The sequence below is a fragment of the Vanellus vanellus genome (assembly GCF_965231255.1).
Source record: "Vanellus vanellus genome assembly, chromosome: 22".
Classification (NCBI taxonomy): domain Eukaryota; kingdom Metazoa; phylum Chordata; class Aves; order Charadriiformes; family Charadriidae; genus Vanellus; species Vanellus vanellus.
The window spans coordinates 3298212-3439805 of record NC_138927.1 but is presented as its reverse complement, the minus strand read 5'-3'; the positions used below and the strand labels follow the sequence as shown (position 1 = coordinate 3439805).

Below are 141594 nucleotides of genomic sequence, written 5' to 3'. Positions count from 1 at the left end.
TTGTATAATATACATTATATGGAAGCTATTTATATATGAATGAATGTTTTTATAGAAAGGAAGGCAAGGAGCTCCTGTTCTCCTCCATTAAACTGGAACGGCAGCTCCGGTTGCCCAATAGCGATCTCTGACCAACACGGATGTGTTAGCGCAGGACTGACTGATTTCTGGTTTTAATAAACTGTGGTTTGCTGATTTTCCTAATTGTACGATTACCTTAAGAGGTGGTAGTGTCCCAGCCTTAGAGATGAAACTTGTGTAAAAAAAAAAAAAAAAAAAAAAAAAAAAGAATAAAATAATTTAGTTGAGAATATGAAGGAGCTTTGTAAAATTTTTTTTAAGGCAATTGTGAATTGTCTAGGCTAGCTGTTTACACTCTTCTTTATAAAAATAGGAACTTTTAAAATTGGCAGATCTTTATAGATTGACTTAGTGATGGGAGCTGTTATTTTGGACTTTCATAGTATAAATCAAAGGGAAAGTTGCTGTAGCATTTAGACAGACGTAAGTGTTCGGTATTGCTTCTTGTATTGCATTTTTTTCCAATAAATTTTCAAACAAAACTCTCTCCCTGGCCCTGAAGCCTTTTCTTTTTTTTTTTTTTTTTTTCTTTTGTCTTCTCACCCCGCTCCGGGTCTCTCTCCCCAGCCTGGCTTCGTGGCAATTTGCTTTTTCGGATCAAAGCCGGACCTGGAGCCTCCCGGTGCTGCGGTACCGCGACCGCTCGAGCTCTGCCCAGCCCTGGGTGGGCTCCGCCGCTCTCACCGGCCGCATTTTCCTGCGCTCTCGATGGCTTCAGACGCTTCAAAGAGCTCCTGGCGGGGCCACGCGTGGGACCGAAGCCCCCAGAAGGGTCCCCCAGAGTCTGAGTTTTCCCTAAAGCATCATCACTTGATATCAAACCTCTTTGAGCTGTTGCCTTTGCGGTGAGTTCAGGTGAAGGGTTTTTCTGCTCGGCCGCTGCTGCCGGACCCCGACCGAACGTGACTGAACCATAGTGGGGGACATGGTCTGACCCGGCAGTTGTTTTGGTTTTTTTTTTTCGTCCCGGCTCATTATTTTTTGTTCTTGGCCGCAGTGTCTAGGAGGGACAGAAATACGGTGCAGAAAGCTGACGGGGCAGCTTGGCCGCCAGCCCGGCAGAGGACAAAAACCAGTTGGCCCAGTTAAAGCTGCTGGAAACTGGGAGGTGGATGGGAAGAGCATCCCAGCGGGCAGGGGCAGCCTTGGGGCCACCCACCCGCCGCCCCCCATCGTGCCTCAGTTTCCCCAGCAGACAGAAAGGGAAGGGTTACGCGAAAAGCAACATTAATTCAAATTGCTCCCGAAACGAGTCACAGCAGCTTCCCGACGCTCCGCCTTCGGCCAGTTTGCGTTTGAGCCGCTCCAAGTAGTAAATCCCGACGGACTGTAAAGCAAAAAAAATTACAAAGCAGCCACAGGAATCGGCCCCGGATAGTCGGGAAGCGGCCACTGCTGGAGCTGCTTTTCCGTAACGTGTCACAGCAACTCGACGTACTTACAGCGACGAGGCAGAGGCGAACATCGCGTTATTTCCCCGATTATGTCGCGCACGGCCGGGGCAGCCCCGGGCTCCTCGCCTTGTCCAAGCCAATTAAGGTCATGCCAAAAAAAATGCTCTTTAAATAACCCTGTCCTGGGGAGCCGGGGCTCGCGGAGGTCGCAGCTCCTCTAGATGATGCGCTGGTGTGACGAACCACAGCCGGGCACGAACCACGGCCCCAAAACCACCTCGTTGGGGGGCCAAACAGCCAAGAAATGGCTTAATTACCCCGCTCAGCTGCACTTTGGGGTGTCAGTTGGCCAAGGCACCGCCTGCCCCCTCTCCCAATTATTTAACGTCACCCTCAGAGCAGCATTAAGCTCCGCCGGGCTCCCACCCCCCGGCGGAGGGGGGGTCCCAGCCCGTCCCCGCAGCGTTGGCATCAGCGCGGCGTCGGGGGGAGCGGCACCGAGCGGGGGCCGGGCGGAAACCCCATCAGCCCCGACAGCCCCACGGCGAAGGGACGCTGAGCTGACGCCCGGCCCCGCTGCCCCTGCCCTCCCCAGGGGGTCCCGTCCCGTCCCGTGCCCCCCTCCCCGGGGCTGTCCCAGCGGTGCTGCAGGGACCTCGGTGGCACCAGGGACCCGCTCCCACACCGCCCATCGGTCGGAGCCACGACGCTTTGCTGCGCGGGACCATTGCCATCGCGGGTACGAGGACACCCACAGCACAGGGGACGTTTCAGCCCCCTCTGAAATGCCCCCGGGACATTTGTCCCCCGCTTCTTTCCCCCTGGGGACACGCGCAGGGACAGCAAACGCCACCCACCGATGCTCAGCCACCTCCTTCCGCTCCGCCACCGAACCCTGAGGCCATCAACCAGGAGAAAACCACGACTGGAAAGGCTTTTCCTTAACCCCCCCCACCGCCCCGGGGCTGGGGTTGCAAAGATGGGGTGCCTCTACCCCCCCACAGGGGGGGCTGAGCCCCATTGCTTCCCCCGTGCCTCAGTTTCCCCCTCCCACAAACCGCGACATCTGCCGAGCCCGGAGCCCCGCGGCGTTTTGCCTGGCTACCAGCAAAGGAAAATATTAGGTAAACAAACACCATGGCAATCTGGAGAGATGCAAATAAATAAAAAAAAAAAAAAGAAAAAAAAAAAAAGAAAACGCCCAACCCCGGGTGTCCCACCACCAGCAGAGGCGGCAGCAGCCCGCAGGCTCCCGGGGGGCCCAGCCCGTGCTCCTGGGTGGCCCCAGGTCCCGCACCGAAGGCAGTGGCTCCGTCTTGGAGGTCCCATCCCTTGGGAAGGAGCCACAGAAGGCGTTTCCCATCGTTGCCCATCCCCATCCCTGGTCCTTCTTCTGGTCTCCATCCCAGACCCCGACCCGGGACCGGGAGGAGCAGCCGTCGCACCGGGAGGAGAAAGTTCCCCTTCGCACACCGGCTCGTTCCAGCCCTGGTTATTTTTAGGTCGTTCCTCTCGTTTCGGGGGCTCGGGCAGCCAGCGGTGTTCCCAGGGGAGGGGGTCAGCGCGGTGCTCCGGGGTCGGGGCCGCTCTCAGGGCCCCGAGGGGAACTGCTGGGGGAGCTGGGCGAGCGGCGGGGTCCACTCCGTCCCTTCTGGACGGGAGAGCGCAGGGCGGTTTAGGGTCGGGGATAAACAGGGTTGAAAGGGAGGAATTGCGTTTGCACCAAACCGGTGGGACACACCGGGCTCAGCCCTGAGCTCCATAACTGGGGAAACTGAGGCACAGGGAGAGAAAATCAGAGCCGGAGGCAGGGAGTCACCTCCCGTCCTGCCGCAGCTGGGTGGGTGGCACCGGTTTGTCCCCATCCCTCCGGGATAAGCACCGCTGCAGGACCCCCGCAGGGCTGTGGGCATCAGCTCTTCACTTCCCCCCCCCCCCCCCCGGCGCTGAGGACCCAATGCTCCCCCAGGAGCTGCCCCCCAAGTCGGTTTGGGGGCGCAGAGCATCCCCATTGCTCTGCAGAGCATCCTGCCACCACGCCAGCCCCTGGCAGGCTGGAAAACCGAATCAATGGGTGGGATCACACCCCAGTGCGTACCAGTACAGCCCAGTTGCTCCACACCGGGCTTTCCCGAACACCCCAGACCTGAAGTGGCATCCCTCCAGCCCGCCCCATCGCCACCGCCTCTCCTCCCCCTCCTCAACCCGAGAGTGGGGAAGCGGCGGCTCCTTGGCCGGAGTCTGTCCCCTCTGTCCCCTGCGGAGCGGGACACACGGCCGGATGCGTCCCACCACCCCTCGGCGAGTCCCGGGGAGTCCCGCAGAGCCGCCGGCGGCGGCGGCACGGGCAGTGGTGCCGGTGCAAACCCGCGCCCAGACGCTCGCCCAGGACGACGCGGTGGGTGGGTGCAGGTCCGGCACCCAGAGGCCACCTTGGGTGGCCGTGGCGTTTGGTGCCATGGGAGGTTTCTCCTGCAGGACACGTCCAGGAGCAGATCACTGCTCCTCTGGCCCTCCGTCGGTATCCGAGGGGATACACCTCATCTCCCAAAGGCAGCGCTGTTCTCCTGCCCGCTCCGGGACGCCGATGCTGGTCCAGGCTCTGGTGCAGCCGAGTCCCCGGGGAGCTGCACGCAGCGACTTCTGGATGTCCCCGACCCGCACGCTGCTCTGCCTCCGCCGCAGTAAAGCTTCAAAGCACGAACTCTCCCCTGCTGCCCCCAACACACACATCCCACCAAGCGTCTCCAGGCGAGGTGGTCTTCCTGGGGCAGGAATAGATTCCCAAAGGCCAAATTCCCAGCTCCTAAACGCCCCAAGCCCCCGTCAACATGTTATCCGCGCATCCTTCCCTTCCCCCAGTTTGCACCGGCAGTGGTCCCCGATGGGCTTCGAGGCAAAACCCCGGAGATTTGGGCTCCCCGCGCTTGGCTGTTGGGACAGTACGCAGCGCAGGGATGGGGGATGATGGCTTTGGAGCTCGGCTCACCCCGTCCCACCCAGAACCATCTCCAGGGGGTGATCAGCCCCACGTTCCTCAGCCCCTTTCTGCAGCAGGAGAAACCTGCAGAGCCTGGGGGGTGCCAGCGAGCCTGTGCAGGACACCCCCAAAACCAAAAAAGCCAAAAAAAATAAAGAAAAAAAAAAAAAAAAAAAGAAATGAAGCAACTATCCCCCAAACCCACCCCAGCTCCAGCTCCATCCTGGCTCCCTTAGGGGCCGGGGAGGACCGAGACGGGCGCTTTCGGCTCAGCGCTGGTTCATTGATGCAGAGAAGCACTTTGCATCGCACTTATTTCCTTCTTTCTTTTTTTTTTTTTTTTAAAACAAAGCATCTTATATACCCCGCCAAAAGGTCACGAGGCGTTACGGCACACCCGCACCCCGTCGCCCCGCTTTGGGGTCCTCCTCTTTAAACATAAGGTGCGAAGCCCCGCGTTATCGCTCGTCCCACGTCGCGACGGCCCCAGCCCCGGCACGGGAACGCCCCGGCACGGAAAGCCCCGACACTTCGTCTTCCCGGTGCCTGGGGAAGGAGATTTCTAGCCGAGAGCACTCGCCCTAAATAATGCGCCACCGTTTGCGTTCCCTGGCTGTAGGACAAGTGCGCGGCCGCCAGCAGAGCGCCCGCCTGCGCGCAGACTTCGCATCTTAAGAAAGGACTTACCGGCCGAACGCGCTCATGGGCTGCGGCCTCCCCCGCTGCGGGAGAGGAGGAGGAAGGAGGAAGAAGAGGAGGAGGAGGAGGAAGAGCTGCAAATCATTTTGGTGGGACGCGGTGAGCTGGGCAGCATCAGGTGTGGGGTGGGAGCGTTGCGCTCCCGGGTTCGCCTCTGGATCCTTTGCAAATTGGGATCTGCTGCTTTTTTTTTGGCGCGGGGGCTCCGGCCCTTCTCTCTCCGCTCCCCCCCCCCCCCCCACCTTTTTTTGCCCCTTTGGGGGACGTTTTTTGGGCTGGCTGTGACCCTGCCCCGTTGGAGCTGCACGTGCTCTCCGGCTCCGTGTAGGCGCTCCGTTAAAGAGGTGGTTGAAGGGCTGTAATAACCCCCCCTCCACCTCCACCTCCACCTCCTCCTCTGGGGACAGAGGTGTCCCCACAGCGAACCTGGAGCCCCACCGGCACTGGTTGGGGTGGCTCTGGGCATGGGAGACCCTCTTCCAGCTGCTGGTGGGCTCTGCGCCCTCCCCAGGGCACAGAACCTGTGGCAGCGGTTTCCCCCAACCCGTTTTTCTCATTTTGTCCATTTTTGGCCCAAACTACAGCTTTTTGGCCCGTGTGCCAGCCTAGGGGTCCCGTGGGGTAACTGTGATTAAGGGGACCCCTTGTCTCCTCCTGCCTCCGTCCTCTGCTGCCGTGGCCCAAGGGCCACCCCGTGGTGACTCTGGATGGTCAGCGCCGGGGACAACGCCACTATTTCCTTTTGGTGGTGGTTTTTGGCGAAACGGCCCTTCTCTCGGTAGGAATCTCCTCCTGCAGCCGGTACCTCCCGGGCTGGGGGTACGCCGGTGGGTGGTAACGAGTGGATATTATTTCATCTATAGTTTATAGAGCCGGTTCCTGGGCGGGATGAGAAGACACCGTCCAGCATCGCCCTTCACAAGCTGCACAGCATGAGGTCTCCAGTGCTTCCAGGATGGTTTCACTTCACAGCTCTGAAGCCGAGCGGAGCCAACGGAGTGATCCGGGCTGGATTTTTTTTTTTTTTTTTTTGCTTTATTTTCAAAGTTTTCTTTTCAACCCAGATTCATTCCTGCTGGTTTATTCCCAGCACGCCGCGGGGACAGCATGGGGGTGAGAGGCATCCACAGCATCCATCCCTTGGAGGCAGCGCTGTTAAAATCCCACGCACGCTCTTGAAACCGTGTCCGCGGGCAGAGCGGCAGGTGAGGGATGCGCAGATGATGCTCTCCCCCCAGAGAGAGCGCGGAGCTTCTCAACCCGCCCGTTTAATTCATCGAGCAGCTTGGCATTTCGAAACGATCCCTCCGTGGCTCGGCAACGCCTCCCAGGAGGATGCTGCCGAGTTGGGCAGGAGGACGCTGGGGCAGGAGGAGGATGGTGGTCCGGGCAGGAGACACCACAGGCGGGTTCCCCTCTGGGCCCCATCGTTTGCCGCGTTGGGCTGCGGCCGCTTCCCACGGTCGGCCAGAAAACGAAGGGGGAAAATTAAAACACACACACACACTCCCCCCTCCCCAGCCCTGAGGCAGCTCCTGGCGCGGCTCCTTGCGGCATTTTGGGCTCCGATTCCTTGCCGCCGGTTTCCGAAGCGTGGCCCAGAGCCAGGCGTTAGCTCCGGCTGCAGCTGGTTAAGCCCAAATGAAAAGTTATATTTTTTCAGCTAAAAACAACCTCCCGGCACATCCCCCCCCCTCCCCCCCCCCCCCCCCCCCGGGATGCTGCTTCGGGGCAGATCCCACCGGTGACTTTTTGTTGTTGCTGTTCATTGCGTTGAACCAGCGCCGAAATAATTTTGAGATTAAACAGCCCAATAAATAGCTGAGCCGAGGGCTGGTGGCGCTCCCAGTGAAACCACAGGGATGCTACCGACTCCCCATCGGCCCCGTCTCTGCTGCCCTGCACGGGGGGATGCTGGTACCCAAATTTTTGGGGAGAGTTTGGAAGCAGAGACGGCCTTTTCTTGTCAAGCAGGAAAAAAAAAAAAACAACCCAACACTGCAGGGCTGTGGGGGGAGGTTAGGGTTTGCTTTTTGGGAAAAGTTGGGGTTTGGCAGCCCCACAGCCGGGGGAGGGGGGGAGGGGGGGTCTCGCATGGGGTCAGGGTGGAGAGACACAGGGGAAGGTGGAGATGGGGTCAGATCTGCTCCGGGCAACACGGCGTGAAGCAGATATCGCTCCCGTTTGAAAGGCAAAATAGGAATGAAAATGACAAATAATAATAAAAAATGAAATGAGACATGCCGAGTTTTCAACGGGAGGGGGGAAAAAAAAAAGAAAGTTGAGGAAACCCTGACTTTCTCAACCGAGCGCGGAGCGGTTTTGTTTCTTGCCGTTTCCCAGCGCCGGTGCCAAGCGCTGGTGGCGACGCGGGGCGATGGGGAAGGCGATGAAAGGCAGGCGAGAGACAACAGCGTCTCCAGCACAACCCTCCCCGGCTCCCGCCGCCCCGTCCCCTCTCCCCAGCCCCATGGGGTGACAAAGAGGGGTGACAAGAGCCCCCAGCCTGGGATGGGGCCCCTCTGCCCAGCCCCGGGCCACAGGGACGTTGGTCCGAGCTGCTGGGAACGTTTGTGCTGGGAATAGATTTTTTTCTGGTTTTTGCCAGAAAAAGCAGTTTCCAAGCCATTCTGCAGGGATGCTTTGGTCCGGAGAAGGATGTTGTCCCAAAGGTTTGCCAGGTCCAGGGCTCCGCGCTCGCTTCAGACCAGAGAGAGGGAGAAGCAGAGACAGGAATAATAAAAAAAAAAAAAACAAACCCAAAACGCAAAACCATTTCAGCCATATAAAACGTATTTCAGCCAGTTACACGCCCCACGGTGGGCTCTGGTCTTGGGAAGGCAAAAGGCATCTAAGCTGCAACCGCCGCATTTTGAAGCCTCCTGAGCCATCCTCATCCTCATCCCTCTGCTCCGCTCCATCCTTCAACACCTCCTGGTGTCCCGGGGCTCCTCCTGCCCGAGAACTGGGGAGAGCGGGATGAGCTGGGACGAGCCCCCCCAGCACCGGCAGACATGGCTGCTGCGGATGGACGGGGTGTTTCCGGCCAGAGAACAGGATCAGGGCGGTGATCAGAGCATGAGGGGCTCCATTTACTTCTGGATCGATGGGGAGGGCAGGATTGGGGGTGGTCCTCAGGTGCCTGGCAACACTCTGGTGCCGGATGCTTTGACAAGGCAAAACTGCTGCAAACAAACAAACAAACAAACAAACAAACAAAGTCCTTCTCTGCTTTTTTGGTAGGCAACATCTCCCCAGAGATGGGGGAAAAGAAAGAGGCAAAGAGCAAAAAGATGGTTTGGAAAGATGCAGCCGTTTGCCCAAACGGTACCCTGCCACGGCCGGGCTGTGGGGATGCTCCCCGCGGCTCAGCGCCCGCCGGCGACGGGTGCCCAACCACCCCCCGGCTCCCGGGCCTCTGCCAGAGCCAGAGATGGACATGGTGTTAAAAAAAAAAAAAAAAACAAACAAGTTGTTTTTTTTTTTTGGAGAAGGACCAGGTCAAACCGTCGTGCGTCCCGGGGCTGAGGGAGAACATCCCAGCGGAGGTTTGTCCTGGTGTTCGCAGAGGTGGCACAACTGGGACGCTCCAGCCCCGGCCTTAAAAACGCAAAGGTGAAGGATATTCCTCCAGTTCCTCTTTATTTGAACCATCGATGCCATCATCGCGGCCTCGTGGCTGTGCCGCGGTCGGTGGGACCTGACAGCTCCTCACCCCCCTGTCCCCACGAGCCCTCCTGGGTGGGCTTCACCCACGGGGGGGGGGGGGGACATTGGAGGGAGACTGCAGCCACGTGCCAGGGGGAATCAATGGGAACGGAGGCTGAGCGCCAAAGCAGAGACCGGTCCACACCATCCCCCGCGGTAAACACGGCGAAGGCCCTGGGAAAGAAATGTCGGAGCAAAAATTGCTCATTTGCAAGAAAACGGGCGGCGGATGTTTTCCCTTCTCCGGGCTGCTGAGCCTGGAGCCGTCTCCCGAGGTGGGATGCGACCCTCATCCCGCAGCGCATCCTCACCCGACAGAGCGAACCCCGTTTCTCTACTTCATTTTATCCCCATTTCCTACTGCATTTTCCTGCTGCGACGGGGTTTCGGAAGGTTTTGTTTCTGTGCTTCCTTCTTCTCTCCGGGGAATCACGGCACCCCCGCGCCAAGGCTGCCTCCCTGCCCTCACCCCACACCGCTCCTCTTCGGCATCCAAAGGGCACCAAACGACGCGACAGCATCCACCGGGGCCCGGCAAAACCCGCACCCACACTCACCCCTACCGCTGCCCCACCGCCCCCCTCCCACCGCCCGCATCCTTCACCCCACCAGAAAACAGCACAAATAAACCCCGACCCGCACCGCCGCACCCCAATGATTCCGTTTTAATTTCGCAGCTGCCTGCAGCAGCCCTGGGCGCTTTTTTGCATCCCTGCTCTGCCAAAAATCCTTCCAAACCTTGAGCTTATCGCCTTTACCCTGCAAATATTCGGCACCTGGTTACAGAGCATCCTCCCTCTCTCCAGCTGCCCACCCCGAGCATCCTGCGGGCGAGAGGATGAGGCGAGGAGGGACCACGTGGCATCCAGATCATATTTAATAGCCCCGGCGGGCTCACGTGCTCCGGTCAAACCGATTTCCCGGTGGGTTGAGGCTGGGCAAGGGGGACATCGTTTCCCCCTCCCCACCGAAACATCCCCCCCCCCACCCTTCTGAAATAAAGTGCTGCGGGGGCCGGCGGGGCTTCTCCTGCCCCGCATCCCCATCCGGCAGTTTGCGTTGGGTCCCGAAGCCAGGGCTCCTCTGGAAAAGCCACCAGGAGAAAGGCTTGTAAGGCCAAGGGCATCCACCGGGAAGCCGTCGAGAGGCAGCCAGGAGAGGACATCCCACCCAGGCGAGTCCTCCCCCAGGAGCAGCACATCGGGCTCTCCCTCTCAGCATACGCTTAAAAACGCCGCCCCCGAACCCCTCCTGGACGTGGGGTTTTGGGGTCGCTGGTGGGTGCTGGGGGCCAGGATGAGGGACTGCGGCGTCACTCTGCCCGAGGACCACAGGGATGTCAGACCCGCTCACCCTGCTCCATCCCCACCGCCCAGGAGCTGGGTCGGGGCTCCCCCCGGCTCGGCGGCTCCAGCAGCCGGTCTGAGGACTCGCCAGTACTTTCCAGTTTGGCGTAACCCACCAGGCTGACATGGTCCAGCCGGGGCCAACTCCGGTTCTTACGGTCCTTGATGGGGGCCACCAGCAGCACCCCCGGCCGGCCGAGGTCCAGGGATTTGGAATGTCCCGGGGTGTGGAGCTGCGCGTCGGGGCTGAGCTCCGCTGACACCAGCTCCACGCCGGGGCAGCCGCCGTCCATGTTGATGACGACGTGGCCACCACCATCACAGTCCTGGCCACGGGGCGCGATGCTGCCGCCCTGGGAGAGCCGTGGGGCTTCGGGGAGGAGCTCGGCGGGACCCCCCTCTGCCCTCTCACCAGCTCCCCGTGCCGCCGCGTCCAGCAAGCGGTTGTTGAGCTTGATGACGGGCAACGCCAAGGCGCCGACGGCCGAGGAGATGAGGGACTCGGCTCCGGCACGGCAGGAGAGGCTGAGGTTGGCCTCGGCGGAGGCGCCGGAGCGGAGGCTGAGGAGGGAGGTGGCAGGGGATGCTGGCGGGTGCTGGAGGAGCTCGGCCGTGGTCTGGAGCCTGTTGGGGCCATAGCAGTCGGCCCATTTGCTGCCGGGGCCGGGACAGGGCTGGCAGGAGAGATCCACCTGGTAGCAGCCCTCCACGCACTCGGCGGTGGCCTTGTGGCCAACGGGCTGGCCGTCCCTGCGCTGGCAGTGCCCGTCCTCAGGGCCGGTCCCCTCGGGGAGACCCACCGCCATGGAGTAGAGCCCCTTCTGCATCAGCCTGCGGGTCTCCATGTCCCTGTTCTCGTACAGCATGGTGTTGGCGCAGATGAAGATGAAGAGCCCGATGCCCATGATGACGGGGCCGATCAGCTTGAGCTTCTCGCTGTGGGGCACGTGGCGCCCGGCGGCCACCTCCCTCCTCATGTCCCCAGCGACGCTGCCGTTCCCCACACCGGCCCCAGCGCTCCCAGTTCCCCGATGGGGCCAGTAGCCCACTACGGCGATGGTCATGCCCACCAGGACGACCGAGATGCCCACCATGACGAAGGCTCCCGACGGCGAGCGCATGCGGAGCTGCCCTTTCACCGGGACCTCTGGCGGTGACTTGCGCCGCAGGCGGCGTCCCCGGCGCCGCGGTGGGGCAGGGGGGGCCGGTGGCTTGGTCCCCCCTGCCTCCAGCTCCCGCATGGGTCCGTTGGTTTCGGCGCTCTTGGCAGTCATCGTCTCCGGCTCGGCCACCCTTCCTGCGGGATGGGGAGGAGAAAAAGGTGAAGAGGCATCACTGGGGGTCTGCGTGCCCGGGATGATGGGAGCAGGGGGATGCCGGGAGCATGGGGAACACATGGACACTGGGAGCATGGAGATGTTGGGAGTGTGGGGAGCACATGGACACTGGGAGCGTGGAGATGTTGGGAGCGTGGGGAGCACATGGACACTGGGAGCGTGGAGATGTTGGGAGCGTGGGGAGCACATGGACACTGGGAGCGTGGAGATGTTGGGAGCGTGGGGAGCACATGGACACTGGGAGCGTGGAGATGTTGGGAGCGTGGGGAGCACATGGACACTGGGAGCGTGGAGATGTTGGGAGCGTGGCGAGCACATGGACACTGGGAGCTCTGGGATGCTGGGAACATGGGGAGCATGGGGATGCCAGGAGCATGAGAGGCATGGGAACAGCGGGAGCATGGGGATGCCGGGAGCACAGGGGACACCGAGCCCTCAGGCTGCATCACATCAGCGACCGGCGGCTTTGCTCTCCTCCTTCACCCGCCTACTTTTCTCGAGTTCCTTCTCCTTCCCCACTCGAGAGCAGTGGAAGGGCTAAGGGGGTCCCTCCGACTGCGCTGCCACAGCCTCAAATCTCCTATCCCTATACCCCCTGGGCTGCGCGGGGCAGCGAGGATGGCCGGGAGCCCGCTGCGCCGCCACAGAGACACCGCTGGCATCAGGGGCCCCAAATGATCTGTCCTGGGTCACCGAGTCCTACGACACCCGCATAAGGGTGCCACCAGCCACTGGGCTCGACAGCAGCCCGGGAAGGGGCCGTTAATTTGCCCGCTGGGGAAACTGAGGCACGGCTGCACCTGAAAACCCAAACCAAAGGTCTGACAAAGCCGCACCGCGCGGGGCCCGGCAAGCCACGCAGCTCCCCGGGTTGCTCCGCTCGCTATCCAAACACGACCTAAAAACCTAAACCGACATCCCGTTATCCTCGAGCCGCTCCTCAGACCACAGGACTCACCAACCCAGCACCCCCGCGGGATTTTAGCTGAAAGAGGCTCTTTTTCCCCGATCTGTTGCCCTCTTCTGCTGCCGGGGGAAGCCCACCCGCTCAGCGCATCCGCAGGGTCCTGCCCTCGCACCTACCCAGACAAAGCTCCACATCCAGAGATTTACGGGGCGGCGTTTCGGAGGGCACAGGATTTAATTTTATCCAGTACCTTGTTTTCTAGATGAGCAAGAAGGCGTCAAAAGTTGTTGCCAAAACCCGGCGGTGACCAGCCCGGCAGGGCAGCATCAGCGGGGCCAGCACCGTCGTGCACGGGGTGAGTGCTGCCCCACGAGACGGGGAAGCTAAAACGCGCTCTGCACATGTCCCAGAGCAAAAACATCTTTTTTTTTTTTATTTATTTATTTTTTTAAATAAAATAAAATAACCTCAGGCTGACAGGAATCCGCATCCTTGCAGCCCGGCCGCTCGCTGCTGTGTGCCGGGCAACGGTCGGTGCCGTGGGCTGTGGCTACACAGCCCGGGCAGGACGGCGTGTCCGTGCCCTGGCGCTGCCGCGGATGGAGTGGGAACGCTGCCCGGGTTGTTCCCAAAACGGGGACTTGGGGAGGGGGGTGGGGGGTGACGTGCCGCCGGCGTGAGCGGGCAGCGCTGCAGGGTGGCCCCCGGCCAAGGGATGCTGCAGGAGGGGGCCGGCCGCGCCGCTGCAGCTTAAATGGTTAAAAAAAAAAAAAAAAAAGAGGGTTCGGATAGGGCGGCAGCCCGGCGGCATCGATAATCAGCAATTAAAAGCCAGAAAGTAAAACCGAGGAGAAACACCCCGGCATGGGCGGCAGGGACGGCAGGAGGAGGGCGACCGCTCTCGTTTTACTCCCCAAGACGAATGAAGCAGCGAGAGCCGGCAACCACCGTCACCCACGGCAGAAAAATAAGATACTAAGTTCTTCCCCCCCCCCCCCCCCCCAGTCTTAATCATCTTAAGGTGTTATTAGCATCAGAGGGAAGGAATTAAAGATATGAGTTTCAGGATGACAGCGCGTTCCTGGCACGAGGCTGTCAAGCTGTGACGACTCGAATAAGGGAGATTTAAAGGAAAAAAAAAAAAAAACCACCCTAAAATAATAAAGTCCCAAACACAAAACAACCCAAACCCACAGCCCAGTGCTGAGTGGGGCGTTAAACCTTTCCCTGAAAGAAGCCGATAATCCCGCGCTGCAAAGGGGGAAACGCAATGAACCCAGTGCAACCGTCACCCGGAATGGAAAAATGACTTTTGAAATATTTTGGTATTAACGGGAAACAATTGGGCGCTCAAACACATCCCAAAGGCCTTTTTGCCTCCAAATGCCTTGATTTAGGTTACCTCCCAGCCTTCCCTAATTACCATCTTAGATTCAACTTCTCTTAAATTCATATTAAACCCTTTAAATACCTCGCTGGCTACTCAGGGATTAAAAAAAAAAGTAAAAAAACCCCTAAACTGCCAGAGCGGAGCAAAGACTCTTTGATACCGGCTGGGAGGGGGGGGGGGGGGGGAGCCGTGACAGAGGCGTTCACAGCCCCTAAAGTCACCCTGAAAACACACACACACAGACACCCCACACACACACCAGTCACCTCCTATTTCTGGCCCCGTGCCTTGGCTGTGCCTCTTCAAACCCAATTCCGCCGTTATCTCCTTTAACCCCCCCCTTCCCCGAGCCCCCTCGGAGCCAAAGGCAGCACCCGTGGGGACCGCGAGCATCATCCCCCCCGGGGGCCCAGGCCGGGCGTTACGTTGGGTCCGGGTGATGCTCACCCAACCCCCTGCCGGGTCCATGATTTCCTAGCGGCCGAAGCGCGGGAGCCGGGGGGGGGGGGGGGGGATGCTGAAAAATGGGCGCAGAAGGACCAGGAGGTGCCCCCCCCGCAACCCCCAGACTGGGACTGAAACAACCCCCATTGTCCCCCTTCCCTCTGCCTCTCCCCGGGCCCGGGGATGGAGATTCGGGGCAGGAGGGACAGACAGATGCCCGCAGGCGGGGAACCCCCCTGGCCCCTTCCCCTGCCCCCGGCGCCTCTCCCCTTATCTCCCCTCCGCCCCGAGAGCCGCCTGCTTGCTGAAGTTGGAGCATTTAATTGCTCATCGTTGGGGCTGGTTGTTCCCAGAGTTCAAAACCATTATTTTTATTAATAGAATCCCCAAGGTTATATAAGCTCTTTTAAAAAAAAAAAAAAAAAAAAAGGAAAAAAAGAAAAAAAAAAAAAAAGAATATAAACCCCAGCGTTGCCATCCAATTCTGCAACTCGCAGACGCCGACACTCCCGCGAAGGGATTAATTCAATGTTGGAGCAGCAGCGCTAGACACAGCTCAGCTGGAGGGCAGGGCCGGGGGTCCCCGGGGTGCCGCCGGGGCAGAGGGGACAGCTCGGTCCCTTGGTGGGGAACAGACGGTGGCCCGGGGGGGGCTCCCGGTCACCTCCCTCCAGCCCGGAGGCGGCTGCGGTTCACCAGGACCCGATGCCTCCAGTTTTGAGGTTTCGATTCCCGGTGGGGAGAAATGACGGTATAGAAATGTAAATGTCGTTCGCGTTATGGAGTGAGATGAGGGGCTGCTCCGCTGCCAGGTTCGGAGTTAAGCTTCCAATCCCCGCAATAAGCCCGGCATTAAAATAAACGCAAATATTTCCCTAATCTCCCCCCCCCCTCCATCACGAAGGCATATTGCCGGCTCCACCCTCCCACCCCAAATCCCCTCCCGCCGCCTTCGTGGACAAACGCTCCTAAAATTTGACACTAAATCCCGCCGCGTCCCACAGCAGCGGAGCTGGGCCTGGGGGAAGAGCGGAATTTGGGAAGGATCCTTCCCGCCGGCGGGTCCCCGCGTCCCTTGGGTGCCCCGGGGATGCTCTGCCCCTGCCACGACCGTGTTGCCAGCCGGAGTTTGCAGCACGCCGCGGGCGATCGAAAAGCAGATTTGGCCTCAAAATCTCCCTCCAGCCAAGGGATGAGGGTGCCCGGCGGTGCCACCCTGGTACCCGGCGGTGCCACCCCAATCCCTGCCGGTGCCACCCCAGTGCCGTGCCGCAGGAGATGCCAGCCAGCTCGGTGCCGTGCCGGGAGAGCTGCAAAAACACCGTATGGAAAAGGGCCAAGCGCAGGCAGCACTGCGGGCAGCTGCCTTCCCCTAGCGGGTTTGTGTGTGTCCCCCCCCCCGCCCCTTTGCCAGTTCTCTTTCCAGGATAACACCCGGAAAGGGCTTCGGCGCAGGACAGACTCCACCATGCCAGCAGGGATTTAACATTCAGCATCTCCCCGGGGAGAGCGTTTCCATTGCTGTTGTCCTGCCCATCCTCAGGGCCCGGTCCCAACCCAGTATCCACGGTCCCATCCTGCACCCACAGTCCCACCCTCTATCCACGGTCCCACCCTGTATCCACGGTCCCACCCTGTATCCATGGTCCCACTCTGCACCCACGGTCCCATCCCGCACCCACGGTCCCATCCTGCACCCATGGTCCCATCCTGCACCCATGGTCCCATCACGCACCCACGGTCCCACCCTGTGGGTCTCCTGCACCTCACACCAGCAGAGCATCCCCCCGGAGACCCGGTACCAGGAGCAGCCCAGGCTGTAAGGAACACTCAAGAAATGCCCGACAAACAGAAAGCCCCTCGTTTTTCCTTTTCTTTTACTAAAATATGGTGGCTTTAAAGCCACTCTCCCGACTCTGGGAATAAACCCAGTTGGAAATTCACTGCCAAATCACGCAGCAAAGCCTGCAGTGTGATTAAAGGCTGCGGTGATGGGCGAGGACCCCCCCAAAGCGCCGAGGCACAGAGCAGCCCCCTCTGCCCCATCCGAGCCCCCGCCACCGCATGGAGACGTTCCCAGGGCTCGGAGCAGCCTCGGTGGGGACAGGGTCCCTACAGCCGCTCTGCGCCTCACCCGAAGCATCCTCCTCCTCCTCCTCCCGAGGAGCCCGCAGCACACCCCACAGCCACAGGCTGGGAAAAAAAAAAAAAAAAAAAAAATTAAATCCAGTTTAGATCCCTTTTAAACTTCCCGAGATGCCAAAGCCGCCGGTGGCTGAGCTCTCCCAACATCCCGCCCCCCCCACTCCGAGGAGAAGGGGGACCCGGGCAGCGAGACTTTATGGGTGCGAGGACGCGCCGAGCTGCGAGAACCCTCCCCGGCTCCCCCACCCACCCGGGGAAGGTACGGGGAATGGTAATGACAGTCTGCGCCGAGAGGAGACGCTTAAAAATAACTCCCTTTTTCATCCCAACCTCCAACGCCGCCCCCGGCCCGGGGCAGGGGAGGGGATGGCGCGGAGCAGCCCCCCCGGCGCCCGTTCCCCTCTCCCCATCTCACCTCCCATCCCGGCGGGAGGAGAAGCGAAGCCGGCGGGGGAGCAGCAGCGGTCCCGGCGCGCGGTGCCACCATCATCTCGGCTGCTCGGGGTGCTCTGAGGCTCCAGGCGGTGCCTCCTCCTTTTCCTATTTTTTTCCCTCAGTCCACTTCCAATTTCCCCCCTTGGCTACACAGCAAAGGCCTCCAGAGAGAAGAAACGAGACGAAAAGCCGCCCGGCGTCTTTCTGGGTCTCTCCCAGCAGAAGGAAACCCTGTCGCCATCCCAGTATCCACCAGCAGCTCCCAGTCCGGCGCTCGGTCCCGAGGGGTAGATCTCCCCGCCGTGACCTCAGCGCGAGCGTGTTCCCAACACGGTGACCGAATCTGCCCCTCCAGCTTCAGCTTTGGCTGGGGACACCCGGTAATCAATCCTAATTAATTCCATCCCTCGCAGTCGCTTTCGCATAAACCCAGTAACGCTAATTATCACGGTGCGGGAAGGGCTATCCCCCTTCCCAGCAAGAACCACCTCCTGGTCCTGGGCTGGGGGGGGGTCTCACTCCTGCTTTTAACGGGGCTTGTGCTGTGCTTTCAGCTTTGCAGCAGCACAGGTGACCCCGGGGGTGACAATTTACCCTCTGCCCGTGGCCCAAAGGTGACGGCTCATCCGTCTGAAACATCCCTCGTCTCTCCCTCCTGGGACGGACGAGATGTTAACGCTCATCCACCTCCACTAAGCACTCGCTGATGGAGACACCACCTCCTTCCTCCACACCCGGCCGAGCGGTGGAGAAGCATCTCTGCTGGCTTCCCATCTTCAGGTCGCACGTCCCAGACAGCAGCCAGGAGCCACCAGGGCCACCAGTGTCACTTGGAACACCATCCAGGACGGCGGGCTCCGGGGAAAGATGGTGCTGCGGTGGTTTTGGGGACACAGGAGGCTCTGTCCCTTTGCTCTCCACCCTGTCCTCGATGGGCTCCCGCAGGCGAGAAGGTCCCGATGGGCAAATTTGGGACTCAGAGCCACCAGTGCCACCAGCCCCGCTCACCTTGACTTCTCCAAAGTCCTCCCTGCTCCCAAAATGGGGCCATCCGCTAAACTCCTCTCTGCCCCTCAGGCAAAGAAAGTGCGTGGAAACATCCAACTGATTACTAATTACAAGAGCTTGCCTTACCCAGATTTGCTCTGCTAATTAGACTAATCTCTACGGCTGGGAAATGAGCCGCAGTCACCCACGGCGAGGAGAGATCCCGCGCGTTGGATGGATGCTTAACTCATGGCAGACCCCTGCGAAGGGGATCGTAATTCCCGGCTGCTTCTGACGGGCCATTGTTTAAGGAGACAATAGAAACGCCGCAAATTTGGTGTTTCTCCTCCAAGCTGATGCCGAAATCAGGACAGCTGCATTGCTCAACTTTTTTTCTTTTTTTTTTTTTTTTTTTTTTGATACGAACCAGATGCAAATAATTAATAAATCCAAACTCACGATAATGCAGGCATCTAAATTTAAACGGAGAGCGGGTTTCTAATGGCAGCTTTTCGCTTGCTCGGAGGAGGAGTGGGGAGCTCAGGGGGATTTCCTGGGAGAATTCCTGCCTCCGGGAAGCGGTGCGGGGCGGCGGGGCACCCGGGCTGCAGCCGCGCACCTCCCGAATCCTCACGGTCAAGAGAAAAGGAAAGAAGGGGGCGGGGGGAGGGGGGGGGGGGGGGAATATAAAAATCCGTAGGCTGGGATTTCCAGGGAATTAAGACCAAACTCTTTCTGAATTTGGCACCTTCCCTGCTGCTCCTTTGAAAAAAACTCCCTGCCAGCGTGGAGGGAGGGAGGGAGGGGACTCCGGGGAGGGGGGGGGGGGGTGCCAAGTCCTGCCTGCTCCCAGGCATGGCCCAAGTTATCCCAGCGGGTACAAACACATATAACCCACCTCCTCCCACCCCACGGACCCCCCACCCCGCTCCGCCTGCAAGCGCTGAAGTTCCCAGCTCTATTCCCACTGGGATTACTCTCGCCTCCAGCATTTTTAAACCTCCCGTCTCCCCTACCCCGCAAAAGCCCCCGTCTTCCCCGATTTCGCAAAGAGGAATCCAAACCCACCTGGAAGGGAGACGGGAGCTGTGGGTCCGGCTGCGGTTATTCCCCCCCCTCCCCCAGCTCCAAACCGCAAAGCTGAGCCCCCTGTGCCGAAAAGGCCTTCCCGATCCCAAAGTCCGGCAGTTACCGGGATAATTTCCACCCGTTTCTCCTCTCTCCGGTGTCTAACGCCAAACCCCGCGCGGGGGTTTGCTGCGTGACCGCTCCTCGTCTCAACCCTCTGCGAGGGCGCTCGGGGAATTGCGAAAAGTCCCGGGATTCGGGTTCCGCAGCCACCTCCTTTCCCAGGTCCCCGTTTCTGGCCGTGCGAGGGGTCGCGCGTGGGCTGTGCGTGCACATCTGCGCACCCCCCGTGTGTCAGCGTGGGCACGTGAGCGTGTGAGGGCTGCACGCCTGTGGCCGTGTGCTCGTGGCTGTGTGTGTCCCTGCGTGTCTGCGGGAGCGTGATTGTGTCCGTGGGTGCCCGGAGTCTGCGGGTGCCCCATGTCCGTGGGTGCCCCGTGTCCGTGGGTGCCCCACGTTTGTGGGTGCTCTGTGTTTCTGGAGGCTTGGTGTCTGTGGGTACCCCGTGTTTTTGGGTACCCAGTGTCCGTGAGTGCCTGTGGGTGCCCTGTGTTCATGGGTGCCCTGTGCCTGTAGGTGCTGCATGTTTGTGGGTACCCCATGTCTGTGGGTACCCCAAGTTTGTGGGTGCCCCGTGTTTCTGGGTGCTTGGTGTCTGTGGGTGCCTGGTGTTTGTGGGTACCCCGTGCCTGTGGGTGCCTGTGGGTGCCCCGTGCCTGTGGGTGCTCTGTGTTTCTGGATGCTTGGTGTCTGTGGGTGCCCTGTGCCTATAGGTGCCCCATGTTTTTGGGTACCCCATGTCTGTGGGTGCCCCGTGTCCGTGGGTGCCCCATGTTTCTGGGTACCCCATGTCCGTGGGTGCCCGTGGGTGCCCCGTATTTGTGGGTGCCCCGTGCCTGTAGGTGCCGCATGTTTGTGGGTACCCCATGTCCATGGGTGCCCGGTGCCAGTGGGTACGCCGTGTCCGTGGGTGCCCCGTGTCTGTGTGTGCCCGATGCCCGCGGGTACCCGGGGCTGATGTGAATGCGTACAACGTGTCCGTGTGTCCGTGTCCGTGTCCGTGTCCGTGTCTCCGCGTGGGTACCCCCCCCCCCCGCTCCGGTGCTCCGCTCCCCGTCCCCCCGTCCCCCCCCGATCCCGCACTCACCGGCGGCCGCCGCGCCGCGCTCCTCCCGCCGGGGCCGGGGCCGGGGCCGGTGCCCCGGGGGCGGCGGGCGCTGGGCTCCTCCGCCGCTGCCGTGGCCATGGAGCGGCGGGAGGCAGCGGGGCCACCGGCTCCCAGCTCCCCGCTCGCCCTCGCCGCCGCCGGGACGTCTCGGGATGGAGATGGGCGGGGGGGGGGGACGGGGACGGGGGACGGCGGGTTCCGCCCGGCCCCGGGTCCCCGCCCCGGCCCCGGCCCCGCGGGGGGGCGGAGCGCGGAGAGAGGGGGACGGGAGGAGGAGGAGGAGGAGGAGGAGGAGGAGGAGGAGGAGGAGGGGGGGGGGGGGGGGGAACACACGGGCCGCCCCCCTCTTCCCCTCTCTCGGTGTCCCCCCCGCGGGGGGGGGGGGGCGCTGCGGCGGGGCCGGTCCCGGGCCGTGGGAAAGTTGCGGGAAGCGATGGGGGGGGGGGGCGGTTCCCGGCGGCGAACGGGCCGCCGCTCTCCCGGGTCCCCCTTTCCCAAAGGGGACCCCAACCCCCGGCGCAGGATGGGACCCCCGAGGGGACGCTCCGACCCCTTTCGCCCTCCCCCCGCCCCGTGGCCTACGATGCATCACCGCATCCCATTTCTCCCAGTAAGGCCAGCCCGCCCCGGGACTGGGGCTGAAGGACTCTTCCCGTTCCCGCTGCGAGAGCACAGGAGAGCTCAGCAGTGGGGATAAAAGCATCGCCCCAAGTTGACTTTGGCAGCCGAGGCGGTTGGTACACCACCCCCCGCCCCCCCCCCCCCCACCCCCCCCCACCCCCCCCAGACAGCGTTTCAAGCGGGATCCAGAGGCACTTTCTCCCCCGGGAAGGCGCAAAGAGGAGAGCTTCTGCAAGGAGACAGCTCTGAGAACAGCCCTTTGCTTTGTTTTCCTCTGAACTTGCTAAAGAGACACACACAGACCTCTCCGTCAGCCCCCAAGGATCGCGGCACTGCATCCCCACATCCTCATCCCCATCCCTGCATCCCCATTTCCCCATCCCCACATCCCCACCCCCATCCCCATCCTGGCAATGCCATCCCCGCATCCTCACCCTTGCATCCCCATCCCCGCATCTCCATCTCCATCCCCACATCCTCACCCTCACATCCCCATCCCCACATCCCCATCCCCTCATTTCCATCCCCATCCTCTCATCTCCATCTCCATCCCCACATCCCCATCCCCTCGTCTCCATCCCCATCCCCTCATCTCCATCCCCATCCCCGCATCTCCATCCCCATCCCCATATCCTCACCCTCACATCCCCATCCCCACATCCCCATCCCTGCATCTCCATCTCTATCCCCACATCCTCACCCTCACATCCCCATCCCCTCATCCCCATCTCCATCCCCATATCCTCACCCTCACATCCCCATCCTCACATCCCCATCCCTGCATCTCCATCTCCATCCCCACATCCCCATCCCCACATCCCCATCCCCGCATCTCCATCTCCATCCCCACATTCTCACCCTTGCAACCCCATCCCCGCATCCCCATATCTCCATCCCCATCCCTGCATCCCCATCCCCACAGGGAAGTGAGTAGCATCCCACGGCTGTAAGTGCCAGTGGTACCTTGCGATGCCCTGCAACAACTGTTCCCAGCTTTCACCAACATACTCACGCACCAACACTACAACCCAACGCCTCGGTAAGTGCTGACGAGATTCGGCCTCATTACACCCTCGAGCCACCGATGTTTTGCAGGCAGAGAGGCTGTTTATCAGCCTTTAATTAAAAACGCGCGGAACTTGCATTCCCCCTCTTCCCCATAACTGTGGTAAATCAAAGAGCATCAAACCAGACCCCTGCTCTCCCCACAAAACACGACCCTGCAATTCCCTGCGTGACTTTGCCACCGCCACCCCACGGCCCGTAAGCCAACGCAATCCGGTCATCCATCTCGATGGCAGGGAGCACCGCCCTGGAAAGGAATTCAGGGGTAACGCTCAGCAACGGGGCGCGGGATGCCGGTTCCTCGCCTGTCTCCATCACGCGGCAAGTCGATGATGGGAGAAAGAAAATCCCCACTTCGGGGTTGTGCTGCGGAGCTGCTGCACCTTCCCCCCCCCCCCCCCAGGCTCAATCAAAGCAGCGTTTGGGAAACTTTGGAGCTTCTTGAGCGATGAGTGCTGGGGAAGGGCGAGGGATTACAGCTGTGGGGTTGAGCTGCGCCGCTGGACCGGGGCGATGCCTCGCTCATCCCGGCTATCCGGGCAAGCTAACCCACCCAGCTGCCCGGGGAGGAATGATGTTTGACTTTGGCGTTTCATGCTGTTCAAGCAACGCGTTCAAAGTCTTCCTTTGCCGCCACTGGAGACCATCTGGGCACTCCACAATCCAGAAGAAATTAATGCTTTTGAGCAAAATTTGATTTCTATTCAGAGGCTGTACCTGTGCCAGGCAGAGCCAGCCAACGAGCCGGAGGGGGAAGCGGCGGGAGCTCAGCGCTGATGGCTTTAGGAGTGAGGGTCAGCGCTGTCGGCAGCGCGGGCAGGGAGGGACCTGGCAGCACGGAGCTGGCAGAGGTCCATCACACTCAGGCGCTGCCTGTCCCAGTGCAGGAATCTGCTCAAAAGCTGTTTTCCAGTTGCAGGTCGCCCAGTGATGCCCCCGGTGGGTCGGTGTCCCTGCGTGAACGTGATAAAAGCCATAGGAGGCAGCGTAGGGGAGATGGCAGCTGCCTGCAGTTCTCCAGGGATTAAAGCTGGACCGTGCAGGGGATACGCTTCTGCAGAGGAAGATGAGCTCAGGGTGGAAGACCCTTCCTGGGGTACCCAGCTCATGGGGCGGGAGGTGGACGATGCCGGTGCCTGTGTCCTTACAGGCTGTGGGATCACCTCTGGAGGAGCAGAGGGGTGAAGGGGAGAAAAGAACCCACTGAGGACAGAGGTGACAGAGGGGAGGGAGAGGAAGGGGCTCAGGGAGGGGGTTCCGGAGCAGAGCTCATGGCAGGACAGGAAATGTGCAGGACCAAAGGCTCAGAGCACTGTCCCCAACCTCTGGGAGAGGGTGGGCAGCAGTCGCTCTCACAGACACGATTTGGACGGGGAGGAACAACAAAAGACAGTATGAAAAAGAATCGACATCACCGTCACTCTTTGGAGAGAGAAAGAACGAAATCTCGTGGTAACTGGGCACCTCCTCTTGACTTTGGGGGGAGGGAGGGCATCCAACTCCACCTTGTTTCAAGCTCTGGTGATCCTGGCAAAGCCGCCTCTGCTCTCCGCTGCCTCGGCTGGGGACCCAGCCCGGACAGGAGGAACCATGTGGATGGAAGGAAGGAGAACTAGACAGCGAGAGATCACAGCCAGGATCTGAGATCAGAGAGAAGGAATGTTGTTATGGAGAGGCTGAAAGCTCGGGGTGGGGATGACTCATGCTGGAGAACATACAGCTGTTGGAGCGGGATTTGGCACCGGCTCGCCGAGGCTGCGGAGCCTTCCCCATTAGCAGAGAGGGAAGAGAGGAGCCTCCGCGCTGTCTCCGATCTGGCAGAGGCATCCGCCAACCTGTGCTGGAGGTGATGGGGAGGGGAACGCTGCCTGCCAAAGCGGGGTCATGACCGGGAGAGGTATTTTTTTGGCAGCAGGCAGGGCTTAGAAGCGAGGTTTCTTGCCAGCAGGGTCCCTTCTGGTCGAGGGACCTGCAGGGGCTTTTCTGCTTTCGGCTGTGGCCGGCGATGCTGCCCCCGGGAAGGGGGAGTCGGAGCAGCGGGGCTGCGATGAGGCTGGATGGGGCAGCTCCGCTCAGCCCCGGGGCTGCAGCCGTGGAGATGTACAAGGTACAAAGCAGACATAGAATCAGAATGGTTTGGGTCGGAAGGGACCTTAAAGACCATCCAGTGCCAACCCCTGCCCTGGGCAGGGACACCTCCCCCCAGCCCAGGTTGCTCCAAGCACCGTCCAACCTGGCCTTGACCACCTCCAGGGATGGGGCAGCCACAGCTTCTCGGGGCAACCTGCGCCAGGGGCTCACCACCCTCACAGCCAAGAATTTCTTCCTGATATCTCATCTCAATCTCCCCTCTTCCAGTTTGAAGCCATTCCCCCTCGTCCCATCACTCCATGCCCTTGTAAGAAGTCCCTCCCCAGCTCTGCTGGAGCCCCTTTAGGCACTGGAAGGGGCTCTGAGGTCTCCCTGGAGCCTTCTCTTCTCCAGGCTGAACCCCCCCAACTCTCCCAGCCCGTCCTCCCAGCAGAGGGGCTCCAGCCCTCCCAGCATCTCCGGGGCCTCCTCTGGCCCTGCTCCAACAGCTCCGTGTCCTTCTCCTGTTGGGACCCCCCGAGCTGGAGGCAGCACTCCAGGTGGGGTCTCCCCAGAGCGGAGCAGAGGGGCAGAATCCCCCCCTCGCCCTGCTGGCCACACTCCTCCTGATGCGGCCCAGGATGCGGTCGGCCTTCTGGGCTGCGATGGCGCATGGCCGGCTCATGGTGAGCTTCTGGTCCATCAGCACCCCCAGGGCCTTCTCCTCAGGGCGGCTCTCCAGCCATCCCCCGCCCAGCCTGGCGTTGTGCTTGGGGTTGCCCTCTCCCTTCCCCAGTAATGGGGAAACTGAGGCACAGACCGGGGATGTGATGTATTCCCACCACCAAGTCGGATACGGAGATTGAAAAAAAAAAAATCATTTGCCACAGCTGTTGGTCACTGCTGCATCCTTGGCCCCGTGGCCCCGCACACCTCGCGCTGGGAAGAGACACCGTTTTGTGGCTGGGAACAATCTCTGGCTGAGGAGTCAGACCCCCGTCCCCTCCCGGGCTGCTGGCGGGGCGCGAGGGCTTTCGTCCGGCTTCCATCCCGCGGGAGAGGCTGTAACCACTTCCCAATATTCACAAAGCTGCCGCCGAGGGAAGGGGGAAAAACCATTTCCCCCCCATCCACCGAAAGCCGAGGCAGGCGGGGAAGGAGATTTGAGCAAGGCATTAGGAGCAGGAGGATGAGCCAGCATCTTCCCAAAGTCCCTTTCAGAGCTATTTTTTTTTTTTTTTTTTTAATTTTTTTGGTATCACGCCTGGAAATAACCACAGCGCCAGATTCCCAGCGCCGTGGGAGAAAAAGCTCCATCGGCTGCTTCGGAGGTGGCCCCGTTTCGGTGGTAAGTGAAGCGACTGTAAATATAAACAGACTTGTTATTAATCATGTCCTGTAAATGTGGAGTCATTATCTTTATGTCCCTGGAAAAGTAATTATCTCCGGCTTTTCAATAAGAACTTGGAAAAGCCTAAAGACTTGAGTTCTGCAAATGTCATCCCTCTCCGCGCAGAAGAAAACCTGCATATTTTCACAGATTAATACAAATCGACCAAATTGACAAAACGAGTGAGTTTTCATATCGTTCCAAAGCTTTAAGTGAAACGCCTCTTTCTTTCCATTGATTTACAGTCCTGTTTTGCAAACTTCTGTATTGCACATATCACGCTGTACTGTACGACGCCGTATTTTATTCTCCACCCAGTAGTACTCGTACAGGAGACGAGGTGGGACCTGATTTACGGGATCTCTCCTCCACTGCCATGTAAAGCCATTCTCCCTCGCCTGACCAGGCTCGCGGGTCGCGGAGCTCCGCGTAAAAAATTATTCCTTCCCTACAAACAACCAAAAAAGAAACCTTTTCCAGTTGAAGGGAACATCCAGCCGACGACCGCGGGCCAAAAGGCGGCTCTGTGAAGTTTTATGCAACTGAAAGTCCACGGAAACATCGCCACGCTTGACAGGAAATATTTGGGAAGATAACATTGCCCTGCTGCATTTACATTCCTGATGCTCCAGCGGCAGCGCGGGGAGAGGAGGAGGAGGAGGAGGAGGAGGAGGAGCGGGGAGCCAGATGCGGCAGACCCAGGACCGGCACTTGCCAGAAGCCACTTGGCCATCGCATTTCCAGCTCCGACGACGCAGCGTCAGCACAAAATGGGAGGAAATCCGCACTGAAGCTGGTTTTAATCTCAGCCGGTGTCTCTAAAGCAGAATAGGTACTCTGCGTAACGAAGAGAGAGCCAGAGGGAAGGTGCCCGCTCCCATCGTGTCCGTACCCACCGCCTCGGCAGATGGCTCGGGCTGGGGGGCAGTGTCCTAATTTTAAGCAGCCAGAAGCGTTCAGGAGCGGGTTTGGGTTTGTTTTTTGTTGTTTTTTTTTTTGCCCCGGAGTAGCTGCCTCTGGCCATCGCTTCGTTGTCTTGGTCACGTAAGGGATGGAGATCCAACTCCTGGTGGGAGGAGGGGACCATCTAGGCAGGATTATCCCCAAACGCACCGAAAGGCTTGTCCTTCCAGCTCTTTTCCAGATTTCAGAAAGGTTCCCGCATCAAAATGTTTTGGTTTATCATTTCGGTTATATTCTAAATTACAAAGCATTAGCGCTTGCTAATGTCGAAGTAACAAAAATAAAAGCTGGAGCGAAGTGCTTCAGCTAAAGCTGGGATGGGGTATTTCACAGAAACGCAATATTCCGAAATTGCCTTTTCATTTCAAAACGAGCCGTAACATTTCCAGCTCCGCACAGCTCTTGGGGGGAGAGGAGGGGGGGGGGGGGGGGGGAGGTAATTTGTATTTTCAACCCTCTCTCGCTTTGCCGGAGCGGGCAGGGGCAGGGCAGGGCTCGGGGCAGGTACGGCGGGTCGGTAAAACCCCGGTGGTTCGGGGGAGAGGTGAGGGATGTCCGTGGTGTCTCACCCTGCAGGAGAAATCCCAGGGGAATCCAATGAAACCCTCAGGGCCAAATTTTAACGTACGCAGAGGGAAATGCGTTTTCAGACCCTGTTTAATCGAACTGCCGGACTCACCGCTGTAGGAGCTCACGGACGAGCTCCAAAGGGGACAACTTGATGGAGAAGTGCTTCATCGGCAGCTAACGAACGCGATCGATGGGGTGACGTCTGCCGCCGCAGAAGCCCTTAAGGCATCGGCGCTCTGAAGGGACGGAGCACACCGGGAAAGCATCGTCCTCCGCACGCCCGGCCCTCGCCCCAGTCCCCGACCCGGGCTGGGGTCTGCATCCCCAACCCCCCCCACACACCTCCTGCCCCTCGTTTGTCCCCTCCCTTATTAAATGACGCCCTCATTAGCACCCGGCCCTCATTAGCAGCTTGCTGGTGGGGGAGAGGGCTGCTCCCTGGTCCCGACGGAGGGACCCTCTCAGCGGAGGTGACACAGACGGGGGCTGGCAGCGTCCCCACTCCTTGTTCTCCCCAGTGGGACACGGAGCCCTCCTGTGCCAACCGTCCCCTTCCCAAAATGCTTCCAATACTCGTTTCGGTGATGCGGAGACTGAGCATCTCCGCTCCATCACGCGAGGGAAACCGCAGGGCTCAGGCGTTTGAGCAGCCGCGAGAAGAGAATGTCCCCTCACCCGCCTCGGTCCACAAGCTGAGGACACCCCTTAGGTCAGCTCATTAAATCAGCCTTATTAGCAATTAAGATAACTGAGTCCTTCATTTCCCAAATGCGGCGAATATGCACAAAGCAGAGACGTGCCCTCGCCGATATTCGCTCCCTTAGACGGTGTCTCTCGCTGTGTCTGAGCTCCCCAGGCAGCCCCAGAGAAGGCTCCGGTTCTGCCATCAAGCCTCTAAAGGATCAGCAATTTAAAATAAAAAAAAAAAAAGAATTAAAAAAAAATAATAATCACCCAACGCAACGGCTGCAGCCTTTTCTTGTACATTAAAGTTAGTTCCCGCAGGTCAGGTAGGAGCAGGAGGAGCCCGAGCAGTGTCTCGGCACTAACACATTTATCTGCTCCTCGACCCATCAGCTGCGTCTCAGCATCTCTCAAACGTTATTGCATTTATCCGCGTCCCCGCTTCAAATAACATCCCAGGGCGCAGGCAGGGAGCGGAGGCCTCGGGATGGGGGGAAGGACTTGGGCAAGATCCCTCGGAAAAGGAGGCGAGCCCAAGCTCAGACACAAAGCTTTCCTGATTTGGGATATTCGGCTTCATCCCTGGATACGGGGCTCATCCTCTGCGGTCCTTTCCTCGACAGATTCGGATCCCCCCACCCACCCACATGGCTTCGCAGGCACAGAGCCGCCGCGCCAAAGAGCATCTCTCACTTTCCCGGGCTTGGGAGGATGCGAAGCGCTCCCACGCGTCTCGCTGCGTCGCTCCCGGCAGGGCGGCCCCCCCGCGGGGCTCGGCGGGGGATGTCAGCCCTATACCACCAGAACCCCGGCACGGACCCCCATCCCGGTCCCCATGGGACACCAGTCCGGCAGCGGGGCTGGAGCTGCACCCTGGTCCTGTTTCAAGGTGATGGTGGTAAATTTAAACAGTCGCGGGGTGGGGGGGTAGAGCAGGGCCAAGGGTTTGAAGCTACGAGGGAACGGAAGGGCAGGAGGACTCAGCATCTTTCAGGGAGGTCATTTCCCTCTGACCAGCTCAAATGTAGAGGTTTATCTCTCAGTTTTTTCCTCCCCTGGGAAAGTCCTGCTCCTTCCCCCCCCCGGCTGCTCGCCCGCTCAGCGAGATGAGATGTGGTGGCCTCATCAATGGCCATGGGATCCACCCAACGGGCACATTTCCACCCAACGGGCACATTTCCACCCAACGCAAGCCAGAGCAGGGCTCATTTGCCATAGGGTGCCGGCGGCGAGCGTCCGGGAAGAAGGCAGAGCAGCTCCCCACGATTCCATCTTTGCAGTTTCCTTCTCGCGAATGAGAAGATCAAGAGGAAGGAGAAACAGAGAGGGGATGTGCGCTGGCATCCTTCTCCTTCCCTGCTGGAAAAGTCGGGTGCTGTGGACGGAAACCCGGCACACCAGTTACTCCTGGGAAATTCTATGGGCTCCAGTATCTCTGTGCTTGACCTTCCCAGCAAAGGCCGAGCAGGGACAGGAGTGGGCTCCATAGACGGAGGAGAGCAACGAGAGCTATTAACGCTAATGGGTGGGAAGTGGCCATGAATAAATCAGCAGCATCTTTGTAGCCATCAAAGCCTGAAACCCTCCAGGATGGAGCGAGAAGCAGAGGGGATGTCAACCCGACGTGCGTTTGGTTTACGGTAGGGGCTGTTCGATGCAAACCCAGCAGACTTGGCCCCGTGGACCCCCGCCCTGCTGCCGCGGGGTGGGATTTTGGACCTCACCCCCTCCAGCCCCGTGCAGAAACCCCCTCCCAAGGCTACCCTGACCATCGGCGAGCGAAGCCTTTTGTTTCCGAATGCATCCGGGCTGGACCTGTGCAGGGGTTTCGCACTTGCTGTGCCCTTTCGATGCCGCAGACGGGAGAGAAGATGCCGGGAGGCATCGCCAGTTCAAACCTCCCCTTAACCGGACACATCCTTCTACCTCCAACCATCCAGCCCGGCCTTGGTAATCCCAAATCCTACGTATTAGGCATTTAATCTTGCATTTTATCATGTCTCCTCTTACCAGGGGGTCTGAAATGAAAAGGGAAGCAGGCAAGAGCTGAGCTTCTGCGGGTTTAATTGGTTCTGGCTGCCGGCGAAGAAGGAAGGAAGGAGGAAAAGGCAGCGGTTTCTTTTGCTGGCTTTCCTTGGCGTTTCCCGAGCAGCTATAATTATTCTGGGAGAGAAGAGATGCAGCATCAGGGGAGGGAGAGGGGGGGAAAATGCCCCCTCCCTGGCCAGAGGAGGAACTTGCATTCGCATCTCAGCCAGCGCCGGGCACGAGGGAGCCGAGCGGCTCCGTGGAGCCGAGCCAGCGGCCCGGGCTGGAGGCCCATGGACAGTATTTTCCATGATGCAAACTGGGGAGGGAGGGAGAGGGGCCAAGGCGGGACACGGACAAGTCAGGGGTTTGGTGCCTTTGATGTCTTCTCCTGCCTCGCAGGAAAGCTGGAGGCATCTCCCCTGCCAGGTCCTGGGCTGGTGCTGCGGAGGATCCCAGTTGGACCAGATGCTGAGCACTGGAAGCAGCAGTGGGATGAACTGGGGACAGAGGCAGAGGGGACGCGGAGCAATGGGCTGGGGGCGGGGGATCCCCCTCTCCGAGCGCTGGAAGCGGGCAGCAGCCTGGTTTTGGCCGTGGCTCCCGGGCGGTACCCCCAGCGCAGGTCCCAGCTCCGCTTTGCTGATGCCCTGTGGGTCCTGGGATATAAAAATCCCAATTTCCATCCCCTCCCCCCGGGATGCTACGTGTCCTCTGGACACCTCACTTTTTACCCCAGAAGTCCCAATGCAGGATACTTCGCCGTTAATGCCATCTTGCTAGTCACGCGTGGATCCTACTGATGCTAATCAGAAACGGAGCTGCCCTGGCTAATAAAATGCACTTGTTTAATTACTATTGGCAGAGTGGAGAGTCTTTAATTGCATTTCCCACCCCCCACCCCCCTCCAAGACATAATGAGGGACTGTAGTTTGACCTCAGCTGAAATATCTCTTAGCAGCAGGTAGGTACCTTCACTATGCTACTTTCTAGAGAAAAATAAGCAGAACCACAGCTGACGGGATAGAAAAAAAAGCCCAAAGGGTGAAACTGTAATCACGCTTTTCCTTATTTACCAGGAAAAAGCAGGATGCGGGAATTTCAGCATCCCACAGCAGCGACCACCGGCTGCTGGGGAAGGTCACCGGGAACCGCTGTCTGGGACGCCGCAAAATTTCCCTACTGCCAGCCCGCGGGAGCTGCTGCACGTCAGGGGGAAGAAGATGAATTTTGGAAGAACGACGCGCACTTAAGGAATAACGCAACCTGCCAACCACTTAACGAAGCCCAGATAAATGGAACCGACAGCTGGAGCTCACCCAGGTAAAACTGCCAGAGCAAGAGGGCTCTGGGGACAGGCGATGAGCTTGGGGGTAAGGCAGGACACTTTCGGACCCGGATCTGCGAGGTCTTTCCCTGCGTGGGTGTCCAGAGGCGGTTACAGCTTTGGAAAAGGGGCAGAAGGAGGAGGTGGGATGTCCCTCCTTGGGCTGATGCTCCGCAGCATCCAGGACCACGCTGTGCTACCGCATCCTCGCTGCCCGAGCCCTCTTCATTCCCGCGCCGTCACTGCCACTGGGGTGATAAATGATCCAGAAATGGGCAGTTTGAGGCCACCGAAGTGGCAAATCGCCCTCCAGCAACGAGCCCGCCACCCCAGACTATTTCCCCGCTAAAGGCTGCAATTAAGATTCAAGTCAGAATTTTTGCAAGTAAATGCGTTTTTCCCCTTAAAAATAAGAAAGAAGAAGGAAAAAAAAAACAAAAAAAAGTGATGGATGAACCCTGCTCTCTTCCACCTTCTTTATAGCCACCTCTCCCCGCTCTGCCTCTCCTCCAGCGCCAACCTCCGCCTCCTCGCTGCCCCTGCACATCGGGAGCTGCTGCCTCTTCAGACACCTCTCGCCATGGCAGCTCAGAGACCCCCACCCGAAGGCTCAGCCCTGACACAGATCACTCCGAAACGAACGGAACAACAGCATCTGACTGGGGGTTAAACAAACCCCCACATGTCCTGGGGCCGTAGCATCGTCCTTCCCAGCCTCAGCCGATCCACGCGGCGCTGCGGTTTGTCCGCGGGGCACAGGGCATCCCCCCTGCCTCGGCGAACAGCCGAGATCACAGAATCACCGAATTTCCTAGAATGGAAAAGCCCTGTAAGATCATCCAGTCCAATCATTACCCTCACACTGCCAAGCCCACCACCAAACCACGTCCCTGAGCGCTATATCTACACGAGCCTTAAATACCTCCAGGGACGTGCGACCACCACCCTCGGCTGGCCGAAACTCCTGTCCTCTTCTCCAGGCTCCCCTGGTCCCCAGCGGGGAGATGGCTTAAATCCCACTGGGATGTAAGGTCAGCCCCGAGCACGTTCCCCGCTGCGGCGTGGGAGAGGGTTTGTAAGGAGAAGACAGAAGAGGCTCAAAGCCGCTGCAGCCGAGTTGTGCCCGGAGATGCCCATCTATCTCACGCTCTCATGCCTGGAGAAATAGTGGAAATGCGGAAAATGGCAGGACCCCCCGGCCTCCCACAAAGGTTGGGCGCAGACGTACAACCTAATTACGACACGAGAAGACGTTTCGGTGTCCCCTGCCCCACGCTGCGCACGGGGGGATGCGGCAAGGAAACGAGGCGTCAGGATGGTTCCGTGTCACATCGGCTACGCACGCATCGTGTGAGCAGCTCCGAAAGGGTCAGTGTCCCGGGCTGCCGTGCACCGGAGAAAAGATGCCCACAAATAACATTTTGCAGCTTAAACCCGTCGGGAGAATGAGGCTCTGCCCGCTCCCAGCCAGCCAAGCGTCCTCAGCGCGCCGCGCCATATGGCAACCATTACCGCTTGCGGCAACCGGAATAGTTTGCCCTGCGCGCACACACACGGTCTCTCCCCTGCCAGCCTCCTGCCCTTCCTTGTGCATAATCAAGCCCACATGCTAACGAGCAAGGCGTGCAAAGCCAACCTGCCTCCCCCCATTCGCCCCGAGAGCGTTTGCCGGGGCAGGGTTCGCCGCGCCGCTCGCCCGGCCGAAAGCAGCCCGGCGCCGGCTCTCCTGGCGAAAGGATGGCTCAGCCTTTGGGCTTTGGTTCTTGGGGAGAAACACCCAAAAGCTGCTTCTCCAGACCCTGGGAGCAGCCGCCGTGAGCTCCCGGCTGGCCTGGGACAGGTCTGGACGCGGCGGTGGTGCAGCGCGTGCAGTCACTTAACGAGCAAAGCCAGTAACGCTGTTTGTAATTAAAACGGCCCAGCCCTTTCCATCGCCAGACCTCGCTTCTTGCCGCTGGACCTCAGCGAGCTTCAAAGCCCTCGGCTGGAGTTTCTTGGCACCGGGTGAGTTTTCCTCCCTCCTCTCCCAAGAGTTTCGCTGGAAAGGACTCGGCTGCTCAGGCCGACGGCACGGGGCCGAGGTGAGGATGCTGCACGCACAGACAGAAATCCTGGAGGTGAAATGACACCCGTTACCGTGCTTCGCTGAGAAATTTTATCAAGGAAACACCAAGCTTTGCACAATCCGTCCCAGTCCATACGTGCCTGTATGTATATACATCCATAACCACAACGGGTCAGTCCAGTCCCTAAAAGGGCTCCAGGAGAGCTGGGGAGGGACTTTTTACGAGGGCATGGAGGGATGGGACGAGGGGGAATGGCTTCAAACTGGAAAGAGGGGAGATTTAGATGAGATATCAGGAAGAAATTCTCTCCTGTGAGGGCGCTGAGCCCCTGGCGCAGGGTGCCCCGAGAAGCTGTGGCTGCCCCATCCCTGGAGGTGTTCAAGGCCAGGTTGGACGGGGCTTGGAGCAACCTGGGCTGGGGGGAGGTGTCTCTGCCCAGGGCAGGGGGGTGGGCACTGGGTGATCTTCAAGGTCCCTTCCAACCCAAACCATTCTGGGATTCTACGATCACAGCCCGGTGCCCCAGCACGAGTCCCGAGACGGTCACAGCCCAATGGCCATCAGCGAAAGGCAACGACAACAGTGACAAATGCCGGCTATAATCCCTCTGGAGAGGATTAGGCCACGCTGAGTTCAGAAATGAAGATGTTTTATGGCTGCCTAAGGACCAAAGGAGGAGACACCAGCAAATGGACCTGGGATGAAGTGAGAGGGAATGAGAAATTGGAGGATTTGGGGGAGCAAAAGGGAAAACTTCCATTCAGGCAACCTGACACTGCTTCCCCCAGCAAGTTTTCAATTATGGCCGGGCTAACGGAAAATCCTGTAATAATTATGTCAGTGTTGTAATGTTATGGAAAATACCGTAATGAGATCAGGGCTGCGTCGGCCTCCTCCGGCGAGGCAACGTGCACGGGCTGCCCCGTGTCCCCGCTCCCCTCCGGCCTCTCCTGCGCCCCGCAAAGATCTCGGAGCTGGAAACCTTCCTGGTGCCCAAAATGTCACTGTCTTGTAGGTGAAGGCCGTGGGTTTCTCCCACAGTAAGCACGGGCTGGAGGGGAGTCGATGAAGGTCTCAAGGCAGGGTGGTGTGCGGAGGAGGCTCTCCAGACCTCTGATCCTCTTCAGCTACATAATCTCCATAAGTGATATTTTTCCTGGAGATATTTATGGCTCTTTCCGTGTTGCTTTCCATGTCCCACTGAATATTGCATGCGCTATCGTTCCCTAAGGACCGATAGTCTGAGGAAAGCTGATTCTTTGCCGGCTTTTCTAGAGCTGCTAAATGGCACCTCTTCTCTTCCCCGGCATGATTATATCTGCGCGTTTACCACTGATTATTTTTGCAGGCACATTTGGGTGTGATTATTAGCTGAAACCTGTCAAGGAGTCAAGTTCAGTTGTTACCGCATCTCTGGGGGCTGCAGTCGAAAACCAAAAGCAGCATCTGTCACAGCATCCCAGACTGGTGAGGGCTGGAAGGGTTGGATGAAGATCACCCAGTGCCACCCCCTGCCAGAGCAGGGACACCTCCAGCAGTGGCACAGGACACCTCCAGGCGGGTTTGGAATGGCTCCAGAGGGGGAGACTCCCCTCCTCTCTGGGCAGCTGTGCCAGTGCTCTGCCGCCCGCACAGGAGAGAAGTCCCTCCTCGGGTTTAGATGGAACTGCCCATGGTCACGTTTGTGCCCGTTCCCTCTTGTCCTGTCACTGGGCACCGCTGAACAAAGCCTGTTCTCAACAGTTCTCCATCCTTGTCGCGGGGGCACGCGTTGGAGGCTGAGCCGCCCTGGGTGGTGGCAGAGCCACCCCCGAGCCATTTATTCCCATCCCTCTTGCCATGGGGTATTTGGCAGGAGATCCCCACCCAGACACGAACAGCGAGAAGGAAGGACTAGGAGCTAAAACCAGGGGGAAAAAAAGGCAAGAAGCAGGGAGGAGAGGAGACGTGCAGCTCCGAAGGGAAGGTGGGGAATCTGTGCCGTGAGGCAGAGACCTTACAAAGCTCCGTTCCCTACAAAGGTGCTTATAGAGATTATTATTGTTAATTTATGTAGATCCACACTTGCACTAGAAGAACTTGGGAACTAATTAAACAGCAACCAAAGAACAGCCCGGCCTTGGCTCTTGCCCAGAGAGAGAAGCAATTCCTGGGAAGAAATGATCCCAAACCTAAAGGGAAGCCCAGCTGTCGGAGCGCTGCTTCTCTCCATGTGCTGCTTAATCTTCCTAGAAATTATATGACATTTGGGATGATTTTCTGTAGAAGTAGTAAACGAATAGGCTCGCAAACCCCGGAGTTCTCCCAAGGCAACAGGGCAAGCTCCTCCGGCATCTCAACGCTACAAAAAGGGGTTCCCCCTCAGTGATCCAGGGAAAAGGGATCATCTGATGAGCAAAGATTTTTGACACCACATTGAGTAGAAGACTGGGATCCCGTCTCTAAAGGACTGTGTCCAGATGAAAACCAGGGGAAAAAAGGGGCCATTTGGGAGAGTAATTTGCTAACCCTGCTAACGGGCGCTGGAGCAATTACACACGTGGCTCTAACAGGCAGGAGAATAATTAACATTCTGCCACTCTGCCAAGAGGCTCAAGTGGTGACTTCAGGAGTTCTGCTAAACCCGAGCTCCCATAGGAGTATCAGGGTGGGGTTGTTTTGTTTTGGGTTTTGGTTTTTTTTTTTTTTTTCATTCTTTTGGGACTATTTCATGATGTCACATGCAACTATTGATTTTTCCCATCTAAGGACTTACGCTGAGCTGCCCGAGCAGCAGCGAATCAGTTGACCCTCATGCCCCGCGAGGAGGAAAGAACTCACAACACACCTCTCGCCCCCATCACCAACCCCTCCAGCCGGGGATATTTCCCAGCTGACGGTTTCCTAAACTTAACCCGCGTTTGCCGAACACGGCGAGGAGCTTTTTCTAGGTTAATCACACTCAGAGCCTGCGCAGGCAGGCATAAGGGAAGAGGAGAGAGGAGAAAAATCCTGCCGCGTTATTGTTATAACACACACAATAAATACTACTGAAAGCATCCCGTGCACCTCGCCCGCAGGGATTCACCATCTGAACATCAGCCATCCTCCGGGCTCTCCCAAGAGTTAAGGGGGAAAGTCAGCGTTTCCACACACCCGATCCCAAAACAGCCATGTAAGGGAAGGGGGATTAATTCATTGCTGCAAATGCTGGTGTCTTCTCCTTGGACCAGCGCAGGAGCCGAGATGCCTCAGCCGAGATGCTCTGCTGATGCCAGCTGAAACAAATCATACTTTTGACATTGCCCTGCATCTCTCTGGACCACACCAGATCGCTCAGCTCCTGTTCTATCTTATTTCCCTCTCTCCGCCGTGTGCCCAGGGAGAAGGGTTGACAGCAGACAGCACTCGCGTGCGGTAGAGCCGGGCTCAGGCTGGAGCTCTTGTCCTCACTTGCCCTCGAGCCGAGCAGTTGATGCTCCGTGTTGTCGCTACCGGCAGACGGGTCTACACCCATCTGGACGACGCTCTCCCTTGAAACCGGGCAAGAGCAACATGTGATGGTCCCTCGTGGTCCAAAGCTGTTTGAATTCTGCCCGAGAGAAGAGTGTGAAGAGGGTAACGGAAGGTAAAACTATCCGTTATTTGCAGAGTATCTCTGCCATAGCCGGTCTTACCCCGCAGGATCAACAGAAGACTTTGTTTTTGTTATCCCTTCCAGTAATTAATCAATTTTACTGCTAAACAAAGCTGCCTCTTTGAAGGGGAGGTCTCCTATTTTAAATCTTCTTTCAGAGGAAGCGGTAGATGATCTTAACCAGACGTGCCTTCTTAAAGGGATGCAGTTGCTACTGCTCTGGCTGAAGACTCTGGAAGATCAAACGGTGCTCTGAGAATTCACTCTACTACATCATATTCCTTTGTGAAGATGCCGTTACCTGATTTACGCCATCCAGAAGGTCTTAAACACATATTCCTAGCTCTTCCCATTGATGAAGCTCATGCAGAAACATCCTGTCCATCTCACCTGGGTGACAGAAAGCTCCTAGGGAGGAGGTGGGCAGTAGCATCTACCAGAAGCTCCATCACCTCACCATAAAGGCTGCAATACCTCGATCGCTTGTGTGTTAAGCGGGACACCTCAGATGGGAGCCAAGGCTCATGGTTGACTTCTTCTGCCACGCCGAGAGTCTCCAGCTGCAGTGAATATTGTTTTTTGGGGGGTATTAGCATGTTATGCTGCTCCTGGTTATCACCACAAGCTCCTTATGGCTATAAATGGACAGGGTTAATTTTGTTACCTTCTGTGCTCACGTCCAGCCCCTTTTTTTTTTTTTTTTTTTTCCCAGTTATAAGGGCAAAATCCTGTATTTTTACCCCACCCCGAAGAAGGCTCCTTGGCTCCACGATCAGAAGCTCCAGATTCAAAGTCATAAAGGTTTCACATTTGTAGTGGACGTAGAGTTATTTGCAACATCCAGCTGGAAATAACGGCGGCAACATCCAATAGTGCGATCTGCTGCATCGCTCTGGGTCTTTAATGTAATTTGACTGTAAATAGACATAAACAAGCACTGGCTTTAGGGCAAGAGAAAAGCTTCGGTGGCTCTGTTGTGGGGATAAGTCTGTGTAATATTAAAAAAAAAAAACAAAAAACCAACAGAGTCTGCTTCCTGCCCTGCTTACATCAAGTCCTCATGCACATTTTATAAGAGACACTGCTTGGGTATAAAAAAAAAAAATAATAAATGACTCACTCTGAAACTGATAACATTGAATACAACTATGTTTTGATCCGAGGCCAAAAACGCTTTATTTATTTGAAATGTAAATGATTCCTTTATTTACTGCCTGGTTCACAAGTAGTTTAGGGCAGTTTCCTTCCAAACGGGTCGCTCAGCACAGAGTTTTGCAAAATCCTGGGGAAGCAGAGCAAGCGGCGGGGGAGACACGGAAACCCTCCTGGGCGATTTATGGAGAGGAGGGTGGGAAAGGGGCCTCCCCATTCCTTGGGAAAGCATTCCCAGAGCCGCCTTCGCTGGAGACCTGCTGCGAGGATGCTGCAAGGAGATGAGCAACGCCAGCCCGCGCTGCAACCGCCGGCACCGCACTCCCACTTCGCACCGACTACATCTCCGATGCTCACTGATCCCTCCAGCCCAGCCTGCCATCTCTCACTGGTGAGCACAACAGCAGCACGGCGGTCCCGACAGCATCCCTCATCGATGAAGGAGTCTTTCTCCTTTGAATGCCACGGGATTCCCACTCGCTTTGGGTCACCCCGTCCTGGCTCCTGCTGTGGTGGTGGGTGGAGAGATGATGCTCCTGCCCATAGCCGGGTCTCGCTCAGGCTGGATGAACTCGGTGCTCCTATTTATTCTGGGCTTTCTGGTTGCCGGGAAGGGTCTGCAGCCCATCTCGGTGGGAGCAGTGGAGGCTGCGTCGTCGCTGCTGGAGCTACGTTGCTGCTGCCCGAGAGCATCTCTGTGCTGTTTTGTTACGGGATTTGGAGGAGTCGGTGGGAAAGCCATGGGTCTGCCTTCACCCCGCGATGCCCAAGGGACCCCCTGTCCTTTGCCACCCAACCCACCGCCGGACCGATGCAGGGTCAGGGTGGACCTTTGGGAGAGTGGTTGTTGCTGGGAAGGTGGGAAAAGGAGGGATGGGGGTAAAGAGAAAGGGAAGCCCGTGGGTTCATGTGTGTGCGCACAGCAGCATTCACGGATGGGAAGAGAATTGATTGTGGGAGAGTGGCAGAATTAACCGATCGCATGAAGAATTGATTGATGGGGAAAGAGCTTCGCTGGGCAGCGGAGCTGAGCCGGCAGGGAAATCCCACAGGCAGGACCAGTGAGAGGAAAAACAACCCAGGGAGGAAAATGGAGAAGGTGCTACTGAGTCTGAAGACTAATTAGGTTAATTCTTTCAGCGCATGGTGCTCTGGCACAGCTCAAGGAGGAGGAAAACAATTCGTTTCATAGGGGAAAAAAAAATAATTAAAAAAATCAACGTTTCAACTGCTGTGTTTCTTCTGAAATGAAGATGCTTGAAAAGTTTTCCACTGAAACCAAAGAGCAAGACCATCCCCAGCCATCAACCAGCAGCAGAGACGTGCTTGGGAAAAGGGAAATTGATATTTGAACCTCTTCTCTGGCCTTTTTCAGTTCCATCCATAAGAGAGACAAATTCAAGACGGCGCAAAAACCATCTAGAGAGCCTCATTGAATAGTTGTGTGGTCCCACTCTGTAACGCGGAGACATACCACAGCTTCCCTGCACTTCGTTTCTGCCAGGGATAACAAAACCCAGAGCCGCATGCCCGGGGTACCTGAGCCCAGAGCGGAAAAGGTTGATTCCAGTTTTAGGATGGGGCTCAAAATGGAGTTGTTTTGGCAACCCTGACCCCCAGGCACAGCCACGACCCCAACCATGGAAACCATCCCAGGTTGGACCAACCTTTTTTTGGGGGGGGGGGGGGGGGGGTTAACACTTGGGTAGTTTGAGACAATTCAAGCACAGAGCTGAAAGGGAGCCCAGACCACGCTCTGCTGGTGGAAAAGCTGCTTAAATCAGCATTGCTGCAAAAAGCCACTTTCTGGCCCAAAAGGACCCCCCACTGGTGACATGTGGGGACATCAGGTTGACCCTGGTGAAACCATAACCTTGTTTTTGAGGACAAACCTTCCTGCAAACGCAACATCCACGTGACTGAAGGCACCAGTGCCGCACTGGGAGACGGGAGCTGGTGGGGAAGGGGTTTGCCGGGGGGATGCCAGAGTCCCCACGCCGGCACCTCTGGCGGCCGTGGCACAGATACACTGCTCGCACACGTCCTCAGCGCGTGTCTCGGAGGACCGGCTGGAAACATTCCAGCAGCAAATGTGTCCGTCTCCAAAAGGGAAAAAAAATATCTTGCTTACATTACCAGTGTCTGGATGGTGAATAATGTAGAGAGGAGAAAGTGTGATGGGGCAATTAATAAGCTGAGGCTGTACTCGGTGGCAAGGATGTAAGAAAATATTAGGGGAAGTGACACGCAAAGCTAATAAATCCTGGAGCAAATGCATTATTTGGGGAAAAGACTGGCGCTGCTTCTGATGGCCGGGGTGCTGCAAACACAGTTGAAGTCCCGTCCCCCCGTCCCCCCCCCCGGGCAAAGCACAGCCATCCTCAGCCTTGACCCCCTCCAACCACCGTCCTCTCCGTCTCCTGAAGCTGGAAGTTGCCTTCAGGCACGCAGGATGGAGAGGGCAAGTTCCCCTTCCATCCTCGCATCCTTCCCCCTTGCTGGGGCTGGGCTGTCGGGGCAGCGAGCGATGTTTAACTCTGGAGTTCCCGCTGCTGGGAAAGCTGCTGGGTTTGAGAGTTTGAAGCGGTCAGTGTGTAGGAAAGTGAGGCAGAGACCCTGCCGGGGGTCCCTGGGGGCGCAGGGTCCGGCCAGCCCCGTGGGCACGTAGGAGGAGGTGAGAGCTGGCGTTGGTGCTCAGTACACACCTCCTTTTACGCCCGCAGGTTAACTGAGCCCTGATAAAATGCTGATTAACACCTCGACCCTGCTGCAAAAGCACAATGAAAAACGGTGTTTAAAAGCACTTAAAAAGGCAAACGGGCTCGGCTGCTTTTTCATTTAACGAGACGCTCAGCAGAGCAACCTTCGCGGCGGCCCCCGGGGCTGCTGCCTCCCACGGGTGAACCTTGGGGGGGACACAGACACCTCCTTCACCACAGCAACCCCACCGCAGCCCCCACGATCTCCTCAAATCTCTGTTCAAAGGAACACCGCAACTCCAGCACAAGCTTTTCTCTCAAAATTAATGTCACTTGAAAGCAACCAGCTCACACCACCCCAACCGTAAGACCCCGACCCGCTGTCCCCATCGCTCAGAACGCAGCCCCTCTGTGCTGCACCATCTCACTCAGCGATGGTGGGAGCAGAGCTCAGCCGAGCCAGCACCAGTACTTGGACTCCAGCACCACGCAGCCGAGACCAACCCAGAGAGTCCAGCACCACGCAGCCGAGACCAACCCAGAGAGTCCAGCACCACGCAGCCGAGACCAACCCAGAGAGTCCAGCACCACGCAGCCGAGACCAACCCAGAGAGTCCAGAACCAAGCAGCCGAGACCAACCCAGGCTCCAGAACCACGCAGCCGAGACCAACCCAGGCTCCAGAACCACGCAGCCGAGACCAACCCAGGCTCCTGGCACCCCCAGCTCTCCAGAAGGCTGCAGCATCTCTGGCTGTAAAGGCTGATGCCGGCATAGGGGCACAGATGCAGCGCTGCTGCTCTGCCAAATCCTCCAAGGGAGGAGGCAAAGGAGGAGAGGATGGCTGGTCACTTGTTTTATTGTGCAGGAGACACGCTGCACAGGGTGGAGGTGGGTAGGTTGCTCCTCTTCCCCCTTGCTGGCTCTACCCTACATCAGCCGCATTTGCCCCTTTGGCAAATTTCCACAAAGAATGAAGGAGCTGCTCAAAGGGGGAGCCCAAAGCTCTGTGCAAGAGATAAAATCACACAATCCCCCACGAGCACTGCAGGTCACATCATCCCTGATGGGAAAACAGCACATTTTCAGCAAAGAAAGGCAACAAGTGATGGTTCGTGCACGTACCTCACCACAGAGCTGGGGATCGCCGTCCTCCACGGGGCAGAGCTGCTGGAGAGGAGGATGAGGAGGAGAAGGAGGAGGTGGTTGAGGAGGTCTCTTCCGGAGGTGTGGGCTAAGGGGTTGGCCCACCTGCTTCACTGGAGTGCGTGCAAACCCAACCCTTGTGCCACAGCTGCCAAAGCTCAGTGTAACGACACAGCTCTGATGAGCATTTGGGACAGGCAGAGCTTAAGGAGTTAAGGCTTGAGCCAGTCTGTGGGACTGCAGCCAGGCTGGTGAGGGGGAGAGGTGCTTGGCTGAGGGATGATGCAAAGGAGCCATACCGGTGGCATATCCCTTCCACCATACTTTGTCTTCACCTTAAATCAGAGCGAGGCCTGCCAGCCCTCGAGTGGGTGCGTAGACCCACGTGCAACGGCCTCTGAACAAGGGGTAAAAGAAAAAGTCCCAAGGGGAATGATCAGGGCTGACCCACAGAACAACCCGAGCGTTTAAGCAGGCAAAAAAATAAAACTACAGGTTTTTCCAGCCCAAGGAGAAATATGACTTGGGACAAAAAATTCCAGGTCTGCCTAAGCAGAATAATCTGCAAATATAATCAGCCATTTGGGTGATTAATGTGCTCTGCTCTTTTAAGACCTCTCCATCAAAATCTTGGCTAAAAAAAAAAAAAATAAATCCCTTCCACAGAGAAATTCAGATATCACAAGTGCAACAGCATGGAGAAGCATGCATCCCAGCAGAACCCCGAGGGAACTAACAGAGGAAGGAAAAGTAAAATTTGATGTTACCAAGCATGCAATGAGCATCCCAGCTAACCAGACTGGGAACCCGATCCCGGTAACAAAAGCAAACAAGCCGGGGTTTAAATAGAAGCAAAAGAAAAAAAAAAAAAAAAAAAACAAAACACAAAAAACCTTGGAAGGGAAAAACCAATGAGAGCAAATGTTTACCCCAATGATGGGATAGTTTAGAAATTATGGCTGGGCGCCAGCTCTCCAATATTTTTAGTTTCGAAAGCTCTGCCGCTCTCAGCCGCCAAAGCGGATCCGTGCCCCGCGCTGCAGGTGCGGTGTCAGCCTCCAGGTCCCTTAGCAAACAGCCCTGCGAGGAGCAGGGGGAAAGCTTCTCCCCACTTCATTTTGGGGGAAAACCAACCGAGGGCATGGCGCACAGCGTTTTGCAATTTATCAGCTAATTACAATTAGAGCAGAAACAAATGCCCAGGTGAGTGAACTAAAATTCTTATGGGGGACACAGTGAAGAAGCCCTGTGTAGGGCATTAGGGAAGGTAAAATGGGACACAAAGACCCCAAAATGCAGAGTTTAACATTGATTCATCCCAACAACAAGTTCTTGCTAATTTTAGTTAAACACTCAAATTTGGAAGGCGCTTTAGGAAGATGGCAAAGTCCTGGGATGGTCTGCAATAGGAAACCATGAGGGGTTAACACCCTCTGTCAGCTGTAGGGGACAGTGGGGAATCGGGCACAGCCCCAGCGGTCGATGCCGGCCAAGGCTCATGCTCTCCTGCATACAAATCAAGGAGAGCTCAAACGTACGGCTTTGCTCTGCCCGATGGAAAAAGATAAAAGATGAAAATGCCGCCTGCGTTTTGATTGCCGGGTTTAGGGGGAGGAAAACAAGGGGAGAAAGCCAGGGACCTTGGGGGTGCCCAGCCCACCCCGGTCACAAGCCCAGCCGCCCCGCCAGCACATGCCAGGGCCGGACCCAAACACAGAAAGAACGAGTCCGGTTTGAACTTATATTAATTTTATTCACATTTCCAGAAGAAAAGCATCAGTGGAGTGCAACGTCATGGCTAACTGTCAAAAAGCTCAAGTATTTGTTTGGTTTAAACCAGGCAAACATTTCGGAGGCTGAACCCAGAGCACGGGCGCACGCTCCCTTCCCCTGCACGTGCTTCCAGTTCAAGTAACAGGAATTTTAAAAATAAGCTGGCTCATCACATGACGGAGAGGATGTCAAAAACTTTAAAGCTTTCTGTGGTATAAATCCCTAAGCAGGGCATGAAAGTAGCAGGCAGGAAATCTTCTACAGCTGAACTAGCTTATCCCTTCAGCTGAATGTTGGTTTGCTTTTTTTTTTTTTTTTTCCCCCTTTGGTTGTAGAGTTTTGCTATCAGTGCTGGGGGAACACTTCTGTCCAACTTTAATGCAATTCATTACCCAGAGCAGAAATTTGCTGCTACTGGATTACAAGGATGATCGTTGGTGACGGCACAGAAGAATTTTAACAGGACTCTCTAGCAAGGAGAAAAAGAGAGAAATTTGATTGCTCTGGATTTCAAAAACAGAGGTACAGGAACAAAACCACATCCAGGAGTACGATCCATTTCAATTGAGAACTGAAACTTCCCAATTGCGCTGCTGGCCCATGGGAAGCTGTCACAGCTCCGGGTTGCTTCTAAGTAATATATTTGTATTTCTAAGTGAGTTCTGGGTTCAGTAGGGCCAAGAGCTGGTTTCTGCTGACATCAAGCAGGCAACAAAAGCCTCCAAAACCCAGGTGGCATTAACCAGTTCCAGCTTTGTTCACCACAGAGCTCCAACTTTTGGCATTCTGCTTCAAAGTGCAATGTTTCAAATTAGACAACAAGGCATCAAGACAATCAAAGGCATCTGCAGACTCCTCGCCTTGACACAGGCCTGCATCGGGCCTGGGAAGAGGCAGAGTTCGCAGCGGGAACAAGTCAGTGAGCCGCACGTGGAAGCGGGGCTCCCCGGCGCAAGCAGAACCGCATCAGCAACCAATGAACTCCTAAGTTATGGGGCTAAAAGATGAGCTGGTTCGGTTTTTTTTTCTGTCTTGTAAATATCAGGGAATTTCAAAGGTGTCCAGTGAAGACACTGCAAATCTTTTTGCCCTTGCGTTATTGGGAAGTGGCTTGATTTTATTAGAATATAGCTATATTTGGAAAAGGAGTCAGTAATATGTGTGTGCACATTCTTGCTTGCTCTGCAAAGACAATTATCGGATTACAAAAAAAGGCACAAGAAGCGCATTCCTCCTCCTTCTATCCCTAAAAGGGTTCCTCCTTCCTCCTTGCTGAAAGCACTACTCTTGCTGTCACTGAACGAACTCCAAGTACACATTTTCATCTTCGATCCAGCTGGCTTGGAAGCCCCTAGGATTAAAGATTTCTCTTCTGTCTGAATAATTTCAATGACTAGAACCTCATTGTTTGTTTCACCGCTTCTCTTCATCCTCTATCTATATATAGTAGGAGATAAAATAATATTTTACTTTGCTTTATTGCTGGAGGCAATCTGCTGTCCCCCAACTCAGCTCCCCAAAGGAAGGAGGTAAAACAGAAAATCTGGGAGGACCTGCTTGCTGGAAACAAGAACAAGGCCAAATTGCACTCACTCCACCTGGCTGGGTGTCACAGATGGGGGACACTGGAGCAAAGAAGAGCTCAGGGTTATTTAGCAAGTCGGTGGAGAGCCAGGAACGAAACAGTCCAGCTACGGATCCTCTGCTCCAGTTGGCAGGAAACAATTTTGCTGTGCCTAGAAGGCAAGTTGTGTCAGAGTCCAGGACATGCCACTTACAATTCAAGTCTTTACAGTGACGCAGGATGCGCAGAGTGGGATAAAGCAACGTGACTCTTTGGTGAATATCCTGGTTATCATACTAAAAATGTATTTTAATAAATTAAATTCATATCTTGTCTAGTCCTTAACACTGCATTAAATTACTCTCCTGCAGTTGCCTGGCTGATATTTAATGTTTCAGCTATTAAATATCCCACCACCCCTATGTCTTCTCTGTTGAAGGCTTAAACTTCTTAACATCTTATATAAAAATAGACAGCACGGAGACAAATTGCTCTTTATATTAATCCAGGACTGAATGGCTTCAGCGGTGTGGATTCTGCTCTATTTACAACTTCAAGGAATTTACCACTTTAGACAAGTCACAAGGACCTTCTCAGCAGCTGAAAGGCTGGACAAAGGACATGGAGTGACTGGAGAAGGAAGACCCAGTGTGTTCCTTGTGACACCGCACAGTCACGGACAGTGTGTTCATTCTCAGTTCCCGATGGCTCTTGGAGAAGCTGCAGGGCTGGGACTAAGGCAACAACACCAGTGACAAAGATGTACAGAAGGGAGTTTGAGATGCCTGTGGATGGATCACATCTCAACATGCAATGACCTGAGAAATTCATGCAACCCTGGGCAGAGGCTGATGGCACCTCCTGCCTTCAGCAACACTGCATATGCACACTCAGAGTGCTCGGAAGGGTTCACGCACACAGGATTCATCCTGGTAGCTTTGCATGATGGGTGAAAAGGCTTCCCTAGCTAAGATGGTTCTAGCTAAACTCCAGAACAGCCAAATATCCATCAGGGAGAGTGGCCAGAGGAAGAGTCGGGAGCCAGCACGCTGCCAGGCACGAATGGAAACGCTGAGCAGAGCCCCGGCACAGCCCACCACTTCTCCCAGGGCTTCCATCGTAAGAGGCTCCGGGAGTAACAGTGTGGAAATCCCCCATCCAGGACATTGCAGTTTTGGGTGCACGTTCATAAAACTATGCTCTCTCTGACTTTGAGCAGATCAGGAAATACTCATGCCCGCCTCCTGCCAGCAGAGCACAGATTGCATGCACAGGAACACAGCCACAAGCTTTGCTTCCTCCCTGACACAGATTAGCTCTCTCTTTTGAGAAGTAATTCCTACCGCGTTTTGTTGTCTGTTCAAACCCTGATCCCCCTCCAGTCAAACTTCCCCGTGTGCTCTGCCCGCCTTGTGACTAGAGAGGCAGAGGAGCCGGTGCCCTGCTGCTACAGCACACCAACTCTTCGGTAGAACAGACCGAAGTCCACCTGGAAGCTGGAAAGGCTAAAGCATGAAGCGTTCATGAGTTTCAGTTGTTCAAAAATAAAAGCAAATTGTTTCTAGGAAGCCTGTTTGCATCCGTGCTCACATGCTGGTCACAGCTGGGTTTCCAACGCGTATTCCTAGCATTTGGCTGACAACGGAGAGGACAAGAATGAACCCATCAAATTCCCAAGTGCTCCTGATCATGACATTTTGCTGTAAGATGTTCCTGTCCAGACAGCAGTCACACAAAAGCACTGATGGGAGAATCACTGCTAGAATATTTACCTTTGTCTCCTGTGGGAGACATCTTTATGAAAGATCTTTGCTTACCCAATGCCTACCTATACAGGGCTTGTTTCCCGCTGTCCAATGACACGAATGAGAACATTTTGCTTGTTACCAGAAACAATGCAAGACATCAATGATGGAAACCCTGTGCCCAGGCTACCTTTCTGCTGCGGCGTACGCAGCACAGTAGCCAAGGGTATTAGAACAACCAGGATCAGCAGGAGAAAGTGGAATTTAAAAATCAGTCCTGAAAAGGTCAGCTCGTGAATCACAGCATTGAAGGACACGAGTGAGTTGCTCTGAAGTGCATCTTTTCCTTACTTTCTTACTCTCCTTTCTCAGTTTTTATACACACAGAATGTATTAGACGTGCTGGTGATAACTCAGTCTCTCTTTCAGGCACTATCATTGGACACAGCAGTCATTTCACTCATAGCTTTCTTCTTGCTATTGCAGCTCCACCAATGTTACCCTGGATTCCCCTTATAACTGGAGGTTTCTTCTAGATCTCAAAAAGAGATTGATATATCAAAACCAAATTCAATTACAAAATATAATAATATCCTCTTCTTGGAAGTGAAGCTGCCCCATATTCCAGACTGTGGCAGGATTTTTATGTCCTCAAAATATTTTTAATAATTCTACTTAAAATACATCAGAGTCCTAAGCTGCCTGTTCGGCACGTTGCGACGCTCTCGGTCTGCCAAAGGGCTCTTCTCAGTTGTCTTCCGCAGACTTGAACATGAGAATGGCGTTGTAGATCTTCAGGGCAGGACCCAGCTTGATACTGAGTATTTTAACTATGTCACTCTGGTTCAGGAGCAGGAAGGCCTCACCATCTATCTGCTAGAGGTTGGAAATACAACATAAGATAAAGATTACCACCAAGAGACAGGTAGGATTCTCTCTTCTGGTGATTGAATTAAACAATGTACTTTGAACTGAGGAATGAAAGTACAAACACAGCTCCTAAGACTGAAACCTTGTAATCCTCCCTAGTCCTGGCACCCACACCCCTGTGAGGTTCCCAGGCATGTTGCCCTTTCCCAGGGTCTCAGGGCTCATCAAGTGCCATTTTTTAGAAACAGAAAAGCCCAGGTGTGGGTAAGGCTTACGGAGAGACCATGAGGAGGATGCTGGTTCATTAGACTTTATATTCACTATAATTGCTCTAAAAAGCCAACAACTGTCAAAAATCCTAGGGCCTATTCACAATCTGTGGCCAGAAATTAGATCAGGAAATCCAGAATGCAAGTCTTCAGGAGGCAGTTATCCAAGAATTAATATATCACACTGATCTACGATGATTAGAAATAGAAATTCACCATTACCTAGTGCATTCATTACCTACTGTCATTGCATAGATTCTTCAACACCTGTTAAGCTGTTCAGGGTAAAATTTAAAGCCAAACACCCTTTTCTCCCTGCTTTTTCTGGTCAGGTCTGCTGAGAAATATTCCTGACATGTGAACATCTGGCTACTCGCACAACTAAGATGTACTATGCCCACAGACAACAAGTCTCTGTTTAAAGGAGAAACAGAAGGCTATTGTGAAATTGTTTCCAATGACACTAAGTGTGCTTGCTTAGCACATGGTAAAAGAGATCATGTGCTATGTACACCAAGGCATAGTAAATGGACTTACACACACTCTCCTAATCCATCAGCAAGGAGGTATTTGATTGTATTCAAAGTAAGCAAGAGAAAAACATACTACCTCGTGAAAATACAGGATGCTCTAGGTAGCAGCAAGTGAAATCATAACATATTATTTTAAGAAAGAGGTTAAAAATTTACTTGGGTTTACAAAAACATCCACAGAGACAATGCAGATATAATTAATATAAACCCCAAATGCTGCAGGGAAGAAGCCAAAGATTAATGGATACAGACAAACAACATGTGTCTCCCTAAGTTATTCCATTAAAGTCCATTTACAGGGACTGACAGCATCTCATCCTGTTACTTGATGTTCACCAGTGCAGCAGACAACACCGGACACTCAACTCATCCAGAACAACAATTCTTCTATTTCTGTAGTCTTCCTGACTAGAACTTTTTTGAATGTCAAGGACTGGTGGAAGAGGATACATTGAATAAACTTGGACAAACACACAATTAAAGCAAAGAGCTGGGAGCCAGGAGACTCAGTTTCCCCTTCTCTAACTACACAAAAGACTGTTAGTGAGTTACTTAACCTCCCAGTATGTACACTGGAAATGACAGCAGTGCTCCCAGTCCACAGATGGCCACACAACATCCCCGAATCTTATTTGCAAGCTGCCTAGAGTCTACACTACTGCAATGAACATGTTAAAAATAGCTTGAAACAAATGGACTGCTGCTTAAATTAAATAATATAGAGTCGAGAGTAGCAAAAAACTGCTGGAAAACTGCCATATGTTTCAAAATGCTTTTGAGTCCAATATTATTACTATGGTTCATTTTGACTGCATTGCCGCAAAGACGCTTATTTTAAACAGACCCTCCCTGAACTGGACCTAGAAACAAACACAGTATCAGTGCCTGTGCTTTATTATTCACTTCTTTGTTCCCTCTTATTTGGATGGTTTTTAAAATTCTGTGCACAATTTGTTCTCTTCGTTCCTAATGTAAGCAGCAACTTATCCCACTCCCCCCCACCAAGAGAAGTCTGCAAGGGGTTTATTTACGCTCAACAGAGAGCACTCAAAGGCCTGATTACAGCTAATGGAGTGGAGTTCTGCAGTCCCGTCACTCACACCTGAATTCTGGCCAAAGCCAAACTGCTAAAAGGGTTTTAATTTCAAACTGACAATTGGGTTTGAGCATAACCCTGAAAAACAAACCAAGCCCCTCTCATTTGGCATAAGGAATCATACTTTGAGGCTGCAGAAAGTAAGGTATTAAAATAGAACGTGGCTATCCGCTCTCTGAACCAGAAAGCAGTTGCTGTGTTCAGGACCTGTTTAAATTATGGCTGGAAGAAATAAAATACATTGTGGATGGTTGGATTCATTAGAAGATTTGTTAGTTACATCTTATCTACCAAACTCTCACCTCTGAATACATCTTTGCCAGAAATCAGGATGCACCCCTCTACACTGGAAGATTGGTTCCTTTGAATAAATTTCATTACTCCCTCTACATTCAATTAAGCACTATTCCACTATATTGTTACATTGTGAAGAGTGCTTTTTGCAAGGCTCCATTTCTTTGGCTTTATATTTTGTGTGTGTGCATGTTTTTTAAAACAAGGGTAAACAAAATATAGATACATAAATCCCGTAAAATGCACTACAGCCTGATTCATCCTGAAAGGAAGCCAGCTCTGGGGAGCAGTCATCTATTAAAAACCTGCCCTTTACAGTCACCACAATGTGCAATGCTCTTCCTCAGTACAGAGGGTGCGCTCAGCGCTGCACAGAACAGAGAAGGTACAGCCTCTTCCCTCGAGCTCTTACAATCAGAGCAGGAGAGCTGTGATAAGACAAGGGGAGGTATGTCTGTGCGGATTTATCAAGAATCTCCAAGTCATACCTGCAGCATAACTGGGAGCCAAAGCACTCAACAGAGCCTAAGTGTCCACAATCCATGCAAAGCAGTGTGCTAAGAAAGAGGACAGTCATATCCCGTGCTAGCTGTGGTTTCTCAGAAGCCATGGCAAACGCACCACAAACAAGGAACGGAGTCCAGCCCAGCACATGGCAGTGAAGACAGGACACACCGCATGCAGGAGATGCTCTGATTTCCCAACCACTGCTTGTTCAAGGAAAGGTTCCCCTCCCGCTCTCATCTCAGCCCATTGGGGGAAGCCAGCGATTCCTGGGAAACCCTATGCGTGCCAGCCTCACCACGAGGAGGAGGCATATGTGCTCGTTAGAGGGAGCAGATGAGATCTTCATTGCACCATTCCAACAGGACATCTTTATAACGATGCCAAACCTACTGCACAATAGTCCAAGACAGGATGTTAAGCATAAGCTCAGTGATTGGAACTGCAGGGGAAATTTAAAGCAGCAGAATGCAATTAGCCATGCTGGAATTCAGCTCAATGCTGTAGCTGCCTCCTAAATGCCACAGGCTCTTTAATGACAAGCCTGAGCACGCCTGTGTTCTCTGCACTGTAACTCCAGAGTCATGGGGTACAAAACCACCTAGCTGCCATCGGACCCACCAGCGTCACAGCACAGGATTTGGGCAGACCTTACTTACCTCTTCCCTGAACACAGATGCTTGTTCTTTGCAACCAGGTAAACGTTGGATAAAGCTTACCACCTGGAATTACATTTGGGAAAAGAGAAATATGCACAATTAAAATGGGGTATCATCAAGCAAAAAGGTCATATTTCTGTACGTGAGCTCTATATGCATGAATTTTTAAAACTTTAATACTTACAACTTTCCCATTAATGAAGGTTATATATGAAAAACATTACTGGGTTGTTTCTGCAATACCCCTATACAGCATATTCTGGTTACCTATAATACTTTCCGTATTGCCTTTTGACCATTTATCTTTCTGTAAAAGTCCAGTTCCTCCATTGCTCAAAAGGATCTTTATAAAACGCCAACAATATTTTTACAGACTAAAAGCCGTATATCGCTGTATTATTTTAAACCCACAACTTCACTTTCTCTACGGTACTGCTGGAAAGTAAAATAAAAAAGGATTTAGACAGTTTCCCATGATGACATGCCTTTAAGAGACAAGATAAACCAACTGAATGAGTACTGCTGGTTTACCAACAAACAGAAGGCAGAGGAGGTGGGAAGGAAAGGAGTTTTGGTTTTATTTAATCCGTAGTGGGTGCACAGGATCTGTGGAACCAACAGGATTAAGCGAGTAAAAGTTAATTTTACATTTCACATTAGGGAAAACCTTTCTAAGCAGGAAATCTGTTAACATTTGTAATAATCTCCCCGGAGACATGAAAGCAGCCCTTGGATTACATTATATAACACTAAGCAGTGCAAGGAGCAGTCCTGAACGCAGTGGAGGATGACTTAATATGTATTGTCTTCTCCAGCTGTAGCTTCACTGGTTCATAGAAGATTTGTATATTGAGGCATAATCAAATCAAACATCTCATGCTAATTGGATGCTCCCTTGCAGGAACAGCTCTGTTTCATGAGGCATATTCATTTGAGTTATTACAGATGTGACATGTCCTCCATGAACACAAACAAACAGTTAGGAGGGGTCACTGTCAAATACAAGCTTCCCTTTAATTCAGGATTGTCAGACTCTCCTAAATCGTGTCACTGCATATCCAGCTGATCCCACCACTTGACTAATATTCATTCCCTTCCCCCAGTTCCGACCACGCAGGAAGGGAGCTGTCAGCCTGCCCTCCGGTTCTGCACTACCCTGGCAAAGCCTGATTTTTGGTGAACAGCTCTGACTCCCCTCGTTTCTGTTAGGTAATCTGAAAGCAGAGCATCCCTCTCATGTTTCACCCTTATTTTCTGCAAGCAGGGACAGCTCTGTTTTAAAACTGACTGCAAATTTTCTGACTCCAAATTTTCTTCTGTAGCAGTGCAAACTCCTATTATAAACAAATAACAAAATACTACTTTCCTTTTGAATCCTCCCCACCCCCTCCTTATAATTAAAACACAAATGAAAATCCTTGTGCAGTGTCTGGTACCTTCCAGAATTTAGGAGACAGTTGGACCCCTGGGGGCAAGACAGTAAGTGCCCTTTAGTGTCTACAGTACTGAGAGGCTGGCAGAAATCTCCGGGGAATGATCTGAGCTTGCTTTGCTCCTGTGTCCTTCCTTGCACAATTGCTGCTGGCTACTGTCACAGACACTGGGTGACAGCCCTTTGATCTGTCCCAGAAGTCATTTGTACAGACACTGCAAGCACTCTGCACCACAAGAGTGGCCTTTTAAACAAACAGGACTCCTGGGATTTACCAGACATGGAGAAAAAAGAGGGACGGAGGATGCAAGAGGAAAATGCAGGAGAGAAGGTCCCCAGGATGCGAGCCAGACCCTGGGTTCCACTGAGCGGCAGCAACCTGCTTGGCCCATCACTGCTGGGGAAGGAGAGTCCCCAAACCAAGACATGGCACTTGAGGGACAAGAGAGGCTCAGGAGCACAAGGCCAAAACACAGTAACACCATGGACTAGACAAAACCAACAGCCCCACAACGGTGGCAGTGAAGCCCTGAACCAAGGGAAAGGGTGAGGCCAGAGGGGCTCAAGATGGGGGCAGAAGAGGTGTCAGATAGGTTAGGAGCACAGAGGGATCAGGCAGATTAGGGCTTTTCCTTTGAGGAGGTGAACGCCTGCATGTCCTTCCTGCTGGTAACAACCTCAGTGCTCATAGAGCTATGTGGTAGAAGCGCATTGGTAAAGGGAATGGGCTTGAAAAAGAGCTTTATGTAATTCTGAGAACACCTTAGGAACTCCACGCAAACCACATGGAAGGTGCTGATGCAATCCCAGATGTATATGATACATGGAAATTACAGTATTGGTATACCTTTTGGGTAAGGTTGGAAGGTAAGCCTCACACGGCACCCCTTTAGTTCAAGCTATCGCAGAACTAACAACGCCTTGTGAGACTATGCAGAGAGGAGTTGGGTTTAACTGGGATTTAGTAACGCACAAGCTGTTAGCACAAGGACAGTCCCTCCACAAGGTATTAGCATCTGGTGCCGGATTAACTAATGAACAATACAACTCTAGCACATATTAATATTCTTCTTTGATTCAATACCCTTCACTAGCTGTGCTCTGAAAACAGGACAGGAAGCTTTCAATAAATAACAAAGCTGCATTAAAGTAACTACTCTTGTTGATTGATCAGTGTTACCAAAGTTTCTTAGCTTGAGGGCCCCTAAATACTGCTGCTGCTCTGCCATTTCAGCTGTTCTCAACCAATAGAGTATCAAAGCAACATATTTTTCCTTAATGTGGGTTTTATAAAATAAAAACAGTTCTTCAGTCTGAAACCAAAGGAGAATTTTACACCCCCATTGCTCTTGTTTCAGATCAGCAGAATGGCCTCCTTTGTGCAGCAGAGTTCAAAGCACAACCCAAAGGCAAATGTTTGCCCTGTAGGAAGATGTTAGGAGCCCAAATGCCGACAGATCAAATCTACTTTGGACTGACTAAAACACAGAAAGTCCTGCTGCTTTCATCTTTCAGACCTGCGGCTACATTTCACTGCACATGCTGATCCTGCAAGTGCTCACACAGAGGCCAAATTGATTCCTATGGGAATTTGTGATGAACATAATTTGCAAAACCAGATCCACTTTACTGAAATTCAAGACAAAACCTGTAATGACTTTAGCCTGTCCATTGTGGTGCTGCAACTGGTTTTTTTAATGTGCCATTCACACTCCTACTGGCAGTCAAAACTTCAGCAGTTGTTTCAGGCTGCAGCACAGAGCACGGTTCAGTGTATTCTAGATTTTGAATCGCTATATCCAGAGCGCCCTGCATTCATGTCCTGTAGTCCCTGCTTACATTCATCTGTTATCAAACTAATATCCCAGTTAAATTTACCCAGCAGTTGCTTTAAAGGTCAACTGCAAAGGACAAACTTTATTTGGCTTGTATTCTGATTCTGCTCTCCCATGAACCAGCCTCCATGTTTTATCCAAAAGAAAGGGATTCTGATTTTCATGTCAGAGGATTAACTGCTGCCTTTATTGATTTTCTAAAAGACCTTTTGGAAAAATCATTGGAAGCTTTCTCAAACGAAGGATACGAACAGCAAATCTTTCCAAGAGATTATTTCCTCATCGCTATGAATTTAATTCAAGCACATTTTCATTACAAAAATAAAACCCCAACCAAAAACTAACAAAAAAAGGACCAAGTTTTAAAACAACCACACTAATTGCTCTTTCCCTTTCACAATTGCTGCGGTTCCCATCTCCTGGGATACTGCAATCCCACCAGTCTCCTACCAGTCCTCCAGCCTGAAGAGCAAAGTCAAGATTGGATTTATCTGATATAAGAGGCACTTAGGGAAAACACGCTTTCTAAAAGTCTCTGAAGATCCTCTATGCATCATGAAGAACGGCACCTTTTTCCTGCTTTGCAGATTACCTCCATCCTTGCAAGCACATTACAGCACATTTCTCTTGAATTAAACGGCCTGCGATTAAGCACCAGGATCCAAATTGTCACCACTTCCCAAGCGGAGATACAAATATTATTTATGCCCAAGGCATTGAGGCAAAACCCAACTACTCAGCACACAAAAGATACTGGCTTTTTCACACACCACCTAATTATAGGAGACATCTCAAGAGCCAAGACTGCAGAGACGTATCCCCAGCTGCACAGCTACCTCTGTCAGAAATCAGGTCAGGCTGTGGGCAGTTTTGTTCCAGGGGAATCAGGCAGGGAGACGCAGGAGGAGTGGGCATGCACAGTGCAGTTCGGAATTATCTGCAATGTAAAAGTGAATCAGCAGCAAAGTCACAGGAAAGGAGGAGGGAGATCAGACAGAAACGGAATCTGCTGTCAGAATCATGTTTCAGGCCTGAGGACTAAAAAATCAAGGGGTAAACAAACAAACAAAGAAAGGGAGAGAATCCTTGTCAGGGAAATTAGCTGTGGACACCAGAGGGTTAATAGGGATCCTTCTCCTCTCTTATAAAGGGACTTGGGTATAACTTCCAGCTGAGTCAGCTAAGGCATATGCAAAGCAAACAGAAAAGCATTGCCTAGAAAAGGAAAGAAAATCAAGATGTCTTCCAATTAGCACTCCAGAAGAGAAGGCACTCTGTCATTCCCGCACCCCAAGAGAGCAGAACAGGGAACAGGTAACTCACCTCTTCCACAGTCCATTTGGCCACGTGTTTGGCCGTGAGGCCCGAGACCTCTGGCAAGAGCTTGCAGTGCTGCTCCCAGCAGAGATGGAGGCGGTGGGTCGGGTTAGAGGCCAGGGAAGGCATGAAGATGGACTGGTGGAGGGCCTGCTGGAGATCCAAATCAGGGTCTGGAAAAGGAAACGAGACAAGTCAGAGCCAGGCTTCAAATAGGAGCAAGTACAATAGAGCAGGAGGAAGGTCACGCTCTGGAGGGAAAAGCAAGGCAGGGTGAGCAGACGGCCAGGCACGGCTACCGCATGGCACCCTGAGCTTTCAGGGAGCTCTTCCCACCCTCCTGAGAAGGAGAAAGAAAAAACAAAGATAAGATAAGATAAGATTGCCAGGCTGGAGGCTTTATCGTTAGCTTCTTCCCTGGAAAATGATGTCATGCTGCTAACAGAGAGGATGTTTGCAGCATTTTATTGACAAGGTGGAGGAGTTCTGGTAACAGCATCTTCGGCTGGAAACTAATGGCATAGTTCCAGCTCACAGCTGCAGCCAGCCTGCGAAGAGCACTACGTGTACCAGCTGATGGCCCGGGCTCGCCGCCTCCCCAGGAGACTCCCAGGCCAGGAGTGCTGCACGTTACCTCCAGACATCAACTCCCTCCTCATGTGTCAACTGACAGAAGCTTTAAAAACGAAGGCAAGAAAAGGAAGAAGTCACCCCTCCCTAATGAGATCACTCGAGTAGTGCAGAGTCATGGTCCTACAGGGACTTGCCTGGTTATACAACAGGAAGCAAAGCAGAGGATGGAAACAAGATGGGAAACATTCCTCTGGTTTACAGCGGTGAACGTGTGCTGTCCCCTCGCCCCTCACCCTGCCAGGCTGTGTGCAGGGTGCGCAGGATGCCCGGCGCCATCCCGTGGCAACCGTACAAAATTCCCGTTTTGTTCCTGCCTTCAGCAAGGTTCGGCATTCCCAGTGCCAGTAAGGCAGCCGCTCGCCTCTGCTGGGTTTGCTCGGTGTTAGCACAAAGGGTTGATAGCGGGATGGGGTGTGAGGATCTGTGGGGTGCGCCAGTCGCTTTGTGTAAAGCACAAAGGAAAGTAGTATTATAAAGAAAAAGTAAATTTCCATTATTTGCCTTGCTCCTCACCAGCCAAAGTGAAAGCAGCCCTGGAGGGAGAGCCTGATCTAGGAAAGGGTCACTCCCCTGTTCCCAGCCCTGTCACCTTACCTCACCTCCAGCTCCTAAAGCATGTGGGACAGCACCAAATGCAGGTCTCTCTTTCTAATAATGAGACCAAAGAGGGAGGATTTTTAAAAATCAAGCCTGCTCAGTTCAGGAGCTGGTGCTCCTGGTAACAACAGAGCTCAGGGCTGTCACCTACTCCTCCTCTGCCTCCCCCATCGCTCTGGTGGCAGTGGCGGCAGCAGCAGCTGGCTTTGCCCCCACCTCGCTGCCGCAGGAGGTCCTACTGCTGCCCAAGGTTTTACAGGCTGCCGTGTCCCTGCTGGGTGGGCACTGCTTCTATCACAGGCTGTCTCCTTTTCTTCACTGAGCCCAAATCCTCAGGGGTACGCATCCAAACCTTGATCTAAACAAATTAGTTTCCCTTTGAGAAAGGAGCTGTGTTTTAATAGTTTAAATATAGATTGGATGAAAGCTCTGGGTAATCGTGAAATTACAGGTCAGTGGATTATTGCAGAATTTCCCTCCACTGATTTCCATCATTCTGTTTAAGGTGAATGCGAAGGGAGAGCAGACAGCTTTCCCTGCCAGCTGCAACTGCAGTTCACAGCTGGCAGACTTCTCCAGCTCTGACTGCAGAAGTCAGCACTAGGTAAAAGTAAGTATTAAAAAAAAAAAAAGAAAAAAGCTAGGCACCTGTCCCAGTTTGTGCCTGCTTAGCTATTTTTGATTGGAGACTTATTACCATGTTAAATCCTCCTAAAAGCCTGGTCAGCTTGGTTCTCTGAAATGGCTTTTTATAGTAAATCTGAAAGTTAAGCATATGGTTTGCTAAAGTGGTATCAGAAAGCTCCTCTTAAAAGTTAACCTGTCACATACCAGAAAAAAAAGGCATTGTTCTTCTATTTAATTTTTTGTTTTCTTTGTCATCCTTAGGAGAACCTTTAAAAAGTTACCACCCAAAATGATTCTGTTTGTGAATACCCAGCGGGGTCTAAAGAAAGAGGTCAATGGAAATTTAACTATCTGCCAGGTTTTGACCAAGTCTCCCTTGTCACCTCTGCTGGCTCTGCAAGCAGAACGGTCCATTGACTGCTTAGGGAACAAAACCCCTGTGACACTTCAGAAGAGAAGGCAGTGGCACAAGAGATGGTGCAAGCTTGTCTTCTCAGGTAATAAATATGAGGCTTCACTCTACAAAGTATTAAACTTTTCACTTCTAAGTAATTTTACCCTTCCTCCTCGTTCTAAAAGAAGAAAGTCTACCATTACCATCATCTCCAGCATGTGCTTTCTTATGACTGTGGAATCAAACACAAAAAAGCTGTAAAGTTTTAAATGCTCCTTGTGACTGTGGTATATTGCACATCTATGCACACACAGAAAAAGAAATAAAATTTAACCAACCTTTCCCATTGCTTTCCTGCTTCACCAGCTGGAACTTTATATAGGCATGTGAGCATCCAAGCCTGAAAGCATCAATTACAAAACATTTCAAAAGGTACACAAATTGATATAATTGCTTCTCTATATAGAGATTAATAGGATTTACAGGAACCCAAAACTTTTTCCTCTTAAAATAAGCAATAGCACTGCTCCATCCCTGACCTCTCTCTCTAAGTTAAGGACTGCACTATTGAATTCATGACTAGAGCTCAGATTTGAGTTTACTGCAGGAAAGAGAGGGCCCAAAAAAACAGGAGGAAGGGAGGTGACTTACCATGTCATTTTAAAACCCTGTGCTGCAAATCTCTGATCAAATCGGCCCATTCTAAGTTATGATTTACATCTGCATTTCAGACACAGCAGCAGCATCAAGAAACACAACTGTTAATGCACGAAAATACAAGACAAAAATCTTATTTACTTTTTTGGTTTGGCTTTGATGTCTGCAGAGGAATCCTCTTCTACCCAGTCTCTCTCTTGATTGTTTTCAGACTGTTCTGACAGACACTGAACACTGCTTTGACACGACTTTTCACTGTCTTGTGCAGATTTTCTGGAAAGACAGATAAATGATAGTAGCTAAACTGTCATCCTCTGTTCTCTTTTCCCGCAGGAGAGCAAAGCTGGCTGCTCCTCGCAAGTGAGAGCAACAACTACCACCTAGTGGTAAAAGCTTTCCTCTCCCCCACTGTCATTACTGGCACAGTACAAAGTGCTTTCTTACTCTTCAGCACAGATTGAGAGAGATTATGTAAAATAAATCAGCCCCTGTGGACTGAGGCTCTGATCCCAGCAGCTACACGAAACCCACTGAAGCATGTGTTATGGTGAAATCAAGAGATTTAAGATTTTTGAATCTTGATACCTCCAGATAACATTTAAGTCTCCATGACTGAGTTTGATGCATAAACTGAGCTACACAGTTGCCCAAGGAAGAACAAGCTGTAGGGTGTTATCAGATTTGCATACTGAATTCAGACCTCCCACTATCAGGAAATGAAATACATTACAATTTTAGAATGCCATTTATTCTGGGAGAATTCCAAAGCTCCTGAGAGAGCTTTATGGTAACAGTGCCATTGAAATGCAATCAATTCCGGTGTTGAGATTAGCAAATGGAGACCCCTGCACATTTCTGGGATGGGAGAAGGCAAACTTTGGCCATGTATGCCAGGAAGGGGAGAGAAGTATCCCTTTTTTCTGGCCAAATATGTCTTGAAAATGTTGTAAATCTAAGCAAAACAAGCAAACTGTAAAATGTGTATCAGCCTTCATATACAACAAAGACCAAAAGTATTGCTGGAGTTTGTTCTAGTGAGACTGGATTCATACAGGTTAAAAGTGACAATAATAAAAGCCTTCATGTCCAGGTCTGTCCCATGACACATTTTAACTGCCTCCTGTAGTCCAAGAACTAATAGACAGTTTGCTTCGACGACACTCAATTCCAAGATTTTCATGTAAGAAAATAAAGTATCTGAAGGAGCTCAACTTGTTTGCCAAGTGATACACATACAGCCATTACGCCTAGCAGTATAACGCAGCCGACTCCGGGGTGGATTGCAGTTACAGTTTAATAGTACAAAATAACCTTGCTTGACAGTTTTAGGACAGGAAATGAAGGAAAATAATATATTTTAAACTGAAACAGCAAGGAAAAATTTATGGAGACAGAATGCAATTTCCTTTGTTGGAATGTGACCAGAGCAGCAGGATTAAGGAATCAAGAAACCTATTAAGGCATATGTGGGTATTAAAGTGCGCTGCTCTGTGTTAAGAGTGTCTGGGGCATGGGTCAGTATTACAGACAGATGAACTCAACGCTCTGTTGCTTCTCTGCCAATTCCTGTGTTTTTCAGCCTTGTAAAACGGTTTTGTTCCCCAGTACCCACCCAAGAAAAAGGTTCAGCTCACCTGGACTGTGGAGAGTCCTCCTGAGAAGAGTCTCCTGCGCCTAACAGAAACGGAGCAGGAGTCTCCAGCTTCTTGGCTTTCTGCATGCTATTGCTAGGAGAAGGTCTCTCCCCACTCAGACGGTCCTGTAACAAGTTTTCTCTGTTGAGGTTCACATCAGAATATGGGCAGCCAACTAACCTGTATTAAAGAAAAAAAAAAAGGAAAAAAAAGAGAGAAATGATGATGCACATTTTTAAGTGATACGGTCTTACCAGCCTCAGGCAGATCATCAGCAAACCCAGAAAAAGTGAGGCCAGAAACACTCAGGGAGACGTTATTACCCAGTTTTAGGTGTGGGAAAGCAGGGGACTACATGGCAGAATTAGAAACCAAAGTCATGGTTTTAAAGTATCGCCTTAGAGAACAAGAAGAGCTTTTCCTCTGTAACCTGCTTAGTCTGAAGAATATTTCATGAAACAAGAGAGTCCTGCAACTTTCACTGTGAAAAATTCAAAGCCCTTTACCACATTATACATTACTAGATCTTCAGACCTCCCATCTGAGACTGTTTTCTTGCTCTTTAAAACAGTTTAATCGAGAAAAGCCTACCTTTTCCAGAAGCCCATGAGAAATCAAAATACAGAGCACAAAACATGAACTAGCTCTCTTCACTCTTTATTTTAATAATCTACCCACATTCTCTCCCTCTTTAACTGTCTCCTTGCATCCTGTCCTCAGGTATATTATTTAACAAAAAAAATTCCTTCAGTAATGCTGGAATGTAGAAATTAGAGTGAATTAATCTATGTTGGATTGCATTGCAGTCGTAATGATTATACTGGTATAAATAGAATTTATGATGAAACAGCACATTTAGACACAAGAGGGAGCTGCAACTGCAGTTATAACTACCTCCAGGATAAACACCCTGAGGTAATTTCAGTGCAGTGCAGGTGCTTGTTGCTGCATTATTATTATGGACAGCAGTCAGACTCTCGCAGGCAGAACCCTTACAAGAAGATCTCATATACATACGTATAATGTGTTCCGTATCGCGGTCCCCTGACATGACCGATACCGTGGCAGCCTGGAGTGGGACACGCTTGTCCCACTGTTCCCACTCGATCAACAGCACCTGGTAATAAGAAAAAAAAGAAAAAAAGTTAAACAGATTTGTAAAATGCTCCCTGCATCTGAAGAGCAGACTGCACTTAGGAAAATAATTCAACATAGCAATATGATGTCATCTACTTTACCTAGAGGGACTTGCAAAGCATGTCCAGTTTTTGCACACCAACCTACTGGATGAACATCGGGGCTGTCTGCATCGACCCAGAAATCATAGTTACGGTCCCAACCATCAAAATGTATCTAAAAGAAGCAGACAGTCTCAGTGACAGATACAGTTAAGGACATGACTCAGCTTTTATTTCAACTTCCCCCTTTGCTTCACCTTGCTCAGCTTGGGGTTGATTCATTCAATCTTTCAGTCAAGCACAATTGTCCTTTGTGTTCTGTGTAACTATTTGTTTTCCTGAGCCCTGCATCTATGTTTTGCAGAACAACCAAATTCTGGTGACGCAGTCACACCACAGGGTCTGCAGGAAAGTGCAGACTATGGGGTGCTCTGGCACACTCTATACTCAAAGACTAAACCTATGCAAACACAATTACTTATTTCATTGTTTTGTTTTCTGAGGATCCCAAAACACCATAAAAGCCAACAAGTTTGGTGAGTTTTGCAGTGAACGAGCTAGAATCTTCTGCTGGACGAAAGGACTAGTAACAGTTAGCTCAGATCCAGGTGAGGTTACCAGAGGCTAAGGATCACTGCAGCTTAAAGGCTACTGGGTTGTTTATGCGGCAAAGTTTCAAACAAATGTATGAACTGAGTATCATGCTACTATATATTGGCAGAACTTGACTTTTGCCTGTAATTACAGCAATGGCTGATGTCAAATGGCTGATGGAAAGCAAACTCGACTCCTGCCCACGTAATCATCCTTTGGGAAGGAGACCTGTGGCCGAGGAGCCTCCATCACTGCAGCCTCCACTTTAGCTGGCTCATACTTAATTTGTCAGAAGCCAAAGCAAAACAGATTTTCTGGCAATATATTTACGTGAAGAGAATTAGTTAAAATCCATTTATGTAACAAATTCATACTGGAGAATGAAGCTGCTTCCCACATGTATCAGGGTTTAACTTGCTTTGGGTTTTCCTTTAAGTATGTTAGGAAAAGAAAATTGTCAGGTATCTTCCCACCAGTAGAACATTAACGCTGCCTTCACTCACACAGATCACACAGAAACCACTAAGAGATGGAAAATCATGCTGTCAAATGTTATTTCAAAATAGTTACATTAAAACAGTAACAAACAATACCAGGCAATTCCATCAGATTTCAACAGGACAAAACAACAGAAATCATTTCCAGTTGGGCAGGCCTGTAGGCTAGATCATATGCGAGGCGTTTGTTTGCTGCTCCTTATACCAAATGGGTATTTTTTCTGTACTGCCAATCACTATATTCCTCAGCACAAGGGCTCTGCACTTTGAAGCAAGGTCATACCTTAATGCGATGGTCGTCTTTGTCAACTATTGTTGCCACTCTTATCAAGATGGGATTTCGTCTGTCCACAGCCTCTAACTTCATATTAACTTGGAATCCGTGAGCAGGGCGCTGTAAGACAGAATTGTAAGCAGAATGCTAAAAAGTCTGGGCGTCCAGAGCTAGTCACCTGCTCTGAATAAAATGCGCTGAAGTTTTTATCTACCATTCAAATGCCTCTGCAGCTTTGACCCCTGATCTCACACGGCAGACTGCTTGAGAGGTTAAAATCAGAGTTTCCTAGAGGATTAAGCTGTCTGTTTGTCAGCAGCCCAAAACTACTTGAGAGGAATCCTGAGTCGTCTCAGTGCAGAGGAGCATTTCACAGCCAGGGCAAGAGGTGCTTCCCCAACAGAAAAAAGGCCAGATACTACCACAAGCTCCACCGCATACAGACTCTGCATTCGGACAGCAAAACTCCCAAACACAGCAGAGAGACGATCACACATCTGACAAGAACAGTGACCAGGTGACCACTGTCTTACACTTGAAACACACCACCACATGACATCTCTCTTCATTACAGTATACGTGACATCCTTCTTGGCATCTGGATATGACAGTTACCCTCATTAAGCAGGTTACCACCTAGTTCTTATGACAACAACTGCATCTGCTTGTTAACGGTGACTGCAGAAAACTGCGGTACTGGGACTTGAGAGCAGCTCCAGCCACTGGAGTCTCCCATCTGCAGTCACCAACTTACCCTTTGTCTCAAACCGCAGCAGTCAAACTACTTTGTAAAAACTCTGGGATGTCCTTTGACCTGATGCATGCCCTTTGCATCACCCACAGATGTAAAGCTTTAAGTGAAAGACAGGGTTTACCAGTTTTTCCATTTATCTTTAAATGACTAACTGCATTTCTTCCTCTGACCCCCTCAGCAGGGGGTTATAGAGCACCGGATACTCATTCAAAACATGTCCTTCTTCACTTCTGCTCACAAAGGTCAGGATTTTAGCAAGACATGATAAATCGTGTCTTTGAACAAGATCAGGTTAATGAAAAGATGATTAAAATCACTCTTCCCTCACAATCTTCTTACTCTTTTTACTGCTGTCCATACCACAACGACTGCCAGTAGCTGGGGGCAGGAAAGGAGGTCCACTTCTGAGCTAAGGGGATTACAGATTCCAAACCTGAAGTTTCTCTTTGATCTTTTCACCTGGACGTGGACATTTATCCACAGGCTTTCAGCCACATGACACACTGGAAGCCAGACAATCTAAACTCCTTTTAGTCTTATTGAACCAGCCAACCTTGTCTGTCTTCCTTCAGGAAGTAGCCTGAGTGCTAGAGAACAAAATCCTGCCCACAAGATGTGCCAGGCTATTTGTTTAAGTCTCGCTGAAGGATTGCTGCCTTTTTGGCAATGGGTCCTGAACGTTTTTGAATTGACAGCCCAAGACAATGGGCTGAAATAGCAACGCTGACGACAAAGCTGTCTCCTCCAGCATTTCTGGGTGGAGGAGAAGCCAAAAATCCAGACGCAAGATCTGCTATTTGTGCTGATGATCAGTGTCTTCAGGCTACATAAGATAGCTCTTGAAAACTGTTAAAAACTAATTCAGTGAGAAATGCCTGTTCTGGCTCTCAACCCATATTTTTATGTACTGATTTCCTGTAATTGCTAGCTGGAATAATAATAATAATAAAAAGAAAAAAATCAATAACTGTGCCATGTATTTGCACTTCAGACCAACCAAGCCAGAAAAACAACGAGGTTTGATCTTGAAAGAGTTCTATTAACTGTTGATATATCAAATGCCTTTTTTTTTCCTGTCTCATTTTTGAAACCCAGTCTCAGATGCTAATTTATATTCTGGAGTTTCATGAGAGCCAGAATTGGCCCTTCTGCTACTCTCTCAAAGCCAGACACCTGAAGGACCAAAAAAATGGCTGCAGAGATGTATGTAAAACAGGAAAGAGGCAGACAATGCAGTTGCATTCCCCCTTGGGAAGACACTTCATTTTGGAAGAATCCGAAAAAAAAAAAAAAGAGCACTCCCTGTCCTGAGCAAAGCCCTGTTATCTTCAGATGACATTTCTCAACACATTTTACATTATGAAAATCTGAGGAAAGAATGCCGTAACGACAGATTACTGAGGACTTCAGACTGGGAGTTTTAAGTAGGTCATACTTCACTGTGTCTTTTTCTATCATGAAGAGTTTTACTACCTTTCCAAAATATTTGTCTCTACAAAACTACTTCTATTGTTCCTCTATTGTGTAGAAGACCAATTGCTGCATTCTTTCGCTCTTGCATTCTGAAGGTTCCCATTTTGCAGCATGGCTGGGATTTTACGAGAACAGCTCAGAAAAAGGCTGAGCCTACACTGGGGACAACAAATGTGTCCTACTGACAAGCTTCACTCATCATCCGGCACACTGGCTCCGAGGTGTTTCACCTGCTGTGCTGTATGATCGAAGACGCTGTCTGCCCAACTCTGGAAAACCTTAATCCAAGGGATGTTTTGGAGTTCAACTGTGCTGCAGATAACTCCAGCTGTGGCCTTACAGTTCTCTAAAGAGGCAAAAACAGCCTCTTCCTATTCCCTGACATCCACCTTGCAACCTACAACAACTTCAAATGGACACCTGCTGAAATCTAGCAATTATCAAACTTGTCTGGCTGGATTTTTACCTCCCTTATCTGAGGCCTCCCTGATTGCTTTTCCTCCTCAGTCCCAAAGAGCTTACCAACAACATATACGGGAGGGCAGCAGGTATTAACCTGCAACGCTAACTTCATCGAAAAGAATCAAGACGAGTGTCACAATGGCACAGAAAAGTTTTTAAACATATTGCAAAGTCTAGCAAGGTGAGGCAGCAGTGCAGAAGCAGCTGCTAAGAAAAAAAAGCAACTTTAAAGTATGGTGGGGTTTTTTTCATGAAGTTATTTTGAAGGCTTTTGCTTTGTTTCTGCTCACAGTGAGCTTCCAGATAAATGCACTGAACTCCAATGTAAGAAACAAAAGCTCGTGCAAGGTTGAGAGAACCATCTTCAGATCTAGTCTGCAGAATGATCTTACTTCATCTAGGAGTTTGGCAGAGATGCTCTATCATTTGTTAGTATGCATTTCTGTGGGGGGTACGGAACATGTAAGTCCTTGATAGGAACTTCTCACTCTACCTTAATTCCTGCCTCACCAACCAGGAGAAGAAGCCTTAGCAAAACTTAAGTTTTTAAAAACTTGTGTGGAGAGGACACCTGATGGACAAACTGCACACTTCTCATTCCCCCTCAAACACATACACACACACCACCCCTTCCTCCCTTCCCCACCAAAGACTGCCGGTTGCAGGCAGTGATATCCACTCCTGGCCCCCATAAAGGGAGGGTCTGGAAAGTCTGTTCAACCAGCATCAGTCCTGCTCACATGTCAACTGGGAGATCCCTTTGCCCACACAGTCGGACCTTGAACAGAAGACCAACTCTTTCTCCTCTCCACGCCTTCTCTGAGGCAAGGTACCACCCTTCACACGTTCCTCTGAAAGCTGCAGTTATCTGTGTGGACTGAAGGCTCTTCCCTTAAATCTGCTAATGCAGCAAGTGAAGATGTTTAGTCAAAAATCCTTTCCAAACCAGCTTTTCATGGCATTAAAAAAGCCAAACTTGTAGTCTGACGTGTGTTTTGTTTTAGCAGCAGAGAGAGATGATCTTAAACTCCAAGTAAAACAAACAATTTCACCCTCTTGGCACAGACATGGTGAAGCACCATCAAATAAAGCATCTAGTGAGAAAGGGTAGGTAACAGCAGTTTCTCCTGCCCTCCTATCTAGGACAATCAAAGAGATTCACCAACCAGTTTGAATGCTCTTGCTGGGGCTGCCTGGGAATTAGTTTCTTCCAAGTATTTCTCCCATGAGAAAGCTTTGGAATCCTTGTATCCTGAAAAAAAACAGAGAATTAACATTTAAGTAAGAAAACCCCACATTTATTGTTACAAACAACAGAAAAGCAACTATGTAACACATGGCTATTATGTTAATTTAGCATTTACAATGGATGGTGCTGGAAAGTGGTCTGTTTATTCATACACACCACTTAGAGCAAGCAGAGCAGCACTGCAAGTTTCCCTCGCTTCTACTCAGGGTTTTAACCCTGACCTGAAAAACCTGAAGAGTTAATTTCTGTACAGCTTAATCAATGCTTATTCTCTAGCGAAAGCTGCCAATTAAGAGCTAGTCAGAGGATTCTGTGATGTGCAATGGCAGCACTAAATTAATTTCCTATTTTATTAACTATTCTACATGTGAGTGCCTGCAAAACTGTAGAAAGTTCTCATCTCCTGCTACCTACTCACCCATAGCTGAGTAAAACTACAGTCTGGAGACAAAAGGCTCCATCGCCTTTACCATCATCTCAGACACCTACAAGGCTGTGCTACTCTTAACAACAACAGGATGTCTCTCCCCAGCAGCTACCTCTAAGAAACTGCTTTACTTTTTTTTCCCCTTCCTGTTTCAGTGTTTTTTAGCCTCAGTATTGTTTCCTTTTGGCAGGAAGGTGCAATGACTAAACACATAGGACAGCCTGCAAATTGCTGCACGTAAATCTCTCAGCAGAGAAATCAGTATTGACGGCAGATTCTGCTGGGGGCACAGGTAATCATGGTACGAGTAGGGGAGCTGCACGCCACAGCCTTCTTGCATGTTCCATGAGCAGGAGCAGATGTGGTGTTGCCAAAGAACAAGCGCTTACAACCCCTGCTGCATCTGCAGCAAAGGCACAGAGGCTAATTCCTCCAACGCAGAGGGATCTTGGTAGAGCCACCCACTCTACTAAACTCAATATGTAGTAATTGCAGAAATTCTTGCCCCAGGGCTGTCAATCTAGCAAACAGCAGACGTCATTTTTTTATTTTTGTTATTTTTAAGGTGAATGAGCACTTCCAAGGCCTGAAAACAACATTGATTTTCCTGTAGGTTCCGTCCTTTTTCATTTGCCAACATTCTCTTCATTTACTGAATTCCAGTGCAGCAGAAAGAGATGTGGCTTCTGTTACTCCTTCATTTCCAGAAATTCCATCTTACCATCTATGAAATCATGATACTGCTTCCTCTTCCTTCCAGCTCACCCTAAAGGAAATGCTGCAAATACTTCAAAGTCCTTTCCCTTCTGAAATTAAATTCAATTACAAATTACCAAACCCCGTTCCATTTTGTGAAATACCTATGAAACAAAATAAAATGCAGTGGCAAAAGTATGAACAATAATACTGTTCAGTAGAGAAAAGAGTACTGAATGGAACCTGTAACTTGCAAATACGTAATCATGTGGAAGATAAAGCTTGCAGGTTTTTTGACTGAGGCAGGAAATAAGTCTCACTTTCAACGTACCAGGTGGTGTTGTCAGTGGGGTTCCAGTTTCTTGGCAGTAGCCAACAGGACGAATATATGGGCTGCTAGCTTCACACCTGAATCAAAGAGGCAAAGTTGGCACCAGTCAATTTTAAAGCAAAAAGAAAAGCAGAATTTCAAATGCTGTCTGATACGCCTTTGCTGGATTAGCAGATGCTTTCAGTGGGTGTGATCATGGTGTAAAAGACAAGAATTACCTCGTTAGAATTTATAACACCAAGTTTTCAAGCCTGCCCCAAAAGACCAGGAAATACAAAGAAGAATGTCTGGTGCTTTAAAAAAACAACAACAAAAAGCCCCCCCGACATGGACCATACCAACCACAGTTTAGCCTGGACAAAGATCATCCAAGCTAAAATCCAAAGGAAGCAAAGAAACAAAAAACAAACCCTCACCCCTAACTGAAACACCACTATTGTGGAAGAAGAGGAGATTACTTCTAAGGTCTTTGCCAAGAATTGCAGGTTATACGTTCACTCTAGCTGAAACCTAGTGGTAGTTTGCCTGGTTCCCAATTTTATTGCATGTTTAGATCTTCTGAGTCTGTGAAGGAGGTGACAAGAAAATTTGAGACAGCCTCTTTTGTCACATCCGCTCCGAGGTAGGGACCAGAGCAGTCTTTCAGATCTAGGAAAAAACCTGTGTGTTTTCAGCCCAAGCTCTACTTTGAAGCTTTGTTTGCTTGTGTTTCCATTAAAATTTTCAAATTCTAAATAAAACATGGCATGAAAACAAAGCTTCACAGTGAAGCTAAAATGGTGAAGGAACGAGATCTAAAGTCCTGCAAATGGAAACACCGGTGTTAAAAAGCTCTGCTTGACATATTTATGGCAAAGAAAGAAAAGACCAACTTCCCACCACACAGGTGCCTACTCTGAAAAAAAAAAAAAAACAAAACCAAAAACAAACAAAAGGAGATGGGGGAGAGAACACAGAATATTGACTGAATCAGTCCTGTTTTGACAGGCATGTGCCTCATGTTGTTTTCACAGACAAATTCAAAGGAAGTTGCTCCATTCATGTAGGTTGGAAAACACAAGCCATAAAGGGAAATTGTTTCCTTGACTAGTATTCCACCTGGCTCCAGCATGAGGGCAGGGGATCAAGATTTTCAGATGCAGAACAACGGTAGTGCAGGTCAGGACTTAAAAGCCTAAATGTTGGCAATGGTTTTTATTTTCAAAGGGCCTTAGCCAAACTCTGCTGAAGCAAATGGAAAAGATTTTTACTGACTTCAGTACTGCCTGCTTCCAAATGTAAGTTTGCAGAGAGACATGCCAACACCCTCTACTAGTCCTGGAAGGGAAGATGTTACTAATTCCAGGTGGTGTCACTAGCGTAGCTTTCTCTTCCTTCAGCTCTGCCAGAGAAACAGATAACACGAACATTCCCTGACCTGACCCAGGTCGGCCACCTGCATTACCTCAAACGCTTCTTACCTTGAATGCTTCACGAGCAGTTCAAGCTAACCCCACTGGTTTTGCTCTGAGCCAACTGATGAGCACTCAAACATCAGGGGAAGCTACTGGGCAACTGGCATTTTGTAAAAACCCAAAGTAATTATTCAGATGCTTGAAAACTGATTTAAGATCCCAACTTTAGTGACCACATTTAAAATATTAGATATTAGCCTGAGGGGAAGAGCGAAATAAACGACAGCCTACATGCAGATATATATTAGAAACAGAATCTCTTTACCAGTAGTCATAACTCTCATCCCAGTTATCAAAATGAATTAGCAGGCGGTTATCCACCATGTCCGTGATGGTTGCGACACACATCAGAGATGGATTCTTCTTGTCCACTGCCTCCAGTTTCATTCCCAGACGAAAACCAGAGGGTGTGACAGGCTGAGGAACAGGACACCAGGAAAGGGAAATCAGCCACGTTCTAGATCAGGCCATTTACATTACCCTTATAAACTCATTTGTTGCACATTGCAACCCTGAAACCCACAGACCAAAACACACTGTCTATATACAGTTACTAGCAAGAGGTCCGCAGACGAGATTTCCACGTGTTCTGGCAATGATTGTTACTATTTCTAAAAAAGAGCTAGTGTAGCTTGAATAAGAGAATCTCCATGTACATGACACTACAGATTCAAAGGCTAAAATGCACACGCCTCACAGTGATGAGTATTGGCTGAGGATAAGCGTGAGCATTGGAGGTCCTGTCTTATTAGTGGAAAAGTTAGAGAGTCTTCAAGGAAAATAGGTGACTCAGTCAGAAGCAGAGCAGAGCTGCACAATTAGGCCCTGATTGTACTGAAGTCAGTGTTCTGTCCATCTGCAGCGTCAAATCCGCCAGACCGTGGAGTTCGTGTCATGTGAGTGACACAAAATGGGAGTGAGTGTTATACAGGCACTGAGGCTAACAACCAAAAAAGAAAGCAACAGTGGGTGAAGGATGAAAAATGCTCAAGATCCATAGCCTCATAATGAATCCCATGGCACACATGAGTATGCTGCTGGAAACCAGAAATTACTTTGGAAATGATTAAATTAGAGGAAAGTGACACAAATATCTTGACTGTACGGACACAGCAAAACAGACCGTTGTAATATATTTAATAAATGGTAGAGTAAATCTTTTCCTCCAATTTTAAGAAGGAAGAGAAATACAAATTATCTATCAAAAGTCAGCGACTGGAGAAAGGAAGAAAAATTGTACTAGCTTCCCATCTTAAAAATAAATCACAGCAGGAAATAGCTTGCATCTGATTGTACCATGGTTGTACCTCTGACATGAGCATATTAAAAACACGTAAATATGCTGGTCAAAACTCACTTAGCATCAGTCAGACCTATCTGAAACATCTTGTATGCAGTATCACCACTTACAGTGCCGAGGGTCTTAAAAAGGCTTTTTGGAGCTGCTTGAGCTTTGCAATTCTTCAAGTAGGAAGTCCAATTAAATTCTCCCTCCTTGAAACCTAGAAAGAGAGATAAAAAGATTGCTTTATGCAGCCCTGTTACTATTCAGATTGGTTTTTCAGAAATGGAAATTACCTGGGAAGAATATGAACTTTGCATGATAACTGCCCTTCAGGGGTTAGGCATTTCAGCTAGAACATCTCTCTCTTTTTCAGTATAATGTCCAATCATTAATCTGAACCTTCAAATGTTTCTAGGAAATTGAACGCAGGAAAGAAGCAAGTTCTGAACCCCAAAGAGATTCCTTGCTTTACACACTCATCCAATAGCTTCTAATTTGACTAACCACGTCAATCTTTGGGAATACCAAAAGGAAGCTGTTTTGTTCTTTTGTCATTCACTGTCTTAGTTACACCTCTTCCCTTTAAGCCACTCAGATCAAATTCCACAATGAAAACATACTGAAAATGAAACATGCAGAGCCAGGACAACTAGTTCTCAGTAGAATTTATGGTTTCTTGTACACCTTTTTTTTTTTTCGTACCTTTAGGAGGGAGAAGCTTATGACTTGTTTTTTCACACCAGCCAACAGGATGGATGTCTGAGGAATCAGCATTGACCCAGAAGTCATAGCACTCTGGATAACCATCAAAGTGTAATCGCATTCTGTACCCTTGTACCTATAATGAGGGGAGCTCTGATTATCATAAAGGGTCATAAAGAAGTTAAAGAAAAACAGTAATCAAACACTCCTTCCATATTTGGATTTATAGATAAAAGTAAATTTAAGATCTCACTTATTTCTCAAAAGTCTAGTTTTATTTTTCCTCATTTACCTCTCCCTGTTTCCACGCTCCTCTTTCCTCACTTCAGACAGTTGAAAATAAAATTGGTCAGTGTAACTTCACTGGCCTCCTATTCCATACTCATGCACATATTACTGTGCAGCAATATCTGGAGTACAAATGCAGCCCAAAAACTTTTATGTCTATACCAGATCAACACCGATTTCACATAATTGAAGAAACACGAAAGCATTTTGGCTTGCTTATATTTACTAAGTCTTAGTGCCTAATTGCATTGTTCTTTTTCATATTTGTTCACTGCATGCAATTAATAGGGTTACTATTCTGAGTTACAATTGCAAAAATCTGACAGCAGGATTTCAGGCACAGATCCTTAACCATATAATGCTATTCCTTCAGTGTCACCTTGAACTCCTCCTAACCATTAATTAAAGTACTATTTTTCTTATGTTTCTACTTATTGAAAAATAATCCTACAAGTACATGGGATTTCTGGAATCAAAGATAGGAAGAGCAACTACCTCAGCCACTGTGAGAACACAAAATCGAGAGGGGTGTTCAGGATCCAGCCCTTCCAATTTCATTCCAACTTTAAATCCATTTCGGCCTTGTGGGAATGACTGATACTGTGAGGAGGGGGAAAAAGGAAATACTTTTTTTTAATTCCTGAAGACAAAATCTATTGCAGAACAGTCATCAGATATACTCAAGGCTTCAAATTTTCAACTTGGAGAAAAAAATTCTATCACTGAATGATTGCTGCTTTAATAGACAGGCACAGGCACAGAGATCAATAACAGCATGATCACTGTATTCCAGATTGACTTGTTATTCTAATTAATCTCTCAAAAACACTGAACCACGAGCCTGTTGCAATTAGCTATGAACAAATCCTTCAGCAGATGCAGAAATGAGCTCTATTCAAACACAAAAGAATCCCCTTCGTAGCCCAGTGTAGGAGGGCTGGCAGAAACAAAGAGCCAGGAAAGCTAAAATCATGCTGATTGTGACAGCATGGGGTCAACAGTCCAGACTTTCCCAAAAGGTAACTTCTCATCATCAAATGGTAGAAGCGACAAGGCATGTTTGATCTGGAGTCCATTTACACAGTCATCCCAGAAAACATTTGTGTCTCTCATTTATTTGCAGTCTTAATCCAAATTAAACATTTGAAGTATAGCAAAGGCTTAAAAGAAATCTGAACTGGAATTGCAAATGGCTTATTGCATCCACTGCAGTTACCTGACTTTCCTTCTCATCTCACTCTGTAAGGTTCCAACAGCCCTGCGCTTTGAAGAGCTCACTGGGAGCTAAACTTTCAATGGGGGCTGGTGTACTGGAGTGCAGAAGCAGCTTCACCAAGGCTAAACCCACCCTCTTCCACCTTCAATGCATCAGACTATGAATGCACACAACTTCCACCCTCCCTCGTAACAGTCACTTCCCATTGAGACACTCTACAACATTCACAGAGCCAAATGACTGGCTGTTTTCTATAGAGGAAGGACGGAAGGGGTGCTGTACAACCACAGATGAAGCACAGGACACGTGAAAGACATTAAGCTCTCCAACATTACTGGGAGATTGCCTAACAGCCCATTTATTCAGAGCTACCCAAAGCAGATCGAAAGAGTCACTGTTTATTTCTGAGTGAGATTCAACCAGCACTTTTTACACCCTGGTTTGGGATGAGACTCACAGGGCAGATGCTTGTTTCCACAGTGCTTCAGGGCTGGAAACAAACATGTGGAGGTTTTACTGCCTGCTTGCACCGAAACAACTCATAAACGTAACTGCTGGCTTGAGGGTAGTCTCCAATCCTACCTCCACTGAGTTAGTAATTCTGTGACGTTGCCTGAGAAAAACATAGCAAGAGAGTTGAAAAAGCTGCCAACCTCTCTGAACAGTTTTAGGGGAGCAGCTGGCATCCGTTCCTCTTCTAAGTAGGAAACCCAGTTCCATCCCTTCTTCTTTCCAGGAACAACTAAGCAATCAAAAACAAAGAGAAAAATGAATGTTTCTCTCAGATGCCTCCCACTCTGCCCTCTCTTTCTCCTCCCACGTACACACCAACGCTGTTGTGCTGTTGCACCCCAAAGGAGGCAGTGTTACCCAACTTTTGAGGAAAGGTATGAATTCCAGCAGTAGGAAAACTGTGCTCATTTCTCATTAAAAAAAAAATAAATATTATATCACCGGTCAAATGAATTGCGGCACCCGGATTGCTGGCAAGCTGCCCATGGAAAGTTGCCACTGTTAAGTTTGGACAAGATATAATAACTTAAAATTGCGGTAAATAATTCCTTCTCCTGATATTTCACAGAGAAATAAGGGGTTAGAGATAAACTAAGACAGCACAAAGAGGCATATAATTGCAGCTGAAATAAACCTAAAACAAAACAAATGAAAAATCAAGTGAATTTTTGTTCCGTTCACAAGATTTTACTTATACATAGTTTTTTTTACTTATACTTTTACACACACATATATTTATAACCTGCTAATACCACAATGCATTTACTACAGAGGCAGCTACCAGTACACAGATGATGAAAACAACTTGGGCAGGTGCTTGGATTCATTCTAGTAGGACCACAGTCACACACACAGAAAATTATGTTTTAAATGCATATTAAAAATCTCCCCCCAGTTTACATATGCCAACTCCTTTAAGGTATATAATAAATTTAACCCATAGTCTATAATCAATCACATGTTGTTTACAACTTATTTTCTATTTAGCATCTATAGTCTGTGGCTATGAAGCTCTCCAAAGTCAATGGAAAAAAGATTCTTATTGCCTTCGGTGAGCTTTGGATCAGGCTGTCTCCTTCTAGATCCTCTACACTGTGCCCATCACACAGGCAAATCCAGTATATTCTCGCTAATACACTTCAGAAGACTGACTGTGGTAAGAGGGTTATGTACCTAATAAGCTATTCTGAATGTGAAATGAGCTCTACTGTCCTTTCCTGTTCTGTTTACTATTATTCACTTTATAATAGCTAGTAAAAAAAATCTATAAACATTAAAGAAAAGAGACTATGAGCTTAGCTCACCTTGTTTTATTGGTTTAGTGTTTCTGCGGCTTTTCATATTATTTGATTTATTCTTCTCCTAGACACAGATACGTTAAAAAAAAGTTTAGCAATATTGTTTTTTCCTCCCTCCTTGATCAACTCACAAAGCAGGTACAATAAGGATGTAACATGTGACTAACAGGACTATTAGCCAGCATTATTTTCCTTTGAATAACCCTGCAAGAACATTAGTAGGGTATGTTACATATATAACTTTGATCCTGCAGTATCCCAAAGTGCTTTACAAATTAATTTAACATATGCTACTAAAGTTCATTTACATATGGCTACTGAAGAGCAGCACAGGCCCAAAATCTCCATTACAATACACAGGATTTGCTTTCTGCAATGCAGGATTTACTGCTCACGTAAGCAACCTCACTGTAATGCTCCATTTTCCATTTCCTTTCAGAGGTTCTTATGTCCATCTATGCCAGGGAATGGATACAGAAAAAAAAAATCATTTACGAAGCCCTGAAGGAAGAAGCTTCAAGTAGCTACTGTCATAGATGAACACCCCAGAAAATGTGATCTCCCTGTGTCACACTCTGAGCCAGACTGCCATTCACATTTCTTCTATGTGTTTTTCAAACTCATGTTTAATTCACCCAGGGTTGTCATTTCTCAAAGCAAACCAAAAAGGGCAAAATCTGAAATGCAAAGCTGCCTGCCAAACATGCCCCAGAAGAGACAAGGGGGCAGTTTCAAACGAGGAGGAGGAGAAGGGGGGAGAGACAGAATGCAAGTACTTCTGACGTACTTTAAAACATCTTACGCACATCACAAGAGAAAAGCTGAGCAACAAGATGAGTTAAACTGTTCATGACATCAGAAGGTTCAGCTTGCATTACCAACGAACACCTGCCCAAGTGTCTCTGCACTACAAAAGCACGTGCAATACGTGAATATAAATAAATGGTTCAGGTCCGAGACACTATGCACACGGTAGCAGAGTGCAGGCTTGCACAAAAGAAGGGCCCCTAAAAGGAGTAAGATGCTTAATGATAAGTTAAAAAAAGATCAGGTCAGAACTGAGGTACTTCTATTCATCCACCATTAATACGGATTTCTAGTAGTGTAGTGAGTGTACATGCAAGTACCTAATAAAAAGCAATCAAACGCTGTGGTTTGACACTAATCTTCAATATCACATAACAGTACTTGACTCCAGTTAGATAAAGTATTTTTAGAGGCATGTGGTTTTATTACTGTGAAATACACTTGGTGCACAGGGCTGTAACTACACCCGTAAAGTTACAGTCTGAAATCTTGACTTTGACTTCACATGAGCTATTCACCCTTACAACTCCTCAGACTTCAGAACAGATATTCTCATTACTGATACAAATCCGGAGCAGACCCAGATCATTCTCGTGGATACAAAGCAACCTCCCTCAGCTCAGTTTGCACTGCACAGTGGAATGTGAGACACACAATTGTCCCTGCTCTTCACAGCTCTCTTTAAAGAAAATACATGCAGCCTCATTTACCTCATCCTCATCTGCATTTTCCTCATCATCGTCAGACTCCAGAAGCAGTCTTCTCTTCCTTCTGAGACGTTTGACAGGTCTGTCAGCCTCATTCACCTGACAGCCACTGCTGGTATTAAGATTTCTACTATTTCCCCTGTTTCTGCAATCATCAGGAATGTTTCTGGTATCACTAAACATCCAAAATTGAAAACAAAATCAAATTAAAAGTGCAATAATTCTCCTGCAGTATTCCCAGTGTCTCTGTACCTCTAGAAGAATGAGGATGCCTGGGCTGAGAAACTGAAGAAGTGAATCATGTTTGCAGGACTTGGCAGATGTATATCTTTTAAAAGCACTCCAAAGTACCAGCACAGCTCTCACCAGCACAGCAGCTCGAAAGGGTTTTTAATTTCGCCTTTTTACTACTCTACAGGAAATTAAGACATCATCCTTATCTGTAGGATGGAGGACTGAGGCACCAAGAACCAAGCAGCATTTCCGCAGGCTGGGAAGAGAAATGAGGACGGAGCTCTAGAGAGGAGCTTTCCTCTGCTGGGCACGGGAGCCTCAAGGGTAACTGGAAGGTCACCGGCAGAGCTGTGACAGTGGCTCTGCCTCAGCCATGCCACAGTAATGCTCGCCCTGAGGATTTCATTCTACCCTCAGCAACACTTTTCTCCAACATGATGATCTCTTTAAACGTTTTTAAACACAGAAAAGGAAGAACCTGGGGTTTCTTTACCTGTCCCTGTGCTGCTGGGAGCCTGTTTGAGTGTAAAACTTTCCATTCTCAGAGCAATCCATTTGCTCACAGGTTTGGAAAACGGAGCAGGGCACGTCGTCTCTGAGCACTGTAGAAGCAAAGAAAAAGAAAACTATTAAATTAAAATGCTGTAACTTTGTATTTTTAAACACCTTTCATGCAATTAGATCTGTCAAAGTCCCTTACGAACTTTCAATAAGTGACCCTCAGTATCCCATTGTGAGGGAAGCAATTAGTACCTGTGTGCTGGCACACAGAAAAAGTGTACCACCTCATCAAAGAAAAGAAAAACTTTTTATCTATAATATTTTAATTTTGGAGTAACCCTGCCCCCTGTAAAAGTGATAAAGGAGGACATAATCTCAAGGCTATAACCAGGACAGAGTTACAAATCTTTTTCTATTTCTTTGTTCCAAGTAACCATCTAACTTGAAAGACTAATGTCAAACAAGTCCATCTTGTTTGGATACTTTTTATACAGTTTAAAAACTTCAGCCTTTATAAATACTTTGTACATATGAAAATCCTTCATAGGCAGCCTCTAAAAACAGCACAATATTGATGGGAGAGTAGAAACAAGTATTTCTGTATCTAGCAAGGGATATATATCAATCTTGCACCTGAATGAAAGCATGGAAATGTAAGGAATAACTCCAATACATAATTTATGTTTACTTTCTCATATGATTATAATTTATGCTTACTTTCTCCTATGATTTGAGTTCTTCCTACTGCAAATTAATTTATGTTTAATATTTTAACAAAACACAATTGTGGTATTCCTCATTACTAGGGATCTAACCTATCCCGATGCGTACTTTGTTCAAGTAACCTGAACGTGCAATTTGTGTGAGGGGGCTCCTATGCATACGTCATTCCTGTTCTGCATTTAGTGGCACTGTTTGTGTGCACTGGTTCGATCAATCAATTTTTGAATGCACCATTAAACGCTTTAAAAGAAAAAAAAAAAGAAAAAAAAACACACCACATCACACAATCCAGAACGCTGAGGTATGAGTCACTTTGCTTCTTGTTTAAAGCCATTTTCATAGTCTCCTTACCAGTACTTGTACTCATTCTGCTAAGACAACTGACATTTTTCATTTATATTTGACTGCTCCCTATAGCCCAATACGGATGTCAGATGGTCCTGGCTGGAATTGGGCAGATAGACTGCCTACGCATGGAGTGCACGCGTGCCTGCTTGTATCACAACTTAAAGCTTCTCCCTGTGCCGTCAGGGACCAATGATTCCAGGCAGGGAAAAGACAAAACAGGGAAAACTTGCAAGAACCAAGAGCGCTTGAAGAGCTCTGCTCAATTAGAAGTCACGTTGATCTATGGAATACGCTCGGACTAAAAGGGTGTGAAAAATTCTTAGTGCTGAGGCATCCACATAAGAACTGGTTCTTCACCTGATGGATCTACATCTCCTCAGCTCACACAGATGAGGAGAATGACCCACAATCAGCAGGGGCATAAACGAATGCCTGTAAGTGTAAGTGAATCTGCAGAGCTTACAGTGAAATTCGAGATGAGAAAAGCCAGCAGGGAAGACAGGTAGAAAGCCTTCCTACCTGAAAACAGAAACAGTTCCATCAAAATGCTGGGGAAAACCAACTGGCAGACACTTGTTCAGGCAGGCAACAAGAAGAGAGATAGCTTTCTCCTCAAAGAAGTTGTTCCCTCCATAGGGATGTATGACTTCAGTGACGTAGCCCTGCCTTGACTAGAGATCCAGCGTCGCTAACACAGACCTTATACAAAGAGTTAACGTCCTTTCAATTACTGCACCAGGAGGCACCGGTGATGTTGAAGACAATGAGGCACTGAACAGGTTCCAGCTGCTGTCCTGTGGTGCCTCTGTGTCCCCAGCTAATTCTCAAGTTTCCTGCCACCACTTTAGAAGAAGATCTGTTTTGGTACAAGGCCTCAGGCAAACCTATCAAGGGTTCCCTATGCCATGACCACATGCTGTCCTGTTTAACCAAGAGCATTTTTAAAATACGACCTTACACTGGATGGCTAATGGTACTCTTGGGATGAGGGCTCTTAATCGTCACTCACTCCCCAGCACTGGTCTCCATTAGTACTCTCTGGAAGACACTAAGGCACACCTGTGAGGGAGCTCTACTGAAACAGTGAGGAAACCAGCGATTTATCAAAGTAAGTGAAGCTGGCGAGCTTAACCGAGTAGTCTGGAATGAAAGAACTCAGCGGTTAACATATAACTATTCTGTTACGAGCTACTGGTATCTGAATAAACAGAGTAAGAACAGGTCTACAAAGAACTGAGATACTTCTTGCCCATTACACTGATGTGCATGTCCAGTAACATGCACATCCCTCTGCTAAAATCAGTTTTTCCCTAATTTCAATTATAGTAGCCTTGGAAACCTCATAACTTTTTACGGCTAATAGGGTAACTCTTGGCATGAGCCAGGTTAGAGGAGATTCTCAAGGATCTTCTTGCAAAGATAACTAACACTACTGGGGATTCATCCTGAGCGAGGAATCCCAGGTTAGCACAGCACTGTGCCATCCATCCATGCTACACACTGCAAACAGAGAAAGGAATAATGCTGGAAACTCCCATTGCCCCTGAGAGCGGTCAGCTAAGGCACCGCTATACTGGTAAATCAAACAGTGCAAATCCTGCAACTCAGACATGTCCATCCTCAGCACAGCCCCAGGGCACTTCTGGCCTAGGGCACCTAGCACCATCCCAAGCAATTCCCAAGCACAGTTCAGGAGTTAGCATGGAGCCGAGACACTATCCAGTGGGATCACTCTATTTTAGAGGCTGAGAGTTGTTAATAAGGTATATATGACCAGACCATTCTGGTCTCAAAGCCCCAAAACAGGCAGTTTGATTTAATACAGGCACAGACGTCACTGCTGTCTTGACAAGTAAACCATGAGTGTAAAGGAGAAATGTCGATGTCATTGCTGATCCACTACCCTGGACAGAAGGGGCTCCGAGTTCCCAGAATCACCAGTTAAAGTGATCCCGAGACTTAAGTTAAAACTCAGCGTGAGAGGGATGTTTGACTACATCAACAAATCTAGCCCAGATTGTTTATATAGCCACACTTACCTTCCACAAAGGCGAGCACAATGCATGCGCCAGGTGCTGTTATGACAACGCAGTAATTACATTCACTCTAAATACTCCTGAAATATGTGAAATAATGCAGTGACTCACTCCACACACTGCGCCAGGGTGCACCACGCTACTGAAATACACATTTCAGTTAGACCTGCTTCTAGAAGCTTTTTCAGAAACTCTATATTCTCTTCCACAGCAAAAAGCTCACCTTCCAAACCAGCGCTAGAGGCAGCGGAAGCATTGATAGCAGCAGAAGCAAAGCTGGTTGGGCTGGCATTTACTGCTGAGGCTGGAAGAGTTTTTATGGCTTCTGCTTCTACTTCAGTAATGATTTCTAGCAGTCCAAACTCATTTAAACGGAACTGCAGGTAACAGAAGAAAGCAAGCGAATAAACAGTAGTAAAAGGGCTAGGAAGGGGGAGGCAGGGGGAACAGGAAGGAATATAGGGTTCCCTGAGGAGCAACTAGGTATAGGACAAAAATAAATGGCTGTAAGTACATTAAAAAGCATTAAAAATAAGTAACAACAAAAGTGAGAAAGATCCAACACAACTCTTCCTCAAAACACCACCACCGAGACCCCCAAAAAACCCCAATGATGCGTTTTGTTGTCAATGAAGGAAAGCAACGTTAATGCTACCTGCTTTGGATGTGCTCCCCTTATAAAACCAGACCTCTAACAAATACATCAGAATAAGTACCCTCAGAAATGCAGTTTAACCCAAAACTCTGCTCTGACAGTTAAAATTCATCCAACAAAGCACAGTTACATTTATTGCAGTTATGACATACAGCAACTTCCCTAAAATCTCAGTGCAAGCAGGAATCACCCAGGTGTTGACAGAAAGGTCACCTTCCAGTGGAGAACTTCTCCAATGCCTCCCCCAGCTGGTGGTGGCTGGGCTTTAAAGACAGAGCAGGGCGACAGCCGGGACTGCACAAACGCAGCGAGCATCTGGAGCTGCAAGAGGCCAAGCAGTTCTCAACCCTTCTTCAATGACACCTGACAGTCTGGTGGGAAACGAACTTCCCAGAGGAGGAGAGGAACATGGGGACAGGCAGACGGAATACTGTTGAAGAACAGCAGATGCTGAGAAATAACCACCCTTTCCTTATTTGCTTAGCTCCTCCTTGCACAGTACCACTTATTAGCAAAAGCCACAACGGGGGCCCTGACCCACAGATAGAGGGGGGGGGTCTCAAGTCCAAACCAATCATTTCCAAATGACCCAGAAATGCACCTAGCAGAAGCCACAGGCAGCACAGGTGGGTAGGTGACATGTACCAGTACGGCCAGGAGTCACAATGTCTGAGCTCCCAGCCCCAGGTCCCCCAAGTTTTGACCCTTAGGAAACCCACCATCAGATGCCGGGGTAGGGGACCCTTCCACAGAGGTTCTGCTAGCACACCCATCCTCTGCTCCAACACAGCACCTGCCTACCAACCCTACACACACACTACAGCCCAAGAGTAAATTCAGATGCAGAACAAGAAAACCCCTCTAGACACACAGTGAAGCGCTCACACCATGGGGTAGCCATGGAAAAGGAATGGTAGGTGGCAGACTTCAGAGACTCCTACCCTTGAAGCTTGAAAAATTTCTTAGACTGTGAAGGAACACTTCATTGGTCCAGATAAAATCATTAAAATATGCCAAATAGTGTCAATGGGCATCTTTTATTAGTCCTGATCTGCAAAAGCAACTGAGCACCAAAAAAAAAAAAAAAAAATTAAAAAAACCCCCACGTTTCTGATGAGAAAATAGCTCTAAAGATTACCCACTCCTTGATCTTCTTTACTGTCTGCAATACAGAGCTACTGAACTCCAGAATGAAAGAGACAAGTCAAAGGTGAGTTGCATCTGCAAGCTCTGCTCCAAAGCTTTTATTCATAGCACTTTATTAGTTTGAGATCTTTTCTCAGCCATCCGCTCTTCACTCAAACCTGCTAAACCCAGTTTAAAAGCATTTGCTTCACCTCTGAAGCAGGACTTCTCATTGCATTGAGAAGCACTGTTCTTCCTCTACTTCTGCATGCTTCCTGGGCTCAGGATCCTGCCTCCAACACCCTATCAAAGCCTTATCCCAAACGTTCTTCCCCCTCTTCCCTCTTTTTTTTATCTGAACCCTGTATTTCTTAAAGCTTCAAAGATGCTGGACTAAAAAGCTTCTAAAAAGCTCACTTCCTCTGTGGCCCTGATGAGACAGAGCATCATTTTTATTTCAGCACAAAGAGGAAACAACCCATTTCAAAGAAATTTTAATTCTAAGTGGACTAAGTTTCCTGCAGGTTTCCTTCCAGTTTAGGGAAGAAACCTATCACTTTCCTTAAAAGCCAGAAGAGGAGCAGCACGACGGTGCAGATCCCAGGGGTTCCTTGCTATGGCCGATAAGGACAGCTCAGCATCATGAGCAGAAGGTCAGTGGAAAGAGCATATCCAGAGCTCTACGTGCCATTAAGCAGCAGAGCAAGTGTGAAGCAGAGCTCGCAGCTGGAGGTGGGGAAGGGTGCCAATGTCATTTTGTATTAGCAGATCAGTCTCTAGGGTAGAGACACTCCTGCATACAAATTAACAGCTCTGATTCAGCCCAAACCAGTGAAGACAGCAGGCTGCTATTCCCTCCTTTTATTTTGATGGCATACCTGCAGCCACATGAACTGGTGAAGCCCAGCCCAGGCCCCAGAAAACATAAGTTTGTGTTAAAAAAAAACAATGAGCATCTTTATTAACAGCCTCTGATCTGATGCTGAAGACTGGCTGATCCATGGAAGCAACATCCACTTTCATCCCGAGACTCTTCAAGGCAATACGTCTCATTCCTAAGTTCTGGAAACAAAAGTTTGCTACTATCAGGACTATACCTTCCTTTACACAAAGGGGTTCAATATAGCATGTTTGCTAATATAAGATCCACACAAACCCTCCAGCAACAATCTGTCCTTCCTGAGAATTTTTTTAAGGGAATCAAGGAAAAACATATTTCACTGTGTGTGCAAGAAGCAGAATATAGCAGGAAGAGAGGGGGAAAAAGAAGATTGAACAGCAAAAGCAAAACAAAGAAGTGTTTGGCATTTCTGCAGGGGGAAAAAAAAAAAGTGTCTGGCATCTTAAGAATGAAGTGACTTCCTGTGCAGCTAGTTATCATGTTCCAGCTAAACATTTCTACTGCACTCACTAACCGTGGTACTCAGTGCTCTTATACTTGATCACCTAATATAAAATAACACAATATTATTTGGTGTCTTTCAGTCTAATAAATAATGTGGTGCTTTGTTGATTCTCTACTATTATGAGGAATCAATAAAAGTGAAGCTGTTTCTGCAAATGAACTTTACTGCTGGTTAAGAGAAAACCTGTAGCAATACATTGCTAAGCTTTTTTAAGAAGCAGAAGTACAATGGCTTTGATTAAATAGAAGTCACAAGTTAGGCCACTGCAAAATAATCATCCAAAGCACCTCCTAGAAAGTCAATGGACCCAATCCCATGTAAGTTTTATGGGAGTGATCTCAAAACACTCCAAGCATGCAATTTCATCCATGTTCTCTCAACGTTTGCTGGCAGAAGCATTTTCCTTGTAGCCTAAGCGAGGTTTGACAGCCCATGTAGAAAACATTTCTGCACAAAGGGAGGAGGGGAGGAAGGGGAGGACTGTCAACACTTGCAGAAGGTGGGGGTCCTGATTCTGAATGCCTGATGCAATACCAACAATCTGATTTTTCAAAGCTCTCAAGTCCCTTCAGCTCCAATTTATTTCACTTGAAATCGATTTTTTTTCCCCTCAGAAATTCAGAATTTGCAGCCTTGAGGGCAATTTTATGTATTCATTTTCAACCATCAGAAGTGCAATCGAACTGAAATAACAGTTGAAGGTAATTTGGGAAACAGTCAACAGACACTCACCCTCCTCCCTCCTCTAACACAGAACACATGTCTGTGACCATCAGATCTTGGGTCTGATTTATAGGAGAGCTGTATTTGTCACTATCATGAATATGTACAATATAGACAGCTGTCAAAAGCTGCAAAAAAGAACCACTGATGTGAAAAGAACCTAAAGACTCTACCCCACAAATTGAGAAAATTTGTCTTTCAGAGAAAATGTCTTTCTCATGCTGGGCTGAAATTAACAGGATTTCTTGTCCGAGTGTGTTGTATGGACATGACTGAGAATTAGGAAGATCAGGTCCATAACTTCTATCAGCAGAAAACAATTATTTCAAGTACTTCCTGCCTTTAGAAATCAATTGAGCAAGTAATTAGATGGGGAGAGGGAGTATCACCAGGCTTTCAGAAACATTACTAAAATTTCACCACTTCCTCAGTAATGCCAACCCCGTTGTTTAAAAAAAAAGTGTTTTCTCTCTACAACCTGTATTTGCAAACTGCACAATATATTGCAAATACTCTGTGCTGCCAAAGGCATGGTGGCCACTCAGTTATTGTGTTCCTTAGTTTCTTACTTGTATGTTGCTACCAGGCAAGGTACCAATGCCATCTTTCCAGTCTAAGGCATTCAATATATCGCGGTCTGCTGTCGGGATGCTGATGATTCTCTCCGAGACATTCTGTTCCATCTCTCTGCTTAGTCTTTGGGCCCTTTATTTAATTTTAAGAAAGAAAACTAGGGTGTGAAAACAAAACAAAACAAAAAAAAGAGGCACAGAATAAACAGGCCTGTTGCTTACATTTTACAAAGGGTTTTCGGAGCAATACCAATTTCAAAAGATGGGAAAAAAATGTCAAACTTGCATTTTGCCCATGACACTTAAGTAAATATGAATAGAAAGTTAAGAGCTTTAAGCATATGTGCAGTTTGAGGACAAAAAGATAAACCAGTGAGTTTGAGTTACTTAATTTGTATGATGTTTTTGCCAATTACAGTTGACTGGCAAGATCCTGGGGTCTATGGATTCAGTAGGAGCTTTGGTCCAGATATTAAGAGTACCAGGATTCAAAAATTACCGTATCACAAATACACAGGTGTATTCACAAACTCATATACTATATACAAGTGACAAGTCTGCACAACTTGAGGGGAAGCAGCAGCATCTAACAGCTGTTGCCAGCTCGCTCTATACTGCTATAGTGCCAAGGCTCTGTGCTAGAAATGCTATAAAGCTCTTAAAATGCTTAAGCTTCACGTAGTGCTTTCGCGTCCCAGCAGATAAACTAATGGGCTCCATTAGAAGACCCAACTAAAAGCCATACTGCTATATGTGCTCCCCATATCCAATTACTCAACTATTTTTGCAGTAGACACTAAAGAAACACTGACCATAAATTCACTGAATGTTCCTGCCCTTTAAACGTAACATGAATATTTTCAATCTATGAACTGTTTGCTTAAAATAAAATAAAAGATTCACAATCTTCCCCTGAATTGGCAGTTGTACCAATTTTTCCAGTGTGAGCATACCCACTGATGTTAAGTTCAAAAAAGCACAGCTCAACTGACAGGTCTAACTGCATTCCTGCGGGAATGGGTCAAAACTGCCCATGGTGGGGGGCTTTGCTCTGATATTTGAATGCTCCAGTTCAACAAGGTCCCTTTGAGCTCTTCACTCACAGTAAAAGCAGTCAGCATCCAAGGACCAAGTGCTCAATCTGCCTTTGGCAGATTGTTTCTCCCCTTGAGCACTGGAAAGTGCCTTAAGATACATGGGCAGGGCAGGTCTTTAACTGCTGAGCTCTTAAATTAGGGCAGGTGAATTCAACTCTTGACCTGAAGCCTTCCAAATGCCAGACCTTCTACCTACAGGTTGAAAGTGTAAGTTTAATTCAGCCAAAGGCAAAACCACAGATCTGATGTAGGATAATATATGATGTTTGAGCATTCCTGCAGCTCTAATTCAGATATCACAGAGCTTTATGATTATCTTAATTGGATCAAAAGCAGGACAGACATTTGTAAACTGCAATACCAAATATCTTCGGGTATCACAACCTAACCCCTGCAGGAGTTCTTCCTTTTCTTCCCCAAAATATAAAATTCCAGCTACTTACAATCCTGCATAATTGTGAAGATTCGTGGCATACAGGCTGGTCAGAACGAGTCAGGAGGGTGGAAACGGGAGCAGAGCGGAGCAGCAGTAAAGCTGCAGAAGCCCGTTCAGCTCCCACCGGTTTTAACTGAACTGCAGGTGCAGAAGATGCGCATCCGGCGTCCGTGGCTACACACACAGAGCAGACCCGCAGCAGCACCGCATCACCACTGGCTGCCACCGCTGGACGAAGATTTATGAATCGGACTAAGTAGGGCGGTATTGAACAACTGTAGCCAAAGGCTAGCCATACATTAATATTTGATGTAGCCTTGTACATATATAAACACTTGTTTGTAGCCAATGTTTCCATGCCAGTTTCAGCAAGGGCAAACCCATCACTTTTTAGATGTTATTCTTTGCATTCAGGCTTTAAAAATAAAGCAGCTCAAACACCAAGACTATTTACAGACCTTCCTCTGGGAGAAGGAGTTTGGAAGATACTTGGACAGATGTAATTAAGTTGAAGAATTTATTTAAAACTGGGCCTAGAAAACTGACAAAAATCACAATGTAGAAAATTATCTTGTACTAACCAGAGAAGACCCGATACAATAATGGGCTTTTTTGATCTCTGTACTTTATAAATCCAGTAAAACCATTAGAAAAATATAATAAAGAAATTACTTTTCTTATAATGCTCCATTATCAGTAAAATCTACAATAAAATCAAGATAGCCCAATAAAAGGAAGCAAACTGTGCAATTAAAAAGACAGCAGAAACTAACTTGAAACATTTTGAAGAGCCACAGTTAGGCACCAATGTTCCCCATTTGTCCCTATTTGTGATTGCTTTTCATCTTTAACATTTGAAGACTCAGAAACATTATTGCAAAAGAAGATATAGCAAAACTAAGATGAGTCATTCACTCCCAAGTCACAGACTCAGGTTTATGAAATGACAAATGGCTACCATGCTGGCAGAGATAATGGTTCATAATTAATATGCTACCACCCAGACCTCTGCGCTTTATCTTTAGATAGGGAATCCATGGGCAGAGGAGGTCAGAAATACTCAGGTTTTGATCTCATTTCTGCCACTGAACCACAGTGCAGCCTTGGGAAACTGCTTCATCATTACTGTAGAAAAGCAGCTTTGGCTCTTGCCTTGGTTGAGACAGGAAAAAAAAAAAAAAGAAAGGAAAAAGGCACAAGTTCATACAAACAAATAAAAGCGTGAAGGCTTAAATGGGTGGATGGGGGTTCACTGTATTTCTCTATACACCATCAGACCTAATGGGAAGAGAAACATTTCAACAGAAATCCCATTTCAGATGCTGCCAGGTTGATTTCCAATCACATGAGGATTTCAGTGTCTTTATATGAGGGTAAACGTGAGAAAAACAACAGTGCAATAAACTCAAAGACTGTAAATCAAGTAACAACACTGAAGTTTGCAGCCCTTCTGGCTAAGCCTCCACGTACTTGGAGGCAAAATTCCATTCAAGAAGCAGCTGGCATCTAGAAAACCATCTGATACTATGCTGTTCTGGGAATAACTGACTTACAAATCACCTTTCTTCCCCCAAACAGAATGGGAAACCTAGCAAAGCTGGTCATTTAATGCAGTGTAATATATATGCTCTCAAAGTGAGTTGGCATTCAGTGCTCTGTGCATCCCCAGTTTCCTGTAAGATTTGGCAGCAGTGTCTAACACCCAACGCATTAGATCTGCCAGTCACTCTTATGACGTTAGTGGAGAACCTAACTGCAATTTAAGCAGAAACAAAAAATATTTCACGACATGTTGCAAGGCACAACTAATCTGGTCTCAGGACCTGCTCTGAACACTTACCAGTTCAGACACAAAAATCATTTGCCTGTCCTTTGCTATGATGATGACTGATTATACTTTACTTACCCATCAACACCTATTACTCACCTCAGGCAAGTAATATTTTGCAAGGCTGAACTAATAACATTGCCAAAAAAACCTGCCTCACCTCCAGGAACCTCATCAGTCACGGATTGAAATGAACTTTCAGAGCCTGCAATGGAACTGTACCAATGTCTCAAGAGAAAGTGTTAGTAGCCACCGGCAAGCATTTAACGGCATGAAGAAGACTTAAACTCATTCAGACCAAAACTCATTCAGAATTGAGGAATCCCAGGCTACACCCATTCTACTTCCTACTAATTTTTGTTTCTCATGAAAAGAGAGAAAACTTGTAACTACAAAATAAGGGAAATACTGCTCCGAAAGGTTAGAGGCAGGAAACGGTCTAGGAAAAGAGAGGGATGCCTCGGGCTTGCAGCATGGGCTGGAAGGGAGAAGCAAACACTTTTTGTCTTAGCTCTGCCGCAGGACCGCTAAGATAAACTACTCTGGTTTTCAAGAGTTTGCCACGTTCATTTGTACAATGCAGCCCTTCCAAGGTTACCCTAAGTACACATTAATGTATGGATTATGCTTAGGTGGTGTTGAGCTGGCAGACAAATAAACAGGCACCATGGCAATGCAACTTAAATCAATTTATAAGATCAGACAGCAATACTGTGAGTTTACTCTAAACCCAGCAGCTGATCCTCACATCAAGCCCAAACCAGCATTATAGCTTGTAAGCTGCTCTCCCTCGGTTTCTTGACACAGTTGTGTCAAAAATACACACACACGCACGTATTTATTTCAGCTGTCAAAAGAAAAGCACCCACACAGACCATGGCTGCTTGCTACGTGAACGCACTTTCTGCAAAGCGCCCGTTTTACACATTCCCTGCCCAGCTGACGTGCCAGCCAGCTCTCCCCACAGAGCACGCTGAAAAGCCAGCGCGCAGCGAGTCTGCGGCAGTACGTCTGACTGCGAAGGCTGAGAGTGGCGCTGCCTCGCTTCTAGTCTAACTGTCCCCATCTGCGATCCTACTCACTTTGCTACCTTTCTCTTTAGATTTATGTGCCATTGTGAAGCCAGGGAAGAAGCAGCCTTTCTCCTTTCTACTGCAGGAGCTGAACGAGGCGCTTGGTGCTACGCTGGAGAGCACTTTGACCTATTCCGAATAGAAGGGGAGGGACACGAAAGAAGGTACAAAACCTACTTCCGTGTCCACAGAGTTAATGCTTTCTGTTTGTTAACTGAAAGCATGGAAAAGCAGCACATCTTAACTTCATTTTTATAGCTTTCATTAAAGGTGTTTGGTGCTGAGCTGCTTCTCTCCAGCTCTTCACCTCCTCCTGCTTGCGAGGAATGGTGGCTCTGGGGAAGTCACCTGGCCACTGACAAAGCCCTGACATTCAATGGGTTCAGCCAGGAGACCCAGGGACATCTCCTTGAGGCCTGAGACTGTGACACTGCTAACCCCAGCCTGTGGGAACCACCTGCACACGCTAATGAACATCACCCGGTGCCACACACAAATCACACACCACAAGAACTGTCACGTTCAGAAGCAGCTCTACAGGAGCGATCCCACACGCTCCCTAGCAAGATGCTGGAACTTCTGCCATTTCTGAATCTGATTCCATTTCTACAACAGATGCAAGATATAAATACTTTCCATCACTTATAATCAGAACTATTTTAACTATTTTCACTCAAAACTTCTTGACCTGTAAAGGAAGCTGTAAGATTTGTGATTCAAGATAAAGTCAATTTTGTGACAACATAAAAATTGCGGTGCTGGGAGGAAAAAAAGTGATTCTTCTAATGGAAAACTAAAAGTTCAGTCACACCACTTACATGTTTAACTAAGACACAAAGAATTAACTTTGCAATAAAACATGCTCTTAAAGCGGAAGTAGTTAATGAAGACAATCAAGAGGAGCATGCCACCCGTAATGTTTTGTTGTCTGCCAACATTTCTGACACCGATAACAGCTGCACACTGGGTGCATGCTCCCAGATAGACATTTTAAAGGGATGCGAAATCTCTGCACTAGTTACCTTATTTGTTTCTGTTCTGAAGCCACTTTACTACACTGTACTTTTCTGAATACTCATAATTTTCTGGGGATCAAGGTCGGTTATCTAAACTCCAAACGACTGCTGTTAAGGGGACTTGTCTTAAACTCCAGAACTACCAGTACCTACTCCACAAGTTTTTCGTGTGCTATACTGACAGCAACAGCAGTTGTTCCACATTGGATAATGCATGTCAAGTATTTCAAAGAAAAAAAAAAAAAGAGCACAGAATTGGCAAAACAAACTTAAAAAATACAAATAACTGTACGCTTGTCTTTGAGATCCATTTGAAGCTGAAGTCAAGAGGCAGAACCAGCCGGAGTGCCCATATTCTCTGTACACAATTGTGCAACAAAAATTGCAAAACAGATTTTTCTTCTGGTATTTGTTTTCTAAATAGCTTGGTAGAGTATGCAGTCAAATTGTTATTTGCAGATTTAGCATTACTACAGAACGAAGGAATTAAAGTAAAATCTGGCACAGATGGCCATATAAAAACATCCAAACTTCTTTCAATTAAGCATCACATGCCCTCTTTGTGTTAAATACAATGAGAAATTGCAAAAATACCGCTGTCCCTGTTGCAGAAAAGGTTAGGTCAAAAATGAATCTTCTTAGAAAATGATCTGAGTAGTGAAGTGTTTAGTCAAGGAACTAATTAAACAAAAACCTAGAGGAGTACCTTTTCAGATAATATTAAAAAAAGCACAGCTTGCACACATACATAAGCCATTTTCCACCCCTCCTTTCCCATCAGAAGTTTCAGCAAGTACAGATGGATTGATATCACAGTCATGAAAGGTACATGGGGGAATAGAATGTGCAAATTTCGTGAGCAATATTGCTGTTATTGATCCAACAATGCACTGAAGTATATGCTTAGTCCTACTTGATTTCCTAAAGGATTTTGTGCACGCTTTGGAGCTTCACTGAGAGCATCTATGCAAGAGCCCAGAACCCCACGCCCTCCTTACTTTGACTACAGCACCCAGCTTTTCACCTTGAAAAGTCATAACCCAGATTTCCAGCTCACTCTTAAAAAAAAAAAAAAAAAAAAAAAGGAAAAAACCTCACCCACAATCCACACAGGAGTACCAGCATTTTCCAAATGTGATTTATCAATACCTTGTGATTTATAAAACAAGGAAAAATAAATGCTACCTTGGGCTCTGATACCCCTGTGTCAGCTTTAGTACAGTAAGAATTACAGACCAGAGTTGAGATGCTATTTTTGTCCAACAACCCAGTCCCATCCCTGATCTTGCCTTGCCTACTCTCTCAACTGAGTGAGCAAGGGCAGCTGCTGACCCTCTCTGCGCATTTCACAGGCAATTCCTCCATAATACCCCTTCTGTAGCCAAGGGTGACCCGCTGGAAGTACCGAAATCTGCATCTGGTTTCAATACAAGTGAATGACAACGAAAAGGACTGCTGTGCAGGTAAGGGCCATGCACTGTTTGAAATAAATGCATTTTTAAAAATACACCTTTATGGGACTGACTTTTTTCCCTATGTATTTATTAAAAAAAACAAACCAATTAAGTGACCCAGTCCTATGCCATCATCTCATTTGAAAAGTTGCATTATGCCAAACTTACATATATTCTGTCCCCAAAGTGGACGTAGCTCCTGCACCAACAGGGAAACTGGAGCCCAGGCTCCCATGCATGGGAGCAGACAGGACGGAGCTCAGGCTCCCAGCTCCTGTGCCACGCTGCCATCCCTCTCTAGCCACAAAGACATCCTCCAAACACAGCACGGGGAAGAAAGCAGCTCCTTAGAGCCACCACAAGGGCATGTGAGTTTAGCATTAACAAGGGAAGTGAAAGCTGAAACTGCTGTAGCTCACCCTGTAAATCCACTGTAGCTATTTTCTCCCTGCTGCAGCATTCTCACTATTCACGGTCCAGCTGCTGGGGACACCATAAAGTAGTATTCTGGGGACTAAATACAGGGAAGCTGTCAGAAAAGCCAAACAACCACCCGACAACCCCTGTGCAAAGAGAAAAGGTGACACGAAGCAGCAGGAACGGAAGAGGAGCCTCCATATACTGTTTGAAAAGCCATTCTGATGCGGGCTGGAAGACACAGCACATCCCTGCAAACCTTCCAAAACTCCTGTCTCCACCAATGAAGAGGCAGATGACTGTTAACAGCGGTGACTGTTTCCGTGCCTGGGATCATCTGATGTGCCGATGGGACCTCAGGTCTGCACTGCCCTGCTTCCAGCCAAACAGCAACACGCAAGGAAGCTTTGATCTGCCTCACACCAGCCAAGAATGAACTCCGCTGCTGCTTGTGTTCAGGTTTCTTGCTTAAATCTCATGTTTTGCTTGGTTTAAAAGCTACAGCATAAATAGAGTTATCAAAACAAATCCTGTGTGGTTCATGAATACAGCTTCTACCTCTGTTTGCTTAGATCTACTCTGCTTTTATCTCATCATTTAGCTGGATTCAATCAGGAATTAAAAAAAAAAAAACAAACCAAAAACAAACTGCTAGGAGATGAGCCAAAAGATGCTAAACCTAGTCATAAAACACCCATTCCTTGGAGGTAAAGTATTTTGCCAGTAAGTTGAACCATCCTCTGGAAAGTAATCTGCCCAATTTAGCAAAGCACATCTGCACACATACCTCACCTGCGGAGCACAGTCAGTGCTACTAATTAGGAAGGACGGGGTTTGGTCGGATCTCTGTTTGCTTCGACCGCTAATTGATTCCACGTGTCGGAGCTTTCAGCTGCCAGCCTTCATTAACAAGTAAACATTGGGTCATTTTTCCCCCCAGTCTCTGATCTAGTTTTTCAACCCACTGTGCTACCTTCTTCCATCTCCTCTACCTCAAGACAAAACACTGCTGGAGGGCTTGAGAAAAGGATGAAATAGATTAAAAATTATAAACTACGGGAGAGAGGGAAAGGTGTTTGTCTGGGGAAGGAGAACTGACATTGCAACTCAGGAACTACCTTGTTATTCCACAGGATGACTAGAGGGGTCCAGAGTAACTGCTGCTGTGGTTCAGCCTGGTTTTCACCCAGTTTAACTACGTCTTCCCGATATTCAAATCGTGCAATTCTGATAACGGGACTTAGGCCTCCAAAACCCTTTCCTGCACAGAGGTGAGGCATGGACTGACTGGCACAGGAGGGCTGAGCAGACGACACTGTACAGCTTCATCCACATCTCCATCACCACTCTGGGAGAATCTGATCTCATCACCCATCTCCCAGTGTCAGGCTTGCAGCCCGCGGCACTTCTCACCTCTCCAAAAATGCCAGCGATCATATGGAGGACAAGGAGGGTGTATTGAGGCTTTACCCTCAAATTGAGATCCCCCCAATGGAATATATTGTCATACCTAGAAGTGTTTAGTCTAAAGTTTTGCGTGAAGACAGGAGTGAGATAAGGGAGAGCCAGACCTTCTCCTGCAGACAAAACAACGCAATTTTAAGCCAACCATTATAAAGTAAAATTGCAGGTGCTGTTTTAAATAAATTCTAGATGCTACCTTTAATAATCAGTCTGAAGACCCATGCTCCCGCTGCTACCTTAAACTTCCAGTAAATAAAGAACTGGTAATAAAACGTACAAACAGCACGGCTGAGGCAAAGAAAACACACCCTTGGGCCAGGAATCCTCTGCAGAGCACAGCTGTTTGTAACCGCTCACCCTACTGCAACTTACTTATTGTGGCAATAAAAACCACTAAGGCAAGATAAATTAACTCTGGTCATGAAAAATGGAACTGGCCCCGCACAACCCACCCAGTGGTTGTACCCAGTTGTACTCGGCAGCTCAAATTTGGGCTCCATTTCCACCTCTAGACTCACGATGAATTAAAATTTCTTTCACACGCATTCAGCCTTAATGGGATTATTTGCAATGTAAGGTGCAATCAATTTTAGGCCAAAACTAGAGCACAGAGGCCAAAAATGTCCTGTGTTTTAATTGCATCTGTAATTACTTTATAAGACTACAATCCAGCAAATTACCCTGGGGACTCTTGCTAATTATTATTACACCGCCAAGTAGAAATACTCACTGAGGCAAAGACTGTCCCCACCCTCAAAAATATATAATCTATATAGATGGGACAAGGAAGAGGGGGGAAGCAGAACACTGACACTAACAAGACCATGTTGGATTGCTGTTAATTGCTACGTGGTGGGAAGAGTTTGCAGCATCAAGTACCCGTTTTCTCTCCTTTTACCTCTGTCTTCTTATATAATAAAACATGAACCAGAAAAGTCTTACGCAATTTGGCACAAAAGATCGGAGTTCTTTATCCCTTAATCCCAATTACAGACCAACGTGCGTATGTTTTTGTTTCTTTTTTAAACTTATCTAGGCAATATTTGAATAAATTAGAGTAAACGTTTTCATATTAAAAATCTAATCCAATTCATCCTGGCACCAAGCATCAATAAAACTGTCCTAATCCCTTTTTTTCTGAACACTGAACATCATTAAAATTATCCCATACCGATCTTTACCCGCACCACTGATCAATACTTTTTAGAGTATTACATTTATCCCTCTATTTATCTGGCACCGGCCTTCCCTCTGTTCATAAAATCTTGCTATCATTAGTTCTAGTCTTTGAATTTACTGTCAGAAAATTACGATTTTTTTTCACTCATGTAAAAAAAAAATAAAAATCTCTGTTTTCAAACTTGAACCACTGTTTTGGGGTAAGGATCTCTTTCTATTTCACTGTATATTTATATGCTTCTTAATGTTTTTGAGTTTTCACACTCCCAAGAAGTGTCCCCAGGAGCTGGGACCAGGGCTGGATAACCCCGATTTTCTCAACCATCTCTTGCGGAGCCACTAGAAACAAGCAAAAAACCCACCCCCAAAACCATAAATATTTTATAATTTTCCTCCGTAGCCCGTGAACAACCCCAGTACGTCTTCCGAACGCGTCCTTAGGCGAGCCTTAGTGAACTCTCCCCTTCACAGTGCTTTAAAACACACTTTCCCCACCCAACCGGGCGCTCTATGCTGAGGGGAAGGTTTCCTCAGCACCCAGCGGGGAGGAGACCCCCAGAGAGGGGCCCGTCCTCACCGGGGACCGAGCCGTGAGAGGACGCGGGGCTTTCCTCACCCCAGAGGCGCCATTTCCCCTCACAGACCCGTGGGCCGAGACGGGCCGGGCCGCTTCGCCGTGGCAGAGCCACGGCGAAGCGGCCCGGCCCGTCTCGGCCCCGCCGCCGCCCCCCGCCACAAGATGGCGGCCGGCGGCTTCCCGCGCTGCCGCCGTCCGTCCCCCCCCCCCGCCGCCGCCACTCACCCCGGCCCGGTCGCCCGGTGCCTCTCTCGCGTACCGGGTCTTTTTCTCTTTTAACTCCGGTAACAATTAGTGCCCCGGCGGTCCCGCGGGAAGGGCGGAGCGCATGCGCGGCCGTCCCGGTCCCGGCCGCGGCCCCGGCCCCGGCTGAGGCGGCGCTGGGGGCAGGGCGGGAGGGGGAACTGGGATGGGGATGGGGACTGGGACGGGACTGGGACTCGGAGGGGGAGGCACTGGGACGAGGATGAACTGGGACGGGGCTGGCGCTGGGTTGGCTGGTACTGGAATGCTATGGGGCACCGGGATGGGCTGGTACTGGGACAGGGAAGAACTGGAACGGGCTGGTACTGGGATGGGGATGAACTGGGACGGGCAGGTACTGGGATGGGGATGAACTGGGATGGGGCTGACACTGGGATAGGCAGTCACTGGGGTGGGACTGTGCACTGGGGTGGGCTGATACTGGGACAGGGATGAACTGGGATGGGCTGGTACTGGAACAGGGCAGGCATTGGGATGGGGATGAACTGGGACAGTCAGGCACTGGGATGGGGATGAATTGGGATGGACCTGGCGCTGGGACAGGCAGACACTGAGACAGGGCTGGCATGGGAACAGAGAGGCACTGGGACCAGTATGAACTGGGACAGGCAGGCACTGGGACTGGGGTGAACTGGGAGAGGCAGGCACTGGGGCAGGGATGAACTGGGACGGGGCTGGCACTGGGATGGGACCGGTGGCAGTCATGGGTCCCCAAGGGCACAGCCCCGCACCCAGCGCTGCTCCCTGTGAGCTGGCCGGGGATGACACCTGGGGACGTCCCCGGGGCATTGGGGCACGTTCATGGAGATTTGGGACATGGAGGTATGAATCGCTGTTCCCGCCAGCGCCTGTGGCTCCTGACCGCGACGGGCCACTCCGTCCCGCTGCCTCCCTCGCCGGTGCTTAATACAAAATATTTCCCCCTCTTCTCTGCATTTGTTAAACTTGTTTTTCTTCTCATCTGAGAATGTTATTTTCCTTTGTATTTGAATTTTGAAACAATAAAAGAACGGGTGGTGGGTTTTTTTAACGACGCTTTGGGATGGGGTTTTTTGCCATGGTAAGCGAGGAAGGCGCGCGAGCGGGCCCCAAGCTGTGACAACTTAAATGGAATGGGATTTCGGGGAAATAATAATAAATGAGATCTGAAATGGCTCATTTGAAATACACATCATAATACTCTTCATCCCTCAAGTGAGGCAGAGAAAATACCCGTCTTTGAAAGTAGCCAGAAAACAAATACATTTCTCACCTCATCTGCGTCAGCAAGTTCCAGCTAAAAAACCCCAATTCTGCGGATGGTGCTGGACCCACGGGGTCCAGGTTTGCCAGGGGACAGTGAGGACCCCAGAGAGTGATAAATAACTAAACTGTCCATGCTTATTTAGGCTCACATTTTGGTTTTAATTGCAGAATTTAAGTTTTCTTGAAACACGCCTCATTTGGGGTTTCTCACCCTTTTATCTCCCTGCTTTGACAGATCGTTTCAGGACGGAGCCTTTAGAACCCAAAGCAGGAAACTCCCTCCTCTGCTGGGAGGAGAGGCTGGGAGAGTTGGGGGGGTTCAGCCTGGAGAAGAGAAGGCTCCGGGGAGACCTCAGAGCCCCTTCCAGTGCCTAAAGGGGCTCCAGGAGAGCTGGGGAGGGACTTTTTACAAGGGCATGGAGAAGAGCAGGAAAGACGGGGACAGACTCTTTGTCACGGCCTGTAGCAATAGGAGAAGGGGTGATGGTTTCAAACTAAAAGAGGGAAGATTCAGCCGAGAGAAAAGGAAGATATTTTTTTTACACTGAGGGTGGTGAGACACTGGCCCAAGTTGCCCAGAGCGGAGGTCGATGCCCCATCCCTGGAGGTGTTCAAGGCCAGGTTGGACGGGGCTCTGAGCAACTTGATCTGGTTGGAGATGTCCCTGCTCATGGCAGAGGGATTGAGTAGATGGCCTTTAAAGGTGCCTTCCAACCGGAAGTATTCTGTGATTCTGTGCTGATGGGAGAGGTTCTTGCTCCAGTAAGTAGCAGTTGTGATTCCTGTAGGACAGATTTATCCCTCTGCCAGCGGCAGTGCTGTAGTCATCCCCAGATGGGCTGTAGGATGGGGAGGAGAAGGCCAAGTCTGCTGCCTGCAGCCCCGCTGCCCCTGGCCCCTGCTCTGAGCTGGGGGAGGAAGGGGCCTGAACTCCCCACGAGCTGTGAGGGGATGGTTCGGGTTGAGTGGCCCTGGGTGCTGGTGCAGGTCCTGGATTAGCCCCCGGATGGCCTTCTGCTGAGTGCAGGGCTAGTGCCTGGGGCCGTTGGCTTCCCCGGGCTGGAGCCAAACCCTTCCTGCCTTCCTGTCCCTGAAGGCACCCCCCACCCCGGGTGTGGAGACAGTGACTGTGAGACTGTAGAGACAGGGCATGAGAACATGAAAAGATTTATTTTTGAGAACAACAAACAAGGCACTCTTATTACTTATTCCTATACTATGTGTTTCTACCTCTACGATACCTACTTGCTACCTAAATTCTCTGCTCTTTCTATTCCCACCCCCCTCGAGGTCCAACCCCGTTGTCGGCAGCGGCGGTATTTGGTCCGCAGGTGCAGGTTGGGCAGTGGCGGCAGGTTGGAGCCCAGCTGCGCACTGGCCCTGGCATGGGAACGGCAGAAGGTGCCGCCAGCGTGCCCATGGCCAACCATGGGGTGCGGAATGGAGGCAGGCCAGCCCCGGGGACCCGCCCAGCAGTGAAACGTGGCTGCCCAGATGGAAGCGTGGGGTGCCCCACGGCTGGTGTGAAGCGCCTGTTTGGGGCAGGAGGTGTGTCCTGGTGCGGTGAGGCCGTGGATGGAGCAGGAGCTGCCTCCTGGATGCCGGCGGGGCTGTGGCTGCAGTGCCGTTTTGGCGGGGCTGGACCTGCACTGCCCATCTGGGCGGTTGTGTCAGCCCATGGCCCGGTCGGTGTGGAGCTGGTGGTTGCAGATGTCCAGGTGTTGTTCTCCTGCTCCTCTGCAGCTCCTGTCACCGGTTGACCATCGTGTCGTCTTTTCCTTGGATGGTCGTCCTTCCCCTTGGGGCGCAGTGGGGATGCAGCTGGGGCTGTCTTTGTCTCGCCAGCACTGTGTGTGAACATCCGGAGGAGGTTGGGGTAATCTCTCTTAAAAAAGGGGCTGTAGTAGAAGAGCAGCTGCAAAAGGCAAAGGAGAGGAGTTAGTTGCCATCATTTCAAGAAGGAGCAAGACAGATCCGATAACTGAGCAGGTGCATCGGCCAAGACAAACATGGGTATTATGAGGGACTCTCTGGGGCACTTCAAACCTCAAGTTTTGGCTGAATAAAATGTTAGGATAGGGTTTTGTTAAGTAATAACCACCCTCGTGTTTCCGGCAATAGGGAGCAGAGCAGTGTAGGGTTTTCAAAAGCCTAAAAACTGATGGGAAATCCCAAATGCCACCAGTTTTCAGGCGCCTCAGTGTGGAATGGCCATGTTGGGAATAGCGCTGATGCTGACGTGGATCTTGTCAGCGTTCAGCAGATGCCACAAGAAGATGGAAACTTTTGGTGCAGCCAGATACAGAGCAAGCACAACAAAAGCATGATACCATGGGACTATCCTTCTGCTTCACAGCTTCAAAGTAAGCAGAAATAACCCAAATCTGTTTTGTGGGCATTTCTGCTCCTCTGAACTCCTGTGTGGAGACTTCCTGAAAACGACCCGTGAGACACAATCGGGCCAGTTGCTCCCGTCCCCATCTCCTGCCTTGTAAAGGCTTATTTTATCTGAAGGTGGACTCTCCCCCAAAACGTCCCGAGGGTTCTTTGGTGTGCGGAGGAAGGGACGTACCTTGCCCAGAGCAGACCCTGCTGCTGCCAGCGCTTGCAGCTCCTTAATGGAGGTAGAGATGCGAGAATCCCTCTCCATTGTGCAGAATCCATGGAGGTTCAGTTGGAGAAGGAAGCCTCTCATGGAGGTGGTGTCAAAGATCTTCAGGGGTCCGCTCCTCCCCAGCACTTCCTTTCTAAAGAGTTTTTCTGCGATCACGATGCAGTTTCCATCGTCGCCCCACCAGACTGACTGGAAGCGACGGCTGCCGACGATCTCCCAGAGCTTGTAGAGGAAGGAGCGGGCTGAAGACTGGCTGGTCTTTTCACAGATGTTGGAGAAACAAAATTGCATGATGGGGACCCAGGATTCATCAGGCAGACCTTGAAGGGTGTTTTCTTCACCGGGAGGTGGGGTGGCAGCATCCCAGGCTGCTCCCTTATCGCCTCCTGGATGGTGGGGAGAAGTTGAAGCCGCCCACCGATCTGGCTCCTCTGGGTCAGCAGCACAGGATGCCTCTGGCGAAGGCGGCTCCCCTTTAATTTGCCTTTCCATAGCGTGGCTGCGACTTCCAGCGGTGGCCCTTTCCGCGACCAGCCAGGCTCGGTGCCGATCAGCAGAATGAAGGGCCGTGGCTCCAGCTGCCTGGGAAGTTCTCCAACGTCACCGTGATACCTGTGTTGCATCGCGGTGACATCACAATGCGGCGCCCATCTCCAGGAAAGAGGAGGTGGCAGACAGAAGAAATTGTTCAATAGCCCTGTTTTCTTTTCGTGGAGAGAAGCGACGTGTTGTTTTTGAGCCAAGGAGTGAACGCGACTGCATTTGCATTTGGTGTGTCCTGCGAGGGTGGTGCTGCGTCCCGTTGCCCCGGGAGTTGGTGCCCAGGGAGGGATGGGGACGGCTGCAGCGTTGGGCACCAGAGTGCCCCGACCAGACCTGAAGTTTTTCCCTTGGGCCCCTTCCCCCCCTGCAGAAATGCCCGCACCCTCTCCTCTGGGATAAGCCCCGCTCCGGGATTTCAGTAGCGCTGCTTCTGTGGTGGCTGTCCGTGTACCCAGGTGATGCTCTCAGCTGTCAGCAGGCTCTGCGTGCTGCTCTGTGGGATGACCTCTAAAAGTGAAACGTTACCAAAATACATCTTGCAATGGGAATAAACTGGTGCTCCGCACCCCCATCCCTTTCTTGGGTTGGGTTCCTCTGCTTTTCTGCTCTACGGAACCTTTAGAACCCAAAGCAGGAAACTCCCTCCTCTGCTGGGAGGAGAGGCTGGGAGAGTTGGGGGGGTTCAGCCTGGAGAAGAGAAGGCTCCGGGGAGACCTCAGAGCCCCTTCCAGTGCCTAAAGGGGCTCCAGGAGAGCTGGGGAGGGACTTTTTACAAGGGCATGGAGAAGAGCAGGAAAGACGGGGACAGACTCTTTGTCACGGCCTGTAGCAATAGGAGAAGGGGTGATGGTTTCAAACTAAAAGAGGGAAGATTCAGCCGAGAGAAAAGGAAGATATTTTTTTTACACTGAGGGTGGTGAGACACTGGCCCAAGTTGCCCAGAGCGGAGGTCGATGCCCCATCCCTGGAGGTGTTCAAGGCCAGGTTGGACGGGGTTCTGAGCAACTTGATCTGGTTGGAGATGTCCCTGCTCATGGCAGAGGGATTGACTAGATGGCCTTTAAAGGTGCCCACGCTGCTGCCCTGTCATGGTGGGGGGGGAGCTGTGATGCTTCAGCCTAATCATTGGGAATAAGATGCCCCAGAATGTCCTTACCCTGGAAATTCCTGCTCCGACATGCCAGGCCACGCATCAGATGCAAAAAAGTACCTGTACCTGATGGTCCCAAGTGGTGTCCCCAGGGCCCAGCGCTGGGACTGGTTCTCTTTGATATCTTCATCAATGACCGGGACAAAGGGATCAAGGTCACTCTTGGGAAGTTTACAGACAACACCAAGCTGGGCGGGAGTGTCAATCTGCCGGGGGTCGGGATGGCTGTGGAGAGGGGTCTGCGCAGGCCGGGCCCGCGGGCTGAGGGACAACCAGGCCGAGCGCCCCTGGGTCACACCAACCCCACGGACGCCACAGGCCCGGGGCAGAGGGGCTGAAAGCCGCCCGGCGGAGAAGGGCCTGGGGGTGGTGGCCCACAGCCGGCTGGAGAGGAGCCGGCCCAGTGCCCAGGTGGCCAAGGGGGCCAACGGCATCCTGGCCAGTGTCAGCCATAGTGTGGCCAGCAGGGCCGGGGCAGTGACCGTCCCCCCGTCCTCGGCACTGGTGAGGCCCCACCTCGAGGGCTGAGTTCAGTTTTGGGCTCCTCACGACAAGAAAGACACTGAGGGGCTGGAGCGTGTCCGGAGAAGGGCACCGGAGCTGTGAGGGGTCTGGAGCACACGGCTGATGGGGAGCGGTGGAGGGACCTGGGGGTGTTCAGCCTGGAGAAGAGGAGGCTGAGGGGAGACCTTCTCGCTCTCTACAGCTCCCTGACAGGAGGGGGTAGCGAGGGGGGGTTGGGCTCTGCTCCCACGGAACAGGCGATGGGACAAGAGGAAACGGCCTCAAGTTGCGCCAGGGGAGGTTTAGGATGGATATTGGGAGAAATGTCTTCACCAAAATGGTTGTCAAACACTGGCACAGGCTGCCCGGGGCAGTGGTGGAGTCGCCATCCCTGGAGGGGTTTGAAAGATGTGTGGACGTGGTGCTGAGGGACACGGTTTAGCGGTACCTTGGCAGTGCTGGTTTACGGTTGGACTCAATGATCTCAAAGGTCTTTTCCAACCATAATGATTCCAGGATTCTGTGCCAATCGGTGCAATATCTGGGCTGTGGCTGTGGGTCTTCCTGGGCAGGGTCTGGGGAAGGAAAGGTCCATCTCGCCATTGCTGTCCGCTATTTAAAAGTGTTTTTTGACAGCACACTCTTATCAGTAAAGAATTTTTTAGCATCCATTCCCCCAAGATATCTGTATTTATTTATTTATTTATAAATCATATCTATGTTCTACTGTAGATTAGGTACTTTGTAAGACATACACAGGCAGTAGAAATCTTAAAAGTAGGCGATGAACAATATTTGAAAACTTTTGAATATTTTACTCTATTAATGGTACAACCCCCCTTTTTGCTCTAGCCTAAGAGTACCATTAATAATAACAATATTTTGTAGCGAGGGCTCTGTGATTGCCTACACTACGTTAGTTTTGAAAATCTCGGTTTAGCGCTTTGTGACACAGCCATCCACAGGGCTGGTTCTCAGTCCAGTTTATTTCGATACTTGGTTTTTAATGACTTTTCCAACCTAAACAATTCTGTGACTCTATGGTGGTACCCGCCAGGGAGGATGAGCCTGCTCACGGGGCATTTGCCCTTCCCTGGGTCTTTCCCTACACTGGGCACCAAAGCATCGCAGCTCCTGCAGAAGCTGAGTGGGGAAGTGATGATGCCCATCGCTTGGAGAGCACACAGAGCCCAGTCAATATTTCCATCCTACAGGTGGGGAAACCGAGGCACACGCTGTGCAGGCAGCGCCCTGAGGCTTCACATCTTCCCTGCCCCTCCGAGGCACTCGAGATTACACAGCAAAAGGAGAAGGTGCCATGGAAATGTCTGCATTCCTATTTTTTCCTGCTTTCTAGACGTGCCTCAAATAGTTTCCCTTTTCTCTTGGACAAAATATTGAGCAAGGGCGGAATTAGGAAAGAAAAAAAAAAAAAAGAGAGCAAGAGACTGCTGATGGGCTCCATTTCCAGCGCGGTCCTGCCAGATGCCACCTCCCAAAGCTGCCAAATTCAGATAAAAATTTAGCATAATGTACCCAAAATGCGTGGGAAAGCAGTTCCTCTCACTGGAAATACAGGGGGCCGTTTTGGCCAGCTCTGCATGAACCGCAGCATCTCCAATTTGGGCATGCTGGGAAAAAAGGCTTTTGATCTCCAGTGCTGCTGTTTTGCCTTTTTAAAATGCTGATTGCTGTGGATTTGGGAGTGAGTGGCTGTGCCACCCCCTGGACTTGAGACCTTGCAGCGCTCGAGGGCTTTGCAGCCCAAAGCAGCTCTTGGGGCAGGGAAGGAGCAAAGGTGCTGTCGGGTTGGTGAGGGAGGGGTGGTGGGTGCAACACTGCACTCTCGGAATGAGACCTGGAGCATCCCGGGCATCGGAGCATCTCAGCCGTCAGCAGCCTGTGGGGATATTTCAGCCCTGGAAAAGAAGCAGAGATGCTGGGTCACAGCCAAGACGGGGACACAGGGACCAGGAGAGGTTTGAAGACCACCAGGCCAGCCCACAGAGCCCACCAGCACCCGCAGGCGGAGAGGCTGAAGGCAACGACCGTCACCATCTAGGCCTCCAACTGGGGACACTGGGCTGAGATGGGGGCCATGATGGCCATGGCTGTTTCCTTGGAGGATCCCTTTCTGGCTGGGGCCAGAGCAGGGCACAGGGGACGAGGAGCCTGCAGGGAACATACGGGAACTCGGTGGTGGCAAACTGAAGGAGGGAAGACTTAGATTAGATATCAACAAGAAATTCTTTGCTGTGCAGGTGGTGAGCCCCTGGCGCAGGGTGCCCCGAGAAGCTGTGGCTGCCCCATCCCTGGAGGTGGTCAAGGCCGGGTTGGACGGGGCTTGGAGCAACCTGGGCTGGGGGGAGGTGTCCCTGCCCGGGGCAGGGGGGGGACTGGGTGGTCTTTAAGGTCCCTTCCAACCCAAACCATTCTGCGATTCTGTGATCTGTGCAGGAAGGCATTGGGGTACTTGATGCCCAAGGCAGGGCCACAGCCCAGAGCTGGGGCCAGGGTTTAATTTCTCACCTTTCTGATGGTCGCAACTGATGAAATCTCCTCTTCAGGTTGTCACTCTCCTCCCGTCGCTCCCACCACATCCTTTCTGAGCGGGTGCCCAGCACGCGCTGTAGCTGCGGCACACACGCGTGGTGGCACAGCCGGGTTCCTGCCTTTCTAACCTCACGTGAGCAACCAGAGGTGTGGCAACCTCAAGCCAGCCAAAAGAAAAGGACTCGCCAGGCAGAGAAAGCAGCTCACCCTGGAGGTGTGTGGGGGGGTGTTGCTGTTGGGGTCACTCCAGCACTGCAGCCCCCACTTAGACCTGGGTGCATTTAAGGGTAAACCAGAGCACAGGAGGGTACAAAGCCAAATCATTGCACGTGCTCACGCACTGCCTGTATGTCAAGCATGAGAATAGGCCCAAGTGCTCACTGAGGTTACTCCTGTTCAAGACAAATCCAGCTGGATGACAGCCTCGGAGCGAGGTTTGTTAGGTAGTGGGAGCCTGGAGGGCAGGTAAGCAACTCTGGGTTTTGAAGAAGACCCTGATAAGTGACCAAATTCACGCTGAAATCAAGAACGGTGCTTCCAAATTGATTCTCTACCTGCATCTTTAAATACTTAAGTGAATTTGTTAAGAGCTGCCCCCGTAGGCATAAGCCAAAGACGACTCCTGATACAGAAGCAGACAGAGATTTGGGCAAACAGGCACCGATCTCAGGCTGCCCAATTCTCAAAGGTCCTTTTTTGTTTTAATCAAAACTTGTTTTTTCCACCCCTCAGTAATTTGCTTGCAGCAATCGATCACCTGCTTTGAAAATGGCAGGAGCGAAAGCGAGGAACTCGCAATCAATTATATCAAACCCTCTCCCTGCAGGGCCGGTGCCGGCCCCCGTACCGGCAGCATCGCCCGAGGGCTCACGCGTGCAACCGCGAAGGGTTTTTGGTTTTCCCGTTGTAGGGAACATCCCTTACTGCACACGATGAAAATTTACACCTCAGCCAAAAGTCTTCCACGTAACCCCAAAAGCCCATCTGTAGGCACTTAGGGAAGCCGTGTTTCTCCCAAAGGGCGCACTAAACCCACGCTCGCTGCATTAGGAGCAGCCTTGGCAGCCAGGCAGCAAAAGCCAGAGTCACATTTTAAAGTCTTAGCCCAGACTTCAACATTTGCAGATTTTCTTAAAGGTGTTTTTAAGCTAATTACCCCCTATTAGCAAACATCTTGCCTAGCCTGGTTTGTTTCTGTACTAAGATTAAGCAGCAAAAGGGATTAGAAGTGTTATTATGAGAGCCTAAGATGTCAAAGCACTCAATGTATATAGCTGAAAAAGGCTTTTCCTTCTAAAGAAATTAAATATCACTTCTGCAGCGCTTTCTCATGCTGCTGTAACCATATGACATTTGAGAAAGTCTGAGCCCCTCACCAAGCCCTGACCCTTCTTAAACTCCGGGGAAATACATTGTGTTGAAAGCAACTCTTATCATCTCTCACCCTTTCATCTTTTTAATACAGCAGTACAAGTTTCAAATGATGAAATTATAAGGAATTACTCGCGCCTATGAAGATAACATCTAGCTGCGAGAACTGCTGGTTTAACTGTTGTCAGCAGTTTGAAATTTGCTAAAGAGAAGTTTCTGATAAAGCCGTAACTAACCTTTTTTTTTTTTTTTTTTTTCCCCAGACCAAGTAAGAACTCACAAAACATGTTTTGCCTTCTATTTTTCGGCAGGTCGCTGCTCTGGGTGCTGGGGACGGCGCTTCTTCACTCAAAGCCACCCGTGCAACAGAAGAGCTTGTGGAACGTTCAGATGGAGCAATTTGCTAATGGCCCGAGTCTAAAAATTGGGATATTATTCAGGAACACCTACAAAACTCCTGCTGGAAGCTGCCTGCCTTCCTCCCCACTGCCACGGGGACGCCAGAATGCAGCAGCAGAGCCGCCCCCACCGCTCTCAGTGTGTCCAAGCCCAGAGCTCCTCACAAGCACCTCCCGACTATGTTTTTTTAAAGGTTCCCCCCCCAAACACAGGTGTTTTATTAGGAGGAAAAACTCCTGGAAAATATGCTGAGAAGACACCAGCTGAGACTCCAGCTTCAACTCCGCATCTGTAATACACCCAGAGGGAAGCCGGACTGGGAAAGCGAGTGCTAGGGAATTTCGGTTAGATGGCAGAGCCCTCCCGGACACGGGGAATTCAGAGCAGATGGGGTTTCTGTACAGCAGCTCCCCTCCAGCAAAAGGCCACACACTACCTGAACCTTCAATCCATGATTGGAAACCCCCAAGCTACAATTCCCCCCTGAATTTTGGGGGGACACCAAGCCAAACACTGGCTGCTGCGCAGTGCCCAGAGCAAAGGCCGGGTCATGCTATGGAAGCCGGTAATGTTCCTGTCCCACCGGGGTCAGACTAACACCTTCCTCTTTAGATGAAGTCACGGGTCACGACCAAAATCCCAAACGCACAATCAGAGATCATGAAATCAAAGAAGAGCCAGAAGTAAACAGCTGGGCCGGCTTCACATTCTCCTGCTGCATGTGCTAGACTAGAAAAACACCTGTAAAAGCATCGCGCTTCTTCCCCCTTCATTTCCCAAAGGTACTGTGAGAAAAGCCGACGGCGTGAAAGAGGAAACAATTGAACCGATGATCTACAGAACAAAGCACGCTGCAGAAAAGCACGCTTGCCATGCCAGCCACACTCACCTCCCGCATCAGCTGCGCAACGCGTAAAATATTGCGGGACAAACAATGATTTCAGTTGACTTGAGTCGAGCGAGTTCAGCGGGTGAGAAATTTCCCTCCCCGCATCCTGGAGGCTGAAGCTCACCACGTTTCATCGACACAGCCAGTGGAAAACAGGCTGTCACCTTCGTTACTGCTTCTGGTTCATTTGCTTTCTCCTTATTCCAATGTTGAACTCCAAGCAATGCAGGAAGTGTTTCTAGAGAAATGAGTTATTTTAACTGGATTGTATTCCAGTGTTGTGATGACACTGAATATTAAGTGGCTTTCTAAACCAAGAGGCCTTTCTCTGCGCGTAACTCTTCCGCAAATTCAAGCTTACACCAGTCCATATAAAACAGTGACCACCACAACACAACTTCATGGAACCACCACCAAATGTCATCAAGCAAAAATAGTCTTTATTCAAATTTCATGGAAACAGGAATCACTGTACTTTGCAAGACAGGAAAAAATAAAATAAAAAAATTTAATATAAAACAAGGATATTGTCACAATACCAGAATATGGAATTATACTTCTTTTCCCTATGGATTACTGCGAGTATCTATTTTTTTTTTTTCCTTTGACTGTGCTATTCACAACTTTATAAGTCCAAAAAATATGAAACAAAAGTAGTATGAAACTGAAGACTTAGCACTTTCACTAGATGGCATACATCAAAGGGCATCAATTCAAGGGCAAAGACTGCTGAAGCCGTCATACCTACCTATCAGTCACCACTGCAATCTCAGGAACCCACCAAGGTGCAGAGCTCCTTCTCTGCAAGGCTCTTCCTGCAAAACAGGGCAATTTTGGTGCTCTGGGAAGAGTTGTATTTAAAGAGCACCTTTCTATAGGGTAGAAAATGAGCAGAACGGCCTTGCGCCAGAGAGCATCGCAGGGAGGGAGCGCTGCGGTTAACAATGAAAGACATACCATCAGGGTTGTTCAAAATATACAGCATTGACATGTTTTCTACTTCAATCACTTGTGCTACTACTACTAAACATGTACAAAAGACTTCTCTGACTGTTCCAAGCGTGGTTGCAGCAAGGTTAGGATCTGGAGCGAGACCTTGACCGCGATCGGGAGTGCGACCTAGAGGCAGACCTAGATCTAGACTTGGACCGGGACCTAGGCTTGGAAACAGATTTAGACCTGGAACGAGAATCCGATTTGACATTTGGTTTTGACTTGGAAATCGACCTAGACCTGGAGCGAGACACCCGCCGTGCGGCTGCATCCTCACCCTCGCCTTTTGCCTCCTTTCTGTCAGAATCTGATTTTAGATGCTCCTTTTCTTTGGAGGCTGACCTGGACCGCTCACGGCTGTCCTTCCTTTTCTTCTTGCTACTGGGTTTGCTGTCTCGCTTGCTGCGCCTCTTGCTTTTCTCACTCTTGCTGCGGCTCCTGCTTCTACTCCTGCTGTCCTCCCTGCTTCTTTTCCTACTTTTCCTTTTATCCTTGCTGTGGCTCCTGCTCCTGCTCCCATCCCTGCTCTTGCTCCTGCTTCTAGCCTTGCTAATGCTCTTCTCCCTGTCTTTGCTTCTGCTCTTCTCCTTGCTCCTACTCCTCACGCTCTCCCTCGTCTCTCCCCTCTCCTTACTCCCACTCCTGCTCCTACTCTTTCCCTTGCTGCGGCTCCTGCTCTTTGCTCTCTCATCACTGTTATGGAGAGTGCCCTCAGATTTATCTTTACTTTTGTTTCGGGATTTCTCTGCACTCCTGCTGCGGCTCCTACTTTTATCCTCTTTACTTGGAGTCCTGCTTTTCTCTTTTTGGCCTCTGCTACGGCTCTTGCTTCGACTACGGCTCTTGCTTCTGGAACGGGACACAGACCTGAAAGCGCAAAGGCAACAGACAGCTCCACTTTAGTGTGGCGTGGATTTGACTAGCGCTTAAATAGTGTGCATAATATGGCAGGGAAAAGAAAAAACAAACAGCGTTCCTACTGCAAATTTAGGATGATGCTTCTCTTTTAAGTGGTAGCCCCCATGTCTTCCACCACAAAGACATACCTGGATCTTGATCTACTCTTGGAGCGACTACTACTGGCACTGCGGCTCCTGCTCTTATGAGAATGTCTGCTTCGAGAGCGAGACCTGGAACAAAATCAATCAGGTTAATGTTAGCACGTACTCACAGAGGGCTTGTGATCCCCTGGTCCCCTGTGGGTAAAACCCTGTAGTATTAAAGCACCTTTCAAGGAGCCGAATGGCAAAAGCATTACACAATCAAGTTACAGAGTACCCTTCTCCCCAGGGCTCATCCCCTGCTGCCATGTCTGGAGGCGAGCAGGGCTCCTAACCTGGAAGAAAATATGCAACCTTATTTAAGACACGGAAGTGAGAATCACTTTCCCAATCAAGTCAGAGTTTGGCTGCAGTGAGGCACCGGGACAAAGCTCTGACTTCAGGCTTTGATTTCATAAAGCAAGCTGGTCTATGAACAGCAGAAGTTTGCCTGAGGTTTCCTGCAACAACGAGTTCTACCCCAGAATGGAAAGGGGAAAAACACTCGGTGTTGCATGCTGAAGCAGTTCTCTTGATCACACAACAGAAGCAGCAAATGTCTAAGAAACAGGGAAGGGGGGTGGGGTCCAAGGTGAGAAAGAACCGTTAGTCCTGGTGCTTACAGCAGAACACAGCGTTCAGAGCTGAAGCGTTAAAAGCACCTCCTGTTTCATTCTGCGTGCACAGCTCCACCTGCCACACAGCCTTCTCCTGCAAGACGGCGAGGACTACGGGCTCGAGGCGGTTGGGGAAGAACAGCAGCACGCTGCGGGTGTTCAGCCAGCAGACACACACCTCCACCAAGGAGGACACCTCTGAACAGAGGCCTCGTTTCCTTTGGCTACTTCCAGGTAACTAAAACTCTCAAAAACTTGATTTATTGAGAACTCCAAACTCTACCCGAGGTGTTTTGCAACCTGCTGTATATTCACGTAATTGCAGCCAGATTCAGCCTGAGCTGTGTTATATAAAGAGACATACCTTGAATGGCTTCGGCTTCTGGAGTAAGAGCGGCGCCGTCTCGATCCAGGTCTGTCTTCCACTAATCTAATCTTTCTGCCATTTACTTCTGTCCCGTCCAGCTTTTCAAGGGCTCTTTTCATGTCAGAATAGGATTTGAACTCAATCACACCTTCATTTTTCCTTCCTTTGTGTGCATCTGCATATGTCACTTCCCCTGCCTGACGCATATAATCCTAGAGGGAGAGGACAGAATAACCATTGCCTCAAATCCAGAGTCAGGCTTCCAGGCTGACCCTGTGCATTGCTGCAGTGCCGCTCGCTCGGCCTCTTCTAATCACAGGGATGTCAGCAAGGGTTGAACCCAAACAGCATTTGCAGCACTAACACCGAGGCTTCTGAGCAAGCCAAACAACACGCTACCCTTTCACAGCGTTTGTGTCATTAGAACCAAGGTGGTGTCCATAGTTTTGAGCCAAATGATAATTTAACGTCTCCCATCTCAAGTCTAATATCGAATATGCTCTGGATTATAAGTTTAAAATTACAGAAGCGACTAAAGAAATAAAATGCTTGCGCTCTCAATCAGGTTTTCAAAGGTAACTTGGGAGAGGTGACAAACTTAAAGGTTAAATGTGAAGAGGCAAGAAAGCCTACAGGCAAGCAGACTTCCCTTCATCCTCCATCTAGGTAACATCTCATTCTACTGGAAGAAACCCCCGCACAAGGAAAAGCTCAATTCCTTTCCCCACTTCATGCTTCCCGGCTTCTCTGTCTCAATTATTAAATGCCTCTGTTCAGCAGGGAGGGCCGTTCCGCCCCGCTTCGAGCAAGCCGACAGAGAGGGCCACCTTTCAGCCGCTGCCAACTTCAGCTGCGACGGAAACGGGGCACAGAACTGCGGTCCAGTCTGGTTTCAACCCAGCTACACCCATCTTAAGTAGACGGAAATGAAAGCTATCCCCCAAAAAGCAACGCATCCAGTAGAGGATTAATCATGCCATGCTCTACTTACAATTTTTAATACCAGAAGCAAAGACAAGCTATTGATAGGGTGAAGCATTAACAACAAAAGACATTGGAAGAATCTCAGTACGTACCTGAACTAGTGTTACATATTCAATTACACACCAGTTTCTACTACGTCAAAGTTTGTTTAGAACAAATTTTACACATCCTTAAATGAGAACCATAAAAGACAGCGTTCCTGTAAGAACAAGCGTTTTAACCATTGCTGCTAAGTTTGATGAGGAAACACTACTTTTTTGCAGCTACTAATGAAATTCTGCTCCCTGTCCTGCCCCCCATCCATGATGCAGATAATCACGTGTCAATGCTTCACCTCCAATGTACTCAGAGGTACTGTGGGCTGTGGTGTTACCCAATGCTTCCACTGCCGAGAATCACCTTCCACTCCTTTGGACTTTGAGAAAATATTAGCTTTTGACAGAGGTTTTACACGATTGCTCATTCTGGAAGCATCCTTTCCCTGAAACTCTCTTTAAAACTGCTTTACATGGGGTGGAAATTCTTAACAGGGACTGGGCAAGAACGATGCTGTCGTTTCCAAATAGCTCTAACAGCTTACAAGCTGATGAGTTAAATCCAAAGTGACAAGGGTGAAACTCTTCCATCTCTAGTGAATCCTACCGCTGGCACGATTAAAGCCTGTTTTGACAAGGCTTAAGATGAGATAAACCACATCTGTACGTGACGACGGTTTGCGTTAAGGAAAAAAGTTAATCTCCCCACTGTCCAGTGACACCAAATCTGCAGGTGCAACCCCTAACGTCGCATTAATGATCTCGTATACACAAATACACTTCCATTTGGACTTAATGAGTGCATTACTTCCAAAATTTACTTGTATGCATAGGAGCACACAGACTTATTAACAATTCTGAGTCAGGAACACAGGTGTACACCATTTGTTGAAACGGAAACTAACTTTTTTACCCTTTGTGCTCTTTACTAGCGAGAGGGTAAGGAAAGGGGCCCCATACCTTAAGATCTTGCCAACTGCAGCGGCTTGACAAATTTTCCACAATCAATCTGTATTCTGTACGGGTAGGAGGACCGTACTTATCTCTTCCGCTTCTTCTATAACCATATCCACCTTTAGGAGGTGACAAGCAGACAGCAGTACTTCAACTAGGGAAATGGAGCGCTCGCTCTACATCCCGGACGAAAACTGTTCTGCCCCGTACGATCGCAAAGACATTAAAAATTCACCCACCCGCTAGTCAAAATTCGACCCCCCCTTGTATAAAATGTTACAAATAGCCAAAACATTTAAAGAAAAATATTTACTTCAAGCACATAATTAAAAGGATGCACATAATTATAATTACGCTCAAATTAACATGCAATTAAATTTAAGTTTTTTTAAAACAGCTTGAAAGAAGAAACCGAATTAAGCCAGTTTACTAATGTTACTTACATTGCTTAAAGGTTTTCTGAATATCTGACATGAATAAAGCTTTTCAGGCACCTATTTCAGATTAATCTCATCTGTCTCTAACCCTTGGGGTCCTCACCACCCAGGTCTAATGGGAAAAGGTTGCGGTCGTCACATGGCTTCCTTTTTTTTTGGGTCAGCCAAGGGCCACAAAGGTCAAAGAGCCACTCATGGAAAGGTAACCCAAGGTCAGCAAATGGAACGGGCAGTCATCTTAGCCTCAAAGGACTCTTTCAATTAAAACATTGAGGTCTTTGTTAAGTCTATGTTAAACATCACATTGCAAATAAACCATTCAAAGAGTTAAACGAAATGATAATAATAAAAATGGTACAAGAAATTGTGTTTATTAATTTATCAATTAAAATAGTTTAATACAACAAACAAGTTAATAAATATTCAGATCAACAGTTACATTTACAGTTACAGAACACTAGTCACAACTTCATATCATTTTCTTTTAAAATTACTTTTTTTAAAAAAAAATATGAGAAAAAAAATATTTTATTTAAAATAAGTCATGGATACAAATGCATGTTAGTGCTTACTGCGTCCAGAACCGTAACTGCTGTCACGACGTGGGCCTCTGGCATGCTCAACGATCACTCTCTCCCCACAAAGATCTTTACCGTTGAGCTCATAAACAGCATCATCTGCATCTCGCAGATCGTCAAACTCAACAAAGCCGTACCTAGAGAGAGGGAGAGAAAAAGAATCACTCGGAAAGAGCTGAACCCGAGGTATCTGTCCCCAAAACCAACATCCCCCGGTAGGTTTCCGCAGAGCCTGAGGAGCGTGTCTCTGCATTCTGTCCTTTCCGTGAACATCGGCTGCAGCCTCCTGAAGGCCACCAAAGGGGTCGAGGCCACGAGCAGTTCCCCCCCCAAACCCAGTAAATACGATGCTACACTGCAAAATATTCAGTAAATAATTCAATACACTGCAAAATATTCAGTAAATAATTCAATAAATTTGCTTAACAGCAGTGAGGCTGAAATTGCATTGGACAGATGTTGCTGTATATAAAATCCACAGATTAGGATTTATTCTGATTTTTGAAGATTCCCGCGTTCCATCCCAGTTCTATTAGAAAGCCACCTTAATTCCTACATTTCAAATGGAAGTATTTGTTCGTCTCTGTAACCACAAGTGGTCCGTACACCCTGCATGAAGGTCCAACAAGAAATAAAATACGAGGGCAGGTCAGGAAAAGGGATTTTGTTTTAACCAGACTCATTTTACTCTTGACTGTGGACAGTACTGACAGTTTGAGTAAGAAAAGGAACGTGCTCAGGCAACGGGACAGATCTCCCACCTGCTGAGATACCTGCAGCTTCCCGTGTACCACTGAGCAAGTGTTTCATGCCCACTGTATTTCCAATATCCTAGCGCTTAAGAGAGCATGGCGAGTCCAAACCTTGTTAAGGGACTTAAGAAGATGCAGCAACAGTAACGAGGAACGAGTTCCCCGGGCAAACGAGGAGTCACCTGCGGCCAAGGGGCCTCGCAAGGGCAGCACAGGGCACGGGGCCGGAGGAGAACAGACAAAGTTTTGTGTTTGAAAACTTCTGCTGCACCAGCTTTGATCACCACTTGGAAGTCCCAGGCAGATCAAGCACTAGAGGAAGGATACAAATTGAAAAACAAAACAAAAACAAAACACTTAATTTCAACACTCAAATGAACATTTTAGCATGGGTTTCCTATTACCATAAATGAACACAATGCAGAGACAAAAGCTCACAGACCACCGCTTGCCTGGAAAGCTAAAGCCGGTGTTTCCAGTGTCATCTGCAGAGGTGCCACCGACAGGCTGCTGCAAGTGCCTAACCCCTGACGGCTCAAGATCCCAAAAGACCAAGCATGGGGTTTTTAAATAATTTCTTACAGCTGGTGCTCAGGGACAAGCTGGTGACTTGCTTACGGTTGCAGAGCAATCTCACAGCAGCACTGAAGCCAAGCTCAAGCTGCCAATTTCTATCCTGACAAGAATTAAACACCTACTTAAAAAAACAACGTTGTGCAGATGCCAGTTATCCCAACGGGGCAGGGCAAGAAGATGAAAAGCACCCAAGTGCTGTTTATCAGAGTCTACCTACAGCCAGAATCGCTTCTCCTTCAGTCACCTGCCGAGACCAGGTCCAGGCACCAGAGTCCCGCAAGCAGCAGCCGCGACGCTGCAGCCCCCCACACAACCGGGAGCCTCTTTGGCTGCTGGAGGCAAACATGTAATCCTGAACTCAGGTCTCAGCAAGCCGAGGGGGCAACTTCTTGTGGGTGCTGGAGTTTTAAATAACCCAGAAGAACAAACCCCCGACACAAAAATACTGGCCTCCTCTTTTAGGTCCCTTCATTTTTTAAGCTTTCTCACTATCGCCCCAACCATGGCGCTACTGGCAGCTCCGGCTTTGCTGTGTAACAGTACCTGTATTACCAAAATACTTCAGAACGAATCCAAACACCGCAAATAAGGTAGCTGCTTTCTCATGCAAGTGCTGTAGTTTCACGGAAGAAACAAGCGCGATTGATTTATAGCAATTCAAACAATCACAGTCATTACAAAACCATTCCAACTGCAACTTTCTTCCCTTCAATTCCAAAAATAGAGCAAGCCAGCTCAAACGTTTAAAACGTGATCTCACCCTAAAAGCAATTACTCCCAAGGTGAAGTGCCTGGTACGCACCAGCACTTTCAAGACTATAAATGCACAGACATTTGAAGCTAGGATAATGGAGGAATATCTGAACTCAATCAGAGCACGGTATTGAACTTGTTCTTCCCAGGAGTTGCCTGGGAGCAGCGGGCACTCGGTCACCCGTGTCGCACAGCGGACAACACGCAGCACCTCCAGCGGCACCGCGCTGCCCAGCACTGGTGCACCGACACTGGTTCCGCCACTTGGCCTCCCACGGGAGATTACCCCAAAATGCTGCCGAGAAGGTCCTACATCAAGAGGACGTAGTCCGGCCAAACCACGACTAATATATTCAGCCCTAGAATAAAATACTGCGCCGATGGAAAAGGGAAAAACAAAAGTTACAAGAAGAAACTTCTAATTTCTCTATTTAAGACAAACAAGCAAGCTCACACAAACCTTGAGATGACTTGCTTTTAAAGAATACTAAAAATCATACCCCACATCACTCATAAATGAAAGTAATACTGATCCACTGGTTAAATATGTATAATATTGCACCGTGCGATCTAAAAACACGAATCAAAAACCTTCAGAAGCAGTTTTACACCACAGAAAGCCACAACTGCTGACACAGCCTTAACAACAGCAAACTGAACCTGCTGTTAGATGACAGCAGCACAAGTAAATCTTCTTTTAAATGTCTACTATTACTACTTCATATGTGGCATAAAACTACTTACTAAAAATGTCAATGCAATTTACTTCAGCTAATGTGAAGCTACACCATTTTCTGTTCATGTATCACAAGAGGAAAAAGCTACAGGAGCACATCCCTTGTCCCGTAGACGGAACCTCCTAAAAGGTGGGGGTTTTGTTTACTAAATCCAAAGCGAAAGGAAAAATGTGATTTTTTTTTTTTTTCTAAATTGCTTAATACCAGAAATAAAAGGCAAGCCCCCATCTTTCTCCTTTCAGCTGCTCCCACACCTGCAGCGCTTTCAAAGCCCGCTGTTTTCCCAGCCGGCTCCGCTCCTCTCCACCCCAGCCCACCAGGACCGGCACAAAGCCCACCTCTATGGCATTCCCCAGGTGCCAATTTTTGGCCTCTACTCATCAATAGCCGGTGCTGGAGCTGTGGTGGAGTCCAAAAGCACGTGTCCCATGTGCCGAGAAGGACCTCAAAGCTCCTGTCCCTCCCTTTACCAACACAGGCTCAAAATCCATGAAAGCCTACAAGAAAGCTGGAGAGGGACTTTTTACTAGGGCATGGAGTGATGGGATGAGGGGGAATGGTTTTAAACTGGAAGAGGGCAGGTTTAGATTAGATATCAGGAAGAAATTCTTTCCTGTGAAGGTGGTGAGCCCCTGGCGCAGGTTGCCCCGAGAAGCTGTGGCTGCCCCATCCCTGGAGGTGGTCAAGGCCAGGTTGGACGGGGCTTGGAGCAACCTGGGCTGGGGGGAGGTGTCCCTGCCCAGGGCAGGGGGGTGGAACAAGATGATCTTCAAGGTCCCTTCCAACCCAAACCATTCTGTGATTCTAAGTTTAGAGGGACAGCAATCCATCTGAGCTCAACTGGTTCCCAACGAAGAGAGGGCTCAACTCTGGCCCCGCTCTCCTCTCAGCCAATCAAGCCAACAGTTTGGCAGCTTTCTGAATTTCATATTACACAATTGCTTCGTATAGACAGATGTGCTCAAAACAAGCTCATTGCACCTTGTCATCCTCTGACATCTGTGGATGCGCAAGGTTGGGTCAAGCAGGCATCGACATGAACAGCTGCAGTGGAAGAAACGCATGAAAAAAATGATTCCTGGCTTCAGCTTCATTTGGAATAAAGAATGCGACGTGTCCAGCCCTAAAAAATGCTCCTGAAAGTTAACTTGCAGGTGGCTTGCAATCCACTGGGGATGCTTGCTCCAGCCGTACGCTCGCCCACCCCGTAGCTGGGGAGGGGAATGGCAGAGCCGCAGGCGGCACTCTGCCCGTCCGTCTGCTGGTCCTCCGGCTCCCGGGGAGCCACAGCCAGGAGGGAACATCAGGGCCTCAGCAAGGAAAAGCATCTTCAGGTCGCTTGGAACAACACTCATTTAAATGAGTCACTGAAGTTACAACCTTGGAAAATATCTGAATTTCAATACTTAAAACTATTTAAATGTAATTTAAGATTCGGTAGCAATTCTTTTAAGTTTCTGCACTAATGACAAACATCACTAAGAATCTCTGGTCTTCCAGCGCAGCTCAACTCCTTGAAGCAAAAAGAAATTGAAATCTCATCTTATTCACCCACCTATTAGCAAATGAAAAAAAATAACCCACAAATCCACTGGAATTAAAACCCCCTTTGCCAGACGGTCACCCTATCGTCACCTGGGTGTACAGGGTATCATCGCGCTGTGACACCAATTTGATATTTTTTAAATACCAGTTGCTCTAATTGAAGTTAATGGGAATGAAATATTTTGGTGGGGAGGGCGCAGGGAAATCAAATCACTCCTCTTTGGGCAACAAACACAGACTCTGCACCCAGCTAGATGGAAAAACTGAAGTTTGAAGCTTTTAGTTTTGATCTGTGCTCCTCAGTCCATTGGAGAAGTTACATCTCTCTGTCTTGCAGATATTTTTGAGAATGAAGCCGTGATTTCTCGCAAGCTGGCCAGGCTGATGCAGGGCAGGTACATACACAGGGACAACTATTTTTTAAGCTAGTGAGATTTGCAGGTTGGCTTCCCTGCCAACGAAAGCTTGCAGCTCTTAAGAGTTATTACAGCCAGCTTTTAGCATGTTTTTAGAAGATAATAAAAGCAGGCTGAAGAGTCCAATTTTCTGGTCACTTAGTACATACACTACTGCTGGGCACAGCTCCGGTTGGCAATGCTGTTCTGAGTAGGAAAAAAGAATATGAAAACTATGAGCATACAATTAGAAATTGCAACTTAGAACAGACAATCCTACAGAAACTGGATTTTTATTTTCCCCATTCTCTTCTCAGGTAAACACTGCGTTGAGCCTTTCAATTGGAAGCTTAAATTACAATTAGCAGCAGGCGAGACACAGCTAAGCTTTTTAGGGCTCCGCTGTATCACATTGCAGTTTCATCCTCTTGCTCAAGCATTTCAGCTTCACCGCTCAGATACCGACCGGCTAATCTCCCGCTGCTGGCTGCGCACCGAAGATAGCCCACGCATTTTCAGAAGAAACCAAAAGGATCTCTCCCGTCAAACACTGTGCGGTGATTTTTAATCGTTTGCTAAGCACTGCTAAAAATAAGTCGTGGAGAAAGGCTCAGAGGGTGAAGAAAGCCAACCGTGAAGCACTCTGGCAAAAGCCCAGCGCCAGGCTGTCCCAAGTCCAGACACACACAATCTCATAGCTCAAGAAAGTTCTTTGTCAAAGTGGAATTTAACTACAAACCACCTGCAGCCCGTTGAAAGAACTTCAGAATGCGCAACTAAAAAAGGAATTAAATTGTTGAATCGGTCCCAGAAATACAGACCAAGCTCTACCTAACCCACAGCTGGAACAACCCGCCACAGAAGCGGCAAACCACAAGGTGAAGGATGACAACACTACGTTAAGTTTCCCATATTCCTTCCGTCACGCGCAACTTTTGAACTCTGTCTCCCCCAAGTGAAGTTACAAAAATGACTTTAGTTCTGGAATAACATGTATCGCATAGTGAACGTCTGAATTTTAGACACAGGGGGGCTGTGCCCTCCTCCCCTCTGTAACTGTTACTGTTCATACTTAAAACGCAACAAATTTGGGCTGCTCAAGCACGGCCGCAAGTTGACCCCCGCACCCCCTCCCCGCAGACGATTTCTAAACACCAAGCTGGGATCGCAGGGCTGATCCTTGGTAGGTATTTTTCAATAAAGCAAGAAGCCGAGTCCGTTAGCCATAGTAACTTGGGAGTTCTACAGCCACCAAGAAAGTTTGGGATTTCTTCCAACATCTGTCTATGAAACAGAAATATTTAGTTTGGAGGCTTTAAACAGCAACAGAAAAACTGACACCACACCACCTCCCCCCAAAAAAACCCACCCCACTTTCAAGGATACACAGTGGGACTGGAAAACGGAGCACTCAAATATTTCAGGTATGGGCAATCTTCAGCATCACCTGAGGCTGTGTTGGTGACAACACCGACACGTGCACACTTCTTTGTTTTAACAATGGCTTTTATTCATCTTATAAATCTGTTATACGTCCACCTGCCAGTACAACCGGTGCTTAAACTTAATGAGCCTTATTTTTATCTTTATTTTTTTAAATCTCAAGGACTAACTTTTCCAAGAGATTCCTCTTCTCAACCTCTGAAGCAACAATAATAATTGGCTCTCCTGGCTAACGACAATAAAATCCGTATTCCACTCGCTCTTCCTAAGGAAGCCTTCAGGTTGGGTTTCTTGTAAAAAGTGAAGATGCCAACACTCATGAGGCTTTAAGTGTGTGCGTGTCGGGGGGGGGGGGGGGACGGACGACAACAAAAAACCCCACCAAAAATAGCAATTTGTTTTCTCTTGGAAAAGCAAAACCACTCTCCCCTGGAAGGCCTCGGGCAGCGCTGGCGGAGCAAGACCCGACCCTGGGGATGGGGTGAGGATTTGGCCACTGGAGCCACACTCGAGGCACGGTTTGGGGGGCTTTGGAGGAGGGGGCAGGACCCCCCTCTCTCCCCCCGGCTGGTGCCACCCGGGGGCTCCGAGAACAGACCCTGCTGCTGACACGGGGCCTGCGGAAGAGGGGGTCTGCCCGCCCCGGGGTTGGAGTTTTGCCCTTGGGTGCTCACCCTGGGGCACGGAGGGGCCCGGGGGAACCCTTCAGAGGACACCCCCTCATGGGACCCCCCTCCCCACAGAGAGGGGCAGGAACCCGCTCACCAGCCCCCCACCCCCCCAAAATAACTGAAGCAGGGCCCCGGCATGCCGCTCCCCCCCCCCCCCCCCCCCCGTTGCCATGGGAACCCCGCCGTCTTCCCCCCCCGGGGCCCAGGCCTCCTGCCCCCCCTTGCCATAGAGGCCCAGGCCTGTGTGTGTCCCCCCGTTGCCATGGGAACCCAGGCGTCCTCCCCCCCTTTACCACAGAGGCCCAGGCACCCTGCCCGCCCCCACCCCGGGTCCTGCCCGCCCCCGAGAGCCGCCGCCCGGGGCCGGGCCGGGCCGCGCTCACCCGTTCTTGAGATCCACCTCCAGGATCTTGCCGTAGCCCTTGAAGAACCGCTCCACGTCCCGCTCCCGCGCCTGGTAGCTGAGGCGGCCGATGTAGACCCGCGGCATCGCGCCCGGCGGGCCCGGGGGAAGGGGGGGAGGGGGGGGACGGGTGGGCGGGGAGGGGGGAAAGGGGGACCCGGGGCGGCGGGAGGAGGAGGGGGGGGAGGGGGGCGGCCCGCGGGGGCGGGGCTGCACCGGCGACGGAGCGCGAGGGGCGCGGCGGACGGCGCAACGTCACGACCGGCGCGCGGGGAGGGGAGGGGGAACGATAAGGAGGGGGGAGACGTCACGGGAGGCCACGCCTCCCTCCTCGACTCCCGGCTCTTAAAGGGGCCACGCCGCTGTCGGGAATCCGCTATGTGCGAGCGGGCTGGTGAGCCCCACCTGCCCATCCAGGGGGCGGGGGCGGGGGCGGGGGTGCCCGTGCCCGTGCCCGTGCCCGTGCCCGTGCCCGTGCCCGTGCCCGTGCCCGTGCCCGTGCCCCTTCCCCGTATAGACAGAACGTATCGCCCCCCCCCTTTTTCCTGTATGCAGGGCACTAATGGGGGTCTCCCATGGGTCAGGGGGGTTGTGGGGTCTCAACTCGCCTGATATGCAGGGCAAGGGTGGGGTCCTCCTTCCCCATGGGTCTGGGGGCTTATGGGGTCCCCCCTCCCCATATGATGGGGGACTTATGGGCGTCCCCCTTCCCCATGTACGTGGCGATGATGGGAACACTTTTTCCCATGGTTCTGGGGGCCTATGGGGTCCCCCTCCCTATATACAGGGCAGGGATAGGGGTCTCCCCCATATACAGGGCATTGTTGGGGTCTGCTTTCCCATGGGTTGGGGGTTTTGTTGGGGTCCCCGTACCCCATATACACAGCAATGATGGGGGTTCCCCTTTCCATGGGTCAGGGGGGTTGTAGGGTCCCCACTCGCCTGATATGCAGGGCATGGGTGGGGTCCTCCTTCCCCATGGGTCCGGGGGCTTATGGGGTCACCTCTTCCCACATACAGGGCAGGGATGGGGGTCCCCCTTCCCCATGTACATGGTGATGATGGGGGCACCCCTTCCCATGGGTCTGGGGGCTTATGAGGGCCCCCTTCCCTATACACAAGGGCAGAGACGGGGGTCCTCCCTGCCTGTATGATGGGGGTCTTGTGGGGTCCCACTTCCCCACATGCCAGGCACAGGTGGGGTACCCCCGTGTGCCAGGGTGGTCATGGGGTCCCCTATATGGCAGGGGCTTGTGGGGTGCCCCCTTCCCAACACTGATGGGCTCCTCCTCCCCCAAACGCAGGCAGGGATAGGGGTCCCCAATCCCCACATCCCAGGGGTCTCAGGGGTTCCCCCCTCTCTGGGGACACCCCCCATCCCTGGCCTCTCCTCATTCTCACTGATGAGCAACAACATCCCTCTTGCAGAGCCCTCAATGCCATTTTAGGGACTGATTTTTATCATTTCATTCGACACGTCAAATGCCTAAATCACTCCAAGCCCCAGCAGAGGCTCTCGGGAACATTGCAGCTTTAGCAGCCACCACCCTCCTAAAAAAAACCCACCACATCCCCCCCCAAAAAATTAATACCACGTCTCTGCGATGCCAGCAGCTGGATTTCCCACCGCAATCCTGCTTGTTTGACAAGTAGAGTTAAATTTAATTATTTATTCCTTCGTGCCCTGGTGTAGGAGTAAGCGCTCGGGAACATTTTGTGAAAGTAAGAGAGTTCCATGAAGCTTGTTAGGTTTTATTGCCGAGTCAAATAAACAACAGGGATAAAAGCTTTGCATTAATTTTTCTGGTTTATGTCATGCTTAATAGTGCTCTTAACGATCTCAAAGTTCTTTTCTTGCTTTTTTCCCCCAGTTTATTCATCGATCAAGCATTGGGGCATGCGATGCTGTCTCCAACGCCGGTGGTTTTGCTGTGAGGACAATAAAAATACAAAGGATTGGGGGGTTCCACAGTGATGGCAGAGCAGAAGGGAGATCATAGAATCACGGAATGGTTTGGGTTGGAAGGGACCTTAAAGACCATCCAGTGCCACCCCCACACCTCCCACCAGCCCAGGTTGCTCCAAGCCCCGTCCAACCTGGCCTTGACCACCTCCAGGGATGGGGCAGCCACAGCTTCTCAGGGCAACCTGCACCAGGGGCTCACCACCCTCACAGTCAAGAATTTCTTCCTGATATCTCATTTCAATCTCCCCTCTTCCAGTTTGAAGCCATTCCCCCTCGTCCCATCACTCCATGCTCTTGTAAAAAGTCCCTCCCCAGCTCTCCTGGAGCCCCTTTAGGCACTGGAAGGGGCTCTGAGGTCTCCCCGGAGCCTTCTCTTCTCCAGGCTGAACCCCCCCAACTCTCCCAGCCTCTCCTCCCAGCAGAGGAGGGAGTTTCCTGCTTTGGGTTCTAAAGGTTCCGTAGAGCAGAAAAGCAGAGGAACCCAACCCAAGAAAGGGATGGGGGTGCGGAGCACCAGTTTATTCCCATTGCAAGATGTATTTTGGTAACGTTTCACTTTTAGAGGTCATTCCACAGAGCAGCACGCAGAGCCTGCTGACAGCTGAGAGCATCACCTGGGTACACGGACAGCCACCACAGAAGCAGCGCTACTGAAATCCCGGAGCGGGGCTTATCCCAGAGGAGAGGGTGCGGGCATTTCTGCAGGGGGGGAAGGGGCCCAAGGGAAAAACTTCAGGTCTGGTCGGGGCACTCTGGTGCCCAACGCTGCAGCCGTCCCCATCCCTCCCTGGGCACCAACTCCCGGGGCAACGGGACGCAGCACCGCCCTCGCAGGACACACCAAATGCAAATGCAGTCGCGTTCACTCCTTGGCTCAAAAACAACACGTCGCTTCTCTCCACGAAAAGAAAACAGGGCTATTGAACAATTTCTTCTGTCTGCCACCTCCTCTTTCCTGGAGATGGGCGCCGCATTGTGATGTCACCGCGATGCAACACAGGTATCACGGTGACGTTGGAGAACTTCCCAGGCAGCTGGAGCCACGGCCCTTCATTCTGCTGATCGGCACCGAGCCTGGCTGGTCGCGGAAAGGGCCACCGCTGGAAGTTGCAGCCACGCTATGGAAAGGCAAATTAAAGGGGAGCCGCCTTCGCCAGAGGCATCCTGTGCTGCTGACCCAGAGGAGCCAGATCGGTGGGCGGCTTCAACTTCTCCCCACCATCCAGGAGGCGATAAGGGAGCAGCCTGGGATGCTGCCACCCCACCTCCCGGTGAAGAAAACGCCCTTCAAGGTCTGCCTGATGAATCCTGGGTCCCCATCATGCAATTTTGTTTCTCCAACATCTGTGAAAAGACCAGCCAGTCTTCAGCCCGCTCCTTCCTCTACAAGCTCTGGGAGATCGTCGGCAGCCGTCGCTTCCAGTCAGTCTGGTGGGGCGACGATGGAAACTGCATCGTGATCGCAGAAAAACTCTTTAGAAAGGAAGTGCTGGGGAGGAGCGGACCCCTGAAGATCTTTGACACCACCTCCATGAGAGGCTTCCTTCTCCAACTGAACCTCCATGGATTCTGCACAATGGAGAGGGATTCTCGCATCTCTACCTCCATCAAGGAGCTGCAAGCGCTGGCAGCAGCAGGGTCTGCTCTGGGCAAGGTACGTCCCTTCCTCCGCACACCAAAGAACCCTCGGGACGTTTTGGGGGAGAGTCCACCTTCAGATAAAATAAGCCTTTACAAGGCAGGAGATGGGGACGGGAGCAACTGGCCCGATTGTGTCTCACGGGTCGTTTTCAGGAATTCTCCACACAGGAGTTCAGAGGAGCAGAAATGCCCACAAAACAGATTTGGGTTATTTCTGCTTACTTTGAAGCTGTGAAGCGGAAGGATAGTCCCATGGTATCATGCTTTTGTTGTGCTTGCTCTGTATCTGGCTGCACCAAAAGTTTCCATCTTCTTGTGGCGTCTGCTGAACGCTGACAAGATCCACGTCAGCATCAGCGCTATTCCCAACATGGCCATTCCACACTGAGGCGCCTGAAAACTGGTGGCATTTGGGATTTCCCATCAGTTTTTAGGCTTTTGAAAACCCTACACTGCTCTGCTCCCTATTGCCGGAAACACGAGGGTGGTTATTACTTAACAAAACCCTATCCTAACATTTTATTCAGCCAAAACTTGAGGTTTGAAGTGCCCCAGAGAGTCCCTCATAATACCCATGTTTGTCTTGGCCGATGCACCTGCTCAGTTATCGGATCTGTCTTGCTCCTTCTTGAAATGATGGCAACTAACTCCTCTCCTTTGCCTTTTGCAGCTGCTCTTCTACTACAGCCCCTTTTTTAAGAGAGATTACCCCAACCTCCTCCGGATGTTCACACACAGTGCTGGCGAGACAAAGACAGCCCCAGCTGCATCCCCACTGCGCCCCAAGGGGAAGGACGGCCACCCGAGGAAAAGACCACACGATGGTCAACCGGCGACAGGAGCTGCAGAGGAGCAGGAGAACAACACCTGGACATCTGCAACCACCAGCTCCACACCGACCGGGCCACAGGCTGACACAACCGCCCAGATGGGCAGTGCAGGTCCAGCCCCGCCAAAACGGCACTGCAGCCACAGCCCCGCCGGCATCCAGGAGGCAGCTCCTGCTCCATCCACGGCCTCACCGCACCAGGACACTCCTCCTGCCCCAAACAGGCGCTTCACACCAGCCGTGGGGCACCCCACGCTTCCATCTGGGCAGCCATGTTTCACTGCTGGGCGGGTCCCCGGGGCTGGCCTGCCTCCATTCCGCACCCCATGGTTGGCCATGGGCACGCTGGCGGCACCTTCTGCCGTTCCCATGCCAGGGCCACCGCGCAGCTGGGCTCCAACCTGCCGCCACTGCCCAACCTGCACCTGCGGACCAAATACCGCCGCTGCCGACAACGGGGTTGGACCTCGAGGGGGGTGGGAATAGAAAGAGCGGAGAATTTAGGTAGCAAGTAGGTATCGTAGAGGTAGAAACACATAGTATAGGAATAAGTAATAAGAGTGCCTTGTTTGTTGTTCTCAAAAATAAATCTTTTCATGTTCTCATGCCCTGTCTCTACAGTCTCACAGTCACTGTCTCCACACCCGGGGTGGGGGGTGCCTTCAGGGACAGGAAGGCAGGAAGGGTTTGGCTCCAGCCCGGGGAAGCCAACGGCCCCAGGCACTAGCCCTGCACTCAGCAGAAGGCCATCCGGGGGCTAATCCAGGACCTGCACCAGCACCCAGGGCCACTCAAACCGAACCATCCCCTCACAGCTCGTGGGGAGTTCAGGCCCCTTCCTCCCCCAGCTCAGAGCAGGGGCCAGGGGCAGCGGGGCTGCAGGCAGCAGACTTGGCCTTCTCCTCCCCATCCTACAGCCCCTCTGGGGATGACTACAGCACTGCCGCTGGCAGAGGGATAAATCTGTCCTACAGGAATCACAACTCCTACTTACTGGAGCAAGAACCTCTCCCATCAGCACAGAATCACAGAATACTTCCGGTTGGAAGGCACCTTTAAAGGCCATCTACTCAATCCCTCTGCCATGAGCAGGGACATCTCCAACCAGATCAAGTTGCTCAGAGCCCCGTCCAACCTGGCCTTGAACACCTCCAGGGATGGGGCATCGACCTCTACTCTGGGCAACTTGGGCCAGTGTCTCACCACCCTCAGTGTAAAAAAAATATCTTCCTTTTCTCTCGGCTGAATCTTCCCTCTTTTAGTTTGAAACCATCACCCCTTCTCCTATTGCTACAGGCCGTGACAAAGAGTCTGTCCCCGTCTTTCCTGCTCTTCTCCATGCCCTTGTAAAAAGTCCCTCCCCAGCTCTCCTGGAGCCCCTTTAGGCACTGGAAGGGGCTCTGAGGTCTCCCCGGAGCCTTCTCTTCTCCAGGCTGAACCCCCCCAGCTCTCCCAGCCTCTCCTCCCAGCAGAGGAGGGAGTTTCCTGCTTTGAGTTCTAAAGGTTCCGTAGAGCAGAAAAGCAGAGGAACCCAACCCAAGAAAGGGATGGGGGTGCGGAGCACCAGTTTATTCCCATTGCAAGATGTATTTTGGTAACGTTTCACTTTTAGAGGTCATCCCACAGAGCAGCACGCAGAGCCTGCTGACAGCTGAGAGCATCACCTGGGTACACGGACAGCCACCACAGAAGCAGCGCTACTGAAATCCCGGAGCGGGGCTTATCCCAGAGGAGAGGGTGCGGGCATTTCTGCAGGGGGGGAAGGGGCCCAAGGGAAAAACTTCAGGTCTGGTCGGGGCACTCTGGTGCCCAACGCTGCAGCCGTCCCCATCCCTCCCTGGGCACCAACTCCCGGGGCAACGGGACGCAGCACCGCCCTCGCAGGACACACCAAATGCAAATGCAGTCGCGTTCACTCCTTGGCTCAAAAACAACACGTCGCTTCTCTCCACGAAAAGAAAACAGGGCTATTGAACAATTTCTTCTGTCTGCCACCTCCTCTTTCCTGGAGATGGGCGCCGCATTGTGATGTCACCGCGATGCAACACAGGTATCACGGTGACGTTGGAGAACTTCCCAGGCAGCTGGAGCCACGGCCCTTCATTCTGCTGATCGGCACCGAGCCTGGCTGGTCGCGGAAAGGGCCACTGCTGGAAGTTGCAGCCACGCTATGGAAAGGCAAATTAAAGGGGAGCCGCCTTCGCCAGAGACATCCTGTGCTGCTGACCCAGAGGAGCCAGATCGGTGGGCGGCTTCAACTTCTCCCCACCATCCAGGAGGCGATAAGGGAGCAGCCTGGGATGCTGCCACCCCACCTCCCGGTGAAGAAAACGCCCTTCAAGGTCTGCCTGATGAATCCTGGGTCCCCATCATGCAATTTTGTTTCACCAACATCTGTGAAAAGACCAGCCAGTCTTCTGCCCGCTCCTTCCTCTACAAGCTCTGGGAGATCGTCGGCAGCCGTCGCTTCCAGTCAGTCTGGTGGGGCGACGATGGAAACTGCATCGTGATCGCAGAAAAACTCTTTAGAAAGGAAGTGCTGGGGAGGAGCGGACCCCTGAAGATCTTTGACACCACCTCCATGAGAGGCTTCCTTCTCCAACTGAACCTCCATGGATTCTGCACAATGGAGAGGGATTCTCTCATCTCTACCTCCATCAAGGAGCTGCAAGCGCTGGCAGCAGCAGGGTCTGCTCTGGGCAAGGTACGTCCCTTCCTCCGCACACCAAAGAACCCTCGGGACGTTTTGGGGGAGAGTCCACCTTCAGATAAAATAAGCCTTTACAAGGCAGGAGATGGGGACGGGAGCAACTGGCCCGATTGTGTCTCACGGGTCGTTTTCAGGAATTCTCCACACAGGAGTTCAGAGGAGCAGAAATGCCCACAAAGCAGATTTGGGTTATTTCTGCTTACTTTGAAGCTGTGAAGCGGAAGGATAGTCCCATGGTATCATGCTTTTGTTGTGCTTGCTCTGTATCTGGCTGCACCAAAAGTTTCCATCTTCTTGTGGCATCAGCTGAACACTGACAAGATCCACGTCAGCATCAGCGCTATTCCCAACATGGCCATTCCACACTGAGGCGCCTGAAAACTGGTGGCATTTGGGATTTCCCATCAGTTTTTAGGCTTTTGAAAACCCTACACTGCTCTGCTCCCTATTGCCGGAAACACGAGGGTGGTTATTACTTAACAAAACCCTATCCTAACATTTTATTCAGCCAAAACTTGAGGTTTGAAGTGCCCCAGAGAGTCCCTCATAATACCCATGTTTGTCTTGGCCGATGCACCTGCTCAGTTATCGGATCTCTGTCTTGCCCCTTCTTGAAATGATGGCAACTAACTCCTCTCCTTTGCCTTTTGCAGCTGCTCTTCTACTACAGCCCCTTTTTTAAGAGAGATTACCCCAACCTCCTCCGGATGTTCACACACAGTGCTGGCGAGACAAAGACAGCCCCAGCTGCATCCCCACTGCGCCCCAAGGGGAAGGACGGCCACCCGAGGAAAAGACGACACGATGGTCAACCGGCGACAGGAGCTGCAGAGGAGCAGGAGAACAACACCTGGACATCTGCAACCACCAGCTCCACACCAACCGGGCCATGGGCTGACACAACCGCCCAGATGGGCAGTGCAGGTCCAGCCCCGCCAAAACGGCACTGCAGCCACAGCCCTGCCGGCATCCAGGAGGCAGCTCCTGCTCCATCCACGGCCTCACCGCACCAGGACACACCTCCTGCCCCAAACAGGCGCTTCACACCAGCCGTGGGGCACCCCACGCTTCCATCTGGGCAGCCACGTTTCACTGCTGGGCGGGTCCCCGGGGCTGGCCTGCCTCCATTCCGCACCCCATGGTTGGCCATGGGCACGCTGGCGGCACCTTCTGCCGTTCCCATGCCAGGGCCAGCGCGCAGCTGGGCTCCAACCTGCCGCCGCTGCCCAACCTGCACCTGCGGACCAAATACCGCCGCTGCCGACAACGGGGTTGGACCTCGAGGGGGGTGGGAATAGAAAGAGCGGAGGATTTAGGTAGCAAGTAGGTATCGTAGAGGTAGAAACACATAGTATAGGAAGAAGTAATAAGAGTGCCTTGTTTGTTGTTCTCAAAAATAAATCTTTTCATGTTCTCATGCCCTGTCTCTACAGTCTCACAGTCACTGTCTCCACACCCGGGGTGGGGGGTGCCTTCAGGGACAGGAAGGCAGGAAGGGTTTGGCTCCAGCCTGGGGAAGCCAACGGCCCCAGGCACTAGCCCTGCACTCAGCAGAAGGCCATCCGGGGGCTAATCCAGGACCTGCACCAGCACCCAGGGCCACTCAACCCGAACCATCCCCTCACAGCTCGTGGGGAGTTCAGGCCCCTTCCTCCCCCAGCTCAGAGCAGGGGCCAGGGGCAGCGGGGCTGCAGGCAGCAGACTTGGCCTTCTCCTCCCCATCCTACAGCCCCTCTGGGGATGACTACAGCACTGCCGCTGGCAGAGGGATAAATCTGTCCTACAGGAATCACAACTCCTACTTACTGGAGCAAGAACCTCTCCCATCAGCACAGAATCACAGAATACTTCCGGTTGGAAGGCACCTTTAAAGGCCATCTACTCAATCCCTCTGCCATGAGCAGGGACATCTCCAACCAGATCAAGCTGCTCAGAGCCCCGTCCAACCTGGCCTTGAACACCTCCAGGGATGGGGCATCGACCTCCGCTCTGGGCAACTTGGGCCAGTGTCTCACCACCCTCAGTGTAAAAAAAATATCTTCCTTTTCTCTCGGCTGAATCTTCCCTCTTTTAGTTTGAAACCATCACCCCTTCTCCTATTGCTACAGGCCGTGACAAAGAGTCTGTCCCCGTCTTTCCTGCTCTTCTCCGTGCCCTTGTAAAAAGTCCCTCCCCAGCTCTCCTGGAGCCCCTTTAGGCACTGGAAGGGGCTCTGAGGTCTCCCCGGAGCCTTCTCTTCTCCAGGCTGAACCCCCCCAACTCTCCCAGCCTCTCCTCCCAGCAGAGGAGGGAGTTTCCTGCTTTGAGTTCTAAAGGTTCCGTAGAGCAGAAAAGCAGAGGAACCCAACCCAAGAAAGGGATGGGGGTGCGGAGCACCAGTTTATTCCCATTGCAAGATGTATTTTGGTAACGTTTCACTTAGAGGTCATCCCACAGAGCAGCACGCAGAGCCTGCTGACAGCTGAGAGCATCACCTGGGTACACGGACAGCCACCACAGAAGCAGCGCTACTGAAATCCCGGAGCGGGGCTTATCCCAGAGGAGAGGGTGCGGGCATTTCTGCAGGGGGGGAAGGGGCCCAAGGGAAAAACTTCAGGTCTGGTCAGGGCACTCTGGTGCCCAACGCTGCAGCCGTCCCCATCCCTCCCTGGGCACCAACTCCCGGGGCAACAGGACGCAGCACCGCCCTCGCAGGACACACCAAATGCAAATGCAGTCGCGTTCACTCCTTGGCTCAAAAACAACACGTCGCTTCTCTCCACGAAAAGAAAACAGGGCTATTGAACAATTTCTTCTGTCTGCCACCTCCTCTTTCCTGGAGATGGGCGCCGCATTGTGATGTCACCGCGATGCAACACAGGTATCACGGTGACGTTGGAGAACTTCCCAGGCAGCTGGAGCCACGGCCCTTCATTCTGCTGATCGGCACCGAGCCTGGCTGGTCGCGGAAAGGGCCACCGCTGGAAGTTGCAGCCACGCTATGGAAAGGCAAATTAAAGGGGAGCCGCCTTCGCCAGAGGCATCCTGTGCTGCTGACCCAGAGGAGCCAGATCGGTGGGCGGCTTCAACTTCTCCCCACCATCCAGGAGGCGATAAGGGAGCAGCCTGGGATGCTGCCACCCCACCTCCCGGTGAAGAAAACGCCCTTCAAGGTCTGCCTGATGAATCCTGGGTCCCCATCATGCAATTTTGTTTCACCAACATCTGTGAAAAGACCAGCCAGTCTTCTGCCCGCTCCTTCCTCTACAAGCTCTGGGAGATCGTCGGCAGCCGTCGCTTCCAGTCAGTCTGGTGGGGCGACGATGGAAACTGCATCGTGATCGCAGAAAAACTCTTTAGAAAGGAAGTGCTGGGGAGGAGCGGACCCCTGAAGATCTTTGACACCACCTCCATGAGAGGCTTCCTTCTCCAACTGAACCTCCATGGATTCTGCACAATGGAGAGGGATTCTCTCATCTCTACCTCCATCAAGGAGCTGCAAGCGCTGGCAGCAGCAGGGTCTGCTCTGGGCAAGGTACGTCCCTTCCTCCGCACACCAAAGAACCCTCGGGACGTTTTGGGGGAGAGTCCACCTTCAGATAAAATAAGCCTTTACAAGGCAGGAGATGGGGACGGGAGCAACTGGCCCGATTGTGTCTCACGGGTCGTTTTCAGGAATTCTCCACACAGGAGTTCAGAGGAGCAGAAATGCCCACAAAACAGATTTGGGTTATTTCTGCTTACTTTGAAGCTGTGAAGCGGAAGGATAGTCCCATGGTATCATGCTTTTGTTGTGCTTGCTCTGTATCTGGCTGCACCAAAAGTTTCCATCTTCTTGTGGCATCTGCTGAACGCTGACAAGATCCACGTCAGCATCAGCGCTATTCCCAACATGGCCATTCCACACTGAGGCGCCTGAAAACTGGTGGCATTTGGGATTTCCCATCAGTTTTTAGGCTTTTGAAAACCCTACACTGCTCTGCTCCCTATTGCCGGAAACACGAGGGTGGTTATTACTTAACAAAACCCTATCCTAACATTTTATTCAGCCAAAACTTGAGGTTTGAAGTGCCCCAGAGAGTCCCTCATAATACCCATGTTTGTCTTGGCCGATGCACCTGCTCAGTTATCGGATCTCTGTCTTGCTCCTTCTTGAAATGATGGCAACTAACTCCTCTCCTTTGCCTTTTGCAGCTGCTCTTCTACTACAGCCCCTTTTTTAAGAGAGATTACCCCAACCTCCTCCGGATGTTCACACACAGTGCTGGTGAGACAAAGACAGCCCCAGCTGCATCCCCACTGCGCCCCAAGGGGAAGGACGGCCACCCGAGGAAAAGACCACACGATGGTCAACCGGCGACAGGAGCTGCAGAGGAGCAGGAGAACAACACCTGGACATCTGCAACCACCAGCTCCACACCGACCGGGCCATGGGCTGACACAACCGCCCAGATGGGCAGTGCAGGTCCAGCCCCGCCAAAACGGCACTGCAGCCACAGCCCCGCCGGCATCCAGGAGGCAGCTCCTGCTCCATCCACGGCCTCACCGCACCAGGACACTCCTCCTGCCCCAAACAGGCGCTTCACACCAGCCGTGGGGCACCCCACGCTTCCATCTGGGCAGCCATGTTTCACTGCTGGGCGGGTCCCCGGGGCTGGCCTGCCTCCATTCCGCACCCCATGGTTGGCCATGGGCACGCTGGCGGCACCTTCTGCCGTTCCCATGCCAGGGCCAGCGCGCAGCTGGGCTCCAACCTGCTGCCACTGCCCAACCTGCACCTGCGGACCAAATACCGCCGCTGCCGACAACGGGGTTGGACCTCGAGGGGGGTGGGAATAGAAAGAGCAGAGAATTTAGGTAGCAAGTAGGTATCGTAGAGATAGAAACACATAGTATAGGAATAAGTAATAAGAGTGCCTTGTTTGTTCTTCTCAAAAATAAATCTTTTCATGTTCTCATGCCCTGTCTCTACAGTCTCACAGTCACTGTCTCCACACCCGGGGTGGGGGGTGCCTTCAGGGACAGGAAGGCAGGAAGGGTTTGGCTCCAGCCTGGGGAAGCCAACGGCCCCAGGCACTAGCCCTGCACTCAGCAGAAGGCCATCCGGGGGCTAATCCAGGACCTGCACCAGCACCCAGGGCCACTCAACCCGAACCATCCCCTCACAGCTCGTGGGGAGTTCAGGCCCCTTCCTCCCCCAGCTCAGAGCAGGGGCCAGGGGCAGCGGGGCTGCAGGCAGCAGACTTGGCCTTCTCCTCCCCATCCTACAGCCCCTCTGGGGATGACTACAGCACTGCCGCTGGCAGAGGGATAAATCTGTCCTACAGGAATCACAACTCCTACTTACTGGAGCAAGGACCTCTCCCATCAGCACAGAATCACAGAATACTTCCGGTTGGAAGGCACCTTTAAAGGCCATCTACTCAATCCCTCTGCCATGAGCAGGGACATCTCCAACCAGATGAAGTTGCTCAGAGCCCCGTCCAACCTGGCCTTGAACACCTCCAGGGATGGGGCATCGACCTCCGCTCTGGGCAACTTGGGCCAGTGTCTCACCACCCTCAGTGTAAAAAAAATATCTTCCTTTTCTCTCGGCTGAATCTTCCCTCTTTTAGTTTGAAACCATCACCCCTTCTCCTATTGCTACAGGCCGTGACAAAGAGTCTGTCCCCCTCTTTCCTGCTCTTCTCCATGCCCTTGTAAAAAGTCCCTCCCCAGCTCTCCTGGAGCCCCTTTAGGCACTGGAAGGGGCTCTGAGGTCTCCCCGGAGCCTTCTCTTCTCCAGGCTGAACCCCCCCAGCTCTCCCAGCCTGTCCTCCTAGTAGAGGGGCTCCGGCCCTCGCAGCATCTCCCGGGCCTCCTCTGGCCCCGCTCCAACATGCCCATGTCTAGCATTTGCTAAGGCTTCCTTGAGAGAAGAGGCTTACACCCAAGCATTTAAATGAGATGCTACATCATGATCCCCTTCCTTTCCACGGAATAGAGAATTTCAGATTCTGGTGAGACCAGACCTGTAACTGCTGCTCTGGAGGATGCTCCACACTTCACTGCCATTTATGCGAAAAAATCACTGTAGTCATGAGAAATTAGATCATGAGCTCATAATTTTGCAGTAAACCTGCAGCACTACGCAGCACAGTCCCACCAGGGAAAGATTCCCTCGATTAGGTCCCAAGGTAACAGAGCTGAATATGTGATTCCACCTCCCAGGTTAAGCATACGTATACCAGATGAAGAAGACAACGGCCAATTAAAGTGGCACTGGGAAGCAGCAAACAAAAGTATTTCACCTCATGCCTTGTCCCAGTGACTTTAAAATAGGTATTGCTGAATCGGTGGCGTGGGTTACAGAAATCGGACATCTTCAATAGCACCTGAGAGCTTTGCAGGTCTGCACAAAGTCATTCCAAAGCAGATCAAAGTGGGAACAGTAGTCTGAGCAAGGTTCACAGCTGGAAACGTACCCAAAGATGTCATGAATGTTAAAAAGACCAATCCAGAGTGGGGGATGTAACTTGTACTTACCCAGGTGTTGAAGACTTCTGGGCTTCTGGAGACTTCTGTCTCCAGCAGAGGACACCCAGATCATTCTTCACTTTGGTTTTCTAAGCCAGTGGTCTCCAAGGTGGGGTGTGCTTCAGGATGCACGAAGGAAATATCTGAATTTCTATTGATTTTCATTGTATGTATATTTTCTCATGTATTCTCAACAGTAAATGATTTCTTTAGAATACATTCTGATGAGGTGAGGAGCAACCATGAAAATCTCTTGTATCACATGGAGATTTGCTGCTTATCTCGCAGCAAAGGGCTAAAAGAGCTATTGAACTTAAAGGAGTTTTATTTTACAAAAAGACAAGCGCTGCTAAATTGCGGATGACCCATTGCTGTCAGTAGTATGCTTCCTAGCAGATATCCTCCAAAAAATAGACACACTGAAGGTGCACCTTAAAGGTGATGGTACCATTTGAATGACTGAGAAAGTAACTGCTTTCTGAAAGAAACTCATGCTATGCAGAGAGCATTTGCTAAAACCCCCAAAATGCAACACCTTCCAATGGGTTTGAAAGCACAACTGGCTGACACTGGGGAAGGTGGACATTCACCAGCCAAGAAAACCCTTTGCCTAAGCAGTGGATGGGTCAAAAATTGAGTACCGGGGTTTAGTAAGCGCAGCCAACCATGTACTTCTCCCATTCGCACCTACGCATCTGCGTGAGGAATTTTTTCAGCAGGAACAGTCAATAAAACCAAGTATCAAAATAAACTGGACTGAGAACCAGCCCTGTGGATGGCTGTGTCACAAAGCGCTAAACCATTGGGGGAATGGATGCTCAAAAATTCTTTACTGATAAGAGTGTGCCATCAAAAAACACTTTTAAATAGCGGACAGCAATGGCGAGATGGACCTTTCCTTCCCCAGACCCTGCCCAGGAAGACCCACAGCCACAGCCCAGATATTGCACCGATTGGCACAGAATCCTGGAATCATTATGGTTGGAAAAGACCTTTGAGATCATTGAGTCCAACCGTAAACCAGCACTGCCAAGGTACCGCTAAACTGTGTCCCTCAGCACCACGTCTACACATCTTTCAAACCCCTCCAGGGATGGCGACTCCACCACTGCCCCGGGCAGCCTGTGCCAGTGTTTGACAACCATTTTGGTGAAGACATTTCTCCCAATATCCATCCTAAACCTCCCCTGGCGCAACTTGAGGCCGTTCCCTCTTGTCCCATCGCCTGTTCCGTGGGAGCAGAGCCCGACCCCCCCTCGCTACCCCCTCCTGTCAGGGAGCTGTAGAGAGCGAGAAGGTCTCCCCTCAGCCTCCTCTTCTCCAGGCTGAACACCCCCAGGTCCCTCCGCCGCTCCCCATCAGCCGTGTGCTCCAGACCCCTCACAGCTCCGGTGCCCTTCTCCGGACACGCTCCAGCCCCTCAGTGTCTTTCTCATCGTGAGGGGCCCAAAACTGAACTCAGCCCTCGAGGTGGGGCCTCACCAGTGCCGAGGACGGGGGGACGGTCACTGCCCCAGCCCTGCTGGCCACACTATGGCTGACACTGGCCAGGATGCCGTTGGCCCCCTTGGCCACCTGGGCACTGGGCCGGCTCCTCTCCAGCCGGCTGTGGGCCACCACCCCCAGGCCCTTCTCCGCCGGGCGGCTTTCAGCCCCTCTGCCCCGGGCCTGTGGCGTCCGTGGGGTTGGTGTGACCCAGGGGCGCTCGGCCTGGTTGTCCCTCAGCCCGCGGGCCCGGCCTGCGCAGACCCCTCTCCACAGCCATCCCGACCCCCGCAGGGCTGAGCGCGCTGCGCCGCGAGCTCGAAGCCGCGCCCCGTCCCGCCTCTGCTCCCGTCTGTCCCGGGGCTCTGGTGGCGGCGGGGAGCAGCGTGGTGCCTCTGAGGCGGCGGAGCTCGGGGCGGCCGTAGAGCAGGTGAGGCCGGGCCGCTCGCCGTGGGGCTGTGGGAGGTGGGGGGCTATGGGAGGTGGGGGGCTGGGGGGAAGACAGCCCGGCGCTCCCCCTGCGCCCCCGGCCATTGCCCGCCTCGCTGCGGGGGCGGGGAGTGTGTGTGGGGGAGGACCGGCTGTGTGTGGCCGCCGCCGGTCCGGCGTCGCCTCCGCCATTCGGAGGCGTTGGGGTGCGCGGGCTGAGGAGGAGCCCGTGCCCCGGCGGCGGCGGGGGGGGGGGGGGGGCAGCCGCTGCCCCCCGTAGGGCCCCCCGGGAGCTCTCCCGGCCGAGCTTGGGCTCCCCCGCCGCCTCCGGCCCCGGCGCTCGGTGGGGCCGCGGAGGGTTCCCGGGAGGGCCCGATCCCGCCGGGACTTCGGGTTCGGCTCCGCTCTCCCCGCTTCTCTCTGTGCGGGCGTTGGTGGTTCCTTCGCCCATTTCCCCCCCCCCCCTTCCCCCCCCCCCCTGCCCCGAGGCTGTGTTTGTCACACAAAGGTTGAAGGTCCCTTCCAACCTCAGCGATTCTGTGATTCTGTGATTGTGTGACAGGGTGGGGCCGCGCTGCCACCGTGCTGTCACCTTCCGGAACTGGGCTGTCACCTCGAGGTCCCTTCTGCTCTGGGAAAGCCGGGCATGACCCCGTCCGATAACAGAATGAGTCATTAATCAACCTCGTCTTCTGCCTGATGTTCTCTGCCGTCTCCCAACAGGTTCACATCCAAGCACGGCTCGAAACAGGCATTGCCAGCGGCGTTGATGCCGTGGACACGCAATCCGGCAGCTCGTTGTGAGCAAAGCGGAGCAACACTTTTCAGCACGCCATGGAGGAGAGGAACGGATTCTGCTCCAGCAACGGGAACACAGAGGAGGCCCTGTGTCTCCAGGACGAAGGGGGATCCCCCAACCCAGAGGAACCTGGAGATACACGCACGAGGACAGGCAGAAGAGTTCTGGGTCAGTGCAGGGCAGGTCAAGGCAAGAAAACACCCAGGATTTTAGTTTTAAGGGGATGTGAGGGATGAAAGGGATGGGGAGGGTTGGTTTAATGTTGCGATGGACCATGAGTGTGACAGTACGAGGCTGCTGATGGTGCGGTGTCAGGGAAGCAGGAGCTGGCCATGGGGAAGGCTCCCATTGCCCGATGCATCCTGTTGGGAGGGAACGGGGGACAGCGTCTCTGTGGCAGCGTCATCCCACAGGATTTGGGGCTGGCAAGTGTGAGGCTTCTTCCAGATGTCTGGGAAAGACCTCACATTCTCCTTGGTCCTCATCGGGCGGCCTGTAGCGGCCCTCATCCTCATCTTGTTGGACAGCATCATCCTCACTAGAAGTGGCTTTTTTCTCCTCCAGGCACGTGGTGCGCACACCATCCAGTGTGTGTCCTGGTACTGGCCATGCTGGTGGTTCTGGTTGTAGCTTTGGCTGTGGCTGTTGGTGTACTATCAGGTAAGGGTGGAGCGACCGCCTCCTTCCCTGCCCCACAGAGCTGTGTTCCCTGGTCCCCCTGGAGCTGAATCATCTGACCTTCTTCCCCTTCTCCCCTTCCCTCTCCAGCAGGAAAATATGGAGGGGATCCAGCTGTGCCTGGGGCTCCGGTGCTGGCTTGTCCTGACGATTGGGTTGGGTACCGCAATGTCTGCTACTACCTCTCGAGGGATGAGGGGAGCTGGGATTGGAGCCGGGAGCAGTGCTCCTCGCGTGGGGCCTCACTGGTTGTGCTCAAGAGGGAGTGGGAAATGGTGAGTGAGGGGCTGCTGTGGCTGCGTGGGGGTGCTGGGGTTGGATGTAGAGCCCGGGGTTGGCGCTGAGCAGGTGAGAGGTGCTTGCAGGGGCAGGGCTGCAGTTGTGCCCTGGGGCCTGGGAGGGCAGGAGGCATGGGGTGCGGCGCGGGGCCCGGGGCGCGTGTCCCCATGAGCGGGGCTTGGCTGCAGCCCGAGCAGAGCAGAGCCGCGGCAGAACAGGACCAACACCGCTGGCCGGGCTGGTGAGCTCCTGAGGCAGCTCTGGAGCTTGTTGGAGCAGGCGTGGGGTGGGAGCTGCTGCCAGCCCCAGACCAGTGGTAGCGGTGCGGGGCTGGCAGGGACCAGCATGGGGCTGGGACAGGGGCTCACGTGGGGCTGGCGGCAACTCCCAACTGTTGGCTTCTCTCTTTCCTACCCAGGAGTTTCTGTCGCGCATCAAGGGCAATATTGATTACTGGCTTGGGCTGCAGAGACAGGGCGAGCGCCTGGAGTGGGTGGATGGCAGTGACTTCAACCAGATGTGAGTCCTGTTGCAAGCCAGGGCTGTGGGGACACTGTGCTGCAGTGGGATGGGCAGGGGCCTGGTGGGACGTGTCTGCTGGGGCTGTCCCTTGCAGGCAGCCCTTGTCTCCTCCTGGTGCTTGAGGGGACAACCGCTAACGCCACGGTACCAGCAGTGTCTTTGCTGCTTATTGCAGGATCCCAGTGAAGGGCCAACAACCTTGTGTGTTCCTGAACGACCATGATCTCTGGAGTTCAAGCTGCTCACAGTCACGGCCTTATGTCTGCAGCAAGCCCCTGCTCTGACGGAAACCATTTGACAGAGTGGTGGAGAAGGGATCTTCTCCACGCTGAGGACACAGCTTCACCTCTTCCACCAGCACAGAGTCATTTACAGATGGCCTTCCCTTAACTGCTGGTCCAGGTTGCTCCTGGTTTCAGCAGAAACTCACTTCCAGCTCTGGGATGAACTCGCAGGTTGAGAGACACGGTGGGAGCTGCCGTGTGCCTGCCTGGACTGGAACCTTGCGTTGCACATGGGGTGGGGTTCTTTCTCCTTCTGGGACCACCCCAAAACTTATCTTGATTCTCTCACTGTCCTGGTTTGAGCGCCACAGGACTAATGTCTCTTCTAATGTTTGGGAAAACTGCAATTTTAGAAGACTCTAGTATTTGAATTTCTGAAAATATCTACTTTATAGCCAGCTATGGTGTGTGAATTTCAAGGCCTTTTATCCAAAGCTATGGTGTGTGAATTTCAAGGTCTTAGCATTTTCGAGCTTGCCAGGTGTGGGGATGAGGAGGAGCAAGACCCGGCCACTTGACCCAAGCTGCCAGCAGGATTATTTCATACAACAAATGACACATTCAATATAAATTAGAAAGTGGGCTGCAAAGTGCTCTTTCTTCCTTGATGGCAGCAATCCGGAGAACAACTTCTTCCACTGTTGGAGCCCTGAGCCCTTCACATCCTCCCAAAGCCACAGCGCTCGCAGGGTCCCACATTTGCCGTCCCTGCTGGGAGTGCACAGCTTCCTCCAGATAGAATGGGCTGAGTATAATCCTTGTGTATTTTATAGTCATATTTGTATCAATACTGGTTATTTAGCATTAACAATATTAATTATTTAGTCTCATTCTATTAAATATATTCATATTTTAACCCTCGTGTTTTCTTGTTTGTCCCCAGTTCCCCTTCATGAGTGGGGAGGGGTCATCGGGTGATAGAATAATTATCTAAAGGACAATAAATTGTCGTGGATTTCTCAGACCATAACCCTCACAAATCACACGTACCCGCTTTTGAGCTGCGGCGATGAAGCTCAAGCAGCTGCCACCAGCTGAGCTGGGTGCTGAAAGCTCGGCGGAGGTCCTTGTGCTCTGCGGGACAGAGGGGACACAGCACCAGGGGGTGAAGTGCCTTGTGGGGCACCTGTGAGAGTTAAGGTCAGTGTCAGACACTGATGCTGGTTTTCTACTGATTTTTTTTTTTTTATTAAATTACGGTAAATTACTGTTGGGTGTGTTGGGGCAGGTGCCTGCTGGAGGCAGTCCTGTCCCTTCCTCGCCCCCAGGGACACTTCCCACCCTGGCTTTGGCAGTGTTGGAGGACATGTGTGTGACGTGGGATAGAGTGTACCCAAACTTGGGAGGGGTGGCTGACATGTCGGAAGGCTGTGCCGCCGTTCAGCGAGACGTGGCCAGGCTGGAGAGTTGGGCAGAGAGGAACATGAAGAAGTTCCACAAGGTCAAGTGTAGGGTACTGCATCTGGGGAGGAATAACCCCACGGACCAGTACAGGCTGGGGGCTGACCTGCTGGAGAGCAGCTCTGTGGAAAGGAACCTGGAAGTCCTGGGGGACAACAGGGTGCCCACGAGCCAGCAAAGTGCCCCGGTGGCCAAGAAAGCTGATGGCATCCTGGGGGGCATCAAGAAGAGTGTGGCCAGCAGGGCGAGGGAGGTCATCCTCCCCCTCTGCTCTGCCCTGGGGAGGCCACATCTGGAGCACTGTGTCCAGTTTGGGGCTCCCCAGGTCAAGGACAGGGAACTGCTGGAGAGGGCCCAGCAAAGGGCTGCGGAGATGATGAGGGGACTGGAGCATCTCTCTTACGAGGAAAGGCTGAGGGCCGTGGGGCTGTTCAGTCTGGAGAAGAGAAGGCTGAGGGGGGATCTCATCAGTCCTTCAAGGGCGGTGCTGGGGGGATGGGGGCAGGCTTTGTTCAGCGGTGCCCAGTGACAGGACAAGAGGGAACGGGCACAAACGTGACCATGGGCAGTTCCATCTCAGCCTGAGGAGGGACTTCTCTCCTGTGCGGGCGGCAGAGCACTGGCACAGCTGCCCAGAGAGGGGGGGAGTCTCCCCCTCTGGAGCCATTCCAAACCCGCCTGGAGGTGTCCTGTGCCACTGCTGGAGGTGCCCCCGCTCTGGCGGGGGGTGGCACTGGGGGAGCTCCAGAGGGCCCTCACCAGTCTGGGATTCTGCGATGTGACAGCTGCCCCCTGGGGTCTTCTCCCTCCAGCCATGGTGGGAGGGGGGTTGCTGAAGGCCCTTCCCACCCCTTCTTGTTTTCCTGCCCACGGGGGCTCTCGGGCACCCACAAATCCCGACCCCTGACAGTGCTGCTGCAGGACCCCCAGAAGCAGCCGAAAGCAGCTGTGGGCATCAGGAACCAACCCGGGCAGGGCGGTGACCAAACCTCACTGTGTCCCCTGCGAGGGCGGTGCTGGTGGGGTGGCTGTGCAGGAGAGCCCTGTCCCAGTGCTCCCACTCTGTCCATCCTCCAGCATTCCAGTTAGGGGTTGAGATGGCAGCAGGGGCAGGAGAGGAATCCTGTTGGGGCAGTCCCACCTCATTTTTCTTTGGCTTGTTCTTCCTGAGTTGGGGAAATCCTCCAACCTTCCTGCCATGTCTTAAATTGGTGGTGGTTTTTTTTTTTTTTTTTTTTTTTTTTTTTTTACCCCAAGTGCTGCTGTGTGGATTCTCTGCTGTCTAATAGGGTTGAGCAGAGCTGAACCTCACTCCCAGTGAGAGCGCAAAGAGATTATCCCCCCTCTTATTCCACCAGTGGCTTTTATGAAGGTTGACAGCACATCTTTGGGATTTTCACTCTCTTGGCAGAGACTAGTTGTGGCTCTGGCTTTACTGGTGGAGCTGCTGGGTGAAGGAGGGGTGAGGACATGTATCACCCTCACGCCATCTCATCCCCTGGCAGCTCGGGACTGAATTTTCCTCTTCCAACCCCAAACCTGGGGGTAAGCGGAGGGCCAGGGGTGGCCACCAATTTTGGCAGGGGTGGATAAATAACCTGGCGTCGCAAAGGATGTCAGAAGGCCGGGCAGGCCCCCACGGAGGGGGGGGAGGTCACCAGCAGCTCTCCCCTACACTGAACGTTGTAATTAAGACCAAAAATGAAGTGTGTGGCTTTGAAATGGCTTTTGAATGGACTCGTGGCTCTTGTCGCCCAGCCCTGTTGCCCCAAGGAAGAACCTCATCCTTCCCATTGCAATAATTGTGGGGAAAAACCGTCTCTTTGCCTGACTTGGGGCACAGATTTGGGGTAAGAAATGCTGTTTGCGGTGCCCAACAGGCGAGGTGTCCCTGCCCAGGGCAGGGGGGGTTGGAACTCGATGATCTTCGAGGTCCCTTCCAACCTAAACCATTCGGTGATTCTATGATTCTACCGGGCCAGAGCCAATCCGGTCTGCCCAAAACCACATCCACCCTGCAGCCGCTTTTAGCGAGATTTTAATTACAGTTGCAGGTAAATAATTAACGTTTTACAGGATGGCAAAGGCAGGGCTGAGGACAGGGAAAGGGCCGGGCAGGGAGGGAGCCCGGGGCACTGGGTTTGCCCACCCTGGCTGCGGCGCAGCCCCTGCCCACCCCCACGCGCCCGACTGAGCACAGAAACACTTATTAGCAGC

The 141594-nt window shown here is 50.9% G+C and overlaps 4 protein-coding genes and 1 long non-coding RNA gene across 6 annotated transcripts; 2 read left to right on the top strand and 3 right to left on the bottom strand.

Annotated features, from left to right (window-relative positions):
* Positions 1–10032: 10032 nt before the first annotated feature.
* TMEM200B (transmembrane protein 200B) lies at positions 10033–11482 on the bottom strand (the record flags this gene model as incomplete). Its single annotated transcript, XM_082493981.1, has 1 exon — positions 10033–11482. The coding sequence occupies one exon, from the start codon at positions 11480–11482 to the stop codon at positions 10202–10204; it is 1281 nt and encodes a 426-aa protein (XP_082350107.1). The 3' UTR covers positions 10033–10201.
* Positions 11483–21763: 10281 nt separating this feature from the next.
* On the top strand, positions 21764–25402 carry LOC309680660. The gene is made up of 3 exons (XR_014269966.1): positions 21764–21809; positions 25186–25253; positions 25367–25402. It is a non-coding gene; the product is annotated as an uncharacterized lncRNA (long non-coding RNA).
* Positions 25403–47312: 21910 nt separating this feature from the next.
* On the bottom strand, positions 47313–84617 carry LOC309680491 (lethal(3)malignant brain tumor-like protein 4; the record flags this gene model as incomplete). The annotated part of the gene is made up of 21 exons (XM_082494132.1): positions 47313–47503; positions 50853–50915; positions 55443–55609; positions 58026–58087; positions 58486–58617; positions 59979–60158; positions 60996–61095; positions 61217–61331; positions 62531–62641; positions 66377–66462; positions 67914–67990; positions 69633–69784; positions 70778–70869; positions 71355–71490; positions 72138–72242; positions 73512–73600; positions 74676–74733; positions 76187–76358; positions 76911–77019; positions 80249–80402; positions 84504–84617. The coding sequence occupies 21 exons, from the start codon at positions 84615–84617 to the stop codon at positions 47375–47377; spliced, it is 2403 nt and encodes an 800-aa protein (XP_082350258.1). The 3' UTR covers positions 47313–47374.
* Positions 84618–107002: 22385 nt separating this feature from the next.
* Positions 107003–120017, bottom strand: SRSF4 (serine and arginine rich splicing factor 4). Of its 2 annotated transcripts, XM_082494278.1 has the most exons (6): positions 119840–120017; positions 112579–112721; positions 111576–111688; positions 109594–109808; positions 108619–108702; positions 107003–108439 (listed from the first exon to the last, which is right to left on the bottom strand). In XM_082494278.1, the coding sequence occupies exons 1-6, from the start codon at positions 119944–119946 to the stop codon at positions 107656–107658; spliced, it is 1446 nt and encodes a 481-aa protein (XP_082350404.1). In that variant the 5' UTR covers positions 119947–120017; the 3' UTR covers positions 107003–107655. The 2 variants fall into 2 exon arrangements, with proteins under 2 accessions (XP_082350404.1, XP_082350403.1); XM_082494277.1 differs by lacking the exon at positions 119840–120017 and having other exon boundaries at positions 112579–112924.
* A 16326-nt stretch (positions 120018–136343) lies between these two features.
* Positions 136344–137985, top strand: LOC309680662 (early activation antigen CD69-like). The gene is made up of 5 exons (XM_082494333.1): positions 136344–136381; positions 136778–136873; positions 136982–137166; positions 137589–137689; positions 137868–137985. The coding sequence occupies exons 2-5, from the start codon at positions 136822–136824 to the stop codon at positions 137974–137976; spliced, it is 447 nt and encodes a 148-aa protein (XP_082350459.1). The 5' UTR covers positions 136344–136381; positions 136778–136821; the 3' UTR covers positions 137977–137985.
* The last annotated feature ends 3609 nt before the right edge of the window (positions 137986–141594 follow it).

What these genes read in the sequence shown, in the direction of transcription:
- SRSF4 (XM_082494277.1), bottom strand. Translation starts at nt 112,837, where the DNA reads ATGCAGAGACACGCTCCTCAGGCTCTGCGGAAACCTACCGGGGGATGT. An exon ending in CAGTTACGGTTCTGGACGCA is followed by an intron (nt 111,689 to 112,578) that starts GTAAGCACTAAC and finishes CACCTCCTAAAG; the next exon opens with GTGGATATGGTTATAGAAGA. An exon ending in GCAGTTGGCAAGATCTTAAG is followed by an intron (nt 109,809 to 111,575) that starts GTATGGGGCCCC and finishes CTCTCCCTCTAG; the next exon opens with GATTATATGCGTCAGGCAGG.
- LOC309680662 (XM_082494333.1), top strand. Translation starts at nt 136,822, where the DNA reads ATGCTGGTGGTTCTGGTTGTAGCTTTGGCTGTGGCTGTTGGTGTACTA. An exon ending in GGCTGTTGGTGTACTATCAG is followed by an intron (nt 136,874 to 136,981) that starts GTAAGGGTGGAG and finishes TTCCCTCTCCAG; the next exon opens with CAGGAAAATATGGAGGGGAT. An exon ending in TCAAGAGGGAGTGGGAAATG is followed by an intron (nt 137,167 to 137,588) that starts GTGAGTGAGGGG and finishes TTTCCTACCCAG; the next exon opens with GAGTTTCTGTCGCGCATCAA.